General features: G+C 31.9%; 15 protein-coding genes and 1 long non-coding RNA gene across 26 annotated transcripts in view; 10 read left to right on the top strand and 6 right to left on the bottom strand.

The window, feature by feature from the left end:
- Positions 1–22, top strand: part of LOC105630589 (uncharacterized) — a 6,658-nt gene extending 6,636 nt beyond the window's left edge. The window contains exon 13 of the mRNA XM_037642032.2: positions 1–22. This exon is cut by the window's left edge and continues 405 nt beyond it. The gene's annotated coding sequence lies outside the window, so the exon portion shown is untranslated.
- A 3,389-nt stretch (positions 23–3,411) lies between these two features.
- Positions 3,412–5,418, bottom strand: LOC105650459 (ethylene-responsive transcription factor RAP2-4). Its single transcript, XM_012237368.4, has one exon. The coding sequence runs from the start codon at positions 4,852–4,854 to the stop codon at positions 3,724–3,726; it is 1,131 nt and encodes a 376-aa protein (XP_012092758.1). The 5' UTR covers positions 4,855–5,418; the 3' UTR covers positions 3,412–3,723.
- Positions 5,419–9,591: 4,173 nt separating this feature from the next.
- Positions 9,592–10,717, bottom strand: LOC105650458 (oxygen-evolving enhancer protein 3, chloroplastic). The gene is made up of 3 exons (XM_012237367.3): positions 10,297–10,717; positions 9,900–10,195; positions 9,592–9,792 (listed from the first exon to the last, which is right to left on the bottom strand). Exons 1-3 carry the CDS (start codon positions 10,592–10,594, stop codon positions 9,694–9,696), a joined length of 693 nt encoding a protein of 230 aa, XP_012092757.1. The 5' UTR covers positions 10,595–10,717; the 3' UTR covers positions 9,592–9,693.
- Positions 10,718–18,843: 8,126 nt separating this feature from the next.
- On the bottom strand, positions 18,844–24,216 carry LOC105650457 (Transducin/WD40 repeat-like superfamily protein). 3 transcript variants are annotated; one of them, XM_012237366.4, is made up of 9 exons: positions 23,894–24,216; positions 23,603–23,759; positions 23,347–23,514; positions 23,102–23,188; positions 20,494–20,628; positions 20,285–20,395; positions 20,104–20,195; positions 19,916–20,021; positions 18,844–19,806 (listed from the first exon to the last, which is right to left on the bottom strand). In XM_012237366.4, exons 2-9 carry the CDS (start codon positions 23,756–23,758, stop codon positions 19,306–19,308), a joined length of 1,356 nt encoding a protein of 451 aa, XP_012092756.1. In that variant the 5' UTR covers position 23,759; positions 23,894–24,216; the 3' UTR covers positions 18,844–19,305. The 3 variants fall into 3 exon arrangements, with proteins under 3 accessions (XP_012092756.1, XP_020541443.1, XP_020541444.1); XM_020685784.2 differs by lacking the exons at positions 23,347–23,514; positions 23,603–23,759; positions 23,894–24,216 and adding an exon at positions 21,390–21,454 and having other exon boundaries at positions 23,102–23,166; XM_020685785.3 differs by lacking the exons at positions 23,102–23,188; positions 23,347–23,514; positions 23,603–23,759; positions 23,894–24,216 and adding an exon at positions 21,390–23,065.
- Positions 24,217–32,242: 8,026 nt separating this feature from the next.
- LOC105650456 (putative beta-D-xylosidase 7) lies at positions 32,243–37,291 on the top strand. The gene is made up of 5 exons (XM_012237365.4): positions 32,243–33,039; positions 33,987–34,156; positions 34,315–34,412; positions 35,413–36,177; positions 36,275–37,291. The coding sequence occupies exons 1-5, from the start codon at positions 32,341–32,343 to the stop codon at positions 36,862–36,864; spliced, it is 2,322 nt and encodes a 773-aa protein (XP_012092755.1). The 5' UTR covers positions 32,243–32,340; the 3' UTR covers positions 36,865–37,291.
- Positions 37,292–37,880: 589 nt separating this feature from the next.
- LOC105650455 (putative beta-D-xylosidase 7) lies at positions 37,881–42,138 on the top strand. Its single transcript, XM_012237364.4, has 6 exons — positions 37,881–38,401; positions 38,510–38,809; positions 39,748–39,917; positions 40,058–40,155; positions 40,435–41,199; positions 41,294–42,138. Exons 1-6 carry the CDS (start codon positions 37,979–37,981, stop codon positions 41,875–41,877), a joined length of 2,340 nt encoding a protein of 779 aa, XP_012092754.1. The 5' UTR covers positions 37,881–37,978; the 3' UTR covers positions 41,878–42,138.
- Positions 42,139–42,886: 748 nt separating this feature from the next.
- LOC105650454 (uncharacterized) lies at positions 42,887–45,391 on the bottom strand. Its single transcript, XM_012237363.4, has 4 exons — positions 44,973–45,391; positions 44,194–44,786; positions 43,630–43,716; positions 42,887–43,234 (listed from the first exon to the last, which is right to left on the bottom strand). Exons 1-4 carry the CDS (start codon positions 45,240–45,242, stop codon positions 42,964–42,966), a joined length of 1,221 nt encoding a protein of 406 aa, XP_012092753.1. The 5' UTR covers positions 45,243–45,391; the 3' UTR covers positions 42,887–42,963.
- A 4,179-nt stretch (positions 45,392–49,570) lies between these two features.
- LOC105650453 (putative helicase MAGATAMA 3) lies at positions 49,571–57,808 on the top strand. 4 transcript variants are annotated; one of them, XM_012237360.4, is made up of 10 exons: positions 49,571–49,725; positions 50,959–51,219; positions 51,322–52,474; positions 53,448–53,627; positions 53,715–53,810; positions 53,914–54,076; positions 54,178–54,310; positions 54,408–56,174; positions 56,340–57,123; positions 57,225–57,808. In XM_012237360.4, exons 2-9 carry the CDS (start codon positions 51,112–51,114, stop codon positions 56,751–56,753), a joined length of 4,014 nt encoding a protein of 1,337 aa, XP_012092750.1. In that variant the 5' UTR covers positions 49,571–49,725; positions 50,959–51,111; the 3' UTR covers positions 56,754–57,123; positions 57,225–57,808. The 4 variants fall into 4 exon arrangements, with proteins under 4 accessions (XP_012092750.1, XP_012092747.1, XP_012092749.1 ...); XM_012237359.3 differs by adding an exon at positions 50,297–50,401 and having other exon boundaries at positions 49,593–49,725; positions 50,959–52,474; XM_012237357.4 differs by having other exon boundaries at positions 50,959–52,474.
- A 1,480-nt stretch (positions 57,809–59,288) lies between these two features.
- Positions 59,289–65,140, top strand: LOC105650451 (uncharacterized). 4 transcript variants are annotated; one of them, XM_012237355.4, is made up of 7 exons: positions 59,316–59,634; positions 60,453–60,560; positions 61,878–61,962; positions 62,133–62,309; positions 62,838–62,936; positions 63,423–63,665; positions 64,328–65,140. In XM_012237355.4, the coding sequence occupies exons 3-7, from the start codon at positions 61,888–61,890 to the stop codon at positions 64,778–64,780; spliced, it is 1,047 nt and encodes a 348-aa protein (XP_012092745.1). In that variant the 5' UTR covers positions 59,316–59,634; positions 60,453–60,560; positions 61,878–61,887; the 3' UTR covers positions 64,781–65,140. The 4 variants fall into 4 exon arrangements, with proteins under 4 accessions (XP_037497939.1, XP_012092745.1, XP_012092744.1 ...); XM_037642011.2 differs by lacking the exons at positions 59,316–59,634; positions 60,453–60,560 and adding an exon at positions 59,289–59,309; XM_012237354.4 differs by lacking the exon at positions 60,453–60,560.
- A 415-nt stretch (positions 65,141–65,555) lies between these two features.
- Positions 65,556–69,726, bottom strand: LOC105650449 (Phosphoglycerate mutase family protein). Of its 3 annotated transcripts, none has more exons than XM_012237351.4 (9): positions 69,385–69,726; positions 68,539–68,816; positions 68,119–68,342; positions 67,681–67,799; positions 67,424–67,580; positions 67,192–67,293; positions 66,972–67,091; positions 65,942–66,001; positions 65,556–65,831 (listed from the first exon to the last, which is right to left on the bottom strand). In XM_012237351.4, the coding sequence occupies exons 2-8, from the start codon at positions 68,813–68,815 to the stop codon at positions 65,957–65,959; spliced, it is 1,044 nt and encodes a 347-aa protein (XP_012092741.1). In that variant the 5' UTR covers position 68,816; positions 69,385–69,726; the 3' UTR covers positions 65,556–65,831; positions 65,942–65,956. The 3 variants fall into 3 exon arrangements, with proteins under 3 accessions (XP_012092741.1, XP_020541445.1, XP_012092742.1); XM_020685786.3 differs by lacking the exon at positions 69,385–69,726 and adding an exon at positions 69,281–69,339; XM_012237352.4 differs by lacking the exon at positions 69,385–69,726 and adding an exon at positions 68,902–69,174.
- Positions 69,727–72,873: 3,147 nt separating this feature from the next.
- On the top strand, positions 72,874–82,306 carry LOC149493515 (uncharacterized). The gene is made up of 5 exons (XR_016322385.1): positions 72,874–73,377; positions 74,198–74,263; positions 75,120–80,405; positions 81,226–81,291; positions 82,151–82,306. It is a non-coding gene; the product is annotated as an uncharacterized LOC149493515 (long non-coding RNA).
- Positions 82,307–83,992: 1,686 nt separating this feature from the next.
- LOC105638836 (pollen-specific protein C13) lies at positions 83,993–85,249 on the bottom strand. Its single transcript, XM_012222706.3, has 2 exons — positions 84,952–85,249; positions 83,993–84,531 (listed from the first exon to the last, which is right to left on the bottom strand). Exons 1-2 carry the CDS (start codon positions 85,103–85,105, stop codon positions 84,206–84,208), a joined length of 480 nt encoding a protein of 159 aa, XP_012078096.1. The 5' UTR covers positions 85,106–85,249; the 3' UTR covers positions 83,993–84,205.
- A 2,763-nt stretch (positions 85,250–88,012) lies between these two features.
- On the top strand, positions 88,013–90,429 carry LOC105638837 (putative glucan 1,3-beta-glucosidase A). Its single transcript, XM_012222707.4, has 7 exons — positions 88,013–88,266; positions 88,357–88,476; positions 88,551–88,748; positions 88,832–88,993; positions 89,115–89,284; positions 89,391–89,899; positions 90,072–90,429. Exons 1-7 carry the CDS (start codon positions 88,075–88,077, stop codon positions 90,251–90,253), a joined length of 1,533 nt encoding a protein of 510 aa, XP_012078097.2. The 5' UTR covers positions 88,013–88,074; the 3' UTR covers positions 90,254–90,429.
- Positions 90,430–90,750: 321 nt separating this feature from the next.
- LOC105638838 (putative glucan 1,3-beta-glucosidase A) lies at positions 90,751–93,239 on the top strand. Its single transcript, XM_012222709.3, has 7 exons — positions 90,751–91,029; positions 91,122–91,241; positions 91,372–91,569; positions 91,688–91,846; positions 91,932–92,101; positions 92,212–92,717; positions 92,943–93,239. Exons 1-7 carry the CDS (start codon positions 90,841–90,843, stop codon positions 93,122–93,124), a joined length of 1,524 nt encoding a protein of 507 aa, XP_012078099.1. The 5' UTR covers positions 90,751–90,840; the 3' UTR covers positions 93,125–93,239.
- A 7,217-nt stretch (positions 93,240–100,456) lies between these two features.
- Positions 100,457–101,314, top strand: LOC105638839 (FCS-Like Zinc finger 5). Its single transcript, XM_012222710.4, has 2 exons — positions 100,457–100,838; positions 100,930–101,314. Exons 1-2 carry the CDS (start codon positions 100,555–100,557, stop codon positions 101,090–101,092), a joined length of 447 nt encoding a protein of 148 aa, XP_012078100.1. The 5' UTR covers positions 100,457–100,554; the 3' UTR covers positions 101,093–101,314.
- A 7,437-nt stretch (positions 101,315–108,751) lies between these two features.
- Positions 108,752–109,987, top strand: LOC105639020 (non-specific lipid transfer protein GPI-anchored 4). Its single transcript, XM_012222957.4, has 3 exons — positions 108,752–109,273; positions 109,397–109,429; positions 109,569–109,987. The coding sequence occupies exons 1-3, from the start codon at positions 108,931–108,933 to the stop codon at positions 109,781–109,783; spliced, it is 591 nt and encodes a 196-aa protein (XP_012078347.1). The 5' UTR covers positions 108,752–108,930; the 3' UTR covers positions 109,784–109,987.
- Positions 109,988–113,777: the final 3,790 nt, after the last annotated feature.

The raw sequence follows: 113,777 nt of genomic DNA on the forward strand, positions 1-113,777 counted from the left end.
ACAATCAATGAGTTTTGTCTAATGGTTTTGCTTTTCATTTCCGTTGGGTGAATGGGTCCAGTTGCTTGGGCGTTTAGGCCCTGTTCAGTTCAAGATAGCCTATTTTTTAAGTACACTGTTCGGAGATTATGGTTTGAACTTATTAGCCCAATTACTCTGGCAGATTTTATACAAACGAAATTAGAGAAATAAAAAAGAATAGGTTAATTTTAAAAAAAATAAATAAACAAGGTCGGTTTTGGGCAAGTATTCTAAAATGAATTTTAATTGATTTATAGACAGTCAGTTTTGATTTAAAGTTTAAACCAATAATTTCGATTTGGTTTTAATAAATCTAGTAGTTCGAAATGAATCAGTGGCCATACCGTAAAAGATCGAGTCCAATATGGTGCATGGTTTTTGTCTCCTATACATCGGAAACCAAAAGCCCAAAACAATTCCTTAAATGGGCCCTCCAAAAATAATAAAAACTATATAAGGTGCTCATCAAGCATGGAAATACCCTAACTGTTGAGGTCTAGTCCAATATTAAGTCATTATTTATTAACCCATGTATTCTACTCTGTTATGTCGGGTTCAACCATCAAGTTTCATCTTTTAATTCACCGATTTTTTTTTTTTTTTTTAAATGTTAAAATTAGACAGGTTGTTGAATCAGTTGGCTAATTAGTTCATTGGACGAATATATTAAATTCGTTCGGTTCCATAGAAAAAACGAGTCAACTCAAGTGAGCTATTTTGTTGACTTTGTAATTTAACCAATCTAACTAAATTGGTGCCTTAGCTTAACAAAAATATGAGGTCACTTCTGGGTTAAAGCCTTTAAGTTGAGCGAGCGGGACCGTAAAAGAAAGCAAAGCGATTATAATAATAATAATAATAATAATAAAGGATTCTTTGGTAAAATCCAGTTTTCTGCCTTTAGCAAAAAAGCATTCCATTTACACATCTTTTTGACATCTTATCAAAGTTGTTTAGGAAGAATTGCATTTTAGGAATAAAGAATTGAATAAATACCCAAAAAGAAAAAAAGAGAAGACAGAATGTAGATTTACTAAGCTTTGATAATATTGGATTCTTTAATGACCTTTTTAGGATCTCTCCTCTTTTCTTACATTGGTGTGAACACCTTTTTTTTTTTTTTAAATTTCCCTTTGCATTAAACGTGAAGAAAGAATAAGAATAAACAGAGTCTACTGTCTGCTCATCTCTCAAAATCGTCATTTGGTTCTATTTTTTGTTCTATTTGCTTATAAAAGTGGGAGACAAGATAAAAAAAAAGTGACACGAAATTGTTAATTCAAGCCCCCAAGATAAAATTCAGTCATCCTTTTAGATTGTGTTCAGCTTGAGAATAATATCAGATGTTAAACAATCTAATTTAACATATGATGCATAATCGAGATGGCCAAGACTGATGCTCTGAGATCTTTTGTTCTCGATTCTAAATTCTTTCATTATTTAATTTGTATTTGGTGTCGGCGCTTATACATTTTTCTTAATTATAATTGTGTAAGTATATTTTTATTCATAACATCATCATGTGACTGTAATCTCGAATGTGATTCATTGCATTTGGATATATCTAAACGAGACATTGGTTAGGGTTTTATTTTTGATGTTGGGAAAGGTTAAAAAGGAACAAGACAACATTAAAATCCTTGTCCGAAGAACAAACCTCGACAACTTTCTGGTTATAAAACTGCGGGAAGTCATGTGACTACAATGTCTTTTTTGCCATTACAATAAAAAGATTGTCAAAAAGTTGTTTGGCTTCGAGGATATGTTATCCTGGTCATTGCTTGATTCAGGCGTGCTTTAACAACAGAACTACTAATCAATTGCAATTAAGAAACATAAGCAGTGTTTGGAAATTTGCAATTGCTTCTTTTAGAAAGCCTTAATCCAATGCAACTTCTTTTTGAAAATTAATGACTAAATACACTGAATAATAGTAACTTTAAAACAGTAATTAACATAATTACATTTACAATTTATAGAATAGATTAGTTTCTCATCATTATTTTGATTGATTTAGTTAAATTTAGTCCTAAAACAAACAAAAATCCTTATCAGCTCCTTATCCTCCCATTATGATAGATTGGTCATTGATGATTTAAATTAAATTAGTGGTTGTGTTGTCCTTGTTATGACCCATAAAGCACACACTTTTTGAATTTTTAGCATGTGCTTCATTTGTAATGGAGTTCTGTTGTTAAAAAAGTGTTCTTTTGCACCTATTTTTATTTAATAAAACCTGAAAAGAAAATACTAACATGTATCGTGGAAGACAAGTGTTTTTCTTATTATTTCATTTATTCCGAAATATGAATTGTCTAAAGTTTTTATATGAAAATTGAGAAATCAATTAATTTTCTTGAATTACAATAAAAATTATGAGTTATTTCAAAATCAAGAGTAATCTGTGAAGATAGTTATTATATTTAATGTAATGGAAGTTAATATTGGAAAAACATCACTCGTCGCTCCTTGAAATACTCATGGAAGGAGCTGATATTTACTGAGAGAGTCGTACTTTACCTCTTAGCAAGCTTTAGTTCTAGTTTAATAAGCCGGAAGGAGTACCAAAAAAGAAAAAAAATATATATTTAAAATGATTTATATTTATATTTTGAGATAAAATAATCAATAAAAATAACTTATATTTGGGACATCGGAAGCAATATGTAGACTTGGCAAAAAATATATATTTAAAATGATTTATATTTATATTTTGAGATAAAATAATTAATAAAAATAACTTATATTTGGGACATAGGAAGCAATATGTAGACTTGGCAAGATAGATGAACTCAATGCAAAACTGAAATATTTGAGATCCCTACCAGGCAACGCAGAATTTGGGCAATGGGTGTAATCAATTCTAGTTTCCCATAATTGAATCATATGATTCAACCATCAATTTTTTGGCTCTTAATAGCTAAAAATGGCTAGCAACAAGTCTTGAGATCAGATTTTATAAATTAAAAAAAAAAAAAGATTTGGATGATCTTCATGAGAGGCTGAAAGATAATATCCATACATGGTCGAGAACTATGAATTTGGATCTCTTAGAATTGATCCTTTCAATGCCTTATCAGAGAAATACCCATCCCATAGGAACCAGCCAAAAAATCAATTCCACATGCACATGCCATTGTCTGTCCACCTCAAATTGGACTAACCGTTCTTCCGGCTGTTAATTACATAAGAGGCAATGTTTGGATAGAAATTTTTTAACCAATGAAACGAAATAATCTGATTTAGGTTTATAGAATCTCTTTGAATAGCATTCTAAAGTAAAATCAAACAAAATTATTTAAATTGGCAGAGCATCTTTCTGTTCTTGCACAAAAGGCTCAATGATTCAAGTTGACGAAAGATCTTCACTGAATTGAACAAATTCAAAAATAAAAAATATGAAAAGAAATAGTAATTACTAACAATAATAGAATACAATTACATGACTAATTGACTACTATGGACACCAATAACAACTGGTACAAATTAACCATGGTTAGGCAAGAACAAAAAAACCAGCTAACCATGGTCCTAGATTTACATCATATCAACATTATTTACCTAATAGTACAACACTTGAAAAGACCACTACAACCTTTGGCTCTGCAACTGCCAAAAACTCCATTGCAGCAACCACACGCCTAAGAACTAAACATAACTGCAAAATAAAGATAAAAGATAAATAACATAACATAACCAAATCTAAGAAGATAAAAGAGAAGCCCAATCAATTTCATAAGATGGGTACTTCTCCAAATTAAAATTTCCAGAATCAACATCCAATGGTGCCTCTTCTAGATCCGGAAACGTAAGATCCGACAACGGTGAAGATCCGCCAGAGGCTTCACTTTCTGTCAACACTGACGATGGTGTCTCGACCTTGCAACACTTGTCCGGAACAACCTGTTGCGGTGCCTTAGCTTCCTTAACCTTCTCCGCCGTCGCTGGAGTAGTCCCCACCGAAGTCTTCTTTTTCGCTGACGAGTTTGATTGCTTCTCTGCTTTTCCTCCTTGTTTCTGCGATTCTGCTAAGCTTTGACAAATAGCTTGCAGTTTCGCATCGACCGAGGAATGGAGAGGCTTATACTCGCCGAAGCTGCCTTCAATGTGGGACCCTTGGTGGCGGAGGTTAGGGAAGTTAAGTCTCGCGAAGTCGCCACGGAGTTTGTACGCCGCTTTGTCATAAGCTAAAGCGGCTTCTTCTGCTGTGTCAAAAGTACCAAGCCAGAGTCGTGTACGGTTCTTGGGTAGTCGGATCTCGGCAACCCATTTGCCCCAATGTCGCTGCCTTACTCCTCTGTAGAGCTTAGTGGGTTTTGGTGGTGAACCCACCTGCTTCATGGGCACGGGTTTCGGACCTAAAAAGTTAAGGCCATGTTGGTTTTGGGTGTGGAAATTCTGGAAATTGAATCCATTTTGATTCTGGTAATGGATTTGGGTCTGGATCTGGTGGATCTGGGTTGGAGTAAGATGATTAAGCCCGATTGAACTAGTAGGTTGCTGAAGACGGTTGGGGTCATGGATCGAGAACCCATTTGAAAATGGAAGGGCAGTCGATGTGGAGCAACCATCTGAGTACAAAAAGGATAGGTTCTGTTGAGGAAAAGAAACTAAAGGAGAGGAAGAAGGAGAAGGAGAGAAAGAAAGATAATTATAAGATGTAGAAGGAAGAGGAGGCAAAGAAGAAGAAGAAATAGAAGGTGTTGCAGAGGGAGAAGGTATAGTTGAAGAAGTAGCACTTTTCATAAAAGGTTCAAGTGCTTCCATTAGCTCACCTCCAAAGAGGTCAGACTGAACATGTCTACTACTGTAGAAATCCATTGTAGTTGCCATGTTTTCCTCTGAAGCTATAAATTTTCAACTAAAAATTCAAAATTAAACAAAATAAAGTAAAAATAAAAAGAACCTGTTGCTCGACCAAATTTATAATAACAGGTTTTTGCTAAAACAAAGATCAAAGAGGATTAGAAATACACACCCTTTTTGATTCAAAAACCTAAAAAACAACTTCAAGGGACCAAAAAACAACCCTTCAAGCTGATTCAACTAAGAACCAAAAAAAAAAAAATCAAAAAAGAAAAATATTTAGAAACCTGGATCTCGTTTCTGAAAACACCTGGCTTTCTAGAAATCCTTCTTTAAGTTTGCTTTCTACTCTTTCTTTTTGTTAAATCTCAAAAACAAACCCAAAAAATCAGAACTCGAAAGACAGATGATTAACAGAAAGGGATTCAGAGAAGCGGGGAGTAACAGAAGGGGGAGATTAACAAATTCAAATTATAAAACAATCAGAAAATAAGCAGTCACCAAAATCTCTCTCTCTCTCTCTCTCTCACTTTTTTTCTCTCAGTTTTTGTGTGGAGGTGAAGAACTCACAGTCTCTCTTTGTTTTCTCACATCAGCTCTCTTCCCGTTATATAAAGACAGTGGAGGGCCTTAATTATCTCAATTTAGCACTGGCGTTAATTACAATTTTCTGTTTAATTAATTATTTTTAATGACTCTCTCCTCCTCCTGCTCAGCTAGTTCTATTCATGACGTGTTACTTATTCAATCCATGGAAATTAACCGATAGGTAGCTGACACGTGCACTCGAGTCGTGCTCATCTATTGACACGTAACCTACACTTACCGTCAACTGGCATTGGGTTGCAGTTGGCATTGCTTAATTTTATCTCTTAATCTTGTTGACCTGGTTGTATGCTTTCACATTTTCTTTTTGGAGGTTACTGCCAAATATCCTTGTCATATAACTATTTCTCCATTTTTTTTATACGGTGCTTATAATTAATAAAACATTATTAATTAAAACAAAATTTTTAAAAACAATTAATTTAATATCTTTTTCAGTTTTAAAATTTTAAAATATTATGCATATATTGCAAAATACTAATTTTATATTTTAATATAATAAACTTTCATTTAGTTCTATATAATTGCATATCATATATATACATTTTATTCTAATCTTTTGATTTGATTGCGAAGCTCGATGAGTTAAATTAACATTGGACTTAGGCTACACAACAAGGGATAACATTTAGGATATAGAAGATGTAATGTTTTGAAATTTGACTCTAGAGACTGTCAGTTTGACTTTTCAATTTAAATTATTGTCCGTTTGAGTTTATTTTTACTTTTATACCCTTTTTTATTTTGTTAGGCGTTAATTTGTTAGTAAATCAGTGTTTTAATTGCTTTGTGTTTCCTTTTCTATTAATTTTCTATTTTAATTATCAGAGTTTTAATTGTTTAGTGTTTTCTTTTGTAGTAATTTCCTAGTTTAATGCTTGTTTCCTTTTTTTCTCAATTTATGCTTTTCTATTTTCCGTTTCTTCGTTCTCAGCCGACTCTCATCTTCTATTTTTCGTTTCTCTTCTTTGATTTTATTTTTGTGTAAACGTATCAGCGACTTAATTTTTGTCAAAAAAACTGACACCACCATAGATATTGTTTATGCTATATAGGGACAAGATAAGATTTTCAATTATGTTTGGATTGATACTAATACAATATATATATATACCGTATTTAATTGTTTGATCTAATGTATTAACTTGTGTGTGTGTGTATATATATATAATTGATTTTACAGTATTTACTGATACAGTATATATATATCGTATTTACTTAGTTTAATCAAATGTGTTAATTGTTGTATTTATAACTATATTGTATTTAATTAATTTTACGGTGTTTACTGATACAGTATTTGTATAAAATATTGTATTTATTAATGCAATATATACACCATGTACATCCTATTTACCGTTATTATTGTTATCGTCGCCGGTCGTTATCTTTGTTATTAAATCACATAAGTTGTATAGGGATTTACTACAGATTTGTGTTTCATTTTTTTTTTTAGGGTTTCACTACAGATTTGTGTTTCATTTTTTTTAGGGTTACTCACACATTTTATTTTAACCGTTTAGCGTCGTGTTTTTTGAGGTTATTTTGGGTATTTTTGTTTTATTTTTTACCAAATCTATTAGTTTGTTAATATTTGATATTTTATGACATTTAGTTAAAAGTGAAACCTTGAATATGACATTTGCCTAAAAGCCAAAACATTTATTTAACTCAAACTCAAACATAAATCTCTTAATATTTACAAGAGTCTGAAGACTAACTAGAACATATAAATGAGAAAATATTAACTAGAATAACTTTAAATATTTTAAGTTAATGAAAAAAAAATAGTACACACGTTTTAACGAAAGTTTTATATATTTAAATGGGTATAAGATGTAAAGATTACTAAATTAACTTTATATTCAGTAATTCTTTAAAAAAAAAAAAACTTTATACTTAGTATTCGAAGCTCGTTGGTCCGACTAATCTGAATTTAGATCGGAAAAGTTCACAAATGAGGCAAAACACTCTCTAAATATTTAAAAAGACTTCATACTCAATGTTCAAACTCGAGACTTTTATTTAAAGAAGAAAGAATCTTTACCATCTCATCTCACAGTTGAGATTTACTAAATTAATTTTTAAAACTGAAGAACTAAATAATATTATTATACTTTTTCTTATTTCCAAAGGTTTCCCCCTATCCCTTTTTATATTTGCACGCTCAAGCTACTTTGCTTAAAATAACGATGGAGATAATTTAAATATAAGAAGATGGAAATTTTAATTTAAGTGAGAATACAGTTGAGAAAACGGTTGTGACGTTATTAAATTGGTTGCCATTGGCAGCTTCCTTCACGTTTCATTTATGATTACATAATGATTTTGACTAATTTTAAGAGTTTTTTATTTTTAAATTGATGATAGAAAATGATAGCCCAAACCATTATTGTGTAACTGTATCATGGGCGTGCAATTATGGTCCATTGAGGTTTTAATAATTTTTACATTTAAAATTCTTTAAAAATAGAAAAATATATCTATATGGATATGATTAAGTTGTGTGATTTTTTTTTTCGATGTCAAATAAAAAAAAGTAATTTTCACTTCTTATTTGTCGAAATATATAATTCATAAAATATAAAATATAAACGGTAATAAAAAAAATAGAAGCCCCAGTTAACGACCACGAGTAGCAATTTTTTTGAAATTTTAATAAAAATCCAGTAATTTTTGAGTTGATTTTAAAAATATTAATTGTGGGTTACTCAACAGAAACAACACACTTAAAAATGATTGGAGCATTAATAAGCTTAATCTGACGATGAGTTCTCTGAAAATGATGTTGTTTTGAATTTCCTGAGCCGAATTAGGAACCACTTTGCATATGGCTTTAGCCAAAAGATGAGTAGTGTCAGCAATTTTTTTTCTTGCTTGGATTTAATTTTATACTGTAACCATCTTTTTATTTCAAGAAGAAATACACAATAATGTATTGTTTTATCAGATTTTTTTACATAATATTACCGAGTTAAATATTTTTATGTATAAAAAACGTACTGGTTTGAGTGTAGATGCTTGATTCTTTTAAGATTTCCTTATAAATAATAAAAAATAGGAAAAAAAATTACTGCTGATAAAAAAGTAGAAGCCCATATTATAAAAATAAAATTGATATATAAAAATTGTAATATCCTGGACACCGAGAGGTAGTATGTCTGAATCTAGTAACTTAATTTCATTAGTGTCTGAGACAATTATAATTATTTGTGTGGTCCTAAATAGCATATTTTTGTTTTTGTTCAAAATAATATTATATAAAGAGGTACGCATTAGCCATTTTTGAAATATTATTTTGAAATCTGAAAGTGGCGTATGGAGACGGAATCCTCGTAAATCATATGCTTCTAATTATATTATTTTCCTTTTATAATATTTGTCGCATTTAAGAAAATAATTTGTTTCAAAGTACTTGTCATATCTAATTTTTTATACATGTCTAATAGTTATTATTTCAATTTAATGGTTTTTTTAAATAATTAGTATTAAATTGAGAGTAATATAGTCAATTTATTCAATAATTTATTGCAATTTAAGACAAATTTAATGATTTTCTTAAGAGACATAAAATTCTAAATGTAATAAATGTTATGGAATAGAGATAATAGTAATTATCTTGTGAATATTTCATGAACAGCAATTTACCAAATCCAATCCAAAAAAAAAAATGAATAACCCAAATCAAATGTATTAAGGTGATCATCAAGAGTAGTTTTGATTAATTTGATTGATTAATTAATAAATGCTATAATTAATAATAATTTTTTTTTAAAAAATAAGTAATAATTAATTTTTCTTTACCCCCAAGGAATCAGAAAATTCTAGCATAAAAGATGAAAAATAGATAAAAAAAACATATCCATTTTTCTATTTGTCTGGTAACAAAAAAATAATGTCCATCCAATGTGGTCACTGAATTGATGACAAACTTTAATGTGATTAGTTATCTAAGTGAAAGAACCGGTCAAATCATACTTAATTAGTTAATTGATACTTTTTTAATGGATATTTTATTTTTATTGAATTGCAGTTTTAAATTTTTAACTTGTGTCTGTTCTGAGTTATATTGAGGATCATTCACTATATATAATTTTTCTAGTATTTGACATTAGCACAATGCAAGGGAAAAAAAAAAAAAAGAAAAGAAAAAAAAAATATAGGAGAGTTATTTTTCTCATCCACTTTACTCCTTCCAACCAAACAGCATCCAAAACAAGTGATTAACAAAGCTTACATCACAGTACATACAGAAATCTCTTAACCAATCTTAGCAATAACATCATTCAGAGTAGATACAGTCTCGGCATAATATTTCTCTGCTTCTGAGCTGTTCTTAATTTTGGCTGCATGGTCCAGCTGAAAAAAAAAATAATAATAAAAATTTCCATCATCTGGGCAACATTCTTTGCATAATCAAACTAAAAAATGAACCCAAAAACAAACACGCATTTTATAACTTTTACCTCACTAATATTTGCAAAGAGCTTTCCAGAGAGTTCTTGGAGGGATTTTTTCTCCTCTTTAGGTTTCCCAGCGATAACGGTCTTCAGGTCATAACGAAGATACTCCGCCCTGAGGCGAAGATCATTTATGACATAAGGCCAAGCCTTCTTGTCTATGTATTGCTTCACTCCCACGATTTCCTTAGCTGATTCCTTGGCCCTTGCAGCTGCCTCAGCTGGTGTTCGTGGTTGCAGGAAAAACCTATCCTTCAATGGCAAATCCAGATCTCTTGCCTCATCGGAGTTTAGGGTTCCAGCTGCAATTTTACAAATTTTTGGGATTATCGTTGCTATTTGCAAATGTCACGTACCAAGTAAAGAAACTAATTATGCGAGTGGAAGAGAATGATGAACTTACGCAGTCCACCGGAGGGAGGGGGAGGTGGGCCAACCTTGATGGGGATAGCATCAGCAAGCACAGCTTGAACAAAAGACCCAGAAGCCAAACCAGCAGCAACAAGACCCAGCGCAGCTCGGCGGCTAGTTTCAGGTTCTGCTTGCTGCTGGGAAACAACAGTGAAATTTGGCTTGACCATAACTGTCCGTATGTTTCTAGCAACGTTCAACCGAGTTGAGCCACTGAGTTGGAGGCTGCCTTCAAGGACAGCTTGAGAATTGCCACGTAGGCCAGCCATTGAAGCCATTGCTTGTGCCATTTCCTTCCCCAAGTTTTTGATTCTCAGGTAATGGAATAAGGTAGATTTATGGAATTATATTTTTTGTAATTGCCAGACTGGATCGGATAGTTTGTTTTCACAAGTTCGCTTAGCGTTTTTGTGATGTAGATTGGTTCTGGGCAAACACCTTATCTGCCATTACTTGGATAAAATGGATATGCTATTTCACCAATCATTCTTTAACATTTGTTATTCTATTTGACACGTAGGATTAGCCATTTTCATGGTATTGTAGAGTCATGACACGTGGCTCCAGGTAGACTTATCACAATCGAAGGGTGCAGTTCAATTGGCAATTTTTCCTACTTGCACCTCTTTCTATAAAAAACCTTCTCTCTGTCTCTCTTCTAGACTGAGAGGAAAAGCTCATCAAAAGAAGAGGAAGAAGAAAAAGAAGGAAATGGGAACTGATTTCTATAATCTGCCTCATTTCCTTCTTTTACTTTGCTTCCTTTGGATCTGGAGAGCCACTGATAAGCTTCAACCATTTAATTCGTTTTCAGCTTTCTTCTCTACTTTCCATAATCAGAATTGGTTTTAACACAGATTTCAATTATCAGATTTCAAAATATAGAAAATATTTGAATTTGATAAAAAGATGTATAATTTTTCCTTAAGAATCAAAATCGCTTAGATGCTTAAAATTGAAATTTCAGTTATTCCACTCAAAACAACGATAGAAAGGAAGAGGAACGTTGAAGGTTTACCATAATTAAGTAAATAACACTGCAATAATTATCTAATCAAACATATTCTCTGCGAGCATCCAATCCCACATTTAAAATAAATAAGTTCATATTTAAAGCGCGACAAAAAAAACAGTTCTGACACATATGTATCAAAGTAATCACCAACAACGGTTTTGATTAATTGGACTAATAAATTAATCAGTATTACAATTAAATATAGTAATAATCAATTATTCTTTACCTACTAGGAATGAGAAAAATCCAATAGAAAAAGATGAAAAGTGTAACCTTTTTTTTTTAAGTTTTTCTGATAATTAAAAAGAAAGAATGTAAAGCAAAGTAGCAACTAGCAAACCAAAGAAAATTCTAAAATTTGTTACTTTACATTTTTTGCAATTTCAAAGCTAGTTTAGATGATAAGTGATATTTTTTTTTTTTATCAATCAAATCTTTTTTTTTTAATTATTAGTGATTGGAATAGATTATTAATTTGTACCAAGCTAGTCTAAGAATTGAGCAACATTAGAGCCGAGCAGCGTTTATATTCATTTGAATAAAATAACATTCAGTCAATAGAATTATTAAAAATCATTAATTACCAAGATTTTTATTCGGTATTCACAGTTAAGATTCTTAGCATGAATGTATACAGTCTTAGCATAAATGTATACAGTCAATTACAATTCGAGATGTGTATGAAAACCTATGAAGGGCATCTCATCAACACACAAAAAGCAATCTTGGCACTTCTCTATAATTTTCTTGGTTAACCCGTATCAAATTAGTTAGTATTGAGAAAAAAATTTAATATGACAAATATCTTGGTGGTAGATTACATGTAAAGATTTTTTTAATTCAAAAAAATTAATTAGATTAATTATTTTAATTCAATAATATTAACATATTTTTAAAATTGGCATATTACGAAAATTTCAACCACAACAGAAGCTAAATTATTCAGAATAAAGAACATTCAATAGATTAATGTTTAAACCAAAATCTAATCCTTTCCTCTTCCACGATCTAAACCAATAGTTAGTTTAGGTAAGAAATGTGCACCCAAGTCTGCTTATGCCGAACAGCTGTACCAGGAAATTATAGCAGCCGTTACATATCGAAATTAACCTGATATGAGTTTTTACGTCATCATTTATGTATCCAACGGTTAATATTCTGCTTATTGCAATGCTGATGTCATAAATAGACCGATGAGAACAACAGGCCATGCGGCCGAAATCAGAGTTAGTGATAGATTGATAGCGCATATAGAGGTGCATGAATCTAACTTGACCGTGGTTAATTTTTGATGGACCGGGGTTTAGTTACCGCGTAGAAATCGGCGCAGATGCGGTGCGAGTGGAATGAGCACTTTAATTGCGGCGCCAGTAGGTGGAGTGTGGAGAGAGCATCTTGGACTTTTCGCAGTCAATTTCACAGTCTTGACCCACTCTCGACTGTCTAATAGTGCTGATTCGCATGCCCGGTTATTTTCGAGTGAATTGAGCAAATGTAATCAGTTTTAATACAAGGTCTACACCATGGTTTATTTGAATAGAGAGTTTTGTTTGAGCACCACGCTCCACATAATAGCGTGGGATTTATTTATTCTTCAAAGGAATTGGGTGGGATTTATTAGTCGGGGGATAAAGAGTGAATGACCAAATGAAGCACATGGAGCGTTGGTTCACCAAAATTGGGGAAGTGAGAAGAGAGAATCCTAGAATGAATCTCGGGTTGTGTCGGTGAAGACCCAGGCCCGAACACACGTGCTGCGGATGCTCCAGGTACAATCTGTATCGGGCCATAATTTTGAAATTGTATTGAATTGATCCATAAGGAAGATTACTTACTTGCTTATATAATTGAAAAGAGAAATTGTCTCCGGCTCTTTGGTAAGCCTAAGGACTAGTATAATATAATCGCAAAGAAGGTAATAATAATAATAATAATAAAAAAAAAACAAATAGTAGCAAAGGAGCATTTATGAAATTATGGGGTTTGCAGTTTCATTGCACCTTCCTCGCGATCCCTTTCAAAATAATTGGCTCTTTTTAGTTGACCAAAATAAACTTTTTAGTTGCAATATTGTGAAGGAATATATTTCCCTTTTTTTTTTACCCGTTTGTTTTTTAAAATAATATATATTGTTAGATCTTTTTGGTATCCGGAGTATTTAGAAAACCTAATCAATGAAAACATTTTCATAGTGAAACAAAAAATTAAATCATTTTAAAGATAAATTACTTTTAAATTTCAAAAAGAAAAATATTTTCACAATTTTAATAAATTTATTATGATATTATAAATGCACATTTATTAATTTACTAGTAACCACCGCTACTTACCACTATCAACAATATACTTAATTTTTATGTAATTTCTTATATTTAATAATACATTTTTAAAGTATAAAATTTATATAATTCTAAATATTATTATAATTTATAAATTAAAATTTCTAATATTTTAAATTAATTTTTAATAATACAATCAAACAACAAAAAAATAAATTACTTTGAAAAATATTTTTCAATGAAAGCATTTTCTTTAAAAAATAATTTTCAATTTTAGTTAAAAAAAAATTTCAATCTCAATTCCATCCACTTAGCTATGCCACTAACGTCAGCATTTCATCTTCAGAATTTTAATTATGTCTAAGGGTTAAATTAACTGTTTATTAAGATCACAGTCACAGCCAAATAAACTTCAAAAAAAAAAAAAAATCCTTTTAGTCAACACATAAGAATCTTATTAAAACTTGAAAACAAAATTTTATAAAAACAAGTTATTGATAATTTGAGTTCTCATAATGAATAAATTTTCTATACTTTTTTTAAAAAATTAATTAAAATTGAAGTTGACGGTTAATATTAATTTTTTAAAAATTTATTAAATACTAGCAAAATAAGCTATCAATATAGAAAAACTCTAGACTAAAATCAACCTAAGTGTTTCAATTTCACTGGGAGTAAACAAAAATTTATTGAAATTGTTAAAATTAGAACCGGTACTTGAATTAAATCAAAATCAAATGAATCAATTTTAATTTCGAGCCTCAATTTTACCAACTTAAAAAAATCAATGGTTCAATGCTCTAATTTTAGAACATTTGGAGAAAAGAAAAAAAAAAAAAAAAAACGAAAAGAGAAAGAGAAATTAATGTTTCTGGCGCGAGTGTGGACAAATTGGCCGACAGAAACGTAAGGACGAAGCGAAAAAGGTCTAGAAGGTTAAAGAGTGGGACCCACCTCAACTTTTTGAAAGTTTTTTTTACACGCAGTTTTGGTCAGAGTCAGACTGAGCTGTTTCAGTGTCACGCGGCCGTTTTCTTTTGAATTCAGCAACCTCTACCGCGACTCCACGTGTCCATTTCCTTAGCTTGAGAGCAGTCTACAGCGGCACAGTAGAATCAAGCTCATAGTCACGTGAAATCCACGTGATATCAACATCAATTTGACAATTTCCTTACCTAATGGAATGGGCATTGGATATCGCCTGTTCCTTCCTTGCGTGCTATTGCCGGCTTATAAGTTGCCTTTTCGTTGAATAGAATAGCCGCTAAAACCATAACATTAAAAACAATAACACACTTTTTAATTCAATAACTTATTTTTATATAAAATTTGACGATCAGTTGATCTTTAAAATGAAATAATCTTTTAACTAAAAAAAAAAAAAAATCAAGATCAAAAATGAAAATAATCATTATACTATTTTTGTTCTAATCTTTATTTTTATCATAAATGAAAATTCAAATATATTCAAAATTAAATAATTAATTAAAAAATTTTTGTATAATTAATGAAGATTTATCGCGTATAAAATATGCAAATTAATTATAATGTCTTAATCTATATTCTCCTACCTTTTAACTTTATGATTATAAAGCAAACATTTTGATTATCAGATTGGTATTTGAAACTAAACAAAAAAGGCTTTATACAATTTTGATTGCCATTGATAAAGCCACGTGCAACTCGTGTGTAGACTTGTTCTACAGCCATGCTTCAATTCCTTAGACCTCATTTTGCATTTCGTTGATTGGCCAAATAAAATGATTGAAATTAAATTATTGGGATAAATAAATAGTTATATATTACAAAATCAAAATTAGAAAATTTGCATTATAGAAGAAGAGCATAAGTAGGGTAAGATTTATGAACCACAAAAGCAAAGTTTGGTTTTGGTCAAAGTGATGAAAAAGTAAAGATTGAACATTCAGCAGAAATGTGCATTAATTTCTCGGTGTGAAGTAAATTTTAGACATTTAGAAAGGCAGTCATTTTCAGGGTAGTTTGATGTCTTTATTGCCATAGATTTTTCTTCATTTTGTGGGGAAATACAAATTTAACTTTTTCACGACACTTCACATGAGCTTCATGTTCCTCTTCTTCCATCAAATGCACTTTCCATGGTTTCTGCTTTCTTTCTTTTTCTTTTTCCAATTTACTGAATTTTCTTTCTTGAAATTTACATGTTTTCTTATTGAATTTACCTACTCGTAAAGGGAATTTATAATTTATAAAAAAACAAAGAAAAAAGGGTAACACAAATTGAAAAACTTTCTGAAGTGAAATTGAAATAAGGAAAAAGTAAAATATAAAGTATTGAAAATTTGTTGGAATGTTGCAGAAAAGAGAGCAAGATCAAGAATGCCTTGCCTTAGGGTTTTTGTTTACCTTTGTATAAATGTTTGTCTTTCTTGTCCAATGTCTACCCAACATAGACTTGCCAACTAAACTCCATTTTGAACATGAAATTCCAAGTGTAAACACGTTGAGGAATTTCAGGTGTGTAATTCTTAATTGTGGCTCAAATGTCAATCCATCATTTTCCAAATAATTTTGTTCAAATACCGACACAAGAGCTTCATAAACCATAACCATAATAATTAAGCTCTTCAATAATTGAGTACAAAATAATTAAGCAATCATCAACCATTTATGTACAATTTGCGGATGAATTTCAACCAGAACAAAGCATTTTCTGCATCAAATACATTGCCTAATGTAACGGATTTATCCTCAAGAATTTTAGGGTTTGTAATTATAATAATTAGGCACATCCCTTTTAACTGTGGAGTTCAGTTGGTGGAGCTCTTAGGTATTTGTCAAAAGGGCTGCAGTATTTTGGGGCCATGTTACGGTATTGTTTGAACTCTGGTTTCTCTAATTTCAGCCCAACTACACTCTGACTCATGTGATTATATTACAAGGCCTTTGGATTGGGCTCAATCAGAATTCCTAATCTTCTGAAATTTAGGTCTTGGACTTGGGATTGTGAATATTTCCTTTTATTTCATCTTAACTTTTTTTTTTTTTTTTTTTTCTTTTAGGGCATATTGGAAAAAATCAATTATTTTGATAGTTGTTAATTGTATTAATAGCATTTAGCTATAGCTGTTTGAGTAGCTTTATATAAAACGGTAACAACTAAACATTATCTGGATAATTTTTTTATAGAATACTACCTTAACCTCTAAAAGCTATTTCAAACGCAATATTAACGAACACTATAAAAAATTTGAACAGCAGAATATATAAGTTTTTGACCTTTCAATAAGTAAATTTTTTCACTTTTTTACCTCACTCGTTCTTCCCCTTTCCCTTTAATCACACTATATTGTACTCATGCACAACTTTAAAATGACTTGCTCAGTGTCAATATTATGGTAATGAAAATAATACATTTTGCACTTATAGATTACAAACAAGTACTAACTATACTATTTGCAAAAAGCATGCTCAATTAAAATAAAAGGGATTAAAATTAAAGAAGAAAAGAAGAAAAATGTATTTCAACTTAATTTTCATTGAAAAAGGAAAATAGTATCAGTTTTGGTAGGTTTTACTCGTTTTTAGTGCATGTGGATTTGAATTTGACTCGTCCGAAAACAAACAACCAAATATTGCCGCGTTTGTTTTTGTTGAGAAAGTAGTTTGGAGTTCTTTGAAGATGGACAATGTTGTGTTCCAACTAACCTTTTCAATGTCATGAGGGAACTTCATTAAAGTTTCATGGGACCAACAAGACACATAGACAACCAGATGTTAATTCACACACTTTTGCAGTTACTTGTTCTTGTTATGGCACTGCTACTTGACACGTTGTTGGGTCATTTTTCATGACAGATTCTCGAATCTATTTATGTTCATATATCTTACGAATTTAATTTGGTGACATTTCAATGTCGTATGGAATTGGGAACTTATACCGTTTTTAATATTCCATGTTTCCCGCTGGTTTGGAATTGGACTCTGTTTTAACAGTTTGAATGGAGGAAAGTAAATCCCAAGTTGAAGAGTATCGAAGTCTCATTTGGTACTTTGAGTGAAAGAAATTGCTGTACATCTACCATTTCTATTTATCATGCTAACATTATTTTCCTTTATATGGTGCCATGACAGTCTAATTGCTTTCTGGGAGTTTCTTTTAACGAATAAAGATAATATTAGGATTAGTTTTATGTACTATAGATTCACAAATGAATTTTCTAGTGCTTCATTTTATTTTAGTCTTTCTGAAAGTAATCTCTTTTCTTTTTTTTTTTTTCTTTTGATTATAGCTTGGAGGTGTAATTCCCTTAAGAATAACTTTTTTAACAAATCTGCTTTGTTGGAAGCAAAACTGTGTTCTCAACAGGTCTTCCATATTTTTTATAGTGTTTTTATTTTTATTTTTTATTTTTGTGAAATTAATCACATCTGGCTTCAAAATGTAATGTTGTAGTGAAGTGATATTATAAATAAATAATTATTTTTGTATTCATTTATTTTATCTTATCTGGTAAAGATAAATTGCAAGTGAACAAGGGATTAAAAAAAAAAAAAGAAAAAAAAATCATTTTATGATAAGCAGAGTCGAGGTAAGTTTTGAGATAAAAATGGTCAAAGAAGCTAATTAGTGCCAAAGAAACCTGACCGACTCGGGAAAGTGATTAATAGGTTATGTGCTGAAACGCCCAAAGGTTCGTCTTTAAGACGTGAAAGCAAAAGGACAGAAAGTTGGATAAACCCATTTTACGTATTTCACGCGGAATAGCAATGTAGTATTTGATTGAACATCTTTGGATTGATCAGTCTTTCAATAATCTAAGACAGTAAATTACAAGCACACGAGATGCATGACCCACAGATTACAAATCTCCCTCTCGGCTCTCTGAATGCTCATGCCAAGCAATGATGAGATATTGAATGACCATTGCCGAAAAGAGGGAAAAGGATAAAAATACATGAATAAAGGAAGACGAGCCAATGTGGCTGTTAGATGAAATTAGAGACAAACTACTAATAACTTTTTTTACAAACTAAAATACTTGAATATGAAAATTTTTACAAATTAAAGTAAAAATTTAGATGCCATACTACATATAAAAAAAATAATCAATAACTAAAAAATAGGAATGGCAGGCAGTCTAAGTAGACCTTTTAATGACAATACCCGCACCGCAAATTAAATATATTCTATCCCCATGACTCGCTCGCTCCACATCGAATTTGGTTAAAACACTTTTAATAAACATAAATTTAAAAGAGCAAATTAAAAGGAGAGTTATAGGGCATATCGAATTTTATGTTTAAAACTCATTCCCACCCTCAATAGGAAGCAGATTTTATCCGCCCCACCAGATCAGGTCCAACGGAGCAGGTGACTTCGTCATCCTTACTTGTAAATTATAATAAAAATCCGACACATTATATATTATATACACACAGACAACCACCTCAACTGCCTTACAAAAAAAATACAAAAATTTATCTTATCTTCCTTTTCTGCCAGCTTCAAAAAATTAACCCTTCACAAAACTAGCTCCTCAAGGACACATGCCACCAATACCTAAGCACACTGCTCTATACAGCCAAAATATTGGAACACCAGATAGAATAAAAGGGGGGAAATCTAAGAAAAAAGCTTAAGCTTAAGCTTCGAACAACCTTAAAACAAAGAACCTGTAAGTCGTATACACATCCACAAGGTTGCTTCAAGTTTGGGCATCTTTAACTAGAATATGGAGTCCAAATACCTCTCATAATGTTTCCTGTTAAACTCTAACAAGCTACCGTAAGTACGGTCAGCGACCCCAACAAAGAGGGCTTCTGTATCTGGGCTAAAGGATATGCCGGCAATTTCCCCAAATAGGTCGATCTCCTGGCACTTGACATACCCAGATTCTGTATCAAAGATGTGAACAAAGTCTGCAGGTTCCGCCATAGCCAAGAACTGGCCATCTGAAGTAAACCTTAGTGCTCTAATTGCACCCATGTTTCCTTTCAACACAGCCAGGGACTTGGATGTATTCCTAATGTCCCATAGCCTACATGTAGTATCTTGATTCCCTGTAGCCAAAATTTGTCCATTAGGGTGCCAAGCCGATGCAAAAGAATAATCCAAATGTCCCTTCAGGCTACCAGTTATCTTCCCAGAATGAGCATCGGCCATTAAGCACTCTGTACTGTCACCAAGGACAGCAAGTAATTTACCATCTGGGCTGGCGGAGGTGTTCTGAGAAGAATAATTTAACCACCAATATAAGTGTGCAGAATTGCAAATATATGACAAACATAAATTCATAGTCAATTCGCAAGAACTGTTCATTACAGAGAGCACTCACATTCACAGACCAATCAAAGGAGAGACGATTTAGGCAAGCAAAACTTTCGGCATCAAAAACTCTAACAAGGGTATCATTGTTCGCAGTCAAAATCCTCACTGAGCCACTGCAGAAGTAGAAAGTTTAATTGTCTGTCTTAAAGAAGAGATGAATGATTTCACAGTTTATTATCTGAATAGACCTCTTACCTTTGGTTATGGTAAATGTCCACTGCATTTGTAATAGCATTTTCACCTGTTGTTACTTTCGTGCAGAATTGAACTCCAGGTTGATTCAAATGCTGATCAAGTATGATACTATATTAGAAAACGAGAACAATAAAACATTCAATATTCATTAACGCGGGCATACATCTAGCCACCAAGATACCTTGCAAATAAGCTCTCCTTGAAAACCTCCTGCAACTATTAAGTCCTCTTTGACAGCCATAGTACTTATTTGCACTCTGGATAGTGGCTGAGACAACAACCCCGGGCATTTCTGCATTCAGGATAAAAATATAATTTTTTTCAGAAAAGAAACAAGTGCAATATCAAACAATGAAGATCATGCTCAGTGATGAGACCAAAGATTCATACCAGGGTTGGAACAATTGGTTTAGCCACATTGAGGACTTCTTTGCCTCTACGCAGCAATGACGACCAATGCATAACTGAGTAATTTTGCATGAGGTACACATCATGCTTGGATGTTGCCCATAGCAGATTCCTCAACTGAAAAGTGCAAGTAAAACCATATGGGCAAGAACATTAATAACTAATTCAACAGCCTAAACAACATACTCAAAAGTTAAAATTTATACATCACTCAGAAGAAATCATCTAAACACCAAGAGATAAAGTATCAAACTTCCAAATGAAGATAAAAGGTCCCTAAAAATTAGGAGATGCAATTGAGACCGTCCCTTTCAACAGGAAAGGGAAAGTGGGAAACGGACAAAACTAAAAAAAAAAAATAAAAAAAGAAAAAAAAAAACAAAAAACACAATCTCCATGCACTATTAGAAAATATTAAGGCATTAGATGCATCCCAAACAATAGAACTAAAAGTATCTCTCCATATTAATACCCTAAAAAAAGAATTAGAAGCGACATTTTCCTTCCATTCACAAATTTTCTCAAGAGATGGGCTAGTCAAAAACTTAATTATCAGCATCCTACTGTCGAAATTAAGTTTTCATCGTGAGTTCCAGACATGACAAATGCACTCAAAAAAAGATTAAAAGAACAAACTGGAAAATAACAATCATTAAAGGTTGGATGACCAACATGATGACATGAACTAATAAATCAACAGAAAAGGAAAGCAAATCCATAAAATTAAACATGGAAAAGAACACAATCAGAACAGCTGTAGATGCATATGATGGATCAGCAGCATGTGGTAATGCATAATTTGTGTTAAACGCCTCTTGAGAATGACAAATTGATTGGGATAGAGGCGTCATAAATGCTCAGATATTTTCCTACCATACCATATAAAAAACGCATCCTTAATTGCGCCTGCTTCTCAGACATTACTTCCACCCTGCTTAAACGGCTGAAATAAAGAGCAATAGCAATCCTAAATGCCATAGATGGGTTAAAGCCATATAATAGATTCAACATTTAATTGAAAGAATATACAGCCAAATTGACATCACATGCACAAAGATAAATAACAAGCCAGTAGACTGCAGCTTCACTTTCTGATGTTACATCCAAACATACATCAGGATTAGTAGTTCATAGTGAACGATGCAAAAACAATTAAACATGCATGAGATGACAGTATATTTGTCAATTATATTTTAGCTAAACACCATGATTTTATATTTTTTTAGTCTCCATATAACATTTAACTTTAGCTTGATCTCTGAAAATCATCTCAAAGCTTCATGCATATAGAACTCAACAAGTCTCTACAAACAGTTTGTCTGTGGGCATGTTATACGTGCTCTAGTACACACACACGACACACACACACACACACACACACATCTGTGGTTTAACAAAAGTCTCTTGACAAATACTTTAAAATTCCTAGTTACTTCTTAAAAACCAGATTGCAAAATCAGAAATTTCACTCATATCATGGTTGTCATGTATCAATATCTGTAACTTGGAATCAGATATGCTGTCATAAGAACCTATTTGCTAAATATTTAGGATATTGCTCTATAACATTAATAATTCAATTTGAGAAAATGTTAACCGTGCATATAAAGAATTCTTCCAAATCTGCATGAAAATGATTTAGTAAACACAACCCCCACTTTGTGCGGTTAAGTTGAGAACGCCATAAAATTTCAAGGAATGAAAAGTGAAGTAGAAGTCGAAAAGCCAAAAGTCTGTCAAGAGTTAAGAAGTTTAATGATAAACGAAGTCAATCCCCAAGAAATATGTGTTCACGTCTGGAAAGATTTAATTCAGCAGCTTGCAGGACTGAAGAAATTTGTATAATGGCCTCACCAGACCATAATTTAATCTGGAAAACTTAAGTCAGTTGTTCATATATTAAATCTATTTCAGATAATTTAAACGTATAATAAGAAATCAATTTTAGACATCATACCTTCAATAAGTTCAGCACAGAGCTAGAATCACATATAAAGATATCCATAAATGGATTATAACAAAATTACAAGACCTGCAAAACTAAAGACTAATAATATGTGCGTAATAGGAGTTCAAACAATATGTTAGAGAAAATCAGAAAAACGATATGTGGCAGTAGGACTCAGACTGCTAAGCAACGCTTTGTAGTTTCTTACAAAGAAAGCGTTTAGCATGGTTCCGACACGTAATCTAATTCAGCTTCTATTGGACAACAGATCTACGTGTATGAAGGGCTTTTGCAACAAGAATATATATTTCTCATGCTAAGGCATTCAATTAGCTTCCAGTAAACCCGAGATTTATGGTGCGTCTCATGCATGAAAAGAGTACAGTAAAATTGACACAAGTACAGACCAAAAAAAGAGGAAAGAATAATAGCAATAAGAGAGAGAGAGAGAGAGAGAGAGAGAGAGAGAGCTAGGAGAGGGAATTCTGCTGAAAATAGATTTTCAGAGCCAAGAAGATAATTGAAAATTTGAACGTAAAAACAACAGAGATCAAGTGACTGTAAATGGATGCAAAAAAATTTTTTGAGGATGATAATTGAAACCATTCAAAGAAATCTTGTCGAAGAGGCATAAGTCTCTACCTGAAAATGCACAATTGTGGATTTGACAATCCTTGTGTTGAACTGGAAATCGTAAAAGGTCTTTCCCTTCTCTACTTGTAAGCACTCCTATCAACAGAATATATATTTAGCGATAATTCCACGGGACAGAAAATCTCCAAACATAAAGTGAAAGTAAAATCTCTGGAACAAGGCAACTCAAGCATTTTAGACTAGATATCGTATAGCTGAAACTTCAATTAAACTATAACAACTCAAAAGCTAACCTTGTCGAGCTCCTCGCGAGAAAGGGAGAGGCTCTCATAGTTCTTATACTGCTTTAATCTAGTCTCGCGGTACTTATCTCTAGTAAAATTAAGCCTCTCCCAAGGAATTCCTTGTATATCCTTCCCATTTCTAGCCTCAAATGCTGAGGTATCGTTCTTTGACTTGTTCTGAAACCCAAAAAACATTATCATTAACAACTATTATCCGATAACAATGAACGAACGAATCTGTCATTGTAACAGTACGATAATATACCAATTCGAAATCGTCTTCGAAATCCGAGTCTACTGAATCCAAATCAGCATCTCTTTGGACTTCTGGTTCGCCGAAAGGATTATCTTCAAAATCAACAACGTCATAATAATCATCGCCGACATATTCGAGGTCATCGTTGTGGAAATGAGCCATCATCCTACAATTACAATCGGAACGAATTCTTTAAAGAAAAGATTTGAACCGTTAACTAACCGGGAAAACTTCAAAATTAACCGCGAAAAAAAATCAACCGCAAATTCTGTTCCTAATATGTAAATGTAAATAACCTACCTTCGAATTTTGGTAGATGGATAGATCTCAAACAGAGGAAAAGCTTTGGAGAAAAAAAAAAAAAAAAAAGCTAAAAACAAAAGAAAAAAACGCAACAGCAATGAAATATAAGAACACGGAAAATGAAATCAATTTTCCGACGGTTTGCCGAGAAACAAACAGAGATCAAGCAGGTTAGAAAGTTTCGTGAAGAGAGAATTAAGAGGAGTTGATTATGGTTAAGAGTGAAAAAGAGAGAGCAGTTAGTTTAATTATTTGAATTAGAGAATCCGTCAAGAGAAGTATCTGGAGCAATGTTTGCCAAAAGGGCAAAGGAGGTCGCCTGCTGGTGTCGTACTTATAATGAATGGTGAGGGCTGGAAAGAGGTGGGACTATGTCAGTGCGTGACTATGGGACCCACTAGTGGAGCCCATAACTAACCGTGGATTAAAAAGATAGACGGAATCGTTGGGCTTAACAAAGAAACCATGTGGGCTCCACGAAACGCGCTTTTTTAACGGAGTTGCTATTTTTAACTCCGCTGCTTGGGATATACAAAATGAGTAATATAATTATTAAATTGATCCCTTGAGTTGAGAATAAGAAGAGATTCAATTTTTTCTATAAAAAGAAAAAAAAAACTGAAGAAGTTAAAAAACATATTATAATTTACAGATTAAAAGAAACGTGTGTGTATATATATATATATATATATATATATATATATATATATATATATATATATATATATATATATATATAAATGTTACAAACATGTTAAAGTTTTTACTTTAAACAGCACTCTGCTTTATTTTTAGGCAAGTACATATATAATTTGGAAAAAAATCTAAATTTATTTCTCTCTTTCAAAACATATATTCAAACAAATAATAACTCCGAATATATAAATGTATCTTAAAAGATATCTAGGTAAATCTCTTCAAAAAAAAAATATCTAGGTAAATTATTTTAATTAATGTATCATACAAGTCTTTAAATTTGTTTGCAATAAACTATGAAACTTAAATTAATTATCATTTTGGTAAATATTATATGATATATTTTTATCTTGCAGAGATATTATGATATAATCATATTGTTACAGTTGTGGATTTATAAATCTAACACCTCAATTATTTGAATTAGGCTTATTAGTGAACACTAGAGGTAAAAGACAGCCATTTGACAATGCAAATTTAAAAACTAAGAAATTGAGATTATTATTTAATCCAGCTAAATAAAATAAATTAAATAAATTAAAATAATTTATCATAATAGTTGAAGCGCATTAAATTTTATATGATAAAAAAAGATGAGACGACACGTTTTATAAAAAAAAAAATAAAACAGAGTAAATTACATAGACATCGGGCCAATTAATGCGTCTAAAAATGCTATGAGTTACATCTTATTCCTTTCGAGAAAGACATGATAATCGACCGGAGGAATGAATGAGATGTAGTAGGTTCTAAAAAACCGTTTGGTTGACTCCGGCACTATTTGACTCGTGCAGTATCTTTAACTCACAGTAAAAAAACATTAAAGAGGAATTGACAGCTAGCAGTTACCATCGCGTTTTAAATAAAAAAATAAAAAGTGGGGCCGGAAGCTGCTTCCTAGTCCACTATCCGCTATATGGTGTGTCCACGTGGTTGGCTGTCATGTCAATTTCTGACCGCTTGGCAATCCCGCTTCCACCACGTGGCCTGCGGCAGCCGATAGCTTCTTTCATCGTGCCTCTGTTTCCTTACTCGTCAACCTGATGGTCAATTAATTTAACGTCCGTCGTCTTGCTTTTAAGAGACGTTAGTTTAACCGCGGTTAGCTTAGTCTGGTTAGTGTGCTTTGGTTGGTAGAAGGTTATCGTCCACCACCGCCTTGCGGTGTTCATGCATTTTTGTATTTGGTCGGTAATTGAGGGCCCACGTGCTCATAGTAGCCCACCGGCCCCATCGTAGGGCTAAGTTTCGTATAAACTGTCTGTTTTCGAATTTAGGATGGGTCCGTTACCAGGACGGAACCTCATGGTCCAATTGACAACGCTTGGTTTGCAATTTGGATAATCACTTCTCCACCTTTTTCTTTTTAAAAAATAAATATACAAATTTGATTTTAATGTTAAGAGTTAAAATTTAAGCATGAGCAAGCATCGGTTTGAAGAGAAAATCAAAAATCAAATCAATTTGAATCAATTTGATTTATTTTGATGGAATCTAAATAGTTATTTAAAAATATTATTAATAGTCGATTTAGATATATAAAGCTATTGAATTTATATTTTAGATGTATAATTATAAATTAATTTTTAAACTCAAATAATTCATTCGGTTTGAAATAACTAGATACAAATTGATTCAACTTGATTTTAAGATGTTTGTTATAATACTTCCTCCGTCTCGTTTTATTTGCATATTTAATAAAACATGCATACTAAAATTTAACCAATAAAAATTATTTTTTCATTCTTTTCCCCTTTACTAATTAAGATATTAATAAAAGTAATAATAAATAATCATAAAGATTATTATGGAAAAATAATTATTTAAATATATAAAATTAGTGACCTTATAAACATTTTGAACTTTCTAAAAAGAATTGACAAGCAAACAAAATTGAACGGTCAAATTAAGCGCCGTAAAAATATGTTCAGTTAAACCAAAATCAACATAGTTAAATTTGATTAACTGGAAATACACATCTAATTAAATAACGAGTAAATTTATTTTTCTGACTAAATTAACTCATCAATTCATATAGTGCATTTGCTTAAATAAATGAATACTTGAACCCCATTGAACATGTGGTTTATGTGAGAGCAGTTGAGCTGCATTACTTGACCCAGCAACTAATTAATTTTAAAGAGACAAATCACTGCAAATTTTATATTCATAAACCAAGTTTTCTAGAGATTTCAGTTTATTAATTATTCAGTAAGCTAACTATATAAAAGCTTAAATGATATTGATATTTATGTCCAAGCAGGAAAAAAAAAATAGAAAGAGACAAAATTCCACTCTGTAAAGATAAAGAAGGGTTTTAATTGGTGAAAAAACATTCATGAATTTCTGATTACACGAATTTTAAAATAAAATTAATTTTATATCTAAAATTATATAAGAATATTCGTCGTAGAATCTTAAAAAATAAAAATAAATAAATAAGCGCAATAAAATAAATTATACAGGAATCCACATTGTGACATTGTCTATGTCAAAAGGATTATAAAATTATAATTAAAAAGAAAAAAAAAAAAAGGAAAAAAGGCTGGTTCCGCACAAGAGCCACTGCTTTTGTTTTATTATTTGGGAATTAGATCATGGCTATTCCATTTGCCCTCCAACAAATGCTAATAGAGTCGTGTGGAACATGCGCCAAAAATAATTAATGATTTATAGGATTAAATCAAATTAATAATTTAACGTTAGTGCTTTAATTTATACATAAAGAAAACATGCACTAATTATTAATTCAATACGAAATTTAATTTTTCAAATATTATTTAACAATTGAAAGCTAATCTTCTAACTTCCAAGTTCAATCTTATAATTGGGGTTAAAGTGAGTAAAGGTCTCATAATAAATTATTTTTTTAGTAGAAATGTTTGGTTTCTACTAAAATTATAGATTCTTCATTTTTCATTAAGCAGCAATGCATGGGAATCTGAAAAAAGAACAAAACGACAATCATATTATCCATTCCAGCCTGTAAAGACCTATAAAAAATAGAGACAGAGGACAAAAGTGAAGAGCTCTCTAGATTTCAGCTAAACGACGAGAAAGTCACACTTCAATGAAAAAATTGGTTATGATGACAAATTAAAGTTAGCATTAAATGGATACAATTGTGGTCCCTTCTTTTGTGCCAAACTTATTTAATAAGATTAAAAATATTATATTTAATTTTTGGCAAATTAATGAATATATTCAATTCTACAGAATTAACTTTATTTATTTTATTCTACATTAAAAATAGTTAAATTAAAGTTGTTCAATATTTCTAAATAAAAATTTAAAATTCATAAAAAAAACATCATTTCTTACAAACGCATATTAAATTCATAAAATATGTGGTATAATTTTAATTTGCTTAACATGTAAAACACGTTGGATTCCATATATAATAAACTCTATAATTAACTATTTAAACCATTTTAAATAAACTTAAAGAGTGAAATTAAGCTTCATTCTTATATACAGTTGAAAATCTGAAACTGTGCAAGTGCAACTCTTTTGTCTGATTGTTTTTTTAGCGGCAAAATACAAACAGAAGAGCGTATAATTTTGGGTTAAGTGGCGAGTTATTAGTTGCATCTCAAGTTTTCATCGAGTGCCCAACTCACTATAGTATCCTACCTGTTTCCTACTCCGGAATTTCATTTTCCCCGTGCATAAATCTATGCATAATATCATCTATTTTTTAAAGTTACGGTTATATATATATATTGTATAAAGTTAATTTCCGACCATCATTTTTCATAAGTGTTTTTTTTTTTTTATGAACATTTGATCTTATATAGATATTTTATCATATTTTTTATTACATCTGGAAAAACAAGTGTGATGGATTACCATATTTATAAATCAAATGAATTATAAACGAGAGAAACAGATGGTAATAAATGAAAAATAGAATATTTTTAATCATTTATTTAATAAAAAAAGTATAAAATAGGCATAAAAAATATCTATTTAATTCGTATACCGATGGTCTCATATCTCTAGCAATCTCAACCGGAATAGTACAAAATGTCTCTACTGTCTTCAATATATTAATTGACGGAAAAACTATTTTTAAAATCAGTCCATCCATTGATATTTGTATAGTAGCAATCGTTGTTTTTTTTTCTCTCTGTAGTCAAATCTTGCACTTTCACCTATTCTTTTAGTCTAAATCCATTAAGCGATACATTTGTAAATGTACTTAAGTGAATGAAAATTCGCGTTACATAAATAGCATTTCTCGTGTGTGTGTATATATATATATATATATATATATACAGAGAGAGAGAGAGTAGATATTTTCTTTTTTTAAAAAAATCCCACATCACATCTCATGATAATTCCAAAAGCGTAGTGCAATAATTTTGATAATGAAAGAGATGCTTGTACTCATACCTTCTAATACATATTATTCGTTCTTTTTCTTAATGGAGTTAGATAATGCAATAATTACATGTTTTAATGGTTTTATTCTTGTCAACTTCTGCATGAAACTTTAAATAAATTGCTCCGTCGATTCCCAAAAATTTGTCACATACGAGAAGATACAATATTTTTAAATACTTATCTTTATTGTAGATTTTATAGATAATAATTTTTTTTCTTTTACTTTTATATATAATTAATAGTATCTTAATTGTTTAATATTTATTGTAATTTAGATAAATTAAAAATAATTTAACCAATTCACTCAATAATTTATTTTAATTTAAATAAATTAATTATTTTCTAAATGACACAAAATATTTAAATGTGATAAATATTTGAGAACGGATAAAATAACATACAATATAAGATAAGCAATTTGATTTTTTTTTTTTAGCTATTTTATTATATATTTGCACTTTCCACTTTTTCATGATGATTGACAGACATCTTTAGTGCTATATAAGAAGATAAGATTCAACCATAAAGTTGTCAAATGCATTTCTAAGAAGATAAAAGAAAGAAAAGGAAGAACAAAGTTTCTACCACCAGTGAATAATCAATATACTTTGGATGGCTTTGGTGATAATTGTAATAATTACTTTTGCATTCTAAAGTAATTAGTAACCAATTAGTCAAATGACGGTCTTTAACGGCCGGATCACTGATCTATCATTGATGTGATCGTTTGGCCATCCTCAACTTTACTATAATCCCGTTGGTTTCAATTATATCGCATCATTCTTTAACCTTTTTTAATATAAATAAATTTATAATTTTTCACAAGTGAAATGGATATTTTTTATTGTATTAAAAAATAAAATAAATAAATTTATTTGTTAGTGAAATTAAACTCTAATTAAAATCAAACAAAATTTTTAAATTAAACTCTAATTAATCTTTCGTATAAGAATTTTCACAGTTTTTCAAAAACAGTAAGCGGTAAAAAGGAAACTTTTGAAGAATATTTTCCATAAAATACTTCAACATTGAAAAATCTTTTTCTTCTCTTTTTAATTCTTTGAAAGGAAATTTCAAAAGCTGGAACCGAATACATAATAATTCAACATTGTCACTTTCAGATGAAAATTACAAAAATTAGTATCCATATTTGTTTTTTTTTTCTTTTTTTTTTTAAAAAAAAAGGGAGCATAGAGCCAATTCTTGTCTCTTTCACTGTTTAGCTATCTGTGGGGTTTTTAAATCGGTATAAAAATATTTGTAATCACAAAACTATTGGACAATATTTCATTTTCATTGCCATAGAGTTATATTCTAACAAGTTATGTGAAAAAGAAAAAATAAAATAAAAATTAACTTATATATCTTGGAATTTATATTAACTAGAAGATGGTTGATATTTCATATTTTAATAATATTATTAAATTATTTTAAAAAAATATACAAATAACTAAAATAACACAAAAACCGCCTCTCTATCAGTAAGGTTGGTTGTGGTCTGATATACAGAGGCTGGGGCCTTTTATTATAGTCTTCTTCTTCTCTTCAAATTCTGCAAACTGCAATGAACTCGAAGTGCTGACTGCTGACTGTAGTCAAGCTTCTCTTTCCAAAGAGTCATTACCGTCTCGGCTGCAGAGATTTTGCTTGAGCCGTTGGATTGGGCTTGGGAAAAATCGTACGGAAGCAAATAAGTAAAACCACAAGCCATTCACTTTGTTTTTCTTGTCCACTGCAAAGTCAGTCGCTGAAAAAAAAAAAAACTACGAGTATTGCGAAAGCCTAATTACAAAATACCTGTTAACAGTAATTATAAACTCTTAACTACTGTTATTTTTCAATTTTTAATCGGACTTTCAGTTATGAGTATTATATTGTTAATTAATGGATTTAAAGGGTTTTCTAAATTTTCTTTTAATAATAAAAATAATTAAACTTTTAAATTAAAAGGGATGTCACAATCACAAGAATAATTAAATATATAATTTTCATTAATCAAAATTTTGTCAAAATACATCAAGCTTGCCTGCCTTCTTCTGATCTTCCCACATTATCTTTTTTATATATAAAATAGTAGCAATTGCTCAGCCACAAAAAAAAAAAAAAAAAAAAAAAACATAGTATTCTTTTTCTGATTAATTTATAATATGCTATGGAAGGACTTGTACCAAGCAATCCATGTTCAACTACCTTTCAGATAAATCAAAATAAATAAAAGAAATAAATAAAATCACTCAATGGATAATGGAAAGGTAGTTGGGTTTGTTTAACAATTTGAAGGAGAACTTGCATATTTTCCCCTCTAACTGTCATTTGATTTGGCCACATAAACTGTTCAGATATTCTAACTCTACGTGAGTTAGTCAAAAACTGACTATCCACTTCTTGCAGAAATGGGAATTTAAAAAAAAAAAATAAAAAAAATCAAAGGTTTTGAAATCTACTCGATGATCAACACGTATACATTATAAAATGAAGTAACAGATTACTTTTAAAAGTTAATTGCCGACAATCCAATAGTTTTAAGTTTATAGGGAGAAGGTAAGCATCGGATAAGTTAGTTTATTATCACTATTGACTAATTAAGAAACAAGTAGAAATAGCTTCGAGTAAACGAGGACTTAGCAGGTCGAACAATGACATAAGATTGATGTTTTAAGGTTGTTGGGTTTTAAATTTGAAGTTTCAACTTCTCAATTTTTAATTTATAATTGTAAATTATAATTTATGTCATATTCGTAATTATAGTTTTCACCTCTATTGATTATAATTACTGTTATTATTATTACAAGTAGCTTAGAGTTGATTATTGATAAGCTTACTATTAAAAAGCTATAATATAAAAGGGATAAAAGATAATTTTATAGTTTATAAGAAATTGCATCATTCTTGTGTAGAAGATCTTTAACAAAAAAGAGGTTCTTGAATCTTGATCCCAACCAAAACTGGACATACCAGCAACTAGTTTTGGGGGCTGGGCCGGACCCAATTCAATTAATTTTTTTATGCATCCCTGGTCAAAACCAATTCACAAAAGGTTTAGAACTTGAACCCAACCAATTCACAAACTTGGGCCTCAAAATAAACTAAAACAGTTCTATATTTTATTTTTCTCTTCATTACTGCTTTTTTTTTTTTTTTTGAATTAAAAATGGAACTGGTTACTTCATCCATAACCAACAGTTAAATAAAAACATTTCTCACAAGGTGAAATCTGTAATTTCAAGACAAATACCAATGATCGACCAAACAGCATTTAAGCAATGAGCTACAGCTACTACTGAACTTTACCTCCATAAATTATATATCCTCTGCAGCTTTACACTCACTGGCTCGTTTGTCTCTTCAACACCATTAGCAAAATGAGAGTCCAACAGCTCTCTTACTTCACCTTTACTATCTTCGCTTTACTAATCCTCAGAGTTGCCTCAACTCAGCCTCCATTCTCGTGTGATCCATCAAACCCATCAACAGGCTCCTACCTTTTCTGCAAAACTACATTACCCATCAGCCAAAGAGTCAGAGACCTTGTTTCTAGGCTTACATTAGACGAGAAGATCTCTCAACTCGTTAGCTCAGCCCCAGCGATTCCACGACTCGGTATTCCGGCTTATGAGTGGTGGTCCGAAGCATTGCATGGGGTTGCCAATGTGGGTCGTGGCATTCATTTTCAGGGCAGTATCCAGTCCGCAACTAGCTTTCCTCAGGTCATTCTTACCGCCGCCTCTTTTGATGCCTACCAATGGTATCGCATAGGTCAGGTGATTGGAAGAGAGGCGCGAGCAGTGTATAATGCAGGGCAAGCTACAGGGATGACATTTTGGGCACCAAATATTAACATATTTAGAGACCCTAGATGGGGGAGAGGGCAAGAGACGCCTGGAGAGGATCCTTTAGTGACAGGGAAATATGCAGTATCATATGTTAGAGGAATTCAGGGGGATTCTTTTCAAGGAGGAAAGCTTGAAGGGCATCTTCAAGCTTCTGCTTGTTGTAAGCATTTCACTGCTTATGATTTAGACAATTGGAAGGGTGTGAATCGCTTTGTTTTTGATGCTCGTGTAAGTTTTTCACTTTTTCATATCATTTCCTTTTCATTTTGACTCTTTCATCACTTATTGAGTTATTAGTTCAAATTTATCAACTTTTTATCTTACTATATTTGATTGAAAAATTGACTTGGTTTATTTCCTTTGTTGTGGTTTTGATCTCATGTTAATTCGGATTTGTGGATATTGCATAATAATGAAGCATTAGAGGAACAATTTTCCTATTGAATTTTGCGTCAGTTGAGTGAACATGACTAAAAAAGCAAAAAATGGGTGTTTTCTTTCTTTCTATAGTCAGGTCCCTTTTAAGGTTTTCTTGTTCACAAGCTTTTCTATGCTTTTGTTTGTCTGTATTGGTTGGTTTTCATATTATGGGAATGACAACTAGTGTCTATATGTGTGAATATGCATTGTGTAACTATAATCCAACAATCAACAATAAATGCATATGCATTAAGGGCTAATATATGCAAACAATTGTTAGCCAGATACATAAATCTGTCCCTCAATTTTATCATTTTTAACTTTATGACACCTCAATTTTGAGGGAGAGTTATTGTACCCAAAAATTATGAATATCGGTAATATTAATCACCTTTTTGCAGTAATAATATATATTTTTTTTTGCTTATATTCTATTAAGTATTGATTTGATGTGTGATTAGCATAAATTTTGAAACAATAATTTTCATATTTTTCAATTATCTAATAGGTATTTAATTGATCTAATTGCAAGTTGAAATATTCAATAAAATAATGTTGGAAGTTGATGTTTATAAATGTAATTTTATAAGTTGAAGTGATTGATAAGTTAAAGAAATAGTTGGAATGCCATAAGATTGAAGTAACAAAGTTCAAAGGGTGAACTTATTTATTTCGCCAACAATTATTTCTGTACCATAAGTTATGTTTTTTTTTTTTTTTTTTTTTTTTTTTTTTTATTTTTATTTTTAAATCAGGTAACTATGCAAGACTTAGCAGACACATATCAGCCACCATTCCAGAGTTGTGTTCAACAAGGAAAAGCTAGTGGGATCATGTGTGCTTACAACAGAGTTAATGGAGTCCCAAGCTGTGCAGATTACAATCTCCTTTCCAAAACTGCTAGAGGGCAATGGGGCTTTCATGGGTATTACAAGTGCCTCATTTGTACTGCAATTGAATTTTTTTTGCTGTTTAGCTATATATGGCGAATTTGGTTGCAGTAATTGTTTGTTTTTTCTTTTTCTTTTTTCTGGAATCTAACAATTTTTTGGTTAATTATCATGATATTACAATAATAATCAGGTATATCACATCTGATTGTGATGCGGTCTCTATCATCTACAATAATCAAGGGTATGCTAAGTCTCCAGAAGATGCTGTGGTTGATGTACTTAAAGCTGGTATGGGACCTGCCTCTTCATCCTATTTTGTCTAACATCATAAAGGGGACATGTGCTTGTGTTTCTAGCTTAGCCTTAGACTGGTAGATCTTTTGTCTTATTTATCCTTAGCTATCCATATTCTTTCCAATTCATGAATAGATGTTTTGTATCATTATGATCTTGTGTGTCCACACATCACTAGTAGCCCATGGGTTTCCATTAAAAGTCTATGGTAATATGTAAATTGGTCCATAATACTCTTATGATAGCAACCCTCCAAGTGGACTAATGTTTCTTTCTTCTTATATTCTTTGGATGCTTATTATTTTTGTCCTTTTACCTTTTTCTAAGATAATTTAATTTGATGCTTATGCTTATATGGGAGGCTGAAGCCATGAATCATGACTAAGATTGTCGGCATTAATGCAAATATTAATGCTTCCCATTAGTATTCATGAACTGGTTTTGCTTCTGGTCCCTTACTCCCTTGTCAAAAGGATGAAATTTGTGTGAATATCTACAATTGGTAGAATCTCCTCATGGGTATTACTGAAATGAACTTGCTTTAGATAATTTACCATCTTATTAACCTTGCAGGATAAGGACTGGTTATTAGTTGCAGCACTTGTAACCAGTAAGAGTTGTGTAAAGTCTCAACCTCTATGAATAAATTTTTTTTTTTTTTTTTTGAGAAAAAGTACTTTCTAGTTATATTACAAAGTTGGATTGGAATGAACTTGCATTATTGCATCCCCATGACCAATGGATCCATTATGTTGAAAAAATAACATATTTAGAGACTGTAAGAGAATTCTATGTCAATTTGCTTACAGAGTACACTAAAAAATTACTTAGAGATCATTAACAGTCCTAGCATTCAGAAGGATTCTACAAGCATTTTTAATTAGATGGATTTTAAAATGCTCACCAGAGTATATTTGACTTAAAAAATTTTTCAAACTGAGCGGCTTGTTATTTTACTATAGTTTTTAAATTTTTCTTTTACAAATAACTGCAGGCATGGATGTTAACTGCGGATCATACTTGCAAAAGCACACCAAAGCAGCTGTGCAGCAGAAAAAACTGCCTGAATCTGCCATAGACAGAGCCCTTCACAACCTCTTTTCTGTAAGAATGAGGTTAGGACTTTTCAATGGAAATCCTATGGAACAGCCTTTCAGCAACATTGGTCCTGACCAAGTGTGCTCCCAGGAGCACCAGATGCTAGCCCTTGAAGCTGCCCGCAATGGCATTGTCCTCTTGAAGAACTCTGCAAGACTCCTCCCCCTTTCGAAATCCAAGACTATTTCCCTTGCTGTAATTGGCCCTAATGCCGATTCTGCACAAACACTTCTTGGAAACTATGCAGGCCCTCCATGCAAATCTGTAACTCCATTGCAAGCATTGCAATACTACATTAAAAACACTATTTATGATCCGGGTTGTGATACAGTTCAATGTACTTCAGCTTCCATCGACAAGGCAGTTAACGTATCAAAGGGCGTAGATCATGTGGTACTCATAATGGGTTTGGATCAAACCCAGGAGAGGGAGGAGCTTGATCGCACAGATTTGGTGCTGCCTGGAAAGCAACAAGAACTCATAACCAATGTTGCAAAATCTGCAAAGAACCCAATTATTCTAGTTCTTCTTTCCGGAGGTCCAATTGATGTTTCTTTTGCTAAATATGATAAGAACATTGGAAGCATTTTGTGGGCTGGTTATCCTGGTGAAGCTGGTGGGACTGCACTTGCAGAAATTATCTTTGGTGACCACAATCCAGGTAAACTTATTGTCATTATGAAGAGTGTGCAAGAATGGATATTCTGTTACAACTGAAAATTTATTGTTCTAACAGTTAGTCACTTATTGCTATGCAGGCGGGAGATTACCAATGACCTGGTATCCACAAGAATTCGTCAAAGTACCAATGACAGATATGAGGATGAGGCCGGATTCATCTTCAGGCTATCCTGGCCGGACATATAGATTCTATAAAGGCCGGAATGTTTTCAACTTTGGTTATGGCCTTAGTTATTCAAAGTACTCTTATGTGCTCAAGTCTGTCTCCCAAAATAAACTCTACTTGAATCAATCTTCAACAATGCGCATAATTGGTGACTCAGATTCAGTTCGTACTGCAGTAGTTTCTGATATGAGAACAGAATTCTGCGAGCAAAGCAAATTCTTGGTTAGAGTTGGAGTGGAGAACCAAGGGGAAATGGCAGGTAAGCATCCAATATTGCTATTTGTGAGACATGCAAAACATGGAAATGGGAGGCCAAGAAAACAGTTGATTGGATTCAAAAGTGTAATACTAAGTGCAGGGGAAAAAGCAGAAATTGAATTTGAACTAAGCCCTTGTGAGCATTTCAGTAGAGCTAATGAAGATGGTCTTATGGTGATAGAGGAAGGAAGACATTTCTTGGTTGTAGGAGGTGACAAGCATCCAATTTCCATCATAGTTTGATATGGAGATTTGGCATCACAAGTTTTGTGCTGTTGGTACCATTATAAGGAGCCCATGAGCCCAGAAACTGGGGAAGGTGCCTCCTAGAAAAAAATTATGTATTTAGAGTATGTAAACGAAGCTTGAGGGTAAATAGGTCTTTGAATTCGGTTACCATCTCAACTACTCGAACTATTCTTACAAGCAGCCTAGTTCCAGAGTTAAGAAGCATGTACAACGAGAAAGCTGTCTATCACCTTGGGAGATAAAAACAATGGGGAGATGGCTGGTAACGTAAGCATCCAGCTGAGGTTCACGACTCTTTGTGCCGCTGTAGCATAAATTTAGCCGCCATTACTGGGTTGCAGATCTGAATGTCTATGCAATATTGTTGGATCCAACATCTTGAATCTAATATTTTAATTAATGGTATTATGTTGATTTAAAATTTGAGACTCGTTATCTTAATTAATAGTACTAAAAGAGTGAAACTGTAATTTACGAAAACACATTACTCTGGCCACAATAGTTCTTGTTTGGATATGAGTTTAAAAATTAGTTATTTTCCATTATTTGAGTAAAAGACCAATTTATTTTTCATCAAAATTATAAAAGAAAATATCCCAAATTCATTTTGATTGGCAGATAAAAATCACATAACAAGAAAAATTGTCAGGATATATCCAATTCAGCTCACCAAACCAAAAGGCTCTGTTTCCTGGGCAAAACAAACCATCTGATTCTTATGCAACACAAAAGCACCAAAATAATTCTCGAAGAGATACATAAGAGTAGGGCAAGTTTTGTCATTTTCCTTACAAGTGATTGGTCAACATCTCTGACCTTGGTGGTGGACCTGTAAAAGCTGTCTTAAAAAATCAGCAACCCTAATTGTTTAGTGTTCCAATTTTTTATTTGTTTTATCAATGTCGGACATATGTATATATGATCAGTATTTGATAAAAAAAATATATAATTGATTGTTTTTAACATTTACCTAAAATAGATATAGAGTAAATGTTTGAAATTGTTGTTTACCACCAAGTGTTAAAAAACTTGCGGTTCTGTTCTATAAAAGGGGCTTCTCTGCATATGAATTCTTATAATTTTGTTTTGTCCTTTGTTTTTACAAAAAATGAAGATCCAAAACCGAAACCTCTCTCTCGTAACCTTCCTTCAACTAATCTCTCTCCTTTCCATTTGTACTGAATCTGCTCAGCCACCATTTTCATGTGATCTGTCTAACCCATCAGCAAAATTATACCCTTTTTGCCAAACTTCACTGCCCATTAGCAAAAGGGTTGAAGACCTTGTATCAAGACTCACATTAGATGAGAAAATATCTCAACTAGTGGACACAGCTCCTGCAATTCCGAGACTTGGCATTCCTGCCTATGAATGGTGGTCCGAAGCATTACATGGTGTTGCCTTTCTACCTGATGTCAGCCAAAGACAAGGCATTCATTTCAATGGAACCATTAAATCAGCCACTAGTTTTCCTCAGGTCATTCTCACTGCTGCTTCATTTGATACCCATCTTTGGTATCGCATTGGTCAAGTAAGTAACTTTGAATAACTAATCCTTCATTTATATGACTCAAAAGTGATTAAGTCCATTGCATTAATATGTAATGGTATGTTAATTATGGGTATCAAATGTATGAAGGTGACTGGAAAAGAAGCTAGAGCTATATATAATGCTGGACAAGCGACAGGGATGACATTTTGGGCACCAAATATTAATATATATAGAGATCCAAGATGGGGAAGAGGGCAAGAAACACCTGGAGAAGATCCAATGGTTACAGGGAAATATGCAGTATCATTTGTGAGAGGCGTTCAAGGAGATTCTTTTGAAGGAGGGGCAATTGGAGAGCATCTTCAAGCTTCAGCCTGTTGCAAGCATTTTACTGCTTATGACATGGATAAATGGCAAAACATGACTAGATTCATCTTTAATGCTCGAGTAAGTGTTACTGTGCTAGACAAGAGCCTTCACTTTTCCTTTCTTTTTTCATTACCATTTACCTTTTTTTATTAAAATATATAGAATTGCAAGAAAAAGACTCCTCATCGGTACAAGTAGGTAACGAGCACTGTTCAACTTAAAAAATTGAAAACCCAAATCCAATCTATGCAATTTGGTTTATTTAATTTAGGCAGTTGGCAATTTGATTTGAGTTGATTTGAAATTTTAAAATATTTCGGTTTGTGGTTTGGTTATGTTATTTTTTAACTGAATAAATTGAATAAACCAAACTAAAAATAATTCGGTTTTTTAACAAAATTTTCAACCCAACTAAACTGGATTAATAGATGCGCAGCCCTTTGTCCAAGGGCTTAGTTTAATAATAGAAATCTTGATTGGCGGGGAACTCTTTCTTGACTTCTGCATTAATTTATATTTTTTTCAATTTAATATTCTGGATTTCTAAGTTGGGTCATTTGACTATTTCTTTGATATCTATACCCCACTTCAGTTTAAGAATAATTAATCTTTTACTCCTTGAAATAAGGCAGAAGAGAAGGGGATATTCCTTTTTCTTTTCTTCTGTTTATTTATTTACATTTGCTTGAAAATGAAGAAAGAAAATCATTGCTTAAAGTAAAGAAAATAATAGTGAATAAGGGAATTGATTAGGAAGTGGGAAATAGGGTTAGGGACAGATACAAATGGAGAAAAAGAAAATATGAAGTGAGGCGCACATAAACCAAGTTCTATTGAGCTCAATTCAGTTCATTTATTAAACTAGCTTTAGAAGCAAGCTTAAACTCAACTTGTTAAACTTATCAAATAAGTGTTTTTGGAACCAAATCTCGAGCAGCTTACCAGCACCTTGCTCATTTAAGTCGCTCTAACATATTTTTCCACTCACGTATGCTACTGCATTCTTTTGAGTTTAGGTCACACTGCAAGATTTGGCTGATACATATCAACCTCCATTTCGAAGTTGCATTCAAGAAGGAAAAGCCAGTGGGATAATGTGTGCTTATAATCAAGTTAATGGAGTCCCAAATTGTGCCGATTACAATCTTTTATCTAAGACAGCAAGAGGACAGTGGAACTTCCAAGGGTATAATTTACAAAACAAATAATTAATTGCTTGAAGATGGTTAAGAGAATTCAATAATTAATTGATTGAAGATGGTTAAGAGAATTCTTTTCTGTTATTAACTAAGGTTTAACGTGCTTTCTTAATTGAAAAATAATTAGGTATATCACGTCTGATTGTGATGCAGTCTCTATCATCTATGATGATCAGAGATATGTTAATTCACCAGAAGATGCAGTTGCAGATGTACTTAAAGCAGGTAATTTGGCATGATACTAGAACTTTTCTATTCACTTTCTATCTATAACTTATATTAATATACTATCAACAACTTATATTAATATACCTAAAAACCTATGAAGAACATATACTTGAGTAGTTAAGTTTTACATTTCTCTAATACAAGACACAGCCAATGCATATGTACTATGCTAATTTTTATGAAAAAGTAAACAACTTGGCTGCGGTGTTCTGTTTCATGTCCGTGTTTGGCTTCATAGCTTAAAATCCGTCTTATAATTTAGTGTGCAAATTGCAGGGATGGATGTGGATTGCGGTTCTTATTTGCAGAGCTACACAAAATCAGCAGTTAAAAAGAAGAAAGTGGCAGAATCTGAAATAGACAGAGCTCTTAAAAATCTCTTTTCTGTTAGGATGAGACTTGGACTATTTAATGGCAATCCAACTAAACAGCCTTATGGAAACATTAATGCAGATGTAGTTTGTTCTCAAGAACATCAAGCTTTAGCCCTCGAAGCAGCTCGGGAAGGCATAGTTCTGCTAAAGAACTCCAATAAACTTCTCCCACTTTCAAAATCAAAAACCAACTCCCTTGCAGTTATCGGTCCCAATGCCGATAATTCTTCTACACTTCTTGGAAATTATGCAGGTCCCCCTTGCAAAACAGTTACACCATTGCAAGGATTACAGAAGTACATTAAGAACACTAGATATCACCGGGGTTGCGACACAGTTGCATGTTCCTCAACTACGGTGGACCAAGCAGTAAAAATAGCAAAAGAGGCAGATCAAGTGGTGTTAGTCATGGGACTTGATCAAACCCAAGAAAAGGAAGAGCATGATCGTGATGATTTGGTGCTACCAGGGAAGCAACAGATGCTGATAACCAGCGTTGCACAAGCTGCAAAGAAACCTGTTATCTTAGTGCTTCTTTCTGGAGGACCAGTAGACGTATCTTTTGCCAAATATGATAAGAACATAGGCAGCATTCTGTGGGCTGGCTATCCAGGTGAAGCTGGCGGAGATGCCCTTGCAGAAATCATCTTCGGCGACTACAACCCAGGTGAACTTCTATAAAGCTAATAAAATATATAAAAAAAATACTATTTTATTGTCTTACTGCTATCAAATCTGGCACTAATTCCAATGAAATGCAGGAGGGAGACTACCAGTGACATGGTATCCACAAGATTTCACCAAGATACCAATGACAGACATGAGAATGCGGCCTCAACCATCATCAGGATATCCCGGTCGCACTTACAGATTCTATAAAGGCAAAAAGGTCTTTGAATTTGGTTATGGTCTAAGTTACTCAAACTATTCTTATGAGTTTGCTCCTCTTATGCAAAACAAGATTTCACTAAGATCAAAAATTGATCAAAAGCTAGAAGACAGCACACCTGTAAGTTACAGGTCAGTATCAGAAATAGGAGAACTCTGTGAAAAGAGTAGTCTTTCAGTTACTGTAAGAGTTGAAAATCATGGTGAGATGGCAGGCAAGCATCCAGTATTGCTTTTTTTGAGGCAACCAGAGCTTGGAAATGGGAGGCCAATGAAAAAGTTGGTGGGATTTCAAACTGCGAAACTGAATGCAGGGGAGAAAGTTGAAATTGAATATAAGCTTAGTCCTTGTGAGCACCTTAGCAGAGCCAATGAAGATGGTTTGATGGTGATAGATGAAGGGTCTCAATTCTTGAATGTTGGAGACAAAGAGTATCCAATTAGTATAATAATTTAATACTTGGAACTGAATTTTTGAACACAATGGACGTATTGACTGATGAACTGGAATCCTACTATGGCATAATTAGGCTTCCATCAATGGATTGCCAATCCCAAGTGTCCATCAATGGATTGCCAATCCCATATGTCCATCAATGGATTGCCAATTTCAAATGTTATACCAAATAAAGTCACATGTGAGCTGATGTTTTTCATTCAGAAAAAAAAAAAAAAAATGAAGTTGCATTACTTATAAAAGTAATTATCATTTGATGCATTCTAGCATTTCTGAAATTATTCTGGACAGAAAACAAAGACAGAAATGGCCCAACCTATCCTTTTCAGGTTGGAAGAACAAACTGGAATCCCACCATGCAGAGAAAAAAAAAGGAAAGAAAGAAAAAGAGAAATGTGTAATAAAACCTGTATAGAGAAACAAAGAGAGGAGAGGGTGCAGATGATGCTCAATGTAAAAGCCATTTACTGTTTGATGACTTAGCAATTAACTGTTAGGATTTTCCTTCTTCCTCAGCAAACGTGAATAGACAATGTAATTCTTTGCATAACCAGACTCAAACCAGAATGATGATACCTTTAGTTGGCCAAAAACCACATCCATGTTGGCTTCTTGTTTCCTTATAGAACACGAAGTATTTGAACTTAGCATGCATTTACCCATAATGACACATTAATGCTCTCATCCATGGCTTCAAGATTTTGTTGTTTTGTAACCACTTCTAGTCATAGCTTTATATTAGTAGTGGTGCCATTCTATATAATAGTCAGTAGTCATCAAATGCAATGTATTGGTTGAACAAACATGTATAGATTTCCATATTTCCTAAAGGTTCTGATATTAGTCTGTTGTCAATGGTGACTGCAGTAATAGAAATATGTCATCGCAAGGATTTTGTCTAGCAAGAGAATTAGATAAAGGACCTTAGAGTCCCACTTTAGCTAATTGGATTCATTTAGCCGAACTCAATCAATTGGATCGAAGTTTTCGTAGTTAAAGTTTTGCTCTGTGAAGAAACATGAACATTTGATTAAAATTTTGCTCTATAATGTACAACAAGTAATGTAGAACAGTATTCCCCCATCATCATCTTAAACATCTAAGCTGTGGTGTATTTGACACCAGATATATGGTGAGGAACAGAATCAGAAAAGAAATATACATTAATAACACATGAGATTCTCTAGCCAGGGAACAGTAGCTAACACTTACAGCTTTTCTATCCCTATGGAAGGTGGCAATGATAAAACCAGGATCGTCCCTCAGTTTCCATGTCATTGCAGGAACAGTCACCTCACGTGTCCCATCCGAGTGAGTATGGTCACAGAATTCATGGGTATGTGCACTGAAAATGATCCTGCAAAAAATAGCAGAGGCCAAGTTAATCTGGTGTGTGGAGGAAGAAGGAAAAATCAGAAGATACTGAGACATGGATATGCAGCAAATAAATGATTATAGAACATCTTCTGTTCAGAACCAGTGGCATTGAGATAACAAAGGCATGTATTCAACAAAAGTATATATATTACTTCACATCTTATAAACTCATGATAAGCAAGTTGAACTAATTTCAACCACTTATACTGGTCCACAAGAAAATCATGGCTTTTAGCTGTCAGGAAGAAATTCATTCACAACACACCCCCTCTAAGAATACATATGCAACAACTCATACAAAACACAGCATAAGTACACATAAATAAGTAAAATTGGCAAGCAAGAAAATTATTTGATGATTCTTTTAATAATTACCTTGGTTTGAGCGCTTGAAAAATATATTCAGTAGCATTTGGGGGGACAGTATGCAATAAATCATAGGGTCCACTATTAGTAAACTCCCTGAAGGAAAGAAAGAGGAAATTTCAGAAAGAGAACTTCCAGCAATCTAAATTATTCAGCAATTCAAAAGACAAAAATGAAGGTGGATGAAAACACTCAATTCCTAAGGCAAGGAGATAAAAAATATACTAATTACAACTGCAAAATACAACCTAAATTTATCTGGACCCTTCTATGACTATCGTCAGTTCTCTAAAACTTGCTCGTATGAAGGATGTTTATGATATCACGGTTATCTCCAAAATCCTGCACGTTGGCATTTCATAAAAAGTTTGATAACTGAGACTTTAGGTAGTCAACTATCTCATAGAAGGCTTTTAAAATGCCACTGATCCCTGTCCAACTGACACTCAACAGTGCATAAAGAAACTGCTATCATAGCAAAAGTGCAAACAAGCTCATGAAACTTATAATCCCCACTGAAGATTGACTTATAAATAAATAAAAAATTGCAATACATGCTAGAAATGCACCCGCCTCTGTTGTGTTCTTGAGCCATGTGAAGACAATCTAGGATCCTTCTCAAAAATCTTGTCTTCCCGACAACTGTCATTTGCTGTCCGATACAAAGGAAAATGAAGTAACAGGACAGGGCCAGATCCAGATAACATTGCATTCTCTCTCCACCTAAAGCTATCAGGCAATTGCCTAAGTTTTCCAGAATCATCCACCAATTCAGTAATGCCGTCTGTTTCCATTCGGAGATCTATACTTTCCGTCTCTATTGTCCTCTCGACACTAAACCGTAGCTTATTATTGCCACAAAGCAATGCAACAGCATTAAGTGAAACAAAGCTAACATTGCTAATTTCAAAGGCACCGCAACCGGCTGAATCTAAACCAGGAAAACTTCTAGATACCCAGTGGACAAATCTTGCATCAAGCTTATTGCATTCCCCAACATCCCTATCACCAAGAACAACATGAAAAGGGAGCTCAAGAAAAGGTCCCAGCATTTGATGAAACTGATGCAGCAAAGAGACCCACTTAGTTTTATTCAACTCAAATCCTTTAGCCGAAATATCTCCCAGTACTAACAGCATATCAGGCTTCAAACTATGAAATGATTTCTGCAGTGTACAATATCAATTACCATCAAGAAGTTCCTTCAAGAATACAATTAAAAATTTATCAACTTTCGAAAATTTTTGAAGTCCCATTTCTAGTCATCACTGATTACAAAAGTAACAGTAATTCCTTAACTGTCAATTTATCAAAACATTGAACCAAAGAAAAGCAAAAGAAGAAAGAATTACCTTGAAGAACTTGGACATGTAATAGTCTCTAAAATATTGGTTAAAAAAACCAGCTTCGGATGCAAAGAGTAACAAATTGGCGACTATCATGACTTTCAAACCCTCCACTTGGTTACCCTCTTTGACGGTGTCGTATTCTGCATGAAGGTCCGGGCTGCTGCTGGGTACAACGGCGCAGGAAGGAATGGAGACCCATTCTTCGTAAAGGAAGAGAAAGGCGAAGAGGAGAAGAGGCAAGACTGGCTTCCAATTCCATGTAAAAAGATCCATAGTTGTTGAGTGGGACAAGGGAGATAGAATCTAGGGTTTTTCTGTTAACGGCCATTGTTGGTGTCGTCGATTACTGACGCAATTATTCGGTTGCGAAAGAGTTGAGGCCCAATCTCAAACGACATCGTACTGCCCATGAAATTCCATAGGTTGAATTTTTCCATTCCACGTGAGTTTTCTTTTCTTTTCTTTTCTTTTTTTTTTTTTTTTAAATACCATTCCATTCCACGTGAGTATAATGAAACAACGAAATGGAGGAAACTTCCACGAAAAAGGAGAAAAAAAAAAAAAAAAAGAAGCTTCCTGTTTAATGGTCATTCTATTTTAAATCCATTTTAACTGTTATGTATATTTATTAAATCTTTCAATAAATAGCTTTAAAATTCAATATTATCATTTATTATGAATTATTATTCAGACTTTACATTATATTATATTATATTATGTTAATGAAAATCTTTATTTTAAAAAACTAAATTTAAATATACTTGTTTTATGAGCTTTTGATCATACAATTCTATTGTTAATTTGCTAAATTTTTTAATTTTATAGTTGGAAAAAACATGAAGGAGGAGAAATAAAAGGAAATACCGACCAAAAATATAGTTTAAATATACAATTACATTTATTGAATTTTTTGACTCACTTTTTAGTTCTTTTAGTTGATTTAACGGAAAAAAAAAAACACAAATAGTTGTATGATTAAAATACAATAAATTTGAATTTATTTTTAAATATAAATGTCCTAATTTTTTCGTAATGTAATAAAATATACTATAACACAAGAACTAAATAGTAGCATATCTTCCTTTCAAAAAAAAAAAAAAAATAGTAACATTTCCATTTAATATAATTTGTAATTTAAAAATTATTTCAAGTACAATAAAATAATTAAAATTTTAAACAATTTTGTACCTTTGGGAATTTTTATTATTCAAAGATTAAAATTCAACTAATAATTTTTAGCATGCAATATTTGATTTTATTGAATACCATCAAAATTTCAATTAAAAGATTATAATTGACATTCAAAAATCATACCAACTAAAATAAAGTATGATTAGAAATTGTCTTTTTTTTATTATTTTATTCTGTTCCAATTATTACTTATAAATCATTACAAAGCTGATCATACTATATTTATTCTATTACAGTCTATAATATTTTATCAATGGAGGTGTGGCTTTGTATTTTCTTTTTTAATCTCTTTAATTTTTCCATTTAAGCCATCTTTTTTATAACTGTTTCAAATTCGTGGCATGCTTTAGGCATGCGGTTGATTTTAGATTTTTAATAAATGCCCAACAACAACCGTGGAATCCAACACCAAACACGCCATAAGTAGATTTTTCTCCCTTTAAATCATTTATTAAAAATAAATTTAAACTTCAATTACTGTAATTAGATAATTACCAACAGAGTGTTTTTTGAGGTGTTAAGCAACCTAAATTCAATAAGAGTGAGAATATAATCTCAATTCCGTAATAATGAGAATATAAATTTACTTTATTGGAAGAAATAAAAATTTTTACGTCATACGGCTGAGAGAGATTAAAAGAAACGGAAGATATTGTCGATAAATAGAAGTACGTCTTGTTCATTATATCTTGCTTCTTTATAAGTAGTTGGCATTCTTTCCCACCGTTATACTAGCTTCTAAAATTGAGATTCTGTCCCTAAAAATTTGTAATAAAAAATAAGTATCATAACAAAAAAAAAAAAAAAGTTAATTCTCCATTTCAAATAATTTTTGCTAAATTAGTAAAAACTCTTATTATTTGAAATTATACATGAAATTTTCCGCTTCTAGAATTTACGATGGAACAAGTAATTAAATTCTATAGCAATTCAACCTAATCTATATATCCCCATTTTTAATAAGATCAGGGTTAGAAGCACAACACAAACAGAGCACTATAATGTGTTTGGTAGCATGTCTTCATTGAATATGTCATTCTCACTTTGAACGATGATTCATGGCATGTTCATGATAGCGCCAAAATCAATTAAAGGTATAGAAAAATATTTTGCAATTTCATAACATTGAATATTGGTTTATATAGCATATTTTTCTAAAAAAAAAAAAAGAAAATTATATATATTATTAAATCGTAATTACAAATATTTAAGTACTTTGCAATATTGTACGGAATAATCACCAATATGTTTCTTTTGCTCTTTCACTTTCGGTATATAATTCTTCCTTGTTCCGATATATACTTTTCTCAATTCACTATTTATTTATTTTTTTTTTAAGATTTGGAGAAATTAATAATTTTGTAGATTTATAATGCATATTTTACCTCATCTGATATTTTTCACATAAAATTTATTTTCTCCGAAAAAATCATCCTTTCAAAAAAAAGTTAAATATATATATATTTCATATCGTATTTTTTTAAATAAAATATAATGTTGTAGTTCCCTGTATTTTTTTGCATGGTATCATACAAAATGTAAGCAATTAAAAATTCTGTAAACAAATTATCATGACAACGACACATGAGAATATGCATGTAGCAAAATTATATAGTATTAGTATTATTATTTTTTGCAGTTTCTATTAAGAATATTGCAAATTTGCATTAGACACTCATACACAAAAATTTTATAAAAAAGCTCAACAGCGATAGATAAATCCATTAAAAATAAAAATTACAAATTAAATGAAAAGGAAAATATTGTCATATGACAAATCATAGATTTTTTTCTCAAGAATTATTATCAAGTGTTTGCCGGCTTATTTTGGCTAGAGACAGTATATATATGTATGATATATAAACTATTATTTAATCCTTAAAATTTAATCTTAAGTACCATTTAGTTTTTGTATTTTGATTAAATAATTATATAGTTTTTAATTTTTACATCCAAACTATTTAGTCTTTACATCCAAACTCTATTCTTTTTTCTTTTTCTTTAAATATTAAATTAACGAACTTAATTAGCTTATCTTTATCATTAAGTTAAAATACTATATGTATTAATTTTGATAATATTGTTTTCAACTACCGATTAATTTTATTATTTTTTCAATGTATATTTAACATTAAAGAAAACGGTGAATATATATATATAAATAAAGTAATATTATTAATTATAATTTAAAACTTCAATAAAAATAATAATAATAAAATATTAAATAATCACAAACATTAGTACCAATTGTCAAAAGTAGTTATTAAATATCAAAAATAAATAAATAAAACAATCCCTACACAGTGATTTTTTTCATAAGAGTACAAATCTTCTTTGTTTCCTTTTTATTGAGTATGAGGCATAACCTCCAAATTTTGTTAACAAAAAATTGCAAGTCTCATTAAAAACCTTCTAAATAAGCAAAAAAAGGGTGATTGGCATTTTATCTTGGATTAGTTAATTTTTGATTTTATAAAATTAAAAAACTATAATCAAGTTTATTAGTTTAATTAATTACCATTTTCCTAACAATTATTTTGATTTCAATTTGATTTTAAATTTTGGGATGTTTTGTCAGCCTTAGAGGCAAAATTCATAAAACCACCCTATGCATATTTAGCCAAAATCCATTTTCATGATTAGGTCATAACCCATGCTTGGTCAAGTGATTTACCAAGAAATAATCAAAAGGAGCATGGAAGGGAATAGAGAATAGACAACCCTACATGAATTGCCCTTTTCCTATTTGTGAAACCCTTATTTTTGCGATATTTCCCCACCTGCATCCACGTCGCGTATATTTCACTCTCCAACGTACAACTTCAGTGGTAATCTCGTAAATTCATAACCACATCAATTATAAGACGCATATGATAGGACTATGTATTCTTCTCCGCTTTAGTCGCACGTGAATTATACCCGTTTATTTTTTCTCTAAATTCTAGAATTACCCCTATAACATTTTAGAATTTACCAAAGTGGCAAAACTTTCTCGTCACATAATACGTGTCATTAAGCCTCTGAAACTAAACACACGGCCTATCAAACCATTAATGCATCCATATCTACGTGGCAATCCATCAGGACCCACATTTTAACCACGTGGACGTTGATTACTGTCCCGAGCACAAGATTCTTCCGTGCAAGTGCAATACACGCAAGTAAAAACAAGAAATTTAATAAGTTATTGTAATTTTATTAGGCAAATCCCAGAATTATCCTCTAGTTTTGTCTGAATAAATAAAGCACTTTGTGCTACTGCTTAACGTTTCAGTCAATTCAAACACGGACGGGACACAGTGTGTAATTATAGCAAAAACTGGGGCGTTAACGGTAAATTCGGTAACCTTGGGAGGATAAATAAAATAATAAAAGAAAAGGAAAAAACTGCCGGGAATATTTTAACGGTGAACGGAGTAAAAACAGCCGGTGAAGGTGGCTCGTTATTTCCTATATAAACCCGTAACCACACCCTCTCTCCCTTCATATTTGCATCTGCCCTTCCTCTCTCTGAGAACCACCCTCCTCTCTCCATCTACTAGAGATTCAAGTAGTTCTCAAACAGGTAACAATTTTCTCTCTCCAATACAGTTATCAGATTTTAATTTAATATTTATTTAAATTAAAATTATTTTTATTAAGTTTATTTTTTATTTATTTTCGAAATGGAGCAAGAACAATCGAGAATTGGGGAAAGTAAATTGGAAATAAATAAAAAAATGATGTGAAATAGTGAATCAAGTGTTAGACTGTGGTATTAATGCGAGAGACAACCATCACAGATCAATACTTGTTTAGTATATTGACGAATAATGATTGATTGGGTTGTTGATTTTTGTGGAGAGATTAGTGGGATTGTATTTTGGGGATAGGTTGTTTGGTAATTCAAACCCTAGAAACCTCTTTGGATTATCTGAGGAATTGTGCGATTTGTGATTGGTTTTCTTTGGATTAAAATTACATGGTCTCGATCTGGTTTCATTTTATGATGCTATGTAGTTAAAGGAAGGGAGTGCTGTTATTGCAGTATATATAGGGTAATATATAGTTTTTGATTGGTTGCGTCTGTAGGTTAATGTAGTTATTGATTTGCAGGTGGGGTAATTGACTTGGTTTGTGCCTATTGGTTTTATTAGGTTTTTCCTGATGTAAAGTTGGCTGTTGGTTCTGTTCGTGAATTACCATTGTTGGGCGTCTGTTCTGCAGCGTGAATGTCATCTAGACTCTTAGATTGAGACAATGTGAATGGTTATTGTTATTGTTGTTGTTTCTCGCATTTGCTTGGAATTGATGGTCTATTTTGTATTAGAAAAAAAAAAAAAAATATTGATCGCACAATGGCATAGTCGCACACTCTCTTTTAAGTATTTGTACTTTTATTTTGGGTCTGAAAAATTTACTCAATACTGCCTGGTGGTGATCATTATATAGGTGTTTATTAAGAACGAATAGACTTGCTACTTTGTGTGTTTGATGTTGGTTAGTTAGAGTTTCATTGTGTTGAGTGCGTAATTTTGGGGAGCATGTGCAGAACATGCACAATTGTTAATATCTCAAAATTTTAGTTATTAAGTATTGGAAACTTCTTCTTCTCCTGGAAGCTTATATCTGAAGCTTTATACCAACTTTGTTTTAGCTGTGCCTATATATGCATTGTATGGTAAATTTGCGTTTCTTCATTAAAATATTGCTTTTGTGACTTTTATCTGCTGATCTGAAAATGCTTATAGAACTCCCATTGATTGCATTTTCCATAGTTTCTTCATTAATATATTGCTTTTGTGATCTTTATTTGCAGATGTAAAAATGCTTGTAGAATTCTGTTGACTAATTTGCTGGAGGAGTATTTTATGTCTTTAAGGTTGACATTTTTTACTAAAAAGAAAATACAAATACAGATAGTTAGATACTCTTGGGTAGACAATTTTGTTTGTATGCATTTTCATATGAAATGGGTTCTCGAGGAAGGCTGCTATTTGATCTTAATGAACCCCCTGCCGAGGATGATGAGGAGACTGATCGTGTTGTCTGCTTGCAGCCGCAGAAGGCGCTTCCCTCTGTAAATCCAAATCCTTCTAACTTGTTTGCAGCATCAGTAGTTCCCCAAGGAATAAAAAGTAACAATGCTTTCTCACATGCATCTTCTGTGTCGGGTTTTCAGCCTTTTGTTCGTCCCAAAGTTGCACATGGCCCTGAAGCAGTTTCTGAACAGAAGAGGGCAGGGGATCATAATCCCAAGTTTGCATCCTCAGTAAAAGCGAGTAATGATGATGATGATGCAACACCATTAATTTCAGGTAGTGCAGGTCCTGGAGCTGCAGAAAGAGAAGAAGGAGAGTGGTCTGACGGAGAAGGCTCTGCTGATGCACCTCCTAGCAATAGTCTCCATGAAGTTGGCAAAACTTCACAAGATCAAGGGAAATCTGAGTTGATGGAATGCAGTACTTCTGGTATGGGTACTGAAAACATTTCTGGCAGTACCAAGATTACTGATAATACCAGGGTTGAAAGCTGTGGCCGTGGTCCACAGGGTTCAGATCAGGGTCTTAATGATGTGAAAAGTAACAGTATTCGAAATTCATATGGCAATGGTAATGGTGATGCATCCTTAGATGTTCAAGAAGAAACTGCTTTAGTTCCAAAATCAAAAGAAGTTAAAGGTGTTGAAGCAAATCATGCACTTAAGTGTGCCAATAATCTGGGGAAGAGGAAAATAGACCAGCATAAAGAAGCAATGCTAGGAAAGAAGCGTAATAGACAGACCATGTTAATTAATATAGATGAAGTCAAGCAAGCGGGTCCTATCAAATCTTCAACACCTAGACGGCAGCCATCTACAATTCGAACTGTGAAAGAAGTTCGTACTGTCCCTACACTTGCTGAACATGTTGGTGAAAGGATAATTCATCCTATGGTTAAGGATCAGAAACAAGTTGATCTATCAGGCAATGAAGGGGGCATTTCTATGGAGTCCTGTCAGCCTAAAACTGAATCTAATGGTGATATAAATTCTGGACAACTCTCAAAGCCTAGGAGGCTGAACAGTGATACTGATTTTCCTGGCGAAGGACACTTGCCACCCATTCCAAGACAGAGTTCATGGAAGCAGCCTGCTGATTCGAGACAGCCAAAGAACTTGCAGTTTTCTAATAGGAAGGCAGCTCTGATGAGCCAAGGTTCCATGGATTCAAAGTTGGGAAACAAGAAACACCTTCCTGCCAAGAAGCCAGTTGTAGTCAGTACCCCATATCAAGATACGTCAGTGGAACGTCTTATACGAGAGGTGACTAATGAGAAGTTTTGGCATCACCCAGGTACTTAATATAAATCTGCATGTATCTGTGTTTGCAGTGACTATAATATATCCTGATAAAAAAAAATTGAGTTTTGGTTGTTCTTGTCTACCTTTTTTGCCTTTAATCAAAGGAGGTGTTCAATAGTAAGAGTTAAGAAAGTAAGTAACCAAACCTAACATTGCATCCCTCTGCAAAATTTAGAGAGAAGTAGGGGATACATGATAGTAGACTACATGGTAGATATATCACCAGGACAAATATTGTTCAACCAGTTAATTGAAATCCTGGGACCATTAAGTATCATCATGTTAGTGATTGAATTGCTGGCCATGCACATTGATGCCTTTTATCCATTTTCTCGTCCCCATTAGGATAGGACATTGTGGGTCAGTTACGGTTTTTTTGCCTGTACTTCAATAAGTAAAAGCTGATGTTTGTATTGATCAGGCCCACGCATAGCAGAGGAAATTCCCACAGCTACATGTGGTGGGCGTCATCCAACCGTCCGAAGAGCCTCTTGGATGGAAGATTAATTGAACCAACGAAATAAGCTTGTGATTTTTATACTATTGTTCAAATTTTCCATCGCTTTCATCTAATTTTCTGGCATGGATTACTAATACTAGATTTCTTTTATGCTACATGCGTAAAGCCTCACATTTTCATTTGGTAGCATAAATGCAAACAAGTTTGGAAGAGGTTTGCTAGCCCAACCAATGTACTTAGGAGGTGATCTTAGTGTACACTTCTTGGCTCTGCTAATAATGTTTGGGTTATTTGAGGTTCAATCACCATAGACATTGATGCCCATTGTCTTTAGATGGCTTTTTTTTTGGTGTCCGTTATTTTTTAATGACTCTTCCATTCGTTCTGTTGTATTAATGATTGTCATTTATGTATCTGCTTGGAGCTCTTTTCTTTTTTTCTTTTCTCCTATTATTTGATTACATAGTTTATCTGAATCTGATCTAGTAATATTATTGTGAATCAGAGGATTCTGAGCTTCAATGTGTTCCTGGGCGGTTTGAATCTGTCGAAGAGTATGTAAGGGTATTTGAGCCTTTGCTTTTTGAAGAATGCCGAGCTCAACTTTATGGCACATGGGAAGAGTTGACTGAAACAAATTCACATGCAATGGTTCGTGTAAAGAGCATTGAAAGGCGAGAAAGAGGTATATAGATGGTGTATTTCTAGTGTATTGGTTTGTATCTTTGCTTCAGTTTTGTTGACTGGTTGAGATTTTCTCTTGTGAGCATAGGATGGTATGATGTGATTGTCCTTCCAGTAAATGAATACAAATGGACATTCAAGGAGGGTGACGTTGCAGTTCTTTCGACCCCTAGGCCTGGAACAGGTTTGTGATAGTGTACAAATATGTTTAATTCATACAGATATGATATTGGATTTAATACTGGCTTTATATTTCAAAAAAAATTAATTCTCACTATGTCAAGCAGTCAGATCCAAGAGGAGCAACACCTCATCCATTGACGATGATGATGAACCTGAAATCAGTGGACGTGTAGCTGGTACTGTTAGACGGCATATCCCTTTGGATACTCGTGATCCTCATGGTGCAATACTTCATTTTTTTGTTGGGGATTCATATGACCCTTACAGGTTCATGAGCAATAATTCCTTTGTATTTCTTTGCTTAACTATCCATTAGTTTTGTTGTCTCTTTTACTCAACAATTTGTGTTTGTGATTCATTATCTGCAGTAAGGTTGATGAAGATCATATTCTGAGGAAACTCCAGCCCAGAGGCACATGGTATCTAACTGTGCTTGGTTCTCTTGCAACCACTCAGCGGGAGTATGTTGCATTGCATGCATTTTGCCGTCTCAATTCTCAGGTGAGAGCTAAATTTCTTTCATATGCTATAATTTTGTGTTCTAGTTCATAGACATGTATTATGAAGAACCTAAAAGCTCTATTTTCTGTTCTGGTAGATGCAAACTGCAATCCTAAAGCCCAGTCCTGAGCACTTTCCAAAATATGAGCAACAGACTCCTGCAATGCCTGAATGCTTCACGCAGAATTTCGTTGACCATTTGCATCGGACCTTTAATGGGCCCCAGCTGGCAGCAATCCAATGGGCTGCGATGCATACGGCTGCTGGTACTAGTAGTGGTTTGACAAAGAGGCAAGATCCATGGCCCTTCACTCTTGTTCAAGGGCCTCCTGGAACAGGTAAGACACACACAGTCTGGGGAATGCTAAATGTCATCCATTTGGTCCAGTATCAGCACTACTATACTTCTTTGCTTAAGAAACTAGCACCCCAAAGTTACAAGCAAGCCAATGAGAGCAATTCTGACAACATTGCTATGGGTTCAATTGATGAAGTTCTTCATAACATGGATCAGAATCTCTTCCGTACTCTTTCAAAGCTCTGTCCAAAGCCAAGAATGTTAGTTTGTGCTCCTTCTAATGCTGCAACTGATGAACTTCTTGCACGTGTTCTTGATCGTGGATTTATTGATGGTGAGATGAAAGTTTATCGGCCAGATGTTGCTAGAGTTGGGGTTGACTCTCAATCACGTGCTGCCCAAGCAGTTTCTGTTGAGAGAAGAACTGAACAACTGTTAATCAAGAGCCGTGAGGAAGTCTCGAAGTGGATGCAAGATTTAAGAGGTCAGGAAGCTTATTTCTCTGCACAAATAGCGGATCTTCAAAACAAACTTAATGCTGCAGCTGTTGATGGTCGATCTCAAGGATCCGTTGGTGTGGATCCTGATGTTCTTATGGCTCGGGACCAAAACCGGGATGCGTTGCTGCAGAACCTTGCAGCAGCTGTTGAAAGCAGAGATAAAGTTCTAGTTGAGATTTCTCGCCTACTCATTTTAGAAGCCAGGTTCCGTGCTGGTAGCAACTTCAATCTGGAGGAAGCACGTGCTAATCTGGAGGCAAGTTTTGCCAATGAGGCTGAGATTGTTTTCACCACTGTCTCAAGCAGCGGTCGCAAGTTGTTCTCTCGACTTACACATGGTTTTGATATGGTAGTTATTGATGAAGCTGCCCAAGCCAGTGAAGTAGCTGTTCTCCCTCCTCTGGCTCTTGGAGCTCCACGTTGTGTTCTTGTGGGGGATCCCCAGCAGCTTCCTGCAACAGTTATCAGCAAGGCAGCTGGAACCTTGTTGTATAGTAGGAGCCTTTTTGAAAGGTTTCAACAAGCAGGATGCCCAACTATGTTGTTATCTGTACAGTATCGGATGCATCCTCAGATTAGAGATTTTCCCTCAAGGTATTTCTACCAAGGCCGTCTTACTGACAGTGAAAGTGTTATTAAATTACCTGATGAAATGTACTACAAGGATCCGCTGCTTAGACCTTATGTATTTTATGATGTTACTTATGGGAGGGAGTCTCACAGAGGTGGATCTGTATCTTATCAGAACATACACGAAGCACAATTTTGTCTTCAGTTGTATGAACATCTTCAGAAAACTCTGAAATCCTTGGGTTTGGGGAGAATCTCTGTTGGCATAATCACACCATATAAACTGCAATTGAAGTGCCTTCAGCATGAATTTTCTGCTATTTTAAAGTCAGAAGAAGGGAAAGATATCTATATCAATACTGTAGATGCCTTTCAAGGCCAGGAACGTGATGTAATTATTATGTCTTGTGTACGTGCCTCAAACCACGGTGTTGGCTTTGTTGCCGATATTCGCCGAATGAACGTTGCTCTTACACGTGCAAGAAGGGCATTATGGGTATTGTTACTGTACTTTTTGGCCATTTCTTTTCTATCATGAATGTTTAACTGAATTATTACATCTCACCCATTCTGCATCTCCTGATGCACACACAAACACATCCAAATACTTAGAACTTGACTCTTGGTTTGGATCTAAAACTTGAGCTGCATGTTTGAACAGGTTATGGGGAATGCTAGTTCTCTGATTCAATCTGATGATTGGGCTGCATTGATTACTGATGCTAAAGCCAGGAACTGCTATATGGACATGGACTCTCTTCCCAAAGAGTTCTTTGTCTCAAAGGGACCGCAGGGCAAAGGTTCCTCCAATACAAGGGGTTCAAGGTTAAGTGGACCAAGACATAGAGCCATGGATAAGCACATGGAGTCCAGGTCAGGAACACCTTCAGAAGATGATGATAGTTCAGGTCCACCTGTCATTTCAAGGAATGGTCATTACAGGCCTTTTAAGCCATTATTGGACAATTCATTAGATGATTTTGATCAAGCCGGCGATAAATCAAGAGATGCCTGGCAATATGGCATACAGAAGAAGCAGAGTTCTTCCGGGATTGTGGGAAAGAGAGATTCATAGTTGTCACGGTAGTTTTCCGCTAATTCTTTTGGTGCTTGAGGATGTCTCTCAGTGCCAGAGGAGGCAGGAGCTCCTTGGAACCTTGGTGTCTTATGCTGATTGCTCCTGCTAAACAGAATCCGAAACAAGGGTCCAGCTGTAACTCCTTGTGCTGATTGCTTTTGCTAAACAGAACCTGAAACAAACTGGCAGTTAGGTGCTGATGTTGGATGCTTGGACTGGACTGGATGGGCAAAGATGCTTGCTTTTGCAATACATTTGTTTTAATTGGATTTGTCTGCTGATTTCCTGCTGGGAGATGGATGCCTTGTGGAGAAGGTTCAGAAGATGTCACCCTTAATCCGCCAACTTACAGGTCTGATTTCTGAAGGTAAGAAAATATTCTATTGCATGCGGTAACACATGGTCTAATTTGAATTCTTTCTGTTGATCGCTGAGTTTATTGCTGGACGCTGGATATATGAATACCAGGAATCAAATGATGGCATCAAGAATTGCTCTGACTATTTAGAAGCCGAGGTGCCACTATTTTGGGATGGAGCTGACTGCTGACTCCATATCGACATTGTTTCTGATGTCTGCGGTTAATATGGGCACAGGGGTCTTCCAAAGTCATGTAATTACAGATTTGCCATTATAGCTCTCTTCCCATAGCATGCAAGACTATTTCTTGATTCTCAATGTCTTGGAGTATCAGCACCCTAATGTGGAGTTGCTGTGTGGAAGGTGTGGTTTGGACATTTAATGTACTAGAATGACATCTAAAAAAGAGGAGTATGTGAGATATTGGATGTTTAACCAAATGTTCTTTCTTCCAGTTGTTTTTTTGGAAGGGGAAGTGAGTGAGGGTACATGCCTGCAACAGACGGTGGAAAACTAAACTTCTATATAGAAAAAGGAAGGTGAGTACAGGATGATTGTACAACAATATTCCAATAGCAGAGGCATTTGTGACTTTTTACTGACTTTGTATATAAATCTCAGATGTGGAATCAATATGAATTTATTTATTTATTTATTTTTGCCATAATGAAAAGTAAAATATTTTCTTTCAATAGAGCTTTGCTATTTATTTATTTATTTTGGTATTTTTGTTTTAAATGACCTTTTTTACTCGTAAGTAGTCGTAGAAAAATGAGGGTTTAAGCTTAATATGAAGTGGGTTTGAGCAACTTTGGCCAACATCACACCGCCTAATTTGGCGCGCGTGTGGTTGGTTTGGTAGGTGTCCTTTGTGGCATTATTAGGGGCAGCGATGCAATCCAAGTACCACTAACAGGTGCTTGTAAATAGTCAGACGTTTCTCATTAGGCACAACGAAGAAATTTCAAATTTTACCGTTGAACTATAATGGCAGATTTGAACGAGGCTCAAGCAAGTAGTTGGTTTCGGAGGTTGTCGTAACATCATTAGTTTTAAGGCTACCATATCAAATCTATTTTTCTTGAGATTCTTGATGTTCTAACCTTATTTGGTCATAAGTGAAGAAACTTTTCTTTTCTTTTCTTTTTTTTTTAGAAGCTCTTGTTAGATGTTTAATCATAATTTTTTTAACAATTTATCGAGAGTTACTAATTAATGGGCTACTTTTATCATATAGTTTATAATATCCTTTCGGTTGTTATTGTTGTTATTATTATTATTATTTTTATATGTAGTCTACAACATCCTTTCATCTTTATTATTGTTATTATCATTATTATTTTTATCAGATGTACTTTCCACTTTGATGTGAAGGACTGTCTATTTGTTTTAATATCCCATTTTTATTTTTTTTTTATCTACAGTTATTATTAAATTATACCTTGGTTTGTGTCCTTTCATCAATCTTTTCATCTATCTTTTCATCTATCTATGCAAATGTGAGCATAGCAAGAATTAAAGCGACAGACATACTTCTTACATCCCCTTATTCCTTTGTGCTGTGTCTAACCTCTCTGGAGTATGACCCACTTTATCTAGATATAATTTTGAGTAACGTTCTTATGTTTCTTTTCTTTTATATTGGTATCATTTTTTTGGATATCGATATGCACATTTTTGGGCAAATATTTATGGGCAGGTTGAAGTTTGAAGGATTCCTTGCTATTATGGTATATTTTCAATTTTTAATTATATACTATAATTAAATAAATTTTATCTAAATCAAATGATTTTACCAAGACCAATTAATCAGAATACAGAAAAATATATGTTAAAATGAGAACGAATTGATGTCAAAACACCATTTGTTCAAACTCAAAACGAGAAGATCAGGATCCACGTAGGGATAGATAATATAATATTTTAAATAACATTATTGAATATTTTGAAAATTCTATTCTTTGAATAACATAAAATATTTGGGAATCAACAAGGGCATCTCCGTTGTTATTCCCATGAGAAGGCTTTTGCCTTAATTTTTTTTGGGTTGTTTAATACGAAAAGTCAACATTACCCCAACAAGCTACCGACATATTTCTTACAGAGATACCAATTACAGGGTCATTTCAGACTTCTTGGACATTGTGGTACTGTGCTGCTGTCCTAACAAAGAACACTAGCCTGAAAAATGAGGTAAGAAAATACCGCCACATCTCTGGGTGTCTTAATATCCTAACCATAAAACCAAATTATTATTTAACTTTGTGCCAAAAGGCTAAGCATTACCTACCCAGTTTCCCGGTTTCTTTAATCGATTTTGCCCATGTGTGTGGATCCAGAGACTGATACTATTTCTTCAAAGTAGTCGCGACCCAATTCACAACCTTTATTGCTAAGCCTACCCTTTTCATAGTTGACCTGGTTTCTATCATTCTATGGTTTGCACCAGTTGAACTCCTAAAGAATCGCTTTGCTCTGTTTTTTCAGGCTAAAATTACTTAATTATCTAATCAGTCAGGTTAGTTCGTTATTTCACCCATCTTTACGTGGATCCTGTTATATTTATGAGTCATAGATTTTGGGTTTTATCTTTAATTTGTTGTTGGTTTTTATGATTTATTATATATTTAAAGTTTGCATCTTTATCAGTTTAATAATGCCATTTGCTTATATGCGTAATTTGGTTCGACTATTATTCATGAAACGTTTTTTGGTTTTGATTTAGTACTTTGTGGTCTTGATTTTTTATTTTTTTTTTATTTTTTTTTTTTATCAATTGTTATTTGGCTCAATGATTTTTTTTTTCTTTTTTAATCGTAATGACAACATTATAATTTCATTCAAATAGGATTTTATTCTAGGAGCAAATGCATATAATAAGCACCTAAGAAGGAGCAATATATAAAAACTCGTAATTAGTCTTAATTATACCAATTTTACGTTTTGAATCTGTTACGGAACTATGTTTTTATAATCACTTGATTGATCTAATCGCTCGTGTGCCATTTGCAAAAAATATCACCTTTGTTCTTCAGGTGCCGTGATGGGGATGTAGAGATTTGTTTTCTTCTATGTTTTTGGCTAATTATGAGAATTACGCATGCTTTGCTATTACTGCTGCAGATGCTGTCTTATTACGGCAATGGAAAATATTTTTTATTTGAATGGTACATTTACTCGCCAGTTGCTTCATAGCAGCTAACAGAGTAGCTTGATGCTCTGTTTGAAAGCAAATGCACAAAGACTTTAAATTCTATGGTAGAATTCGTTTGCAATTGAATGCTTGTCAAATTGTCAATTGAATTCAAGTAAAGATTTTTCTTTGAATAAATGCAGAACTGGCACCAATAATATTCCGTGTTTCCGAAAAATGTCCTTTGTGCATTAATAGAACAGAGATAAGAGAAGATTGGATTGCTGATTTAATTAAAAAATGGAGGGCATGTAAGTTCAAGTAGTGTGGAATTTATTACAAATTTTATCATTTTTATAGAATTTGTTCTAATGATGTTGAATTCCATGGTATTGAAATTACAAAATTCCAAGTGAATTTCTTGGGTGTGTGTTGAGTGTGGAATTGCAGATGAATTTTGTAAAATTGTGTGGACTTCATTTTCTATTTTATGCAATAATAAAGTAGGTTTATGTTTCAATTATTCTTAACAAAATGCCAATAAACGCACTTATTCATTGTAGTAATTACAGAAAGAGAGGAGCCTTTTATTAAATTCACTCCCAGTTGGGTGCAAAAATGGAATTATAACCTTATTTCTGGTGGGCTATTGAAGAAAACCATCTTTTAAACTATTTAAGCATTGCCTGACACTTTTAGGAATTTTGCATGATAAATCTACTAAGATATCTAGATATTCTAGATGTTGAAACTATTTCAATCTTAGACCTCCCCTTTTATTGAGCACTTAAGTTGTAGATTCTGCTCATCTTAAATTAAAAACAAACAAGTGATTTAGAATTTGAGTTTTATAGCATCACAAGGTTGTTAAAATGCTCTAGATCCTGTGCAAATTGAATTATACTTTCTTTGGTTTCCTTCAGCTTTGCTCGGGGTTTCTTTGTCACAGCTGCAAATGGCATTTTCTTTCATTTGTTGTTTATACTTTCACAATATTTGGTTTGTTTACATGCATTGATTTTTGGTTGAGATGACTTAGTTTCACTGATCTTGTATTTGCTTTGAATAACAAAAGAAAGGGGGAATATTTGATATCTGAGATTCTCTTCTATGTTCCTTGACACAGTAGCCAATTGGTTACTGAAAATAGATCTTCTGGGTGTTCCTATTAATTTTCACTTTGTGTTTGTCTGTCAGAAGGATCAAATGTAATAAATACTTGCAGCCTAATTTGCAAAGAAAGAAACTCATTGTATCTGGGTGCTTTCTTATAATTGTCTTAGTCCTTTACTAGATCTTAAAATGTTTCAAATGATTAAAGAAATGGGATATGCTGATACCCAAAATTTCTCTCTTCTCTCCCCACAAAGCCAAATAAAATTACTACGAATAAGTCTTTGTTTTTTTATTAAAACTGAAACCTTGTTTGTCTGGTAATGTGCATCATTAAAATTCTTTCTGCATTGCTGGAAAAGAAGGAAACTTATCTTCATGCAATTTTAAATCATTTTATGGACTATCCCTTGCGGAGAACAATAGTTTAGTCTTTTCTACAAATGCTTGCATTTCTATTTACTGCAAAAAAGCAGAAATATGGGTTTCTAATGTCTTCAACTAATGGCATTCAGGTAACATACAATGAGTGAGGGTCTAAAGAAATCTTCTTCAAATGGCTTTGAGAAGGCTTTGAAAACTGAAGAACAGCAAGCAAAGGTATGGCTACTAATATGCTTGTCTGCTTTGTCATGACTGCTCATTGTGGCTTTGTTATAGTTTATAAATAATTTAAGTTTAGTTTATAAATAGTTGAAGGAATGCAAACAGTACTGATTCTGGGAAGAGAGAGAAAAGCTTTTAAGCTTTGAAAGTTTTGGTGTTTACAGATTAATGAGGTGAGAAGGTTGGTGGGGATATTGCCAGAGAAGCTGTCCATTTATTGTTCTGATGCATCAATCTCTAGACACCTAAGGGCACGAAACTGGAATGTGAAGAAGGCAACAAAAGTGCTGAAAGAAACCTTAAAATGGAGAGCAGAATATAAACCAGAAGAGATTCGCTGGGTGTGTTACCATGTCTTTTTTCTGTTCTAACTTATTATCTGTAGTCTTTGAGCCTGAATTGTTGGATGGAACAAAAATATGTTTATTTTTTTTTACCATGGTTTGCTTATAATAATTTTTTTTTACTTCTTTTTTGAAGTTACTGTAACAACAAATAAAAAGGCTTCGCAATTGCTTTTTACATGCTGTTTTCAAAAATGGCCTTTGATGAGGTTTGAAGAACACTAAAGCGGAGAATTATTTGCATATAGTTGGCTGAAAAATTTTAATTTAAAACTGGACATAATTTTGGAGTATCAACACATAAATGAAACCTCTGCCAATGTAAAAAACCAAAAGTTGGGATGGAAATGGCTATAAAATGGTTACCTTAATACATTTAGTAAAATGTTTCACTAGTTAGTCGGCAGTTTGACAAAACTTGTTAGCCTGTGCAGGTTCTGGGTCCTAATAAAAACTTTTAGTTTTGTAATATTAATTCTAAAGCAATATTTTTAAACTGTTTCGGTACTTTTGTTTATGATGTAGGAAGAAGTTGCTCGTGAAGCAGAGACAGGGAAAATCTATAGATCAAATTATGTTGACAAGCATGGGAGAACAGTTCTCGTCATGAGACCTAGTTGCCAGGTTTCATCTGACAATTTCCACTGGCCTTTTTGACTGTTGTGTAACTTTTAACTTTTCATCTGCCATGTCAAATTGTCAATACATCCAAACGCTTTCCCTTGCTCTGCAATGTCAGAAAAAAAAAGGGCCAGTTCATGATTCTAACATAGAATAAATATTCAAATTATTTGGTTGATCCTTATTTTCAGAAGCGGTGAACTTTTCACTGTTAAATAGTAATATAATTCTTCCTCTTCAAATTAGGCATGGTGTTCTTTTAATGGGATTTTGAATGTGAATCTATCAGTTTGGATAGCTAAGCATATTAACTAGTGTATTTCTCAGTGAAAATGTGAATAACACTTCTATGTTATTATGGGATCATATGCCATCTAATGGAACTTTATATGTCAATCAAAAGAAACCTACAGATTTTCTTTTTTCAGGACATGCCTAGCCTTATGCTGGTTAGCTTTCATAACTCAAAAACATTCATTTTGATTACAGAACACAAAGTCCACGAAAGGGCAAATTAGGTACTTGGTGTATTGCATGGAGAATGCCATTTTAAGTTTACCACCAGATCAGGAGCAGATGGTTTGGCTGATTGATTTCCATGGCTTCAATCTGTCACATATTTCATTGAAGGTGACAAAGGAAACAGCCCACGTTTTACAGGACCATTATCCCGAAAGGCTGGGTCTGGCGATACTGTACAATCCACCAAAGTTCTTTGAACCATTTTGGACGGTCAGTAACCAACCATGACCTTTTGTTGTATCCTTCCTTTCTACAATGCTACAAATTTCTTTTGGAGAATCAGAAATATGAAATCTTCATTGAATCTCTTTCAAACATGTAGGTTTGACTTTAGACTATGCTCCAGGTAACATAAGTTCAATGAGGTGGCAATGCAGCCTACGATTGGAATTTGGGTTGTGCCGAGCCATTCTCGAGGCTATTTATGAGGTGGCAATGCAGCCTACAATTGGAAGTAGGGTTGTGCAGAGCCATTGTAGGGTTTTGACGCCAAAAGATTCAGTAGATATTAGTTTAGAAGCAATAATTATCATTTCAAACAAGATTCCTACTACATTATGTCCATTTTTTCAATTTTCAACCACTAAGCTATTAAGAGATTTTGTTTGAATGTCCATATAACCTGGAAAATGTCGTTGCAATTTCATTTAGTTTGTATGAATATGAACCGTATAGCTGAATGCTCATAGATACCTGGTGTGTTCTAAGCATTATTTAGGGGACATACTCCAGTATGTTCTTTTCAGTGGAAGTTCTGTATTGCCACTAATAGGTTGCTGGTGTCAGTTTATTTCTGGTATGCTTTGTGACTCGTCGCTTCTGTGCTAGTTTAGCATATCTGCGTGTAATGCCAAGACAATTTTCTGTTGCAGGTGGCAAAAGCTTTTCTAGAGCCCAAGACTTACAAGAAAGTCAAGTTTGTTTACTCAGATGAACTCAACACCATGAAAATAATGGAGGATTTATTTGATATGGACCAGCTCGAGTCCTCATTTGGCGGCAAAGACTGTTCAGGTTTTGATATCATTAAGTATGCTGAGAGGATGAAGGAGGATGACAAAAAGATGCCTTTGTTCTGGACTAGGGGGATGACTCCTGCAGTGCCACAACCAGCATTAACATCTGCTGCTTCCTTGAATCTCAGCACAGACTCGCATTCTGATGCTTCTGAAACCGATGAAACAGACAGTTCTCAGCTTCGTGGAGTAGATTCAGAAACGGTATCCCCCGACGGCAATGCACCTGTGACTGAGCACAGCAGTAAAGTCTCAGAAAACATACATCCAGATGAAGCTATAACCCATGATGACCATGCACATGCCTGACTTTGGTCAAGGTATGATAACCTGATTTCTGACTCATCATTTTAGTGAGACTTGAAACCTCAAAATTTCATCAAGTTGTATGAATAACAGTCTGGAAAATCAGCAAACGATTTTTCCTCGTTGAGTTTCCTAAATGGCGTTATCTATGTAATGCTCCATGTTAAATGCATGTATTCTGACTCTTTTTGGCGGTTAAGAACATGTTCGAGCTTAGATGAAGATTATTCTAATGCGATTAGCAACCAGCTGTGCTGGAAAGGAAGGGTCATAATCTATGACTATTTATGTCATAGGCTATTCTTGAACTCTGTTTTTATGGCCTGGACCTACAATTGGTAATTGCAGTTGGCATTTCTGTAACCATGAAATGGTGGACATTTCGTTGTCTGCGCAATTGTTTTTTTCTTGCAATCCTTATTTTCCAAGAACAGATCAACCCTGAAAATTCATCTTGAAAGAGATCATCTATTATTGTTGGTGATTTTGATTTTGCAGTGATGTTATGCAGCCTCAATTTTGCAGAACTATTGAAATTTGATCTCTTTTTTCTTCTTCTTTTTTTGTTGATCCCTTTTTGTCTTTGGATACAGAAAAGCTTTGAATAAAGAAAAACTGTAACAACATATTGGTCATTTACGTGAAGAAAAACTGGTTCACTTTTCATTGCAGTGGATTCATTAATGGCTTTGCTAGAAAGAACAATTAACATAACGAGAGAAAAAACTACTCGTGTATCACTTTTATCAAATTTGTAATAACTAGGAAGCGGAACATCTTATATGAACTATGCTCTTATTTATTCAAATACATCTTTTACAAGATTTGAAGAACAACAGAATTTCCCAGGCACCTACATAATAGCCTGAGAGGAAACACGGCCAAGGACTCTAAACAAGACTTGACTGACCCAACACGCAAGTTACACAAAATGCAGTAGCAACTTTCTAGTTGTTCAGAACATTTGCCGCAACGCATATCTACCCTTCATTTTCTTCTTTAGGTTTATGAGGACTAACAGCATGGAGATTGTGATGCAATTGTAGGTAGCCCCCTGAAGAGGAAAATGTTCGAAATTGTTTAAGGAGTTGGAACCAAAAAGGCGTAACATTAAATCAGGTTGAAGCTGTAGTTTGTAGATAACAAGAAACAATTAAAGCTTACCAATTCTTGGATATCTTAATGCAACATCTCATCTAACTTCTGCCTGTATTGAGCTAATCTCTGCAGCAATACAGTAAAAGTACCAGTATTGTTATTACGTAAAGGAGAAAAAACCAGGTAAAGGAAAAAAAAAAAAAGAAGGAAAAACAAAAAAAAATAAATAGGAGAAGGTTACAGCAACATTGAGTTGGTGCTTTCATTTATTATTTTGTGATGAAGGTGAGAGCTGCAATCTCAATGTCACAACCACCTTAGCAGAAACATAGTTCTTGACCAGTAGAATAGATAAACTAACATACTGAGTTGATTTTCATTGTTAATCTAGCAAATTTTGATTTCAATCCTAATGATTTATTTCAAGAAACTACGAATTCTAAAATCATTGTAATTATATTCATTAGTGAATACTTTCTAAAAAGTAGCATTTTGCAAGACTTTGCAGTTTCCACCGTCAGAAGCACAAGTCTGTTTGTATCATAAGGTATACAAATATTCTACTGTCCACTTGTTCACCGCTGAGAGTATTTTATTTCAACCGTGAGTCCTAAAGAATCTCCTATTAACTTGAAACAAGCCCATATATGGCCAAGGTTGTTCATAGAATTTGAAACTACTAGTGGTTCTCATTCCTTTTCTGGTCAAAAGAACTCTGTAGTGTTTTCAAAATTTAAATATGAAAGGGCAGAAAAAAATATTGCCACGCCAAAAATTTTCAAATCCATCAATAAAACTAAGTCATGCATTTATCATAAACGCGAAACTTGACTGGCTGATAGATGTAATACGATATTATCAGTAACTTGACTGGCTGATAGATTTAATACGATATTATCAATGTCACAACTCTAATAGAAAGGCAGGTGGAAAAAGGAGAAGGGGTGGAAGGAGACAAGTCAAAACTTCATTTTTAACTACTAAACAGATCGTAAGTGCATCTACAAATGTTGATGAGTAAGAAAATGTAAGCTTTAGAAATTGAGAATCTGTGATTCTGAAGAGAGAGAATAAAAAATGAAAAGAAATTACACACCCTAGTATATGCATAGACCCCAGCCTCAGTTGGTCCTACAGGGCTCCCTCTTCGGATGAACCTACCCTCTTTGAATATGTAAAGCATAGGTATTCCTGTTGATAGTTCTAAACTTATAACCTGCCAGAAAAATAAAAATAGTGAAAACTAACTTGATATATAAAGCAAAAGGAGAGACTATAAAGATGGTTAAAACTGCTATATCATAATAGCTGATTACCTCCTGGGAAGTTAATTTGTCAAGGTACATGATGATGGACCTCAGTGAATTCCCATGGGCCGCAATCATTATATTCTTCCCTGAAAGGAGTTGTGGTTCAATCTGCAGTGCAATGTCTCAGCAGTCAGATACTAATCAATGCTATATAATTACTTTAATCTATAAAACCAATGCCAAATTGAGGTCAAATGAATCATAAGAGACAGGAAATGGAAACCACATTCATGTATACCTCATCTTCAAAATAAGCAACGGCTCGTTCAGCACACATTTCCAAACTCTCACCATTAGGTGGAGGTATGTCATAACTTCGGCGCCACTCATGAACTTTTTCCTTCCCAAATCTATCTGCCGTTTCCTGCTTATTCAGACCTTGTAATTCCCCATACCTATAGAAGAAGCCAAATTGTAAGTTTTATAATAAGAACTAGTTTTTTCAAGGCCTCAGAATTACAAGCAAATAGGTAAGAGTAGAATCTATATGATTACATTCTTTCATTTAATTGCCAAGCTGTTATAACTGGAATGGATTGCTTTTTTGTGTCCTCACTAAATATTTGACTCCATGACCTTGCCTGTTCACTTTCATTGTGCAAAATGATTGGCACCTGTTGCCAGTTCATTAACAGGTTAGCAAATAAAGAAAAAATTGGACACAAATTCTTCAGGATCATCAAAAAATATTAACTTTTGGATAAAGTTCACATTATTAATTTGCATTACTGCACTTGTGTATGAATGAGTTTCAGATGTGCTTAGCCTAATTTAATATTGTACCAATAATCACTAACATAGGTTCTACTCGATTAAAGAAGGCAGCAAATGACTAGTATCATTAGTTGATATATTACTAGCTTCTAAAATATGAACCCATATACTGAACCTTTTCTTACACCTAATTAGGACTTTCAATTTTCAACAAATTACCTTTCGCCGACGGTGTTGGGTCATGGCAAGCATAGCAGTCATCTGTGCACGAATCAATGACGATGTATATATCATATCTACAGGTATGTTGCTGATTCTCTTACCAGCTTCAATTGCCTCTTCCACACCCTTCTTTGTTAATGGCACATCGACACAACCTGTGAACAGGTTTTTTTCATTCCATAATGACTCACCATGCCTTATCAGTATAAGAGCTGCCTCACCTGAATTAGATTAGTATACAATGATTAGAAAATTTCATATAAAGGGGGAAACTTAAGTAATCAGTTCTGGAGGTAGCAAATATATATGTCACAATTTCATTTGGAGAGCCTCTTTAGTACTGGTTTGAACAAATAATACAAATCTGCACTGTCAAAAACTAGATGTGAAACAAGAATTAGAAATAAATTAAATTACTTGATTTTTTTGGATGTTCATTGGTCCTGTCATGTGAGGGGGTTGAAACTGGATCAACCACTGAAGTTTGCGAAGCAGTAGCTCGAACAACAGTGAAACTCGTCCTGCAAGATCTATAACCCCTTTTTCTTGACACTGACCATCCAATATCAACATGAAAACCTTTTGATATGGATTTGACTGAAACATTTCCAACCTCTTGATGAAATCCAGAGTTATGGAAATGTTGATAAGATTGAAGTCTCCCTATACCTTGGTGAAACACAGCACCCGCCATTCTGCAAATTCAAGAAACAAGTAACGAATGTAAGGGCACAAATTAGACAAATGGATTTATTGATCCATTTTACAAGAAACACCTACTTCAATCAAAGATAATAAGAATAAGGCACCATGTACAAAATCTACGGTAGCTCACTGAGCATTAAAAAAACAAAATAGAGCACATTCCTTTCTCAAGGTCAAAAGCGCTAGAGAAAGCAATGAAGAATGTATTTAAAAAGTAAGGAAATTTAAAGAAGCTTTTATCTCAAATAAAATCAACACTAATCACAAACACGGATCTGTATTTGCAGATTGCTGCTATTTTTACAAACAGAAAGTGGTCAAAATTGGCGAATCCGAAGTCCATGTCCCGTCAAAATCTCAAATTAGGATAAATAAAAGGCCAGCCACTAATGTGTGAAAAGAAAAATATATATATATAAGCAAAAAGAAAAAAAAGATATAACAAACAAATTACCTTAAACGAAGCAAGCCAGAAAATAAAAATCAGCAAGAATAAAGAAAATATTAGAAAGAAGCAAGCTTTAGACAATATAAAAAAATGGGATAAGAGAATTTCACCTGGTTATATAGGCGCTAAGCGGAGAATCCGAGGAACAGAAAGGAAAGTGAAAAGAATGGGGAGAGTTTATTACGAGAAAAGGTGGCGGAGAAGAAAATGGGAAGTGAAATACACTAAGCTACACGTCCATGTCGATTCAAAGACAAAGTGAAGTGTAAATTAGTTAAATGGGTACGTGTAGAATCATCGAATATAGAAGAAATCGAATGGAGTTGTCTTATAGATGCGCTGCTATGAGAAAAATGCGATGACAAGTTTCTTTTCTTTCTCCAGTTGGCAAACAGAGGGAAAATTGGTGGGTGCTTTTCATTTATGAATGATCGTGAAATTGGATTTTCATTTTTTTTTTTTTTTGTTTTTATATGTGATTTTGATTTTAAGAATATAAAGATTTGCTTTTTGTTTGTGTTTATATTTTTTTACCTCATAGATTAGATTTGCCTTTTCTATGTTAGAGAAATGAAATTTGCCTTTTCTATGTTAGAGAAATGAAAGATTTTTTTAATTAAAAATGGGATTCTATCCTGAAATCAATTTGAAAATATTAGTATGCTGTAAACAGTATTTTAAAATTATTTTAAGCTCCCCTCAAAAAAAGAAATGATTTTAAGCTACTTCTAAAAAAAAAAAGAAAAAGAAAATGAGCTATAAATCAAAAATTATTTTTAATTAGCCTTCCCTTTTTGACTGTGAATCTGTGATCTATAAAAAGTCTAAATAATTACACAAAATCTAGCTAATTTATTTTCTTTACAAAGAAAATTTGAGTTACAATTAAATTATAATTCACATCTTCAGTATAATAATTGAAAATTTAAATTATATGAGCCATGAAATTTGGTCATACTTCAACACCTTGAAATGTAGAAAAACATTTCTTTTTTTCTCAACAACCCTTTTTTAAATTTTGTTTCCCTTTTCTCCTAAACAACCCTTCCATGAAGCTTAAGGGACCAAACCAAACCCTCCTAACCTCTAACCCAAGCCCCACAGATTAACTGTAAGAACACCAAACAGAAAAGCAGCCCTTCAAAGTCCATTAGAGACACCTAACTGACTAACTCCATCGCCTCCTTTTTTGGAGTTTGATTTATAAGTATAATAACATTTGACACGTGCTTTTGTCTTGCAAATTCATTCACCAATACCTAAACTATAAGGAAATTGTCACGTGAAAACGAACTATAAGCTTAAGAAAGGTCAATTGCTGCCTCTTGGTGTTGGTGGCTAAAGAATATACTGACCCATTCTTCTCTTGATCCTCCTTAGGGTTATATATATATATATATATATATATATATTAAATAAAAGGAGAAAGGTTGACCATGTACTTCACCATTGGTCAGAATATATAATGTGAATATTGAGAATATACTTTCAATTATTTTGTACCGAAATTTTCTAGTATAGTAAACAACATAGCTTGGTAATTAGCCTACTATCATTTTTTTTTTTTTTTTGCTGCACTACACTAAAAAAAAATCATATTTTAGAAGATTGACAGACGAAGATTTCTTTAAATTGTAAATATAGTTATAGCAAACTAAAACATTATCTAATGATAAGTGCACGTATAATAAATTTGAATTAAAAAGAATAGAATATAGTTTCGGGTAAATTTTATCAATAAAATCAATGAAAATATCTCTTTTAAATATATAATATAAATTTTGGCAATGCAATGTAATTGGATTCTCATGTCAATTCGAATGAATGGTATTTACAAAAAATCATCGCCACAAGAACGTGGCTTAGGTAAAAGCAAGTATGCAATCCTCATGGTTATTGCCATGACAAAGATAAAGGAATAAGAAGTGCAAAGTGTAGGTAAAGTATATACACTGTCAACAAAAGAATTATGTTAAACCATATTTACGAAAAGTCCAAACGACGGGTCGGACTTCTCCCATTTCGAAATGATAATATACATTTTTGAACGTTTTTTCTTCTTTTAAATAATCCGATCAGATTTAAAATTAATTTTATGGTTCAATTAGCAAACTACTTCTATGCTTGCCTTAATTGAATCTAATTTTTGTCAATTATCAAAAACAAGAGAGAAACCTGTTCTGTCGTTGCCCAAATCTAAAGTGATCACTGGCGCTAGCTGATGTTCATCATTTCCAATGATTGGTTAGTTTATTATTACTATTATTATTATTATTATTTTGGAAAAACGAATGAGTTCATTTGGTTGAAAAATAGAAGTAATAAAAATTTGAAAGATAATTTGAAAGATAATTTGAGATTTTCTTTAAAAGTGATCATCTCCCAAATTATAAGAGCAAACAGTGTAACCATCCATCATTTAGCATTTATTTGTCGAGCGTTGCTGTCCATTGCCATATCCACTTCAAGTAAACTACTCTCTCCGTTCTGTTCTATTTATGTCGTGTAGGGAAAGTCAAAATTTCTTTAGGATTAAAGAGATGGTCTTTTATGAATTTCTTACGAATTTATCCCTGAAAGATATTAAAGTGGTCCCTAATTTTCAACAAAAAGTGATAAATGATGAGAGAGATGATCTGTTGCTTAAACAAGATGTTTTATTTATTTAGACTTTTAATAACAAAAAATGGTTGTTTAATTGCAATTGCGCATTAAATTTCAATATAAAAAAAAAAATTGGCATGAAAGTTAAAAGAAAGTTTAGAGCCAAAATTTTTAACCTCAAATTCTTTATTTTACTTCTCCGAATTTCTGCATAAAAAAATAAAATTTGGAGCCAAAATTTTCAAAGCTGAATTCATCTAAATAAAGATGATTTCACAACTCTAAAATTTAATCTACAAACGTCACGAATATAGTCCTTTCTTTTGATTAAAATACAGTACCTCAACATTTGCTTGAAACTTCGAAAGATGTACTTATACTCAATAATCAACCGTTAGACTTGATCTCCTTGCCATCTGCTGAATAACCACCTTATGTAGAATTTAAGACCACTCCACATCCAATTAATGTTACTAAAGAGGCTCGAAAAAGGCAATAAAGGAAAAACATTACTTAAGATGTGAAAAATACAATTTGTATGTTACTGTGTTCTGAAACTAAAAAGCGCGAGTTAAATGCTTTTAGTATCCATAAAGTTGCAAACAGTTTATCTATACCCACTAAAACCAATTTATAGAATTTGACATAATGTAAAAATGCGCACAACTATTTTTATTTAAGCAGTGAAATTAGGGTTTAGGTTTTATATCTCTCTCTTTAAAGGAGTTCATCAGAGTAAATATAAACAAATACAATTATTTTTATTTAAGCACAGTTATTTGGAGGGAAATTTTTCTCCATTAAGGATTTATTAGAATTATGAGTAAATTTCACTATATGTAAACACATAAATGCTAAGCATAAGCTTCTTGGTGAGTTTAATCTGTGCGCATAATTGAAACAACCCGAATTTTTATTTTCAAAGATTTTCCAATTAAATTTAATAAACTGACAGCCTGGAAATTTATTTCAATATTTTAATGCGAACACTGTGAGAAACCGAATCAAAAATCGATTGAAAAACCCGTAAACCAATTGGAAACCGAAGATTTGGGCCGAACCGAACCGAATCGAACCGGTTCAACCCAAACCATCTAGAAACTTCCCTTTTTCTTTTAACTCCAACGCTAAACTCACTCCCTCAGCAGCACATCTCCACTTCTCCGGCGACACCACCAACACACAGCCACCATTTTCCTCTCCTCTCTTCTTCTTCCTTCTTTCCTTCTCTCCTTCTTCCCTTCTTTCCTTTCTTTCCTCCTTTTCCTCACTGCGCCTGTGTCCCTGGCGAGACAGCAGCAGCTCACGCCACTCACGTCGCGCGCCACTGCCAGCAGCTGTGCCCTCTGCCAGATCGCGCAGCGCACGGCAGCAGCACAGCCTTCACTTGGTCGCGCCACCACCGTACCTGCTGCTCCGCCTCTCTCCACGCTGCCAGTCGACCTCCGGCCACCAGCCCCATTTCCGGTTAATCGCAATCCGGCAACACTATAAATTGGGTATAATTTAAAATTTAGTGAATGAAATTAACTGATTTATTTAGTTAAGTTAGTGTTAGTGTTAGTGTTAGTAATTAGTGTTAGTAATTAATTAGTTAAGTTAGTTGTAGTTAATTGTTTGTAGCTAATTTATTTAGTTAAGTTAGTGTTAGTAATATTAGTCAATTAAATTAATTTTATTATTTGAAGTTAATTAATTTAGTAATATTAGTTAATGAAATTAATTTTTATTATTTGTAATTAATGAGTTTAGTTAAGTTTAGTTAAGTTAATGTTAGTAATGTTAGTTAATTAAATTAAACTTATTATTTTGTAGTTAATTAATGTAATTAATTTAATTTGGTAAATGTGAGTAGTTAATAGCTTTATAATTTTAGTGTTGATTTAATTAAGGTAGTTTAAATATAATGGTATTGTAATGTATGATTTGGATTGTGTGGTGATGTTGAGATTGAAGGAGGATGGGAAAATGTTATTTGATTAATTGCCCGATGGATGGGCTGTGTGATTTGGCAATATTAGATATATTGTTGATATTTAACAGGTGGATAGTCCAATTTTTAGGGGAGATGCTGCCGAAATTTCGGTAGAAAAAAAAATAATAAAATAAATTCGGTATAAAATAAATAGATTTTAGATGAAAATAAATAAAATAGAGTTAGATAGAAAAATAAAATTTTAGTATAGAAAAGAAATTAAAATATTGAGATTAATTTACGTAGAAAAAATTTAGAATATAAAATAAAACTCTTAGAGTGGTAAAGAAATATTTTTATCTGATATAGTTATTTTTGTTTGTGTCATTCTTTAAATTTCTTAGATCGCCCGTGTCCATCTAGTGCTCCTCCAGGACAGAATCAAAGCTAGGACTTCGCCTTCCATCACTGTGAGTAATAATAAATAATGCATATCAACATGCATTTGCATAGCATTTTTTTTTTACAAACCTTATATATATATATATATTAAAGCTCATATTTATTTTATGTTACATAATTGTATATTTGGATGTATTTGGTGTAGTACGTTGAAAGAATTGTTTGAATAATTGTGCTGTGCATATACTGTGATTTGTTTGTGTGGAATTGGGATGATGTGGGTCACCATGGGTTTGTGAGACTGTTTCTGTTATATGGATCCTGATTCTGATTTCTGTTATATTCTGATTCTGTTATATGGATCCTGATTCTGTTTCTGTTAGCCGGGTAAATGGGAGATCGGCGCCCCCGTGTGCACCTACTGCTATGATCTGTGTGATATGGAAAACCACAGGTTGGTTTCTTTATTGGGCGCACCTGATAATCTAGATTTGATCGCAGCCCGCAGGGTGGCCTCCTGTTGTGAGCGCCTGATGATCTAGATTTGATGGAGACGACCGGGTTACCTCCTGTTGGTATGGAAAAGAAAAGAGAGAATGGAAAAACAATGAGAGGGCTGGTCAAGTGAGGATTAGACCGGTCGGCCAGTATGGGGGATCGGCTCCCTGGTGCACATGTGAGAGGATGAGCCATGTGGGAGGACGGCTCATCGGGGGTTCGGTGACTCCACTGACTAATTTCCACGTGATGTGATTATTTGAAGGTGATGTTGTTTGTGGGTGCTGATGTTATGCCATATGATTGATTGTTGTGTGATCATTCAGTATATTAGGGCGCATTCCGTGTGACTGTATGTGGTGTGTATTATTTATTATTATTCACTGAGTTGCAAAACTCACCCCCCCTTCTCTCCAAACTTCTCAGGTAGTAGGAAGTTGCTGATCCAACGGAAGCTCTGCAATCTTCTCCGCAGAGTTATAAATGTAAACTTTATATTTCTGTTATTTACTTTTGGATGTATAAATTATTCTATTATCAGAATATTATTGAACTCCGCAGTTATAGGGTTGTGCATTTAAATTTGGGCCTTGTCGTATGCGTTACTTTTATAAATGGTATGGAATGTATACTTTGAGTAATTAGGCTTACTACGGGCCTCGGGGGCCTTATGCTTACCTGGGCCCTAGTGCCGGTCCGGCCCACGGAAACGGGTCGTGACAAAGGTGGTATCAGAGCAAAAGGTCATAAGTCTAGATGTAACTGCGGAGTAATTTCTGTCATGTCTTGATATAGTCTTCCTTGCTTTCCCCTTCAGCGTTCTTCACAGTCAGGTTAAAGTCAAGTTGTTTAATGAGTAAAATTTGTATCCATGTTCTTTAGAGATGTGATTTAGTTACTGATGCTAAGGGGATGGTTTAAATAAAAATCCTTCTATGGAATAAATAATATTCATATATAATTTAAGTATGTAAGAAGATAAGTGATATATGATTAATAGATTGAAGTAACTGATAAAAGCACGCTAGTGTTATTTAATACGTGTTGAATATGGAATACATATATAAAATGCAGGAACGTGTGTATATGTGTGCCTGTGGAATTGAGAATGAGTTGCTAATTATTTATTAAGAGAACTAAATGATTCGGATTCGAGGACATTAGAGTCTATTTAATTAGAGTATTGAATTAGTATATGTATTTGATAAAATTTACATAATGTTAGTTAGTGGAATTTCTTATAATTATTGAGATAAATATTTTTCTGGATGGAATGGATATACATGATTTTTATAAGGTTTGAATATTGAAGGATTTGGTGTGATTTGATATGATAATTGGTGATGAGTATTTTTCATAAAGAATAATATTGGTGGAATTATTATATGAAGTGAGTTTTATTTATGAAAAATCGCTGCTTGGTAGAGTAAAGTGTATTGTTGTATTCATCAACTATTTTTTTTTAGGGTGTGAATATAGGAAATAATATAAATTATTGTGGTTAAAAGAAAAAAAAAAAAATCGCGATTTTTAGTAAGAGATAAATTACTCTAATCTTTATGTAGTTAGTGATGGATATTGTGTGGATTGTGGCATCTTATGGTTTAATATGATACAAGTAAAAAAAAAAAAAAAAAAAAATTAAAATTAATGCTAATGGTATTTAGTCTTTTGATGTTTAAAATAATTGTTGCACACTTGATGGTATGTGAATTATAAACAATGATTTTGTTTAATTGGAGATTCTATGGTCCGAGGAACGACTTTATAAGGGAATTAAGTTAATTATGTTATGTAAATAGTGGGGTATGATGATTAAGTGTATTGATGAATGACATCGGACCTGGAGAGATAATTATCCAATTATTGAATTGATGTTATACTAGTGAATTAGATAAGTAAGGATGGAATTAGTCCTGTTATTGTATAGATATTAAGAAAAGAATCAATTACAGAAGCGTGAAGAGTATAAATTAGTATGATTTAAATGAGGATAATCAGTATATAAAGTTTTAACAAATTAGGGATCATGGGCAACAAGATTTGGTAAAAATAGGAATAATGATACATCAGCGGATTTAGGATAAAGACTTCTATACTTTGAGATTTCATGAGTGTAGAAAAATTTTGGTTCGTGTTGATCTCACGATGCTTATACAAGAATAAATTCTAAGACAAAATGATCAAGAAATTATAAGTGATTATTGTTAAGATAGAAAAGATTGAGTAATAGTTAATAGAAGTATTTGTGGATCCATGTGTGATATAATTAAGATCCTAGTACATGTAGGATGTGTAATAAGCCAGACTAATCTTATGGACCAAGTATAATAAAATAAAAGTAAAAGATAGCAAAGGCAATTAGTGGTTTTGAGATTGTAACGCTATTATATTGGGTGATAATTATATTAGGAAAATGATAATTTGAATATAATATGAAGGAGAATAATATTTGTATAATTGAACAGTTTCTTGTTATATCTCTTGAAGAACAGAGCTAAGGTGGATATTAAGAATTTAAATGGTCATGAATAGTAATTTTATGCTGTAAATAAATTTAAGATTTATGAAAATTTAGAAAGTTAAAAAAAAAAAAAAAAAAAGATGCTTTAGAATAAGTAGTTAAGAATATGTAGCTAGACAAAAAGAAGTGAAATATTATTAATAGTAGAAAGATGGAATATGTATACTATTGAAGGTAGGAAATGGTTTTGAGGTTTAAAATAATTATCACTGTCAATGATAACTCTATAGAATATTAAACAAATAATTGCTGATGTTCTAACCAAACTTCTGAGTTGAGTTAATCGGATCGGGTCTTTATGAGGTGAGTTTCGAGAATTTCGTAGTTCATCAATAGTAAATTCAGATTCAAAAAAAAAAAAAAAAAAAAAAAGAAAGAAAAAAAAAAAGAGAGAGATAGATTTTCTACTTGAGAGACAGAGATAAGAAAATTCTGACTTCTGTAATTTGATAAGTGTATTATGTTTTATGAGTTATATTAATTGAATCCATATATCGAGCTTATGAATGTATTATGTACAAGTGATAAGTGTTATTAATAGTAATACTCGGAAATAAGAGTTGATAAAGAATCAGGAGATTCAGCTTGAAATGACGATGAATGTGAATAAATGTAATTTCTTGATGCAAAGAAGTTAGAATAAGAAATTCCTATTACTCAGTGCATTTTTATAAGTTACTTAGTTTGTTGGATGGAGAAAGGGAGATATAATTACGCCTCTAGGGAATAGAAGGGTATCTGGAGTATTTTATATATCAATGGACTAACTGGGTTTTAATTACTATTCATTTGGAATATTGAGATTTGTGTAAGAATAAACAAGTGAATTTGGGATAATTTTAGCAAATTTAGGGAGAAGAACAAACGCAAGTATTCAAAGACTGAACATAGAGAGAATAAGATTAGTGGATGTGTTAACAAGACGATCTAAGAGTATATCTTAACTATACTTGACGGCTAACTTAAGTGTGATAATCTGGTGATTTATTAATTTAAAATCTGCTCATGGAATTATTGAGATATCAATTAGGATGAGAGCCATTAATATAAAGCTATTCTGAATTCCTTAGCGATTGGTAGCAATTATGATAGAATGAATAGAATTGTGTTATAAATGGCTGTTTGCGACATATCTAATGGTTTAAGGGAATACTTAATTAGTTAGGTCCATTTGAGAACTGGTACATTAAAACTCAGATGTTGAGGATATTCCTAGATCATATTAGGTATAAATTTTACAGGTAATAGACTTTACAATAGACTTGGAGAAAAGGAATAACCCAATGATATTATTATCTGAATATTCATGGGCATTCATGGGATTAAGAATAAACATAAGACAAAGGACATAGTCTAATCAGGAGTTGAATTATGGGTTTAACATTCTTGATCTCTTACTTAGCTAGAGCAAAAGGCACTACTTAGTTTAAGATTCTTGATTTCTGGATACATAAACGTAGGTCTAAAAGATTGATTAGAGACAGAAGAAATGGGTAAATTGGTTTGGAGAATTTTACATCTCAATTAAGTTTGTAAAAAAAAAAAAAAAAAAAAAAAAAAAAAAAAAAATGTAGGCTGGATTTCTTTATGGAATTGAGTATAATAGAATGGCATTTGCAAATTTTAGAAAAATGAATTAAGAATTATCCGGCATGATAACAACTAACTTGGCTAATTTCATAAGTTCTTGTCATAATTAGTTAAGAAATGGTATATGACAATTTGGAAAGAGGGATAGATAAGTTACTAACTAAAATAGGGACTTGATGGTGAATTTAAATTCTCTCTACATAGCTGATGTACTACTAGTTGTTATGAGATTTTTATTAGTAGGATTTGAAAAGAGATTGTATATCTATCTTTCGTTGGAAAATGGTTAAGTTGTTAAATAGGTGATGTGCTTGGGATAGAAGCTAAGATCTCCTATCAGTCGATAGCAATTAGCTAGAGAAATATCATGATTTTGTTTGAAATAAGCTTGTAGTAGTGGTAAGAATTTGTTCTCTTTAATTAGAAATGATCAAATAGTACTTAATGGCAAAATTTGAAATAATCGAAAACCTCCTTGAATTGGCAGCAACCATCTTATCTAAGTATAAACTTCTTCCATGATTATTGGAGCAATGATATTAATATTTGGAACTGATGGAAAATGGATGAGTCAGCATGTAGATTTTGAATTTTGAAATAAGGATTCTAAATTGGGATAGTAGTACATTTGAATATGGGGATTCTTGTATCAGAAGATTTAATGCTTGGTTTGTGTATGAGCATCTTATTAAGAAATGATCATTGCTTATCATAACTAGAGAGAGAATAAATGACGATACATCAAGGTAGATAACTTTGGGGATGGATTCATCTTATAATCATCTTACCTTCCCTATAAATTAGATTTTCTTCCCAGGTCTGTTCATTGGTTTGTCTTAATTAATAAATTTAAGAAAAATTAGATTCACCACTCTGACTAACGAACTAGCAACATTTTGTGAGAAGCATAACCACCATTGTCGTAAACAATTGTTGTATCCTAGTTTCTTGTTATTTTCAAAATTCGAGGACGAATTTTTTTAAGGGGGGAAGACTGAAACAACCCGAATTTTTATTTTCAAAGATTTTCCAATTAAATTTAATAAACTGACAGCCTGGAAATTTATTTCAATATTTTAATGCGAACACTGTGAGAAACCGAACCAAAAATCGATTGAAAAACCCGTAAACCAATTGGAAACCGAAGATTTGGGCCGAACCGAACCGAATCGAACCGGTTCAACCCAAACCATCTAGAAACTTCCCTTTTTCTTTTAACTCCAACGCTAAACTCACTCCCTCAGCAGCACATCTCCACTTCTCCGGCGACACCACCAACACACAGCCACCATTTTCCTCTCCTCTCTTCTTCTTCCTTCTTTCCTTCTCTCCTTCTTCCCTTCTTTCCTTTCTTTCCTCCTTTTCCTCACTGCGCCTGTGTCCCTGGCGAGACAGCAGCAGCTCACGCCACTCACGTCGCGCGCCACTGCCAGCAGCTGTGCCCTCTGCCAGATCGCGCAGCGCACGGCAGCAGCACAGCCTTCACTTGGTCGCGCCACCACCGTACCTGCTGCTCCGCCTCTCTCCACGCTGCCAGTCGACCTCCGGCCACCAGCCCCATTTCCGGTTAATCGCAATCCGGCAACACTATAAATTGGGTATAATTTAAAATTTAGTGAATGAAATTAACTGATTTATTTAGTTAAGTTAGTGTTAGTGTTAGTGTTAGTAATTAGTGTTAGTAATTAATTAGTTAAGTTAGTTGTAGTTAATTGTTTGTAGCTAATTTATTTAGTTAAGTTAGTGTTAGTAATATTAGTCAATTAAATTAATTTTATTATTTGAAGTTAATTAATTTAGTAATATTAGTTAATGAAATTAATTTTTATTATTTGTAATTAATGAGTTTAGTTAAGTTTAGTTAAGTTAATGTTAGTAATGTTAGTTAATTAAATTAAACTTATTATTTTGTAGTTAATTAATGTAATTAATTTAATTTGGTAAATGTGAGTAGTTAATAGCTTTATAATTTTAGTGTTGATTTAATTAAGGTAGTTTAAATATAATGGTATTGTAATGTATGATTTGGATTGTGTGGTGATGTTGAGATTGAAGGAGGATGGGAAAATGTTATTTGATTAATTGCCCGATGGATGGGCTGTGTGATTTGGCAATATTAGATATATTGTTGATATTTAACAGGTGGATAGTCCAATTTTTAGGGGAGATGCTGCCGAAATTTCGGTAGAAAAAAAAATAATAAAATAAATTCGGTATAAAATAAATAGATTTTAGATGAAAATAAATAAAATAGAGTTAGATAGAAAAATAAAATTTTAGTATAGAAAAGAAATTAAAATATTGAGATTAATTTACGTAGAAAAAATTTAGAATATAAAATAAAACTCTTAGAGTGGTAAAGAAATATTTTTATCTGATATAGTTATTTTTGTTTGTGTCATTCTTTAAATTTCTTAGATCGCCCGTGTCCATCTAGTGCTCCTCCAGGACAGAATCAAAGCTAGGACTTCGCCTTCCATCACTGTGAGTAATAATAAATAATGCATATCAACATGCATTTGCATAGCATTTTTTTTTTTACAAACCTTATATATATATATATATATTAAAGCTCATATTTATTTTATGTTACATAATTGTATATTTGGATGTATTTGGTGTAGTACGTTGAAAGAATTGTTTGAATAATTGTGCTGTGCATATACTGTGATTTGTTTGTGTGGAATTGGGATGATGTGGGTCACCATGGGTTTGTGAGACTGTTTCTGTTATATGGATCCTGATTCTGATTTCTGTTATATTCTGATTCTGTTATATGGATCCTGATTCTGTTTCTGTTAGCCGGGTAAATGGGAGATCGGCGCCCCCGTGTGCACCTACTGCTATGATCTGTGTGATATGGAAAACCACAGGTTGGTTTCTTTATTGGGCGCACCTGATAATCTAGATTTGATCGCAGCCCGCAGGGTGGCCTCCTGTTGTGAGCGCCTGATGATCTAGATTTGATGGAGACGACCGGGTTACCTCCTGTTGGTATGGAAAAGAAAAGAGAGAATGGAAAAACAATGAGAGGGCTGGTCAAGTGAGGATTAGACCGGTCGGCCAGTATGGGGGATCGGCTCCCTGGTGCACATGTGAGAGGATGAGCCATGTGGGAGGACGGCTCATCGGGGGTTCGGTGACTCCACTGACTAATTTCCACGTGATGTGATTATTTGAAGGTGATGTTGTTTGTGGGTGCTGATGTTATGCCATATGATTGATTGTTGTGTGATCATTCAGTATATTAGGGCGCATTCCGTGTGACTGTATGTGGTGTGTATTATTTATTATTATTCACTGAGTTGCAAAACTCACCCCCCCTTCTCTCCAAACTTCTCAGGTAGTAGGAAGTTGCTGATCCAACGGAAGCTCTGCAATCTTCTCCGCAGAGTTATAAATGTAAACTTTATATTTCTGTTATTTACTTTTGGATGTATAAATTATTCTATTATCAGAATATTATTGAACTCCGCAGTTATAGGGTTGTGCATTTAAATTTGGGCCTTGTCGTATGCGTTACTTTTATAAATGGTATGGAATGTATACTTTGAGTAATTAGGCTTACTACGGGCCTCGGGGGCCTTATGCTTACCTGGGCCCTAGTGCCGGTCCGGCCCACGGAAACGGGTCGTGACAATAATGTGCTTGAATCTCACATTTTCTTAGCGCACGGGTCAGTCAAATTTTGAATTAAATGCGAACCACAATAATGTTTATCACTTTTTTAAAATACTCTCAAAGTAAATGTTTAATCTATAAACTAAAGCAATGGTATTTTAAACTTTTTATTTTGGCATTAGTCCTAAAGTTACCATATTAGAAAAATTTCTCTATATAAATAAAATGCCAAAAAAAAAAAAATTTCTCTATATAAATAAAACGGAGAAAGTAAAATAAAGACGATTTTAACATTTATTTTTCTATTATTAGCCTCTTTCAAAAAAATTTTCTATTATTAGTGGATACTTTTCTTTAATTCATCCAATTGATAAAACTCAATATTCGGGAAAACTGAAACCGGAGAAATCCTTCTCCACGTCAATGAGAAGCTAAATTGAACGGACTTGCATATGGAACACGGGGTGCCACACGGACACTGGACAAGGCAATTATTAAAAAATGTAGAAAACAGTACGCGCAAATCACATTAAAAAAATTATTTATTTTATTAATTGTTCAAATTAATAATAAAAGTTAAAATAAAAAAAAATTAAATATCATTTTCTTAATGCACACTATATGTGCACACTTAAATGCTAAGCATAAGCTTTTTGGTGAAATTTAATCTATGTGCATAATGTGTTTGAATCTCATATTTTCTTAATGCACGGTTCAGTCAATTTTTAAATATTAAATATCAACCACAATAATATCTGTCACTTTTTAAATACTCCCAAAGTTAACGTTTAATTTATAAGTCAAAGCAAGGGTATATTGAATTTTTTGCTTTGGAATTTATTTGGAAATTACCATATTAGGAAAATTTCTCTATAAAAATAAAATGTCCAAAAAATAAATTTTCTCAACATAAATAAAACGTACAAAGTAAAGTAAAGTCAATTTTAGCATTTATTTTTCTATTATTAGCCTCTTTCAAAGAATTTTTCTATTATCAGCGGACACTTTTCTTTTAATTCAGTCAAATTGATAAAAACTCAACGATTGAAAAAACTAAAACTTAGACATCCCTTAATGATAAGCTAAATTGGACGGACTTGGATACGGAACAAGGAACGCCAGACAGACACTGGACAAGCCGACAAGGCAATTATCAAAAAGAGTACAAAACCGTACGCGTAAAACACATTAAAAAAATTACTTATTTATTAATTTGTTTAATTAATAATGAATAGTTCAAATAAAAAAAAATTAAATACCATTAAGGAAATTTCTCCTTTGGATGGAAACATTTTATTCGGACAATAATTTCCCTATAGAGAAAACTTCCTGCTAATCTGTTTATTCAGACAATAACAAATCTTTTCCCTTTTTCTAACGGAAACGTTTTCTTGCTATGAACCGCTTACAATTATCCAAATATTGTCCCCTCAAAAAGACCTCAAATCATCTTATTTTCTTCAAAAAAACTCGTCCTCGTCCGTATTCTAACAAAATCTGGTCCTCTACTACAAGGCTTTAGCCCGCCAATTTGATGGATAAAAAGAAATAAAACACTGTAATATACATAAATATAACATATTCAAGCCAAATGCAACTACACATTATAGCTTCAAGAAATGTCCATTAACAGAAGAAATTAACAGTCCTCCAAAAGCTTAAAGAACACATGAACCCCGATAATAACAATATAGATAAACAAATATGTAGGTCAAGCAACTACAATTCATAATCAACAGAACTCAATTTTTTTGTTTAAATTTTAAGAAAATAAAATTTAATCTTCATATTCCTGGTATTGCCTGAGAAGCTCAGTACAACCAGACTCTATATCATCCTTCTCGAAACCTATAGCATTGGCGAAGCGTTTGTTTGATGCAATGCCATTGTAGCTGGTGAGGATAACGCGGGCACGATCACGGCCTGACGATGGTGATCTGCAATCTTTCTTGGGGCTGCTAACTAGAACAGCATCACAGAGCTGATCCGCATGGTCATCGTCTACATAGATCTTATAGGTACCTGTGGAGTCTGTTGTTCCTTCCTTGCTGTATACAAGCTCCATTGATTTCCTGTCCTTGCATTCCAATCTTACCTTTGCACCTAAAATCAAAAGAACATATACTTAAAAATCTCCACCACAAAAATGTTACATTTTTCCTCTATGTTACTTTTGATTATCTTGTTAATTAAGTTTAATAGTATATTTTAAACTGATCTTAAGCACATCTTTATTATTTTATTAATTTTGTGGAGGGAGAAGTGGGTAGATGACCAGATCTAAAAGGATACGAGTCAAACTCTTACTAAACCTTAGATTTTCTTTTATAATTTTAATTTAAAACAGTAATTATCTAAATTATACTGACATTATCGACTAATCGAGACAGAGTAACACTAAGAATCAAGATTCAAGGTTTGGTTCAAGTTTACTGCAAAATTAAACACAAACAGAACAGATCTAGCAATCTGCAAAAGCAAACATGTGGATGCGGTGGAAATGAACAAGAGAAGAAGTTATACCAGCGATGTAGGTGGTTTTGGGGGTTTCGAAACCAGCACGGCAAGTGTCGCAGTAGACACGGCCTTCCACCTCAAATGGATTTCTTGCAGGGCGGGCGGCGCTCACGATGGCCGGAAGCACGCAGAGCGCGAGCAGCAACACTAATCGAGCCATTGCGCTTTTGGATTTGGAGTTCACAGAGATTCGAGAGCGATAAATTTTTAGTGAGATTGTACCTCTACTTTAAGGCTGTGGATTATAAGAGAAATGATGATAACTGAAATAAGAAGCAGAAGAGGTAAGTAATGTAAATCGAAAGTTAATTGGCAAAAGAAAGTAAAGCTAATGCGGTGATAGCGCGTGAAGGAATGTTCTAGTGTAAACAAGCAGACGTGAAAACAGTGCATGAAGTGGCAGTTTCATAAATTTAGGGAATATACAGACCCTCTATGGTTTTCTTTTTTAAGCGTGGCGCGTTCTGATTGGAAGTCCATCGACGAGGTCGAAGCGAAGGTGGTGGGACATAGTGTAGAAGAAAGAACATAAGTAGTGATTGATTGCAGCTGGAAACGTCGGTGCTCACATGGGGTGGATTGGAAGTGTGGATCAGCTGTAATCCAGCCTATGGCTATCCATATGCTGTCAGCAGTCCGTGTGTCCCGTTAGATTAGATATACAATTTCTCCCAATTGGAAAGAAAATAAAGCACGAAAATAACAAATTGAATTTAGTATTGGAGTGATGTTGGTTAAAATTGAAAATTAATAGTTGAAATTTTGAAGAATTAAATAATATAATATGGAATTTTTTTGAATTTCAAAGTTGTTTACAAGTCTAACAACTCATGGTATTATTTTGACATTGGTCCAAATTTTTTCTTAGGGCTCAAGATGCATTTCATGTTGGTCTATCTTTTTTTGTTAATTAATTATGTAAATTAGGAAGATGATCATTGTAATTATTTTCTTGTATCTAATAGGAGTCTTAATTTAGGAATAATTTATATATTGCACTTTATAAAAAAAAATACATGCCTATGAAAATTGTATATTCATTAGTTACTTAAATCAAACCTTCTAGAAGTTAATTACAAAAATCACTCACATCATTTATCATTCAACTTATAATTCTAGATATTTATATATTATTAAATAATTTAAAAATTAAAAATATTTAAAAAATTAATTTTAAATACTGCATTATATCATCAACATTTAATTTATTTGCTTTTAGTCTCATGGATTTAGAACTTCTTGAATGTTTTGTCATCTTTTTTTTTTAATCTTCTTTAGATTTTTTTTTTCTTGTTGAATCTTTCATTTTCCTAAAATATTCTTAATAACTATGTTTATCACATCATTTAGTAAACTAAACAATAAAAGTAAAACAGCTTTTAACATGATTTTTAACTTTTTAGGATATATTAAATAAAATTAATTATTTCGATAGTTGTCAGTTGTTTTATTAATGTTTCATTAAATGTTAAAAAGAATAATTTTTGATGATTTGCTTTCTTAAAATTTTAAACACTAACGTAAAATCTACGCTATCTAAAACTTTTAAATAATAGAGTCTTAGCTCTATCATTTATGATATTCAATGATATAAATTTATACCGCATTTAAAATTTAAAAAGTAAATTATGAAATGTTAGTCTTCACTTATTTTTTTTTATTTTCATTAATTTAATGTAGTTAATAATTTCTCCTCTGTGTGTGTGTTTTTTTTTCTCCATGGAGTGAAATCGGGGTCATCTAGATAGTTTCATTGGCCCAGCCTTAATTTGGATGCTTCCAGTCATTCTTCAAACTTAGCTAATTTACACTCAGAGCTCTGTTTGCAAAATATAATGTGCTATTACCATTCAAACCCTCCTCCATATTCTTGTATTATTTCATCTAATTGAATGGACTGCGGTTACGAGCTTTATAGTTTTCATGTATTGTATTCATTTTGTTGAAAATATATATCGCTTTTTGGATGATTATTTTGTTTTAAAATATAAATCGTTTTGAGTATTTAAAATATAATAAATGATATTTTTTTAATGTTACCCTTATTTACATTAGATACAATAACTACTTTCACAAGTAACTATCGTGAATTTATCTTTAGTTTTGTTATAATTTAAGAGAATTAATTAATTCTTTAATTTTTGTGCAAAAATTTTAAACGAATTATATTTTGAGACAAATTGAGTATTTTTTTTTTGTATAAGAAAAATGATTTAAATATGGATTTATAGTCAGATCATGGATGCACTTACCATTAGATTATAACATTGTGTGCTCCATGTATTGTGTTAAAGAACTGTAATTGCATGCAATAACTCTAATAATTATGAACCAAAATATGATTTTCTTTCGTATTGAAAAAAAAAAAAAAAAAAAAAAAAACTATCCATTGGCAACAACTTTTCATGCGGCAATTAGACTTTTGATTAATGTTAAAATACTATCTCGAGCATTTATAATATTAGATAGGGTAATGTTTATAATAATATTTATAATATTGAACAGAATTATGAAACGTTACTCCATTTAATGTTTAATGAAATACTATGACAAATATGTTCTAACAATCAACATGAAAATTTTAATTTAAAAAAGAAAGAGCGAGGTGGAGCAATTAATTATTTCTTATAGTAAGTGAAAATTATTTTAATTTAAAAAAAAGAAAAAAAAAAAGAAGTGGAGCACTTAATTAATTCTTATAGTAAGTGAAAATCATTCCATGGTTTGGCTTTTAGTGATATTGGAAGAGAACCAAACTTTAATTTATATATAAAGAATTCTAAAAAATAAAAAAAAAATAAAAAAAAAAGAAAAAAACCTCACCAGTCACCGTGTATCAAGACTTTGACAATGAAATGTTCAATGCTTAATACTCAATATATATATATATATATATATATGGCTTCAGGGTTTGATTTTCATGTTTATATAATCTAGTAATCTAAAGGAACAAATGAAGTCAATATCTAGAAATTTTGACCAATCAAGTATTGAATTCAATACTTGATTGGTCAAAATTTCTAGATATTGACTTCATTTGTTCCTTTAGATTACTAGATTATATAAACATGAAAATCAAACCCTGAAGCCTGCACACGAAAACTAAACAAGAAGGAAAGAAACATAGAAATGGCTCTCTGCCAGATAAAGCAGCTACTAATCATAAGTAGTGTATTAGCTTTAATGCAAACTCTTTCCTATGGAAGAGTAAACCTAAATCCCAGCTTTAAAATTAAAGCAGTTAATCTTGGAGGTTGGCTTGTTACAGAAGGATGGATTAAACCTTCTCTTTTTGATGGCATCTCCAACAACAATTTCTTGGTTTGTGAATTGCCTTGTCGTTTTGAACTCTCATTATTACTTTGTTTGCAGTTTCATGAAACTAAGTTTATTTTTAAAAAATTTTTCCAGGATGGGACTGAAGTTCAGCTTAAATCAGTCACAGTTGGAAAGTATCTTTGTGCAGAACTAGGTGGAGGAACTCTAATAGTTGCAAATAGAACATCTGCTTCAGGCTGGGAAACGTTTAGAGTAATTTTTATTTCTATTTTCTTTAAGTATTATTAGAGTTATTATTAATATGTATTTTTCTTCTGTCATTGAAGTTATGGAGGATCAATGCCACCACTTTCAATTTTAGGGTTTTCAATAATCGATTCATGGGTTTGGACGCCAAGAGCAATGGAGCTAATATAATATCTGCTTCCAACACACCAGGGAGATCAGAGACGTTTGAGATTGTTATAAACCCTGAAGAAACTACCCGTGTTAGAATCAAAGCTTCCAATGGATTCTTTTTGCAGGTTATTTGCTGTTTCTTCTTTCTTCTGTACATGAACATATATAAAAATATGAGCTTTTGCATGATATGAAAGGAAAATTGCAGGTGAAAACAGAGGAGCTGGTGACAGCAGATTATGCAGGTGATAGTAGTACGTGGGAAGATGATGACCCATCTGTATTTCAGTTTACTAATAGAACGAGATTTCTTGGAGAGTTTCAGGTGACTAATGGTTATGGTCCAGAATTAGCCCCAAAAGTTATGCAAGTAAGAGAACAATTCCTTGTTAAATTAGCAGTTAAAGGACAGTTAATTGAAGAGATAAACACTAACAGTTAAACATAGCAGGTTATGTTTTCAACTGCTCATTTTAACTGATGTCATTCAGGAACATTGGAATACATTTATAGTAGAAGAAGACTTCAAGTTCATATCTAAAAACGGATTAAACGCCGTCAGAATACCTGTTGGTTGGTGGATAGCAAGCGATCCAACACCTCCAAAGCCTTATGTAGGAGGCTCGCTGCAAGCTTTAGACAATGCCTTCTCATGGGCAGAGTAATAAACAAAAACCCTTTATCTCAAAAACAAAATTCCTCTTAATTTACACTAATATGGTAATAATATTGACGATGATGATGATAATCAAATACTTCTATTGCAGAAAATATGGATTGAAGGTTATAATCGACCTACATGCTGCTCCTGGCTCTCAAAATGGCATGGAACACAGCTCTTCAAGAGATGGGTCTCAAGAATGGGGATTAACAGAAAAGAACATACAGCAAACAGTTGGGGTTATAGACTTTTTAGCTTCTAGGTATGCTAAGAGCCCAAGCTTACATGCAGTTGAGCTAATAAATGAGCCTCTTTCACCAGGAGCAACACTAGATATGGTGACGAAGTATTACCAAGCTGGTTACAACGCAGTTCGCAAATACTCTTCTACAGCTTATGTAGTTATGTCAAATAGGCTGGGACCATCTGACTCAACAGAACTCTTTCCTCTTGCAAGTGGCTTAACCAGAACAGTAATTGATGTTCATTATTATAATCTCTTCTCCGATGTGTTTGATAATATGAGTGTGCAACAGAACATTGATTTCATCAACACTAATCGGACAGCTCAATTGAACAATGTCACCACATCAAATGGACCTCTCACTTTTGTCGGTACGAATTTATTATTGAAAAAATTATCGTGTTAAATATTTTGATTAAAAATTATTCTTAACTTGAAGCTTAAAAGGCTTAAAACTACTACTGCATATATGATTATTATTAGTGAAATTGTTAATAGATAAATGAGTAATAATGACTTTGAATGTGTATTTTGGGTTTGCAGGAGAATGGGTGGCAGAGTGGCAAGTTACAGGTGCAACTAAAGAGGATTACCAGAGATTTGGCAAAGCCCAGTTACAGGTATATGGGCGTGCAAGCTTTGGATGGGCGTACTGGACTCTTAAGAATGTGAACAGCCATTGGAGCTTAGAATGGATGATCAACAATGGTTACATCAAGCTCTAGATGCGAACATCACACATGTTTCGTATATTTCCAGCATTCCAAATTCATCTTCTTAGTTTGATCATGAACAAACAAAACCATCCATGCCTGTATAAGATAACTAGCAAAAGAACAAAATAAATTTCCTCTGATATTATTTTCTTTTAGTTTATATGGATACAAACATTTTTAATTTACTTTTGAATACAGGAAAAAAAATATAATGTGAATGGAAAAATAGTTCTTGATTTCTTTTTCTGGGGCTGTTCCCCTCGTTAGGAATTTAAAAAAAAAAAAAAACTATAATATCTGGACAAAGTAAAAATACAGATCTCCACTGCTACTCGTGGCGTAAATCGAAAAATAATAAGCAACAAGAAGTCAGGATTGGCTTGCTCTTCTTGGACGGAGTTTCGGATCGCTACCACTGGGCATTAACTTCCAGGATTTATGCATTAAACTAATGTTCTCGCTTTGTTTTGCTAATAATCAAGATGAACGAAAGTCAATTCTAGAGATTCCCATCCAATTAATTATTTCATGTGTTCCAATTCTTGATTTATAAATACAAAAAGCGGAAAGCTACACCACACAAGATAAACACAGAAATGGCGATCTGCTCACTAAAGCAGGTGCTTACCATAAGTACTGTATTTGCTTTAATTGTAGCTGTCTCCAATGGGAGATCAGTCAAACCCAGCTTTAAAATTAAAGCCGTTAGTCTTGGAGGTTGGCTTGTTACGGAAGGATGGATTAAGCCTTCTCTTTTTGATGGCATCCCCAACAAAGAGTTCTTGGTTTGTTCCTTTCTTTGAGGAATCTTAGTGCGTGTGTTCTTACATTGCCATTAGTTGCTGCTTTCTAATTTCTTGATATTTAATTTTTGAAGGATGGAACTGTACTTCAGTTTAAATCAGTTACCGTTGGGAAGTATCTCGGCGCTAAGTCAGGCGGAGGAACTATAATGGTTGCAGACCAGGCATCTGCCTCAGACCGGGAAACATTTAAAGTAACTAAGTTACTGTTTCTAATTCTTTTTTTCCTTTTTTGGTACTTCTGAAATAATTATAATAATGATGTTTTATTTATTTTTTACGCATTAAAGTTAATGATTTCACTAACCATGTCTTTAATTGAAGTTGTGGAGGATCAACGCGACCAATTTCAATTTGAGGGTGTTCAACAAACAGTTCATGGGATTGGACAAAAATGGCAATGGGACTAATGTTGTAGCTGTATCCAACAAACCAGGGAGATTAGAGACATTCAAGATTGTTAGATACCATAAAGATGCTACACGAGTTAGAATCAAAGCTTCCAGTGGGTTCTTTTTGCAGGTGATTTGATTCTTCAGTTGCTAGTTTCTGTAAATGTAAAATATGAGCTTTTGCCTGTCCACAGTTATACGTGTATATATATATATATATATATATATATATATATTTGTAAGTACAGGTGAAGACAGAGAAATTGGTGACAGCCGATTATGGCTGCGAAAGTACATGGAGAGATGATGATCCATCAGTATTTATAATGACTGTTGTTGGAAGTATGCATGGAGAGTTTCAAGTCACTAATGGATATGGTCCAGAATTAGCCCCAAAAGTTATGCGAGTAAGACAACGGTTCCTTCATGTTTTTCCAATTAGTAACTCTTTAAAAGCTCATTCAAACAAGTTTTTAAATAATGTCATTTCAGGAACATTGGAACACATTTATAACAGAAGATGACTTCAAATTCATATATCAAAATGGGCTAAATGCTGTGAGAGTACCTGTTGGTTGGTGGATAGCAAGCGACCTAACACCTCCAAAGCCTTACGTAGGAGGCTCTCTCCAAGCATTAGACAATGCCTTCTCTTGGGCAGCGTATGTGAATAAAACCCTGCATATATCTCAACTACCTTCAGTAGATACGTTCATGAGTTTGAGTCCAGAGTTAGATAATAATGGCTAATATACTAATATACTTGCTGCAGAAAATATGGATTGAAGGTTATACTCGACTTACATGCAGCTCCAGGGTCTCAAAACGGCTGGGAGCACAGTTCTTCAAGAGATGGGTCTCAAGAATGGGGATTAACGGAAGAGAACATACAACAAACAGTTGGTGTTATAGATTTTTTAGCTTCCAGGTATTCAAAGAGCCCAAGCTTATATGCAATTGAGCTAATGAACGAGCCTCTAGCGCCAAGAGCAACACTAGATAGTGTCACCAAGTATTACATGGCTGGTTATAATGCAGTTCGCAAACACTCTTCTGCAACTTATGTGATTATCTCAAGTAGGCTAAAGCTAGGAGAAAGTGATCAACCAAGAGAGCTCTTCCCTCTGGCTAATGGCTTAACAAGAATTGTGATTGATGTTCATTACTATAGTCGCTTCCCTAATATGACTGTTCAACAGAATATTGATTTCATCAAAACTAATCGCTCAGCTGAGTTGAACCATGCTACTACATCAGACGGACCTCTCACTTTCGTCGGTATGCACCCGTCAATTAATTTAGAGTTTTTTTTTTTTTTTTTTATAATCAAATTATTGAAGCATTTGTCTAAATTGTGAAAAAATTTCAAATATTTTTCCAAAAAAAGAAATTCTAAAAGGGTTTTTATTAAAAAAAAAAAAAAAAAAAGGGATTGTTGTAATTGAAGATTATTTGTTTGTTAATGGAATAATGCTTTTATATGTTTCTATTTTGGATTTGTAGGAGAATGGGTGGGAGAGTGGGGAATTTCAAATGCAACGAAAGAGGATTACCAGAGATTTTGTAAGGCCCAATTAAAGGTATATGGGCGTGCAAGTTTTGGATGGGCCTATTGGACTCTTAAGAATGTGAACAACCACTGGAGTCTGGAATGGATGATCAACAATGGTTACATCAAGCTTTAAACCAATTAGAATTGATATTGCTAATAGTATCAATTCTCTGTTTTGCCTGGAAAATAACTTGTCCCCAGAAAAAATAATTTCTTTTGTTTCTTCAATGAACTGAAAATCAATTGGTCTTGGCATTTGGAATATATTCAAAAAACTTTAAACATATTAATGGAATCACTAAATAGTTAGATAGAATTAGAATAGAAGAATTATTAAATCAATTTTTAAAAAACACAAGCTTTGAATAATTTCACTACAATAAAGACTCTTTTTTCAAATGTCTTTAATATCAAGAATTACCCAAAAATATTTCATAAAATATATTTCCTGAGGCCAAAACTTGTTCCTTACATTTTTACATAAAAGAACATGGAACACCTAATTAGTTATAAGGTCAAAAATTGAATAAGATTATAAAAAGAATATTCATATAGGATTGAATTAAAATTTTTAAATTATTTGCATCTTAGGTTACAAGATTCTATGATGGGACTTCAATTAAGACAAGCTTCAAAACCTGGGATTTCCCTTTTGTAATTATCTTATGACAAAACATAAGACTCCTTCAACTAAATGCAAATAAATAGAACAAACGATGTTTAATATACTCTGAGAAAATTAGGTCCTAGGTTTGAACTCTCTCTTCATTTCTATAAATTTATAATTCATATTTTTTAAAATTTAAGTCTTTTCAACCAATGATGAATTTCGTGTCTAAAGAAAAATTCATTCATAATATTATTTCCATCCACTTGGTTTTTCAACCCTAAAAGGAGATAAGAGAAAAAAAAAACAGTTAAATGCTTTTATTTGGCCCAAAAAATTAGATTAAAAGAAGAAAGAGTTAAGTGGAATCCACCACCAAAGAAGGAAGTGACAGTACAGCTGTAGCCTTTTTGCAGGCGTCATTAGTTTTTGTCCGATGCCATCTCACTGCCTAACATTAATCATTAATACAAATTAAATTCCCATAACATATTTCTTCCTTTTATAAATATATATTTTCATATTTATAATAAGCTTCAATTCAGTAATTATAAAATAATATTTTAAATTCTAATTTTTGTTTTCACAAGAATAATATATAATATATTTTAATATTTTATAGAGATTTTATGCTTAAATTGGTGGGTGGTGCCCTATAATGTGATAATAATATGGAGATATTTTGCTTGTGATAGTCATTGTTGAGGAAGCAAGCTACCAAACATCTGTATGACCACTTGTGGAAATTCTTATTTCCTAAGCAATCACTTTGCTCAAGCATTTATCGAATTCTTATAGATGTATCACTGATTTATTTAATGAAAAATAGATGGATTGAATTAATATTGTAAATAATATAGTAGAGATATCATTTTCTTTTTAACAATTTATATCGAATTAATGAAAACTGTTGGTTGAGAAAATCCAAATTGAACCATTATAAATATCTGTTCTATTAACGAGCTGTTGATTTAACGTGTGGATTCAAAAGTTCGGAACTGATGGCTCATTTAAATCAGTAGGTCTAATTTTAAGGAATTGCTTTGGTGCAATCATTATCAATTGATGTGCTTCTCGTTATCAACATCAAAACAACTTTATTTTCAAAAAAAAAAAATCAAAACAAATTAAAAGCTAGTATAAGACCACCAAAAATACAAGAAATATACTATCAGAAGAACAGACAATAAAGCTGGAAACGACAAATCCCAAATACTGTAATTGGCATTTATATCAATTTGGACTGACAATTATTATTTGTATGAATTTATTGCATAATGTACAATGTAAGAAATTACGAATTCAAAACAATTTATTAGTTTAAATAAATTAAAAAGAAAAAAACATTTTAATTTCGAAATCAATAGCCAAAATGTCATTTGTATAAAAAATAAATAACAAATAGAAATAAAAATGAGCGTAAAAATCCCATTGCCACATCAACTAATAAATGAGAATTACATCAAATTTGAAAAATAGATGAACAAATCATTCTTTTTGAGGAAAAATAAATAAAAAGAAAGGTTCCTCCTTGATTGCTGCTAAGAAATTAATTTAAGCAATGAGATCAAAATCCATTACACTAAACAAAAAGCAATGAGGTCAAGATTTGTGTGGCATAATTTTTTTCATATATCATCACAGAAATTCTGGGCCTTCATGAAAGGGATCTGTAATGCATATAATATATTATTATTTGTTTTTATAAAAGAGGCTCAAAACCAAAGGAAACTTGCTAACATGCAATTAATTAATTATGTGATTTTCAAAATGTTTAGTGCTGAGAGGTGACTTGGCTAGCACCCATCTCTTCTTTGTTTGGTCCAAATTGATGTATGAACATAAAATAAGCACTCCTTCACATTCTCTTAATTAAATAAGCAATTGAGTTTATGCACTTTGCAGCTCCTAGCTAGATTGCTTTGTGCTTTCAAAACCAAGTACTCATTTTTCTTTTTTCACTTGTATCATCTTTCATATTATTATCTTGTTACCTTTATGATGTCATCTTGTGATTTATAAGTGTTCACAATGATATCTCTGTCCCATTAATTTAATGCAAATATAAAATTGCTAAACCTGTTCATGAGTCCAAATTATCTTTAAACTGATAAATTTTATAAAATCGAATTTGTCTAATTTGAATTTTTTTTTTTTTTAATTTAGACTTCCAACTCATTCAAAAAAAAAAAAAAAAATCTCATTTAATATATATTCGGGTCTCAAACTCTGGTATTATATTAAAAAGTGACAGTCAGATCACTTGACAAGCATATGATGATTATACATGGATCCATCAGGGCAACACTCACACGGGAACTTCCCTCATGCAATATGCCTATGTTAAGAATCTAATCACTAAGAGAAATTAGTCAAATTTAATTAATAATTTATTTAATAATTAGTTTATAATGAGTTGAATTTAACTTTAACATAAAATTGCCTAAATCATTTTTATTAATTCATTTTTCTCATTATATGTCATTTATTTACTTTATATTTATTCAATATTGGAGCAGCCACGTAATTCTATAATTTGAAGATCGATTGTATTACTAATTAGCTCAAAAACTGAATTAGAATTGAGATTAATTTTTTTTTTTTTTTTTTTTTTTTGAAAGTAATAACCCAAATAAGTCAAGATTGGATCAAATCAATAAAAAGAAAATCTTGAGATATACAGATAGATATATATGGTATGGCCAATCAAAACCATATGAGATCTGATTGTTATTTTCAGAAGTTCTTTAATTTGATTCCTATCTTCAATAACATATGGGTGATGATATGCTATATTTTGAAGCAAAAAATAAAAAATAAAAAATCTTGCTTTCCACTGTGATAAAGTTATATGCTTCAACCAGCTTATTTGCATATTTTTACTCTATTTTTTATAGCATATTCTCCATCTTAAAAAGAAGCAAACACTTTAAAAATGTAACTTGAGATTTTATACATCTTTTTAATCTGATAATGGAGGGCTGGGTAGATCCTTACTTTAATTTCCACTTCAATGTGCTTAATTACTATGCTAGAATATTGTTTATTCTTTTTTTTTTAATGCAATTATCATTTCAAACTCCTCGATTTTTCAAATAATTAACTATGCATAAATAACTTATAACATATAATATATATTTGCGTTTCTACATCGGACTGAAGATAGTATTTATATAAAAGTTTACTGATACAGTATGGTAATTTTAGATTTTAAATTCTAAATTCTAAATTTTATAAATAAACCCATGTAAATGCTATCCTTTTTTTTTTCAATCATTAAGAAGATTTTATGCATATAAAAATTGTTTATAATTAATTATATATAGATGTAATACAAGAAGCAATTTATTTGCTGGCTTGATATTTTTGCATTAAAAATTGTTCTGAACTTTTGCATGATTGGTCAATACCATTAATCAATTTTGATAGTGAGAGCACTTGACCTGACCCCCCATTTTGGCTTTTCCAAAAATTTTCTTATAGTAATAAAATCACAAACAAACACTTGAAATTATATATATATATATATATATATATATATATATAATTTCAAGTGTTTGTTTGTGATTTTATTACTATAAGAAAATTTTTGGAAAAGCCAATATATATATATATATTAGTCACATTGAGAGCGGTGCTTGTAATTTTCACATATTATAAATCATAATAATGTCATAAAAATACTTGTGTTGTAAGAGAATAAGCAGGCAAATGCATGTGCATGAGAATTATATTTTATATAATAATTTATAGTAACTAGTTATTTAATTTTGCTTTTTTTTTTTTTTTTTTTTTTTTGGGTTATATATTAGACCAACAAGTGAAGTGAGCAGACCAGGAGCTACCTCAACCCTAGCTAGCTAGCTCTAAATTAAACTAAATGACTGTATTTGCATAAGGTTATAATTATAAGATTCTATATAGTTTGATATTTTATTTCATATCATAATAATGTGAGAGTGCTTCTTTAACTTCTCCCACCTCTAGAAAGACAAATAGCAATTAATTATTTTGTTATGATTAAAAAATAATAATTTCAACTAATTCAGTTTGATATATATTTTTTTTAAATATGAATTAATAACTATGTATTTTATTTTTAATTATGACTAGCTAGTGCTTCAAATTATGTCAATTGATTGTACATAAAACTTCCTCTCACTCGTTTTTTTTCTCCCTATCCGCCAGTAATGAACTATTTTAGCTAAGATCATACACATATATGTCACGTTAACCATTTGATTTGGGAGTTTGGATATGTGTTATCTAAAATCAACAATAATTAATAATAAAATTAAAATTTAGGCATATAATCAACCCCAATTAAAAAATCTATTATAGTTGAAAATCATACATGAGTTCATATATATGGACAATAATTGTTTAAAAAAAATCTAAATTAAGTAGAAAAAAAAAGAGAAAAAGAAGATTTTTTTTTTTTTTTTGAAAACTTAGTAATTCATTAATAATAAATATAAGTTGAGTAAATTATAATATTTCGACAGGAATGAAAAATACAAATATAGAAAATTGAAATTTTCTGTTTAGAGATGTTTTTTATCTTGGCCGAAGAGGTTAATCTTCAAGGTAAAAACTAGTCCATTTTCAAATAGGACGACAAAAGAAATTTTTTACAGTATTGTCCCGAATATTGTTTTTCTGAAAACTTGTTGCAACTGACGCTCGTAGCAGAGTTTAATATACCAAACTTTAATCGAGGAACAGGCCGTACTATTAGGTTCCATTGATAAAAAAAACTTATCCGAACTTGAAGATCTAAAGTCTCGAACCACAAGCAACCAACAATCTATCTTATCTTTTGAACTACCTGAGAAATAAAAGATCTACATAAAAACTTCTCAACAATGAGTAATAACTCTATGAAAGGAAATAAATTAATAACCCCACTAAGAGGGTTGCAAAAACACTCAATATCTACAGATCTGAGAGACTAAATTCAAATTTTATTCCGAACGATTATATGTTTAAAAATCATTAAAAAAATAAATAAAATAAAAAAAAGCGATAGAGAGAGATGAAAAGAAACCACCCCTAACCAAAGAAGATGGTTGACGGTGGTTTAGAAATAAAATCTAAAAGAGATATTTTTTAAAACCCAATCCGTTTATTTCCATAAAAAAAAACTTGCAGGAAAATATTTTTTTACAATTTTTTGTTGTTTGGGCGTTTAGGAAAATAAGTTAACATAAAATATTTTTTTAATCAAAGGAAAATTAAGTCATTTTTTAAGGAAAACAATTTTCCATTTTCGAGAGAATAAAATATTTTTCGAATATTGGCAAACCTTATAAATCTATATTTTTTAATTTATTAATCATCATAGTCATTACCACCGGTCACCATTTATCACTAACAACCACCACCGGATACCATCATCGGCTACTGACGACTTTTATAATTTTTTTCGCATTCTTTTCATATTTAAATAAATTTTTTGAATTATAAAATTTATATTATTAATAATATTTTTTATGATCTTATGAGATAAAATACTTTAATATTTTTAACTAATTTTTAATATTACAACCAAACAATAGAAAATAAGTCATATTTTCCATGAAAATATTTTTCAGCAAGTTATTTTCATATAATTTATTTTATGAAAATAAACGGAGCATAAATGTAATAAAATATAAGTTAATTATATTTCAATTAATCATTTCAAAAAAATAGAATAAATTAAAAAGCATCATTTCATAATGTTCATTTTATTGCAATATTATTACTCTAATACATACTTATCACACTAGACAAGGACATATCTACAATGGAAGCATTGCAGGCACCTGCTGATTTTTTATATTTTAGTTTATGTTTATTCACATCCTGTATATATTATTATATTAATTTAAATTTACTCTATTAGATTTTTATCTCTTATCTTCGCTAAATTATTATTATTGTGTATTACCCTAATGCCCTCGCTCACAGATTTTTTTAAAATTCGGCCAAATACTATATAGTAGATATTTGTGGTCTACCATATGTTTCAGGCTTGGTTTAGTTACAATATGTAGAGATCTACTGTTTGTTCACTGTAGTTCCTGACTTCCTATAATTAATTATAGGGATCTGTACATGCTTATGCCAAAATTTATAATTATTTGTAATAGTGTTGCTAAATTATTGAAAATTAATTTTAAAAGTGACCATCACAATGTACGGTTCATAAATCAAATCATTACCCACTAATTAAATTATTAATCTGCTTTTTTCTGTATTATAATTGCGATAATTGTGGTTAAAAGGACGGTTCAAATTTGATACTTTACACTTCTCGTAATAGCGAGAAGACTAATTAAATTACCATCTAATTAATATATTTCAATAAATATAATGATACCATTTAATAAATGGAAAAATATATCTCCAGTTGTCAAATAATTTGTTATTTTGTTTTTGCCTGTACTAACATGAAAATGGGTAAGCACAAGAAGGACAGGCATAAATTAACATAAAGTATTGTGCATGGTTATGACAATGGATTATTACATATTATTAAATATAAATAAATAAATATATATATATATAGAGAAACATCTCCATGTTCTTAACTCAACAACCAAAAACTTACCAAACCCACTCAAAATATGAAAATTGAGATCCTATCAAATATGACATGTTACAATTTCATTGGACAATAAATCTCACTAGATTTTGACTGCTGTCACTGGAGCAAGAAACAGTGAAGACTGCAAGAGTATCCAAAGCTCAAAAAAATAAACATGACGTGGATTAATTTTCTTTATTATTATTATTATTATAAATAAAATCACTAATTAAATGTACGGCTGAGATTCACTCCTCGGTTTCTGGCTCTTCTTTTATCTCCCCAATCTCAACTTCTCCTTCACTTCCGTTCCCTCTCTCTCTCTCTCTCAAGATTTCCCTCTCTACAGAAAACCAAAAGAAGAAGAAGAGAAATTTTGTACAAGATGTTGTTAGGGAAGAGAACCAGACATCCAATCAAGAGAACAACAAGCTTATCGGAAATCACCTTTGATCTAGACGCTAATGGTTGTGAAGCAGCTCCACCATCTGATCTACACAAACAGATGGTTGGTCAGCTAGATCAACGGCTCTTAGCTGCTGCTAATATATCACCAAGAGTAACCCACAGAAGGGCTTCTGCTGATTTCTTGGAAACTGCTCATTTTTTGAGAGCTTGCTCTCTCTGCAAACGCCGGTTAGTTCCCGGCCGTGACATCTACATGTACAGGTATATATTTTTTTTATCAAATCAGTAATTTATATTTATTTCTTTTAATAATTATGAATCTGGATTTTAATTAATTTCTTTCTTTTTTCAGAGGAGATAGTGCTTTTTGCAGTTTGGAGTGCAGGCAACAGCAAATGAACCAAGATGAAAGGAAAGAGAAGTGTTCACTAGCATCCAAGAAACAAGCTGGAGTCTCCACCGCCGCCGCACAGGAAGTCATCGCCACAAAAGGGGAGACTGTCGCCGCCTTGTAGAGAGAGAGAGTCATTATCATCCATGAATGGCCCAGAATTGAAAACCTTCAAGTTCGCTTAATTATATAAATATATAAATCTAAAAAAATTGTAGAATTATATATTTTATTATGCAAAGAAATGGGTCTGATGCTATGCAAAGAAATGGGCAAGTTTTTGAAGCTATTATTTTATGTGGCTCAAAATTTTATACCAGAAGCAGATTTAATCTGTAGTTCTCCATTTTTTTTTTTTTTCTTGATTCTCTTTGTTCTTGGTTTTTTTGCTAGTGGAAGGAAGAATTAAAATTTCAGATTCATCACAAAATTTGTTATAATTTTTCTTTTTACAAATATATGTTAATGTTGGATCGATCAGTACTTGTATTGATCAATTTTGAACGAGATTCCACTCGTTTTCCTATGGAAATATTATGAGCGACAAGAATTGAATTCCTTTCAATTTTCGGTTTTATAAAAGATTTACCTATACGTCAGCTGTATAATTAATCAGATTTAGTAAATAAAAATATGCATGTCTTTACACTAAAATAATGAAGATGATGAAGATGGATGACAATATTATCACGAACAGGAATTGCACTTTCTTTTTCTTTTTTTTTCTTTTTACCTTATTTTCAACTAATTTTCTGTTGGTGAAGAAGTTTGGTTGAAAAAAGACAAATGAGAAATTAATTAACCTTCATTTTGTGAATCTAAATAGAGAAAATATTCAAATGCTTAATTATATATGTATATAAACAAATAATAATATTTTTCAATTAGCAAGAGTTTGGCTACCTTAACGATTTCACCTATCAATCCTCGGAAAAGGAGATGAAAAGGGAGATCATCACTATTAATTAGTAATTTTTACATATTATTGTTTGTTTTTAAGCAAAATATATAAATTTATCATTATATTTTGCTATTTTAATTTGTAGCCATCTTAATTTTTATTACGATACATCAAACACTTCTATCTTGTAATTAATTACAGCTATCAAATACTAGACTTTTAAAAAATGTAAAAATTATTATTTCAAAATTTTAAATTTATATCGAAAGTAATATCATGTCAAATTCAAAAATTCTAAAAATTATTTTTTTAAAAGAAATGTGTACAATATTATTAAAATTTATAAGTTTTAGTGCATAATAAATAATTCATAAAATTTAGGGTATACTAGAGAGTTAAAATGGTAAAATTCATGTATTTAACCTTTTTATATATTGTACTTTTAATTTCAATGTTAGTACAAATATTTTATTCATGAAACTTATTGTAAGGTCTTACATAGACATATGATAATTCAATGTATGAAAATAAATGTCTCCACTCGAAAAAGGTAACAGCTCCTTAGATATTTATTTTCAGGATTGTGTTACCATTTTAGTTACAAGGCAAGATCTACGAATTTATTTAAATTTCATACTGAAATTATTATAGAAATTTAATGTAGAGTTTATATAAATTTAAAATTTTCAATTTCAACAGTTAATTTTTAAAGTCTGATTATCTTATGAGTCATAATAATTGATATCAAAGTTAATTATATATTCATTTAATTATAATTCAGAGATGTAAATAGTTACGCAATTGCGAGTGAATTTTGGAGATGAAAAATAATAATAGTATTTAACTTTTTTTTTTTTTTCTTTATAAAGATTCTAGAAATTGAAGTGGGTAAATAGGAGAAAAGAGGGTACATTATAATTTTTAGAAGGTTCTCTAAGTAAGTCCTCCAGGATTAGTGCTAATAAGTAAAAAAAAAAAAAAAAAATGGAAGGGAATCTGTGGCCTAGTCAGCTTTGCACGTAGTGGGGCCTACCTTTCACAATACAAAGAGAAAATGGAAAAAACAAACGGAAGAGATTCATTATTTCATTTTGGAGGGCAGCCATTTACCGATTCCAGGGGTGGTGACGTGGGACCACAAAAATGACTACATATTTTCAACTTTTTTTTTGTCAAGTGGGCCTATCATTTCGCCCCACAGGCCCACAGTATTTATGATTTTAACGTTTTAATTTTTTTTTCTCCAACCATGCAATGAGCGAAATGGTTAATTGACTGTTAACTACCTCTAGTTTTTAAGAGTTAGTTTATCTGAAATTATACTATCATCAAGAAAAATTAATTATTTTTAATTTTATCCTTATTTATTTAATATAAGAATAGATAAGAATTAATTTTTTTTACAATTTTTTAAAATTAATTTTTATCGCTTTTTATACTCACTTTCAATTTTATTGGTAATAAAAAGAGAAATATTAGAATTAAAATAATAGCTTAGGAATTCCAAAATTTGAACCCTAAATCTAATAAGCAAAGTTTGAAGGATGTAGTCCACTTATGTCGGTTTAATTGTCTATTAAACATATTTAATTGATTTTCTATATAAAAGTTTAAACATTGAGCAGAATTTGAAATTTAAAATAATAAATTCATACTTATTAGACATCTATTTCTAAATATTCAAAATCCATATAATTAAAATTAGATGGGATCGAATTATCGAAAATATTTAACTGGTTTTTGCCCCCTTCCCTATTTGATGGAGTTGTAAACTTGTAGGTTTGCTTTTCCAAATTATTTATTTTCTCAAATTATTGTATATTGTATATTTTTTAACTCGCATATACGTTTAGTAAATCAAAATAGCATTATAGAATATGCATCAGAAAAATTTTCTTAACTGACTAAGTTAGTAAAAACTCTTAGTTAATAAAATTCAATCAAGTTTAATCAAATTGATTCGGTAATGAAGCCAATTCGATATTGTGGTCTGGATTTAAAATATGATTCAAGAGATTCATTTCACAACTACTTCATATAAGAAAACACTTACTTACAGTTGATGTATCAGCCTACTATATACACAAAATCAATAAAAAATAATACATGCTCTATATATAGTATTTCGGAGCTCGTTCGGTTCAGTTGTTTATACCAGTTAATCACTGATAACGGTTGCAGATAGCGGATAGCCAGTAATTATTAGGTACAAAATAACTATTAACTGCATGAATCAATTAAATCAAACACTTTTTAGAGGAATACAAGCCAAAAATGCTATAAATTAAGTGGCAATATACGGGAGATTTAGTTATCATATTCACTGTAGATGTACGCCAACGTGCATTTAGCTATTTATACAAAACAAATTAGTGGGAAGTAATTAAATCTTTTCTAGTACTTCAATTTTTTTTTTTTTTAGGTATTGGGAAGATGATTCGAATTTGAATCTATTATCAGGTCGTGTATGCACTTACAACTAAGCTATACATTGGTGTGCAATTGCGTCTTTTTTTTTTTCTTTAACAGTAGTTATAAGATTAGATTTTGGATTTTGAAGTTTAATTAATATACAAGATATAAAAAAAAAAAGGTTACAATATAAAAAGATATAATATAAAGATGCAAGTGTCCTAGTTGACAAATAACTTATTAAAAATGAAATCTATAACGCGGTGAGGGAATCTTTATTTTATTTTATTTTTTTCATAGGTGAAATTCTTTTCAAGTGTCCCTATAGCACTCAATTTGGCCAATTGGAGAAGAAAATTAACAATATAAGATCGAATAACATCGGATACTTTTTTTTATTATTTATTTATATAATATTTGTTCTTGCTTTTCTTTTACTCACAATATGACCTTAGGTATACACTTTTGTACTCTTTATTGACTTCTTAATTAATATTCATATTAATTTATAATTAATCAATGCTTATTGTATAAACAAATAATTTATGACAAAAATGTTATTTACTTTTATAATTAAAGTGTAATTTCATAACATCATTTAACATTCGAAATTGAAATTTTTATTTACTGATAAAAAAGGTTTGCTTTTTCTAAGGTTTCAATCAAAATTATGGCTTCTATTCTGCCGAGGATCGGGAAACAAGTGGGCATAATAATTCTGCAAACTCCACTTACTTTTAAGGTAAAGTTACTTTGCTTTTGATGTCTTTTGTGGTTGTATTGTGTGTTCTTTCACATTCCTCTCTTTTATATATTTTCAAATAATAACTTTAAATATAATTTGTTGGATTTACTCATAAAACCAAAAATTCATTTAATTAAAATTTTAAAAATCCATAATTTAAGTGATTAAAATTATTAAATTATTAAATTAATGAACAAAATAACTTGAATTAAATATTAGTACAATAAAAATAAACATCCGCACATTTAATAATTTAACTAAACCTGTCACTACAAAGTATAAACAATTCACCTTATTGTAATAATTTAATACTAATAAATAAACTAATTAAGTGAATAAAAAAAAGTGTTTAATCCCACCAAACATTGTTAAAAGTAATAAGATTAGCAACTAAACTAATTAATTAATTAAGGCATGCATACGAGGTCTATGTCACACGTCCTAAACCTATATTCTTGTATCAGGTTGGTAATCTAAATCTATTCAAATCAATAATGTTGGTGGAGGTTAGAGCGTTCTCAACTGGGTGAGAATATAAACAAGAAGCACAAAATTTTTTTTTTCCTTCTACCAAAAAAAATTCTATATATTTAAAGTTTAAAATGAAATTATTTAAAAAATAAAAGAAAGAAAAAGAACTCCACTTGTGCAAGTGGTCATGTGTCAGCATCATATTGAAACTAATTAGCATCATCAGTATACTTAATTATTATTGGGTTAATTTGATCAAATTGTAGCTTTCAATAAGAACTTAAATAGATATTTATGAGGCTGCTGAAGTGTTACTGACTCGAGTTGCAGTCTGGATTTCTAAATAGGTCAATCTTCAAATTGTTAATAAATTTATGCAAAATCAAAATTATATGTGTGGTTTCAATTGATAATTAGACTGGATTGAGTAAGTTTATTCGTTATTATTTATTTGAATATCCTTATGAAATTGGATTTTATCAATATTATTGCTAATTAATTATTATTTGGTTCATTTATTAATTTCTCTCCATTTTAAACCCATGAATGATCCCAATCAATATTGTTTTTCTTATTTATTTATTCTTTTTTTGCAAATAGGAAAAAGAAAAAATAAAATAAAATGTGAATCAATTATTCTCCAGGTTGTCTTCTTGGTTATCTATGGATGCATAGAAGCCAGTGTTTCCTTTCTTCATGTCAAGACGGTCCATTCCACATCAGCCATGGTTAGAAATTAACAATCATCTCAAATAAATAAATAAATTAATAAATATTATGAATCTCACACGTAAATTGTAAAAACACCTTCATTATAGCAATTTACGAAATCCGAGTTTATTTGGGTTAAAAAAAGAAAAGATCCAAAAAAGAATTATTGGCCAACAAAATCAAAATCTGCTGACCACCTGACGAGCCGAACCAAATGTTGAAGAAGACATAAGTGGAGTGGGGGCCCATTGGGCCACAAAAGTGACAGCCATTTATAAACTTTACACCTAAGCATTTGAGAAATGAAATGTCGTCAATTATAATTTTCACCGCTGGTTTTTAATTTTTATTATTTTATTAAATTACAAAATGTTGTTTTCGGTTCCTACTTGTTTGGATTTCGGTCCCCTTTGGGAATCAGGAAAGCTACTTTCGGCTGACCTTTGTGATTGTAAAGAGCTCTTTTTCTTCCAAAATCTCTGCCCACAAATTTGTATCAATTTTTCTTATTGTTGTGCTAAATTTAGTTTTATAAAATTTAAATAGGAAATTAATTATTTTTTTCTAAGACTTGACGTTATACACTCGCCATCTATACTTTATAAAACGTCAATAATACCCTTGTCATGAATTTGAGTATATAATTGAAATAATTCATAAAAGAAATCTATAAACGACACCCTTCAACTCACTTTATAATCAAAATGCAATGGCAAACTTCAAAAGTGTCAGTTTTCCACCAATAATAAGCCAGCTATTTGACATTGTCCTGACACAATCAAGTAGTAGGGTTGATATTGTAATAAATAACAATAACAGTAATATAGTTGCACTATTGACAAATTGTTTTGGACATTATGGTTGAGAACAAGAATCTAAAGTTTAAGGCTAGGTAAAATGGAAAATAATTGAATAATGTTCACACCCATCACATATAATATGAGTCCTTCAAATTTATGATGTGGCCCCATCTATGTTAAGGGTACCCTAAACAAAAAATTGTCCCTTGTAGAAGTGGTGGGGGACTATAAAGGGTAATATAGGTGACCTTTAATGCTGGTTGGGTCCACATTGTGGGAATGACAAGTGGGAACATGTATTTCATAAAATCATTAAACACAACAGGGATTTGGTTTGTAGTTGGGTTCAGCATTTGATTAGTGGAATCCAATATCATAATTTCAGTCTAATCAAATGCATATTATAGTAATGATCCCAAAATTCGAATAGTATGAAATTGAATTAAAATGGTTTGAATTCTGCTATTTCAAACTAAATAAACTATTATTAAGAACTATCCCAAAATTGAAAAGAAAATTATTTTTTTCACCAAACTAATTTGTAAGTAAATTTTAAAAGATTTAATCGAATCCGATCAAAATAGATCAATTTAATTTGATTTTCGATTAAAAACCATTGTATTATGGTAGTTTTGGGGGTATCATTATCATTGTTATGAATCTTTAGTTGGAAATAAAACAAATTGACATTATATGCGGCAGCTCACAATCATTGTGCTCCTAATTCTACCTTTCAATCGAAATTTATATTTCAATTGATTTTGTTGTGTCCTATTTATGGGTCATCATAATACATAGTTTGAATTTAAGTTATTTATATAGTAGCAGAGATATAAACCTTTCAATTCTATAGGAATCTTCTTTTTTTACCCACAAAATTTATAAGTTATGTTACTGAACGGTACAATTAATAGATATAAAATTTTGAATTTATCAAAACACTAAAAACTGATTCAAAAACTATTACTTCGCAGCCGCCTTAATTGCATTAGCAAATATTTACACTACTTGGTTGCGGGCTCTTGTTATTCTCTTGACAGATTAGACCCAATAATAATTCCTATTCACACAAATGAACAATTACAATTCAATAAATATTTACAATGAAGTTCCAACGCAATTATCATGGTCTCGAATTGAACTTTATATAAGAAACAATTTGCCACCTACAAGTTGTAGCCAGTACGCAAAGGAAACTTTTCTGCATCGTCTATAAAAACAGAAACTTTTTAGTTTATATCCAGTTTTCCGATCGTCTACCAACAAAGGGAAAACTTTCCCTCCATTTGTAATCGACCTGGATCCATTGACGTGCATAGATTTATTGAAAACATAGCAGCAAAAAGCCATTTGTAGATGGGCCTTTCCAAAATTAGTTTTTATCAAGCCCAGCCCATAATCTGTGTCGAACGTCACTACAATTTGAAACCAAAATGAAAACAATGCACAGATTGCTCTGTCTATTGCTCAGTCAAAGTCAAACCGCCATTGTAGGATTTTTCTTTTGTCAATATTTCTATTCTATCCGTTTTTTCATACAGCGACAAGCATGGTTAATTTTAGTGGATAATCTCTATAAGATCAGAAGTTCTATATGGAGAGAAATGGATATTCTCTGCAAGATTGCTATAAGATTAATAATTCTGAGTTTGACTTCAAGGTCTGGTTTAAAAAGAATCCCTATTTCATTGCTTGACCTGATTTACAACTCTCTATAACCGAAAGATATAAAGGAGATTCTGGATTTTCAATTCTAAAATTCAAAACTAAATCAAAACCACTTTTGATCTTCACTTCCATTATTTAAAAACTGAAAACCAAATAGAAAACAGTAAAGAAACAAACGAACAAGAACAAAAACAAAAGCAAGAACATCAACAAACATCAGTATTCACACTTTTCTTTCATCTTCAATCATTAAAATGAGATTTCTGTTCTTTTCTTTGATCTTGGCCTTGCTAGCCAACTGTTCGCATTCCCGCCATTACGAAGATGCACAATCACCTGCAGAATCACCATCATCAGGTGTCGATTGTTCGATCATTATTTATGACATGGTGGATTGCTTACCTTATATGACTGGAAGCGGAGCTCCATTAGATGCTTCATGCTGCGCTGGTTTTGAATCTGTTCTCCATTTTAATACAAAATGTGTGTGTGAAGCACTAAAGACTAGTCTCGATATGAACTTAGACATTAATCTTACTAAAGCTTATGATTTGCCTAAAGATTGCAAGGTTTCTACTCCTCCTAGTCACTGTAACGGTATGTAAAGCTGATTTTTTTTCCTTTTCTGGGTTTCTTCCCGTCCAGTTTTACTGCATGTGTTCTTGTTCAAAATTATACTAATACTGTATTTATTATTATTATTATTTTCTGTATATACAGTCTCAACCATGCCTCCTTCACATGCAGCACCAGGTACATGCATAAACCTCTAAAAATATAATTAATTACATCACATTACACTCGTATCTGCTAAAAGTTTGACTCGTAGATTTCATGAATTTAATTACATTTAATTTTCGTTTCTGGGTACTGTTGGCTTTGTTTAATGCAGTTGGTCCTCCACAATCATCACCAAAGCTACCTCCAGCACCAATAGAAGCTCCAAAAGGATCAGTACGTCCACCCTCAGCTGAACGTGGATCAGCACCAACAAAACCTGATCTTGCAGCTCCAGCCCCATCTGGAGGAGCATATTCTATTTCTATCTCTTTGTTAGCCCTAATTAGCCAGCTTCTTGTTTCTTTCTCTTTTACCTTAGCTAATTAGGATAATAATTTTGCTTTCACACTAGTAATTTTCATTACTGTGTGATTATTAGCTTCTTTTTTGTCTTGCTTTGTTTTTTGTAAGACCTACTAATTAGTTTAATTATGATTTTTTTTCTATTAATTTAATTGAGTTGTTGAGGTATCTTTATTTTATTGTATTTTTTCTATTGAAAAATAAAATTCTTAGTTGGAGGATTATAAATTCTGGTTCTGAATTTAATTCATTCTCATATATATGTATACATGTGCCATTGATTTTTCTAGTAAGCCAGACAAATAAATGGGACGAAGATGCGAAATCAAACATCAATCTGTGGGAAATTTAATTTGCTCAATATAGAAGGAAGAGGCGAGAAATGTCAACAAGCTTAAAAATTAATAAGGAAAAAGAAATGTGAATAGACAAGAGGCAAGAAAAAATGTATCTTCATAGCATTTTTCAAATATATACATATAAATGGAATGCAGAGAGGTTATTTTTGCATGTTTCAATAGACAAAGTCTAATTGATGGTTTTGATTTTTAGAAATTGCCATTTACCATAACAGTTACGGCAGTTGTGAATCGTGACATTGGATCCTTCATTATCAGTATTCAGTACAACCAAAATCCCAATTAGATGCTTCTTTCTATCACATTACTTTAATTTTCGTGTGTGTGTGTATATATATTAGATTTATTCGGATTCTACATACAAATGGCATGTTATGTCACTGTCTCGTAAGTGTAAATGTTTTTCATCTTTATATTTTAGTATTATTGAAATTTAATTAGAATCAAAGTTTCAAAAATCTGTATGGTGTAAAGGGAATTGTAAAAAATGTACTATGTCATTTAAGAAAATCATTAAATTTGTTTAAGTTATAATAAATTATTGAGTAAAATAATTATATTACCCTTAATTTAATAGTAATTTTCTAAGAAAATTATTAAATTGAAGTAATGATGATTGGTCATGTATAAAGAGTAAATATGGAAAAAAAATATTTTTTACTTTTTAAAACCATAAATGTAATAAGTATTTTGGAATAAACTATTTTCTATAAGTATTATGGAACATTAAGAAATAATTTAAAATCCATAAAAAGTACACTAAATTTTAGATTTATTGAATTTTAAAATAAATTATTTTTTTAATATCATTGATAAACATTGATGGAGTTGAATCTCATTAATAAACGTAAGAACATTATTAATTTTTTATACCATCTAATAAAAATTTATAATGTCATTAACACGTTAACGTTTTACTTTCTTTCATTAACAAGTAATAAATGTTTTACTTCCCTTTTTTTAATAATTAATGAAATTAAAGATATCATTAATATTATTTTACAGTAACAAATAAAATAACAATGTCATTAACATCTATTATTAATATTTTTTTTAATTTTTTCTATTTTAAAAAAAATTTACTATATATAAAAATTTATATATCTATATCTATTATACTTTTTCATATCCATTTTTAAAAATTTTTGATTGATTTACAATTTATTTTTCTTTTAATTTAGACATTGATGAAGTTTAAGTTAATTCTTAAAAAAAAAAAAAAAAGGAAGTTTGATTTTTTTTTTTTTTTTTTGAGTATTAGGGGATAGAGATTTGAACCCGAATCTTTTGTCAGGTCATATATGTACTTACCACTAAATTATATCTTGGTGTGCAAAAAAAAGGGAAATTAATGATATTCTTCAGTTTTTTAATACTTAAAAAATGAATAATTTCATCAACACTCTTTCAATGCGATAAAGGTTTCAAATTTTTTTTAAAATAATTAATAAAATTAATAATATCATTAATATTTTTTACTGTTTCAATAAATATTCTCATTAATATTTTTAAATAATAATAAAAAATTATATATCTGTTCAGTAATATAATATATGGCAAAAATTTTGCTTTCTAAAAATCAATATATGGATTCTCAGAAGGGGAAAAAATAATCAATAAAGGGTTAATGCATAAATCAAGGAATTTGAATAAGCAAACAAACTTGTAAAGGGACAAAAATCAAAATTTGTAGGCACAAAGTACACTTCTCCCAAATCACTAAATTTGGGTAACAGTAAAAATTATTTATTTTTCTTGATATAAATGTATTTATAAAGACTATTATTTAGTCTGTTTAGAACTCTTTTAACATTATAAAACAAAACATTTTCAAAAACATTATTAAAAAAAAAAAAAACATTATATTGTAAAAACGCTATAGGTATTAGGTAGGCAGGAGATATTACTATGGTGGTTTTCTCACAATTATTGCTTGGCACAAACTGTATTCCATGGAGTTATAATTATATATCTAACAGAGGAACAACTACCCACAAGACTCATGTATTCCCTTTTTTTTCTTTCTTTTTATTTGGATTAAACTGCTATTTTTACTAATTTTTTCTGTTAATTTGTTTAGTATTGCCCGAGAAGCAAGCTATTACAGCGAGCGGCTAGAGCTGTAGGGAGCCAAGGCTCCCGGCAGAGCAGAGCAGACGCCCGCTGTGTTTCAAACAGTGTAATTGGTTTTTTTTTTTTTTTCTTTTGTTCTTCCTATACCTTGCATATAATATTTATTATTTACACTCGACTAATTTATTTTTAAAGTAGTTGTAAGGGTATAGGGTGTTAGTTGGACTTTAATTTAGCCATACGTCTTTAGTGGTGAAGACGACGTTAGATATGCATTCATTCGAACACTTCATGTATTTCAAGCCATACATTTTATTAACACACTCAACAAACTATATATATATATATATATATATATATATATATATATAAAAGATTTATACATGTGAAAGGCTAAAAAAAATACATGCGAACATGAATTTGCATACGTGGTAGGTAGAATGATTGGTTCAAATCAAAGACCTCAAATCCCCCTTTAATGGCCTTCTTGTAATTGTTTGTTGGGAATTCAATATGCAAAAAGCAGCCACTTTTATAATAATCACCTATTGTTATTTGTTCAATGATCGATTAATTGTATGTTAAATTCTAATTGATCCTTAAAATTAGTTGACACTGCATTTTTCTTTTTTAAATAATAAAAGCATTTGACCAAAGCATGTTAATTATGTTTGACTTATTTTTAAGATTTAGTCAACACATATTTTTCCTTCTCTTTGTCTCTTTGTTTTTCTTTTCTTTGGAGATTTTAACATCTAAGGGTATATAGTTTCACATTATTTACTACTATAAAATTATGATGCAATTGTTTCATTTCTTTTTATTTTTAGGAATATAAAAGATATGAAACAAAATGAAAAGTAAAGCTTGCAATGTGAGTGGACAAGGTGAGAAGAGGAAAAGTCAAATGTCTTTTTTCTCCTCTTTTGTTTTATGTATTTTTCTTGTAGAAAAGGGTAAGAGAGATAAAAACATATCATTCATGCATTATTAGAAGAAGATGTGAAACTTAGAAATGAAAAAGTAAACAATTATTAATTATATGCACTTGCTTTGCTTATTTTGTTAATTAGTCTCTTAACCCTGCATTATTGAACACATAAAATGAATTATTGATGTCCATAAAATGTGAAGACTATCAATTAGAGCTCAAAATATTAAATATCTCAAAAGGGTTTTTTTTTTTTTTTATTTTTTTCCCCCAACACACCACATATATATATATATATATATATAACCAAAAAAGAAAAAAGAAAAAAGAAAAAAAAAACCATTAATAGTAACAAGAGAAAGAAGTGAGGATAGCATGGATACACCTAACCTCCAACCATAACCAAACCGCTCCATGCAAATATTAATAGTCCAATTCCAAATGTCACCAATCAAAAACCTTCACCTACACATCTTATCCCATTCAATAGATGTTAAATGATTTATTGACCATTCTTTCCTTATATAAAATGAAAAAGACTAGAGAAAAAAAAAGTAGACATTTTAATTTAAGAAAAAAGAAAATTAGTACTACATTTGAAGGGTTGGTCGACAACTACACCATCCAAAAACATCATCAAGACACATGTACTCTC

Source organism: Jatropha curcas, chromosome 9, assembly GCF_041381405.1.
Source record: "Jatropha curcas cultivar XTBG-Jc1 chromosome 9, XTBG_Jcur_1.0, whole genome shotgun sequence".
NCBI lineage: Eukaryota > Viridiplantae > Streptophyta > Magnoliopsida > Malpighiales > Euphorbiaceae > Jatropha > Jatropha curcas.

Coding starts and splice junctions, on each gene's coding strand:
- LOC105650459 (XM_012237368.4), bottom strand. CDS start 4,854: ATGGCAACTACAATGGATTTCTACAGTAGTAGACATGTTCAGTCTGAC.
- LOC105650458 (XM_012237367.3), bottom strand. CDS start 10,594: ATGGCACAAGCAATGGCTTCAATGGCTGGCCTACGTGGCAATTCTCAA. Junction 10,196..10,296: donor CCCTCCCTCCGGTGGACTGC/GTAAGTTCATCA, acceptor GTAAAATTGCAG/CTGGAACCCTAAACTCCGAT. Junction 9,793..9,899: donor TCTTTGCAAATATTAGTGAG/GTAAAAGTTATA, acceptor TTTTTTTTTCAG/CTGGACCATGCAGCCAAAAT.
- LOC105650457 (XM_012237366.4), bottom strand. CDS start 23,758: ATGATGGCTCATTTCCACAACGATGACCTCGAATATGTCGGCGATGAT. Junction 23,515..23,602: donor TCGAAGACGATTTCGAATTG/GTATATTATCGT, acceptor TTTGGGTTTCAG/AACAAGTCAAAGAACGATAC. Junction 19,807..19,915: donor CCTTTGATTGGTCTGTGAAT/GTGAGTGCTCTC, acceptor TATTCTTCTCAG/AACACCTCCGCCAGCCCAGA.
- LOC105650456 (XM_012237365.4), top strand. CDS start 32,341: ATGAGAGTCCAACAGCTCTCTTACTTCACCTTTACTATCTTCGCTTTA. Junction 34,157..34,314: donor GGGCAATGGGGCTTTCATGG/GTATTACAAGTG, acceptor AATAATAATCAG/GTATATCACATCTGATTGTG. Junction 36,178..36,274: donor CTTTGGTGACCACAATCCAG/GTAAACTTATTG, acceptor ATTGCTATGCAG/GCGGGAGATTACCAATGACC.
- LOC105650455 (XM_012237364.4), top strand. CDS start 37,979: ATGAAGATCCAAAACCGAAACCTCTCTCTCGTAACCTTCCTTCAACTA. Junction 38,810..39,747: donor GATTCATCTTTAATGCTCGA/GTAAGTGTTACT, acceptor TTTTGAGTTTAG/GTCACACTGCAAGATTTGGC. Junction 40,156..40,434: donor TGCAGATGTACTTAAAGCAG/GTAATTTGGCAT, acceptor TGCAAATTGCAG/GGATGGATGTGGATTGCGGT.
- LOC105650454 (XM_012237363.4), bottom strand. CDS start 45,242: ATGGATCTTTTTACATGGAATTGGAAGCCAGTCTTGCCTCTTCTCCTC. Junction 43,717..44,193: donor GGCTCAAGAACACAACAGAG/GCGGGTGCATTT, acceptor TCTTTCCTTCAG/GGAGTTTACTAATAGTGGAC. Junction 43,235..43,629: donor TTTCAAGCGCTCAAACCAAG/GTAATTATTAAA, acceptor TATTTTTTGCAG/GATCATTTTCAGTGCACATA.
- LOC105650453 (XM_012237357.4), top strand. CDS start 51,112: ATGGGTTCTCGAGGAAGGCTGCTATTTGATCTTAATGAACCCCCTGCC. Junction 52,475..53,447: donor GAAGTTTTGGCATCACCCAG/GTACTTAATATA, acceptor ATTGTGAATCAG/AGGATTCTGAGCTTCAATGT. Junction 54,077..54,177: donor GATTCATATGACCCTTACAG/GTTCATGAGCAA, acceptor CATTATCTGCAG/TAAGGTTGATGAAGATCATA.
- LOC105650451 (XM_037642011.2), top strand. CDS start 61,888: ATGAGTGAGGGTCTAAAGAAATCTTCTTCAAATGGCTTTGAGAAGGCT. Junction 61,963..62,132: donor CTGAAGAACAGCAAGCAAAG/GTATGGCTACTA, acceptor TGGTGTTTACAG/ATTAATGAGGTGAGAAGGTT. Junction 63,666..64,327: donor TCTTTGAACCATTTTGGACG/GTCAGTAACCAA, acceptor TTTCTGTTGCAG/GTGGCAAAAGCTTTTCTAGA.
- LOC105650449 (XM_012237351.4), bottom strand. CDS start 68,815: ATGGCGGGTGCTGTGTTTCACCAAGGTATAGGGAGACTTCAATCTTAT. Junction 67,800..68,118: donor CCCAACACCGTCGGCGAAAG/GTAATTTGTTGA, acceptor AACTGGCAACAG/GTGCCAATCATTTTGCACAA. Junction 67,581..67,680: donor TGGCAATTAAATGAAAGAAT/GTAATCATATAG, acceptor CTTCTTCTATAG/GTATGGGGAATTACAAGGTC.
- LOC105638836 (XM_012222706.3), bottom strand. CDS start 85,105: ATGGCTCGATTAGTGTTGCTGCTCGCGCTCTGCGTGCTTCCGGCCATC. Junction 84,532..84,951: donor CAAAACCACCTACATCGCTG/GTATAACTTCTT, acceptor TTTTGATTTTAG/GTGCAAAGGTAAGATTGGAA.
- LOC105638837 (XM_012222707.4), top strand. CDS start 88,075: ATGGCTCTCTGCCAGATAAAGCAGCTACTAATCATAAGTAGTGTATTA. Junction 88,267..88,356: donor TCTCCAACAACAATTTCTTG/GTTTGTGAATTG, acceptor AAATTTTTCCAG/GATGGGACTGAAGTTCAGCT. Junction 89,285..89,390: donor AATGCCTTCTCATGGGCAGA/GTAATAAACAAA, acceptor CTTCTATTGCAG/AAAATATGGATTGAAGGTTA.
- LOC105638838 (XM_012222709.3), top strand. CDS start 90,841: ATGGCGATCTGCTCACTAAAGCAGGTGCTTACCATAAGTACTGTATTT. Junction 91,570..91,687: donor CCAGTGGGTTCTTTTTGCAG/GTGATTTGATTC, acceptor TTGTAAGTACAG/GTGAAGACAGAGAAATTGGT. Junction 92,102..92,211: donor AATGCCTTCTCTTGGGCAGC/GTATGTGAATAA, acceptor TACTTGCTGCAG/AAAATATGGATTGAAGGTTA.
- LOC105638839 (XM_012222710.4), top strand. CDS start 100,555: ATGTTGTTAGGGAAGAGAACCAGACATCCAATCAAGAGAACAACAAGC. Junction 100,839..100,929: donor CGTGACATCTACATGTACAG/GTATATATTTTT, acceptor TTCTTTTTTCAG/AGGAGATAGTGCTTTTTGCA.
- LOC105639020 (XM_012222957.4), top strand. CDS start 108,931: ATGAGATTTCTGTTCTTTTCTTTGATCTTGGCCTTGCTAGCCAACTGT. Junction 109,274..109,396: donor TCCTCCTAGTCACTGTAACG/GTATGTAAAGCT, acceptor CTGTATATACAG/TCTCAACCATGCCTCCTTCA. Junction 109,430..109,568: donor TCCTTCACATGCAGCACCAG/GTACATGCATAA, acceptor TGTTTAATGCAG/TTGGTCCTCCACAATCATCA.